We start from the raw sequence: 116,325 nt of genomic DNA, 5'->3' as shown, positions 1-116,325 counted from the left end.
TCGCCACACGGCCACGTGGTAGGTGCAGACAAGACGGCCGTACCTTACCTGAACTCGGCCGCACTGGAGGCTTATGCTAGCGCTGGCAGCTGTTAGCGCAGCTCAGAGGCTAGGACTAGCCTATCAACCTCCGGGACGGTGGGCTCCAAGATGCTGTCTCCCGAGGCAAGGCTGTCACGGAAAACACAAGGCTCGTAAGAGCGCGTGTCCAGCGCCTCGCAAGAGGCGATGTAGTAGGGCTAATAGTAGGGCTCAAAAATAGTCCTGCAAGCTAAACTAACGTTCTCCTGTTTGATACACACAGCACAACATTTATTTTAATATGTACAGTCTAATAATTCAGTGGAACTCAGAGGTCTACATCGTAACGCTGATGATATTCGAGAACATCTCCGTGAATTTAATCCAGAGGTGCTGCATGTACAAGAAACACACTTGAATTCTAGGCATAGAAAATTTCCACGACTATATAATTTTCCGTAAAGATCGCGAAGATGCCATTGTGTCGTCTGGTGGCGCAGCGATTGTGTTATATAAACATACTGCCTTCCAGTACATAGAACTCCAAATGGCACTCGAAGCCGTTGCAGCTCGAGCTGTACTGTCAAATAAACTTGTCACTGCATGCTCTCTTTATACACCGCCTAATTATCAACTCCACAGACAAGAATTCCAAGCTTTAGTACATCCAATACCTGAACCTCACATGGTCCTTGGAGATTTAAACGCACACAACACCCCGTGTGGGGACTGTCCCTGCGATGCGAGAGGACAAGTTAATTGAAAATTTTGTTTTTCTCCAATCGGGCCAGTTTACTAAAAAAAAGAACCGTCTTTACCAATTGTGCTGAGAACACATATTCCTCCATAGACTTCACTATAACATCTCCGACAATCTTGCTGTACATCCAGTGGAGTTTTATTAGATATGCCTACTGTAGCCACCACTTTTCTATACTGCTGAAAACAACAAAACAGGAAAAATGGCTTTGTTGGCTTTTTCCGACGAAAGGCAGTTGCCTCAGTAACTTTTCTTTAGTTAACGATGCTGCGCCTTTTTAAGGGCTTCGTATTAGGGAACAGTGCAATACTCTGGAGCGCTTCGACAACGGATTCTTTCCATCCTGTGATATGCACTGTTGACCGTTGTAATGCACCCGTTGCGACACCAATCCCTGTTACATCAGCACTTTGACGAAGGTGACAGTTCAAGCAGGCACGTTGCTGCCCAAGTAAAGGAGCTAACTAACCAGCTGGCTGCCTTACGCTTTAGGGCGAATAACCATCAGCAGCGGCATCGCTCGTATAACCGAAACGTGTCACAACCTCCATCTCCATTTATTTGTTGGTATCACGCCAGATATGGCACTCGCGCACGGTAGTGCCGTCCGCCTTGCAACTTTCCGGGAAACGGTCGGGCCACTTACTGATGACGGCTAGGGCTACAGGCCCTATATCAAGCCGCCTCTTCTACGTCACCGCTCGTGTCACGAAATTTCGGTATCTTGTAGACACTGGTGCGGAAATTTGTGTCATTCCCCCTACTCTACAAGACCGCAGAAGACATCGCCATGGCACGTCTTTTCTCACTGCCGTCAACGGTTGCAGCACTAAAACGTACGGCCAGAAATCTGTCACTCTTGACCTTGCTCTGCGACGCCCTTTTCTACGGCTATTCACCGCCACTGACGTCGGCGCTATTTTTCTGTGGAAGTTTAACCTTCTCGTCGACCTTCGCAACTTCCGCCTTCTTGACTTCTCAACAAATCTGCCCGTACAAGGTATCGCCACGTTCGCACCACTTTTATGTCTCGTATAGGCACACACCCAGGTATAGAAACCGTGGTCCACCATCCTGCTGGAATTTACAGAGCTATTCGAACCACCCTCGCCAGATTGTCCAATAGTGCACAATGTCACGCACCACATTTTGACTAAAGGACCACGTATACGCCCGTCCTCGCCGCCTAGCAACAGACCGTCTGAATATTGCAAAGCAAGAATTCGAACACATGCTCGAGTTGGGCATCGTTCGTCCTTCCGCTAGCCCTTGGTCATCTGCTTTACACACGGTGCTCAAGGAGACGGGTGAATGGCGACCATGTGGCCATTACCGCGCCTTGCACAAAGTGACGATTCCCGATAGGTACCCTATACCTCACATCCACAATTTCACAGCATCGCTTCATACGTGCCGTGCTGCATATTTAGCAAGGTGGATCTAGTAAAAGCCTACCATCAGATTCCTGTACAGCTTTACGACATTCCTAAAACCGCAATAATTACTCGTTTTGGCATGTTTGAATACATGGGCATGTCATTTGGCCTCCGTAATGCCGCTCAACCATTTCAGTGGTTCGTCGATCAAGTACTCCGTTGTATAGACGACATTGTTGCATTCAGTCGCTCTGCTGTGGAACACGAAACTGACCTACGTAAGGTGTTTGAACACCTCCGTCAATATGGCCTGGTTGTAGAAATTTCGAAGATTGAGTTTGGCGGTGCTTCTCTCAATTTCTTGGGCCATCGCGTAGACGAGCATGGAATCCAACCCGTCCAATCCCGTGTCCAAGCCATCAAAGATTTGCGACGTCCGTCTTCCACCAAGGAATTACGGGCATTTCTGGGCTTTATTAATTACTATCGCCATTTCATTCCTCGTTGTGTTTCAATTTTGCAGCATCTGCACATTATACTCTCTGACACATCACAAGCTAGCACGACTATATCGTGGACTAATGCTGCTGAGCCTGCCTTTATCTCTGCCAAGAACGCCCTTGCTGCCACAACTCTACTGGCACAGCCGCAACCAGACGCTCCAATGTCTGTTATGATAGACACCTCTGACATAGCTGTTTGCGCCGTGTTTCAACAACTGGTTGGCAAGACATGGCAGCCTATATCTTTCTTTTGAAGGAAGCTGACACCGCAAGAAACCCGCTACAACACTTTCGGTCGCCAATTGCTAGGATTCTACCTCGCAGACCGCCACTTCGATCACAATCTCGAAGGGCGTCAGTTCTTTATTCTCACCGGCCACAAACCGCTAATTTATGCTATTACTTCCAAAAGTTCCTCGCACACTCCCCGCGAAATTTGCCAGCTTGCATTATCTCCAAATTCAGTACTGATATTCGGCATATCAGTGGTGCTGATAATCCCGTCGCTGAAGCTCTGTCAGGGATGTTTATATATGTAAGCCAAGTAACTCGTTACGGCATTGACTTCGTCCGCCTCGCTACCGCTCAACGCACAGATCGTGAACTTCAAACACTCCGGACTACCAACGATTCTCTGCGCTTAGAAGATATCTGACTGCCTGGCTGCAACGTCACAGTGATATGCGACATGTCTACTGGTCATCCTCAACCGTACGTTCCACAACAATTTCGGCAGCAAGCTTTTGACGCACTACACTCCTTATCGCACCCTGGAGTATGTGCCACACAACGTCTGGTAACTTCCCGCTATTGGTGGCCGCGTATGAACGCTCACGTCCGTTGCTGGGCTCGGGCATGCATACCGTGCCAACGCGCCCAGGTCAGTCTATGAGCGCGCCTGGTCATTTTCCACCACCAGGCGTTCGTTTCGGCCACGTTGACATCGATATCATTCGTCCGCTACAACCGTCCTCGAACCAACGATACATACTCACATGCATCGACCGCTCCACACGCTGGTCTGACTAATGCCACTCTCTCACATAACTGCAGAGCTCGTAGCACATCATCATCATCATCATCATCATCATCATCATCCTGGTTGCGCCCGCTGCAGGGCAAAGGCCTCTCCCATGCTTCTCCAACAACCCCGGTCATCTACTAATTGTGGCCATGTCGTCCCTGCAAACTTCTTAACCTCATCCGCCCACCTAACTTTCTGTCACCCCCTGCTACGCTTCCCTTCACTTGGAATCCAATTCGTAACCCTGAATGACCATCGGTTATCTTCCCTCCTCATTACATGTCCTGCCCATGCCCCCACCCCATTTCTTGTTATTGATTTGAACTAAAATGTCATTAACTCGCGTTTGCTCCCTCACCCAATCTGCTCTTTTCTTGTCCCTTAACGTTACACCCATCATTCTTCTTTCCATAGATCGTTGCGTCGTCCTCAATTTAAGTAGAACCCTTTTGGTAAGCCACCAGGTTTCTGCCCCGTAGGTGAGTACTGTTAAGACACAGCTATTATACACTTTTCTCTTGAGGGATAATGGCAACCTGCTGTTCATGATCTGAGAATGCCTGCCAAACGCACCCCAGCCCACCCTTATTATTCTGATTATTTCCGTCTCATGATCCGGATCCGCCGTCACTACCTGCCCTAAGTAGATGTATTCCCTTACCACTTCCAGTGCCTCGCTACCTATTGTAAATTGCTGTTCTCTTCCGAGACTGTTAAACATTACTTTAGTTTTCTGGAGATTAATTTTTAGACCCACTCTTCTGCTTTGACTCTCCAGGTCAGTGAGCATGCATTGCACTTGGTCCCCTGAGTTACTAAGCAAGGCAATATCATCAGCGAATCGCAAGTTACTAACGTATTCTCCATTAACTTTTATCCCCAATTCTTCCCAATCCAGGTCTCTGACTACCTCCTGTAAACACGCTGTGAATAGCATTGGAGAGATCGTATTTCCTTGCCTGACGCCTTTCTTTATTGGGATTTTGTTGCTTTCTTTATGGAGGACTACGGTGGCTGTAGAGCCGCTATAGATATCTTCCAATATTTTTACATATGGCTCATCTACACCCTGATTCCTAATACCTCCATGACTGCTGAGGTTTCGACTGAATCAGACGCTTTCTCGTAATGAATGAAAGCTATGTATAATGGTTGGTTATATTCCGCACATTTCTCTATCACCTGATTGATAGTGTGAATATGGCCTATTGTTGAGTAGCCTTTACGGAATCCTGCCTGGTCCTTTGCTTGACAGAAGTTTAAGGTGTTCCTGATTCTATTTGCGATTACCTTAGTAAATAGTTTGTAGGGAACTGACAGTAAGGTGATTGGTCTATAATTTTTCAAGTCTTTGGCGTCCCCTTTCTTATGGATTAGGATTATGTTAGCGTTCTTCCAAGATTCCGGTACGCTCGAGGTCATGAGGCATTGCGTATGCAGGGTGGCCAGTTTCTCTAGAACAATCTGCCCAACATCCTTCAACAACAATCTGCTGTTACCCGTAGTTCGTAGCACAGGCCATCTTAAATACCTAGATTTCTCGTTACGGCATGCCACACACCATAACGACAGACAGAGGACGACAATTTGGCTCGTCCCTCTTTCAGTGTCTCTCCCGTCTTCTGGGTGTAACGCACCATACGAACGACAGCTTATCACTCAAGTTCCAATGGCATGGTAGAACGCTTCCACCGTCAACTGAAAGCAGCACTTCATGCCCATGACTCCAAGATTCCATGGACAGAGCGCCTGCCTTTTGTTCCACTAGGCCTTCGCACAGCTCTGAAAGCAGATGCACAGTGTTCCTCAGCAGAACTCGTTTTCGGCGCGACACTTCGCATACCCGGTGACTTCTTCGCCTCGGAACCGTCATCTGCCGACCTGCAATCCTACGCCGACCGCCTTCGCATTACAATGGACACTGTTATACCACCGCCGCTTCGAAACGATCGCAGAAATGTTTACATGAGCCCATCTTTACTTCATAGCAGTCACATATTTATTCGTCACGACACGACTCGCGTTCCTTTGAATGCTCCTTACGACAAGTCCTCAAGGGTGATATCAAGTTTTTCACACTTCTTGTCAACGGGCGCGAAGAGACAATTTCCATCGACCGCTTGAAGCCAGCTCATCTAGACTCTGGCAGTGCCATCTACACAACTTAAAGCGTTTAACGGCAGTGCCTTCATCCCTGGAGACGTAGCCTTATAGTGGACTCATAGAGCCGAGCGGTAGAAGAGGAGACTGGACTAGCGCCATCAGGCATACAAGCTCAACGATGGTAGTTGCGTTATCAACGCAGTCATGTCATCGTTATCAGCGCAGAATTGCCAAGAATTGGCAATCCTTTGTGTGCTTTCTGTTCCTACAACATCACTTCTGTTTTTAATGGAAATGAGTCACATTATTGTTCAGTCGGAAGTGTTTCCTGTTCACACAGATGGCGCTCACGCTCATGTAACCACTATGAGCCACCGTGTTTTCAACTTAAGGGCTTCTGTCGAAACTTCGCTACCAGATGCATTTACCTTGCTATGTGCCAGGCCACAATGGCGGGGTTCTGACGGAGCTCTTTTTTGGCAGAAGGCTGAACGACAGCTTTACACATCCGGAACTAAGCTGTCTTCACCTCCTCGGACTCGCGTTGAAGAAAGAGCTATGTTGATTGGCATTTTTTAAGTGAAAATATAACAATTCATACAAAATCAAAAACGAAATGAAGAAAATCCTAATATACATAGCAAAGCAGCATTACTACAGCATCCATATAGTAGAAGTTCCATTTTGTTTGCGGAAATACAAACGAAAATGCTTTAGAACAGTTTCTTTGTTGTATAGATTTAGGGAACTGCGGCTCAAAAACACGGTTGCATAGGAGAGGAAGGTGCCCAATGCGGGGAATTGTTCTGATTAGCTACACAGCTGGTCGGGTCGTAAGCTCACACATTGTCGCCAGCCTGATTAACCAGAAGTGAAATGTGGGCTACGAGAACGCCTGCTTATTACTATTTGGACATTGAGATAAAGTCGGCCATTATTGAGCGTTGTTTTCCCTATATTATGTGGATTGTTTTTATTGAACAAACGTGCATGCCATGCGCCTGAATATTTGCAACTGTGGCCCTTTAGCCATATCTTGCATGGTTGTGCCAAAAGAGGAATTTATTCACTCGGAGCTTTCCGCTGACGGCAGAACTTCAATCCATGACTTAAGCCAGTTCACGGCAGCTGTCAAAATGGCCACGAATGATCTTCTTCACCTCGTCCTGGAAAAGGAAATGCAGAAACGCGAAATGATGTTGTTTTTTCTTCAGATGTACTTGTTGAACCGGTATTGTTCCTTCATTGTTTATAAATGTACTTCAGATAATGTGTTCCTCGTGACATTATTAGGCCGGTTTTACCTACGAATTTTGAGTGAGCACGCGCGCTGGCGCGAGCGAGCGCTTGCTGCATAATGCGGAGGTAAAGCGGCCCCAGCTGATAGCCACTGTGTGATCATGGCCGCTGGATCTAAAAGTCAGTTTCGCTCGACAGGCGAAGCATTGGTGGCGATAGCAAATTATTAGACAACCATACTAAGTTTAGTTTATTGCTGTTAGTGTTCGCTTACTAGCTAGATTAGCAAGCACGTTGTCTTGCGCGCTTAGGTATGCACGAACACATCTCACTCGATCCCCGCGGACACTCGCTGACAGGACGCTGGCGTGATGAAGAGCGGTGGCAGCGGCGACTGAACTTCCCCTCGCGCTGCCGCTGGCTTCAACGCGGACTGCACTGTTAAAATGTTTGCACTATTTCGGGCTAATCTTGTCGAACAACGATTGTCGTCTGTCTTGCCGGCATCTCCTTTCTTTAACGCTGCGTGCGCGATACTGCCAGGTCACGGACGGCATGCGTGTTATTATGGTAACACAGCATTCTGGACAGAGAAGTAGCGAGCGCAGAGCTTTCAAGAAAGAAAATGCAAGGAAAGCAGATGACGAATATTGTTGTGGAATAAGATTACTGCCAAAGAGTGTGAACTCTTTCACAGACAGGCAAGCGACATCACAGCGCACGCTAAGCCATCAGCTGCCTCCGGTCGGCTAGCCTTGAAACTCAGCGCAGACAACCTGCAACATAGGACGAATGCCCTCGCTGATCTGCCACAGCCCGTGTAGAAATGAAATGCGCACTTAGCGCGCTTAGGGGTGTGAAAATATTCAAAACTTTCAAATAAATAATCGAAACGGGTCATATCCGATTCTGTTTTAGAATCGAATTGTCAATATTTCTAAATGCAAATATATTTTGACTGCTTTCGAATAATTCAAAATGTGAACTGCGCCCAGAAAAACATATGGTTGTAGCAAAAAGACGGCAAATTTTCAACCCAGGGTCCATTGTACAGCCATTAAAATATCAGAACGCGCGTAGCGGAACAGGCTACGTCAATTACGTAGCCATACTTTTCAGGCTGTACAGCGATCGTTCGGACTCCTTTAAGAGCCCTTTGCATGCGAAGAAACTACGTGTTTGCTCCTGATTCTCCATTTTTGCTTTTAAGAAACGGCACTTCATAACATACTACGTGATGACCGAAACTTCGTAACTTCAAACATTGTGTTATATTAACTGTGATAACGATTATTCATTATTCGAAGACTATTCGAAAAGTATTGAATATTGTATTCCATTCGCTTCAGGCGATATTAGATTCGTATTCTATTCGGTCTCAAAATAACTATTCGCACACCCCTAGCGCTCCTTGATAGCAGGTCTGTGCACTATGCTTGACAACGTCAGGCTGCTTGCACCGGAATTTCCATCACCAGGTCCTATGTGACGTGGGCGGTGACGTGAAAAATACCGCAACTTGCTCGGGAGCATCAACACCACCTAGATAGCACAACGCCTGTTCACTGCATCATGCTACTGGCCCAGAATTTTCATTGGCAAAGCTGACGTGACGAAAGCGGTGACGTCAAAATCACTGTTGCCCACTCGGGAACAGCCCCATTGGATTCTATGACAGTCGGGCCACTAGCATGACGTCAAGGATCGGAGTGAAAAGGCCCTTTGCTATATAGGGGGCGTTGGAGCATCCTAATTAGATTCTATGGCAGTCGCGCAAGGTAGCATGACGTCATGGACCGAAGTGCGCAGTTCTTGTGCTGTCTAGGAGGCCTTTTTTCGCATCTCTCCTCTCCCCCCTTCTGCGAGTGAGATGGCCTGCACCCTCACCGTCTTCCTCTTATGTGAGCGCAAGAAGACACCGCTGCATCAAGCCGCTATTGTTGTCGGCTCAACGTGGCAAGCTTTCGCTCGCGGTTGAAATTCGCCTGAAGTGGTCCGTATACTTGATAAGAAAGCGTACACTTTTATCCATCGCCCGTAGTGGACCACAAAGGGACACGTTTAAATGAGTACTGAGATGACGTTTAGTACTTCTAATTTACCTGTTTGGGAAATACAGAGATGGTCCAAGAGAACTAGACTCTAGACCGAATGTCGGCAAGCCCCAGAGCTTCCTAGCTAACTTACGAGGATCGCTTTTCAACTTATACCTTTGGGTTTTGATGTGTTTGTGACATGGCTTTACTAATACAAGGTTGTCAGGATGGAGTAGGAAATCGTCACACTAACTATACTGATACCGTTGACAATGGTTACTGCAAGCTACTCAGCAGACGCATCCGTGCTTAGCCGCCTGACTACGGTTATCAGAAACCGAGTTTTGCATCCTCAGTCGCCTCTCGAAAACTGAGAAACAGGCAAAATAGCACTTGCCATACCAGTTGTGAGCATAGCAGCGTCGTCTGAACTCTCGAGCGAAAAGTGCTTTGACTGACCAGTCTTGGGTCTACGCGGGCATTAATACGCATTTCGAAAAAATCACCTCTGCTCACTGCGCTGGGGCCCGCAGAATGCATGCATATATGATGTGAGTGGGAAGACGTTTACTCTGGAGTAGATAACATAGGATTACAAAGAGCGCGACATAGCAACACACACATCGGGATATGGCATGGCACGTACACAGCGTCTGTCCCTCCTAGGTCCCCAGTTGCCGGACCACTGGCCACTTATAGCTATAAGTGGCGGAGCAGCACAGGGGCTGAGGCGCAACAATAGGAAGCGGTTCGGCAGGGAGGAGACCTCACATCCCATCCCTCTCAAAAGCACTTCCCCCCCTCTCTGATGTCAGTTTTCGTAGTCCTCACGCCACCTCGGCTGATGAATATGACGACCCGGTGGATTGATAGCATAAGGGTTCCCTGCTATGGCGGTGTTCGCTACATAGTCCGCGATTACCGCAGTTGCTTCGGGACAGGGTGCTCTGTTGCATCTATCTTGCACAGACTCCGTGTGTGGCGTAGCGGACAGTTTGCGTCCCTATTCTCAGATTCTGTATGTTCAAGTGGCACGGTAGGAAGCGCTCCTTGTAGGTTCAGCAGGGCTTGGTCGACGTACGGTGGACGAAATGGCTTCATTTGGCTAGAGTGAGCAGTTCTTTCATCCCTTCCGCTGGCAGGGTGGGCAGTGATATGACGAGCCACAAAGTTGACGGGTGTCTTTCGGTCCACAATCCTATACAGGTTCTTGAACGTGGGGCGAGCTTGGATGTGCCATCTCTGATAGGCTCTTGACGTTGAAGCGAGACGTACTGATCAATTTTGAACTTGGCATGACGATGTTACTCACCGTAGCGACGGTTTCGTTGCTGCTGATCTTGCACCAAGTTGTCTTGGGCTTCTGCACGACTTTCTGTACGACTCAATAGCCTTGCCTCAAACCTACTTGTCACTGAATGGGGGAATTTCTTTGTGGATAATTTTCAACAAACCCACTCAGTAGTTCAAAGGACGAAAATCCTAAGCTCGTTTTCATCATGGTGTTCATGGAAAAGACGGCGGCGACGAGTTTTCATTTCCAAAGTGAAGGTTCAGCGCCACACGTTTTCTTCAGCACCGACACAAGATTTGCGCTGCTTTGCTTCACGAGACCATTGCTCGACGCATGGTATGGAATGGAGAAGGGCTGCTGAATTCCATGAAAACTCAGGAAGCACTTAAATTCATGGTAATTGAAAGCATGGTCATGATCTGACCAAACATTTATGAGGGACACGATAGCGATAGAACACTGAATGCAAGTGCTTAGTTGCGTCCTTTGTACTTGTTGGAGACCCAAAATCAGGTACTACGAAGTGCGTAGCAAAGTAGATTACATTCAATATAAAGTTATTGCTGTTGCCAAGATGCTTTGTAATGTGGTCCATTGGAATATGAGTAAGTGGTACATCTGTCTTTGGCCTAAAGCACACCTTTCCCACGTCTCTCATTGTAGGGCGGTTGTAAGCCTTGCATATCAGACAGCCCTGCATATATAGAGTCACAGTAGTGTTCATCTGTGGCCAGCAATAGCGGTCTTGTAGCTGTGAATTGTGCACACTTTGCATCCATATGTCCGCTGTTGTCGTGAGATATTTGAAGAGCTGGCTGGTATAGCTTGAGTGTGCCAAAATTGTGTTTAGGCTGGAAGGCATACAATGATACAGTATGTCACCCACAAAGAAGTCAGTACTTCCTTCACTGTAAGTTAAGAGCTTTTGGAGTATGGATAAATACTCCTAGTCTTCCTGTTGAAATGGACACCGTGTTGCCATGGGATCGAATGTGGCACACGAAAGAAGGGAAAGCATGTAAGCGACATTCCCTTTGCCTGGCTTGCGTTGAACCGTAAAGTTCTACCAGGTCCATCGGCATGCTAGTAAACTGGTGTGAGGGATTAATGTTGGTGGTGAAACAGGCCACAGTCCAGTTATCCGCCAGAGGGGAGAACGCTCGGTAAAAGGGGTGCTAGCGGAACTTCAAACAGATGGCCCAATGGCATCCAAGGTAATCACAAACATTACTGTGTGACTTCTTTTCGGGAGCTGCGAGCGCTTTGCATGAGTATTCGATGACAACGTTGTTAGCACCTTGTCGTTGAGACAGCACAGCACCGAGTGCCACCACAGAGGCATCCGTTGGGGAGGTAGGGTCTAAATCATGAATTACGGGGGCTTAATTTAATGCTTTTCGAAGAGCCTCGAATGCAGAATCACAAGCTGTAGCTAATCTGAAAGTTCCGGTACTGACAATTGCCTGAAGAGGTGCTGATATCTTGGCAAAGTCGGGTAGGATTCGTATGTAAAAATATCAGCGCCAATGCATTCTGTACAGATGGTTAACAAGCGAAGCTGACACATGCGATCCCGATGTTATCACTAGGTTAATCCCGACGGCTCATTAAACGACGGTTTAGTAGGCTGCCGGATCCTCGGTACACAGTTACTGCTTGCGATCGGCTGCACGAGCCTGTTCTGTTGCCCGGGCTGCAGCATCGGCACAGCGTAGAACTCGCTCCCGGTTCTGCTCGCGGCATTGCTGATCGAAAGCTACCTGCTCCTCAGGATTACGCATGACGCGTGTCCTACCCATTTCGGAGCCGGAGGGAAACTGCTGCGCGCGCGCTCAGCTGCGATGGAGGGCAACTACGTCACTACTGATGCATCTAATGCATCACCACCTAGACAGGAAAAGGCCTTTTCACTGCGATTTATGACATCATATTACCTGGCCCGACTACCATAGAATGCAATGGGGATGCTCCCGAGTAGGCAAGAGGGATTTTAACGCCACCGCTTTCATCCTGCCGGCATTGTCAATGGAAATTTTGGGCCAGGTAGCGTGATGTCATTGGTCGGAGTAAACAGGCCTTGTGCTGTCTAGGCGGTGTTGACTAATCACCCGCCTCTATTTCGTTCTCTTTTTTTCGCACATGCGCATGGCATTGCGCCGGAGGAGTTTTCGGCGTACAGGCGACCCAGAGACGGACGGGAGGTCGGACGAATCGGCCAGCCATATATAGCTTCGCTGTAATTGCTCTCTGTAGCCAGCGTAGTACAGACTTAGTATTCTTTGGCGCAGGGATCTTCAAGACCACTTCCATTTTTGCCGGATTTGGTTGTTTGCCTTCTTGGGAGAGAACGTATCCCAGGAATGTCAACGATGGCAGTGCAAACTGGCATCTGGCAAGTGTGACTTTGAAGCCGCTTTTCAGAAGTAGTCTGAGGACTTCCTGTAGCAAGTCTACGAAGTCGAAGTTGGTGCCAATGAACAGGACATCACCGAGATATACACAGACACCACACATTGCATGTCGCCGCTTGTTGTCGAAATATCTTTTGCATAACTTTATGAAAAGTTGCACAGGCGCTGTGAGGACCAAACGCCATTCTTGTTCAATGAAAGGTTTCATGGTGGGTCATGAATGACGCTTTAGGCTGATCTTCCTCTCGTGCCCCAATTTGCCAGTAGGCAAATTTCAGGTCTAGGCATCCGAACAGGGAGTTGCCAGCGATGTCGTCGGTAGTGTCCTCGGCACGGGGCAGCGGTCGCGCAATGTGACAGTCGGTTTACTGAGAGGGAGATAATTCAAACAGAGCCGCTTTTTGGTGCCTCTTGAAACAACTACTGCAGGAAGGGCCCATGGGCTTTAGGATGGCAAGATGACACCGGTTTGCTGCTCAATGAATGTTCCACCACCAGCAGCATAACGATACCGTTGTCGGTTATACCGCACGCCTGTAGGGGCAAGATTGAGGGCGTGTTCAGCTCCCTCGTGGAGGCACAGATCATTCTCGTCGGTGGCCAAGAGCTTTATATGTTGCTGAAGGAGATCTCGGACGATGGCTGTTTGTCCTTGGTGTCACTGAGGATGGAACTTGTTTCTTCCATTGTTGAGTTGCTTGAATAGCTGGGTGGCTCGGCTGTCTTTTCATTGATCCTGCTTTCAGCAACGGCTTTATCATGGCACGCCAGTGCAAGCTACGATGACTGGTTGACATCTGGAAGTGGTTCGAGCTGTAGGCCTCCAGTGGCAAAGTAAGTGAAGGTAAATGGGGACTGGGTTAGCGTGTAAACAGCGCGGCGTTCGACATCCTCGAAAGCACTTTTATTGCGATAGCAATTATATGGAATTTGCCGTCACTGTCGGCGTCGCCGTGATGTTCCATATAAATTACAAGGGCAACAACAATGTCCCCACGCGTCGTATGCTCTATGCACGAATGAAAGCATGCGAGAGAAGCCAACGATCGCGGCTCAATCTGGCGCGCGCGAGCGAAGAAAGCTGAGAGTAAACGCGCTGTGTTCTGTCGCGCGAAAGGCTGTGGGGGGATGCGAGGAAGGCAAGGGGTGAGGGTGGCGTTGTGCTCCCGCAGAAACAGAGCGTTTCGCGACCGGGCGCAAAGGGAACTGTCGATTGCGGCTCAATCTCGCGCTCCATATATGGAGGAAACCGGGGAGGCAGCGTGAGAGGTAAGGGGGGAGGGTGACTGCGACTCCGCCACCAAATGTGTACTTTGGACGGCCGCGCGCGGTCACACGCCCCGTATTTCAAAGGGATTTCCTGGCGGCTCATACCTCTGTGCGCGCTGTCTTCTCGCTACCCTTGAGTTGATGCTGTCGCGCTTGGTCACACCAGTGTTTTGACAGCGAGTGCCCGTGCTTATCGTGTGTTATGTGTTCATGTTTGCTTTCGCGCGCTGACACCATGCTTGTTATTTCAGTTAGCAAGTGAATGCTTCCAAGTTTATACGGCCGATAAAACTTCTATCCTTCGTAGAGCTGTCCACTAATTTGCTATCGCAATCGATGTTTCCCTTTGGGGGCAAAACTGGGCGAAGCCAACCGTCTGCAACGACGGAGATTGTTGACTTTGTCCAAGGCGACAAGGCAGAGGATATAACGAAGTTTTCAGCCAATATTGCGATCTTAGAGCCACTGTATGGGAGGGCACCGACTTCTCCGACACCTGCGACGTGAGCTTAGCGCATTGCACAAATGATCCTTCGAGGCAAGAAAGGGCAGTGGTATGCGGTTTCGTGTTGCCTGGAGGTTGCTGACGCGGAGATCTGGGCTCAGTGCACTTGGCAGCCAAGTCACCTAACTGTCGGCAATTAATGCACGTTGGTCTATTTAGGTCCTGGCCTGCGCGGTATCCAGGGGCACGGTGTTCGGAAGAAATTGCCTCATATCTAGCCTCTTGTTCACTGGGCGGTAAGCTAACAACCCGGGTGAGCTGCGGCGGTGGCGCGGGTTGTCGAACAGCGGTTGGCTGGGATAAGTGTGGGATGTGCACAGGATCACAGGAGCTCTTCAGTGTCTTGGAAACTGTCCTGGCGCCCTATAACTTAAAGCTATTCCAATATGTTTTTATTCCAATTGACTGACGTCAAATTTACGTAACCGCCATCGCAAGCATCGGGCGGTGACCGGCAGAATCGCTTCGGTAGCCCAATCAAATGCTCTCCTCGTTTATAGGAGGTCACTTTTGTTTGCTTTCAAAAGAAATAACATTGCCTATATTGAGCGGTTTTTCTTATCTAATTGGCTGACAATTAAGAGGTGGAGAGCACGCTCAAGTGGAGACGGTTTCCATGGTGCCGAGCCAGCGCACTGAAAATAGATAACTGGATGAAGAGGGAGGAGCCGGCGTCTGCGATTAGTCCGCTTTCCCTCACTTAAGTTGCGGTGGCTTGTCTAAAATCGCAGCGGCATGCAACGGAAGGTTAAAAGTGCCGCTAAAACGGATCCTCAACAAAGAACAGCTAGCAGAATGGTGTCGTATACGTGCTGAAAGGGCTCGATAACGTTATACGGCCAAGCAAAAAGTTTAGTTATACGCAAATAAACCCATGCTCTCCAGCAGGTGCGAGTAGCCAGTGCCTGAGCCATTGGCGGCAGCCATGTTCCATTCCTTTCAGAAATGAACAGCCTCCAGCTATTCCGAAAAAATCAAGTTTTATTCGGCATAGTAATGCATCTCTAACGCGTACACCTCACTTTAATGCAAGGAGTTTTCGCGGTTTTGTGACGTCGAGTGACATACAGGTGAAGTGGGTGCAGCCTGAAACCTTTTTGACCAATAGCAGAAGATTAATGACGAAAAGGCATCGAATCAGAAATAATTACTTTTTGTTTGTTCAGTCGAACCATGCATAATCAGTGTGTACATGTCATGTTACATTGGGAGCTTTGGCAGTTTTGGTGACGTCACAGAACAAACAGGCGAAATTCGTGTTGCCCAAAAAAGTTTTGACCAATCGCACACCACTGACTGCAGAATTGGATTAGAAAAGTTTTGAATCACATTACGTTATAGCGCCCTTGCACATCGCGAGAAGCGGGCGAGGCGGTCATGGTCACAAGTACAATTAACCTCGGTCACAATGCTTAGAAAATCAGCAACAGTTTTCGGTCGCTGCACTGAACTTACGCCAGAGCCACCTGGTCGTCGTGTGTCCCTTTCATGAGATACTGGATGCGTTCTTTCTCAGGGGTAGTCACCGGAAAGCAGGTAATTGTCCTGTGTTTGGCAAGGGCGTAGCTTAACAAGGTTTCGCCTATGTTTTGTGCTCGCTCGGCTACTCTTTCTTGCCGCTGTATAAGCGAAAGTTTCTCACATAACTGGGTCAGGAGCCCGCACTTCTATTCAAGCTATCTTGTGAACTGGCTGCCTGATGTCACTTCCCAATCCGCTGCAGCACCCCGTAGTTTAGAAGCAGCGATTGTTAAAAGTGTTGATGGTGCGCAAAACGCGAGCTGTTGTGTGCGTCCGAGATCCTCTATTTGGTGAGCGGGGAAGCCAGTGCCAACGCTGAATGTGGGGACGGTAGCGGATAAGTCAGACAGCGTGGTGACGTTGATGGGTCGGATGGGGGCAAGATATGCGGTGAACGCAAAGTGTTGTTGTAGAAACGCTGTGAGTAGTTGTGTGTTTTGCACTGAGCCCGTTGTAAAGCGTGGCATGGCTGGCATCGTCGGTTGGACTGTAGCGGAACCATGTGCACGCTTGAAACTAGCAGAAGTTGCGTCAGTTGACCCACGTGCTCTTTTCTCGGCAATGTCAGCTAGTAGACGCTGAATGAGGTCGTCTTTTGAACTCCAGGTGTCGAGCTCGCGCTGTGCCAATCATTCTCTGATGACGTCGGCTGCGAATTCGATGAGATCGGTGGCAGTAGCCTCTTCGCAGTTGATAAGCGGCATGGCGACAGCGAGGCCATGGACCGGTTGCTTTGCCTAGGTGAGGTGCATGAAGGCGTAAATACTGGGCTGGGTTGAAGAGTCGTGGCGAGAAGGCTATCGTACAATTCGTAGAGTCGACTGCGCCATATGCGAGTGGGAAGAGGTTTAATGTGCCCCAGATAACATCGATTTACAAGGAGCAGGACAAAACAACACACATGCGCCAGGCTTTGGCGTCGCACACACACAGCGTCTGCTCCTCATAGACCCCAGTTGCCCTACTACTGGCCACTCCCAGTGGACCGTCTCTTCTTCTAATCTTTCCGTCCCCCTTTCCCTTTCCCCAGTGTAGGGTAGCCAACCGGCTCAGTCCTGGTTAACCTCCCTACCTTTCATTTATCATTTTCTCTCTCTCTCTACTGGCCACTCTATAGCTATATGCGGCGGAGCAGCACAGTCGATGAGGCGCAGGAGTAGGAAAGGGTTCAGTGGGTAGCAAACTTCACAATGTAAAAAAAAAGAAGTTATCACAGAAGTGAACGCTAGGCTGCCGCATGGTTGTGCACCATTGAACAAGAAGCATCTAATTTCTGTTGACACCACGCGCCACGAAACTTTGAACTAACCAGACGCATACGAAACATTCGAATCAGTCGCGATACAGGGTCAGAACTGCCAATCGACGCCATACCAATCAGATTAACATAACTATATATACAATACAATAGATTGGCTTGCTTGTGCTGCTGTCTTGACCATACAAGGGTTTAAATACTAATTTCAAATTCGAATTAGCGGCAAAAAAGACACGCCTCCTAAATACAATATCACTGTATTATTCGTTGAAGGAATTGTTGAAAAAAGTTACCAAATCAAATATTATTTTAATAAACGCAGCTAAATTGTACAAAAACTGGCTCATACTATTACAACGTAACCGCATTTCTTTCCTAAACTGAGCCCACGTACGGCAGCAAAGCAACTTTGATAAAACCGCGCTTAGCAACTCTAGCGTAACTCTAGTTAAAGCTGCCCGTGTGAGGGAGGTATTGCGCGACTAAATCACGCCGCAGCATGAGTATCAGCAAACCGAGAAAGGGGGAGCGAGTGCCAAAGCGTCGTTAATGCCCCTCAATAAAAATAAAAAGTAGCGCCATCCTTTGAATCTTTCCTGGTCAAAACATACTGACACTGTAATGGCTAATTGTCTTCGCAAATTGTTCACCCTCAGACGGTCGCCAAAATTCTCCACACCAGCTGTCCACCTCCTGGCATATAATACAATAGTTCCTCCTATTTTAGAATATGCAGTAAATAATTGAGGCTCTTACACAGAACAAATATTGAAAAATTAGAAAGAATTCAAAAGAAAGCTGTCCGATTTATCTACAATTTCTACGTTCGAACTTCTATAACAGGTCTCCTTAAACGTAGTGGCTTCCCTCGAATACAGAACAATATCGTGTTTCCCGATTAAAATTCTTTTTTTTCAGCTAATGAATGGCCACTACCATATTGATACCTCGCACATCTTAACACCTTTAACTCGTTATGCTACTCGTCACAAACACTCCCTAGCAGTAACCCCGTTAACACCGCACAACAACGGCTTCAAATGCTCTTATTTTACAAGAACAATAGTTGATTCAAATAAACTTCCTGATGAAGTCGTTACCCAGAATTCTTTATTGCGTCTTCAGGTGCACCTGCATTCATGACGCAACCGCACATGGTTTACATGCTCCTTTTTTCATGCATTCTGTCCTTTTGCCATGTTGAATACAAGTGTCGGCATGATTGGTTGAACTGTATGTTTGTATGAATGTACTTATATGTTTCCCACCCTGCTAAGATATTGTAAAAGATCGCCGCATCTACATATAAATAAATAAATAAATAAATAAATAAATAAATAAATAAATGAAATATTGCCGCCGTCCTCCTCTCCTGCACTTTCCCTCGATGCTCGGCCCACCCATTGGCCGAATGCCATCGCGTGCTCTGCAGCGCTGTTTTCTTGCTTGTTTTTTGTTTCCACCGACATCGTGGTGCCAAACATTGCGAGCGTCATACGCAGGCACCACCTTTCGCGATTCCTTTGTGCTTTTTCTGCCTAGTTTCGTGTTTGCGATGACGTGTTGCTGTGCCTTCGGGTGCAGCACACGTGAAAGCGACAGCAAGCGGCTTTCCGTATTCCATCTGGCAAGCGAGACGCGGAACGGAGCAAGGTCTGGTTTCAAAGAATCAGCCGGACTGATTTCAACCCAACGCAATGATCTCGGCTATGTGAGGTAAGTGAGCTATCCTTCGCCCATCACTCATCTCATATGCTGTCACTCGTATACGGCTTCGTTAGTTTTTCGTTCTCCTAAGTGCCGCATGTTCACGCTGCGTTTATTTGCAGCTTTCGTGTCCGGCTTCAATCATGTCGTCTTCAAACGCACGTGCTTTTTATCCACTCAGTCATACATTCCATGGCGTTGTCTTTGTTTAGCCTGAATGTATGCGAAATGCACATATTGCGTATAACGCCGCACGTTGGGAAGCGGTGAAGGTACAGAGGCAAACAGGTGCGCTGATGAAGTTCTGATCATTACAAGCCGTTATCGCTCTTTAGCGCCTTTGGCATTCGCGACGAACCGTTATGAACCGTCACCAAACGTACTCGGGCGGCGGCACCGCCGTGCGGACCTTGACAGCGATGTGCGATGCCGACGAAGGATGCCAACTGCCGATGTAGCATCGCGCTTTGTGTTCCCACCGCTTACTTAGCGTTGAAGAGATACGGGCGGCGAACGCGGAGAGCGTCTTCGGGGAGCGTCTGCTAGTTGAGCACCGCGTAGGGGTGGCCACGGTCGGCAGAAGAAGGAGTGAATGCCGGCGCAGGAGGAGGAGAGAGGAGATGGCGCCACTTTTATTTCGTTTACGGGGTTTTAAACGTCGTGACTTCCTGCTCCCACGTGATCACCTTCTGTGTCACGACGCCGCAACACATGCGCCTTCTAGTAAAGGAAACCGAAACAGATTAGAAAAAAAGATACGGTCCTCATTTAGGGCGCTCTGAGGCTTGTAATTATCTCACTGTGGCGTGCCGCTCACTGAGAAGGTGAAGACATTCATTAGCTACCGCAGTGCTGTGGCTCAAGCAGCTGTACTCGTCGACATCCCTCCTCGAAGACATCGTCTTTCCCGCTCTCCGTGTTTGCCTTGTTTATCTGGCTTGAGATACAGTTGACCCAATGGCCGAATTGCGAGCCTCACCAGAACTATTGGTTCAGCGGAGCACATGAAACAACTTTTCTTGCCGTGGAACAGAACAGGCACGGCCGATTGCAGAAGTGCAAGCATCTCTTCCGATCATTGGCCGTAGTTTCCTGCGCATGCCCATCGAACGCGTGTTTCCAGATTCCCGCACACAGTGCAACTTGTGAGTCGTAACAATCTGCTAGTAGCGTTCGCCGGCTGAAGAAGTAGTAGCTTGAACAATCGTGCAAACTTTGAACACGCGCTGTCACCTTATATGCTAGAGTCATTTCGTCCAAACCAGTGACCGTTATTTCTTTCGGTTCGGGTTCAGTTCCGCCCAAGATTGTGGTTTGGGTTTGGTTCGAGCCCATGGATCCAACCGACATGCAAGAATCTTTTGTCAAGAAGCTTTTGTGAAGCAGGTACGTAAATGTCATGCAGCTGATTATATTCTGAACAGCGTTTTGCACTATGACCGTTACCTACCTGCCAGTGAAGACGACAAGACACAGAGACCCCCACCATGTGACCCACGTCACCGCACATTATATTGGATCTACGACTGGCCTGGGCTTCTATGACACTGTATCAAATGTAGGCCCTCTGACTAGAATGGGCTGACTTTGAAGATAATGCAACAGTAATCGGCATTTTGCTTGGTGAAAGGCACGCAAGGAGATGCGCCCAACCCCAAACCCTAAGAAAGTCGTGATAGAGAGGCTTAGGTTAAAGAAATATTAAAAGAATTGCGAAATTGAAGACCTGTGCTCGTTGCAATCAGGATATTTAGGTAACATTTCTTTTTATCACTGAGTAAATTTGTAAAGAACAAGTCCAGCAGCTGGGACACCTAGTGAATTGAACATGGTAGTGATGTGCGGCGTCTGACCTATTCTGCAAGACAGTAGCACGCAGCCACAGTCAAAAAAGTGCATGGAGTGTTTGCAAAAAACAATGAAAAATTTCACTGAATATATTGTTACGTGTGGAAAGACACAGACGAAAGATGCTATTTACACGCTATTTACACTGGAGCCAGGCAGCCAGGCTGACACTCGCTCGCGCCAAGGGCGCCGACCAACTTCGTCGTTCTCGCGGCGGCTCGTCTCTTGAGCATCGCTCGATGATATCGTAATAATATGTATAACAAAGCCGATTTTCCAACTGCTTTCAACGTGGTTTGTAGCATTCACTAGAATAGGAAGTGCATAACTTACGGAGTAGAACGGCCTGGTTACTTGTGCCGTCTGCAATGAAAAAAGAAAGGAACAAGTAGGCAGGCGATCTTTTGATGACTGCAATATCGTATGATTATATTAGAGTGCTTTAGAACAGTGTTCGTATGTGCGTTATATACAAACTCTGACAAACGCTACTGTTGAACGCAAACACAAAGCGTTCAAAACAAAATGGAAAAGACAAAGCGCCTCTTGGCGCCTTGTGCTAAGACCTACAAGCCAAGACAATCCATTAAAAACCATCTCGCTGTAGTTATGCCGATGAGTCTCATCATGCCTACGGACGCCAGAACGATCGAACGTTTTCAGAAATAGAACGTGCTAAACGCTCACAACTCTTACTTGAGGTAAGTTTAGTGGAAAAGAAAACTCATTTCAGAAGGTACTGGTGGTCAGCGGTCGAGAGCGCTAGCGATCATGACAACTGAAGCGGGAACTAGGGCGGTGGCCATGCTTGCGAATACTATTTTTTAGCGTGGGCTAACATTAGATCCGCCCAATCCACCTGTTCGCGTCATGGCCCATCACAACCGAGTCTCAGGTGGGACCCGACGAGATACGAAATTGTGCTCCTATGCTTCAGCGGTGGAAGCACAATACTACACTCGAAGCGAATGTCGAAGTGTACGGGCGCTTGAGAAAGTGAATATATCTGAGCCGTATGAATGTGTTGTACTGGTGGTACCAAAACAAAACGTGGAAGGAGAACATTTTCCATGAAGGCTTTCTTGAAAGAATTACTGATGGTGGAATAAAAGCCACCTTCAGGACCACGCGTAGACGCGACTTAATGTGAAACACGCCACATTCCTGACACGTTTCGTTGGTCGCGGGATGAGCCTTCTGTTGCGACGCTCCTTCAGCGACCGAAAATCCACAAATCTCTGATCGCTCATGCGCATCATGTGTCAAAACACAAAGAGATGAGCAGTAAATCAGTTGATTAGGACCCTGCGCAGACAAATCGAACAAAAAATGTTAAGCGTAACCTTAAGAGACGGGAGAGAGCGGTGTGGATCGGAGAACAAACGGGAATAGCCGATATTCTAGTTGACATTAAAAGAGAGAAAAAAAAAAATAGGAGCCGGGCTGGCCATGTAAGGCGTAAGGTAGATAACCGGTGGGCCATTAAATGTATAAAAATGATGCCGAGGAAACGGAAGCGCAGTCGAGGACGACAGAAAATTACGTGGGGCGATCAAATTAGTAAATTTGCAGGGGCAAACTGGAATGAGCTAGCGCAAGACAGGCGTAATTGGAGATCGCTGGGAGATACCTTTGTACTCCAGTGGACGTCAAAAGATAAGCTGATGATGATGAGTTGATAAGGAGTTATGAAGGGTACGTTATATGGGTCTTATCGCAGTTGATAATGGTTGATGTGGATGGATAAGGTCCTCAGAGCGATAAGGGCTTATAATGGATCAATTCTGATAACGTTGTTACGGGCCCAATAATGTTGGATAAGGGTTGATATGAACCAATAAAAGTTTATATGGGTCAGGTCAGGTCCGATAACATTGATACAGGCAGATAAGAGTTAATAAGGAACACATCGATTGCGATAGCCTTGACAACGACCGATAAACGTTGATAAGGGTCGGACTGAGTCCGATGAAGCTTCTAACAACTGATCAGGGTTTCCAGCGGTTAGATCTAGTCCCATAATGTTAGCAACCGATAAGTGCCGATATGATTTATACTGGTCGGATTAAGTTTGGTAACATTGATAATGACACCGGGCAGCATTGAGATGAGCAAGTGGCACAGTGCTTACGCATACTTAGACCACTTCAGGAAAGTTTCTACCGTAATTTCTTTATTAAGAACAGCAGCAAACAGTAAGCGCACGCATACTAAGTGCTTCGTTAATCTATAATCGTTCTTACGCTGCAGAACATCAGACAACGAGCGCCGTGGAATATAACTAAACTTGTGGCATCGCCGACGAATATGCGGACGACATTATTTTCTCCTCTTTCCTCGGCTTTATATGATAATAAAACACAAGAAAATAACGAGCACTCACAATCATCAAAATCATATGTTGCTTAATTCTAAATAGCATTGGTTTAATCATCACGAAGGCTACGGCAAATACTAAGCTTGCTGATGTACATGTGCTGTCCAAACAAGGCGCGCCGCCATGCTAGACGCAGCAGAAGCTTATAAATGGTAGCAGTAAGATCTTGATGAGGGCTACGTGGTTCGTATTTAGAACTAAGGTTGAAAAGCGCGAATAAAACAAAGAAACGAAGAAACAAATACCACGGACAAGCGCTGACTGCCAACTGGAAGTTTATTTGAAATTATCCAGCCATTTTATACCTTTTAACAAATATGGAAAAAACTTCAAATAAACTTCCAGTTGGCAGTCAGCACTTGTCTGTGGTATTTGTTTCTTCGTGTCCTTATTTTATTCTCGTTGTTCAATCTCAGTTCTCACAACGGGATTTTAACGCGATAGCGTTAAAAGCCCTTTGGGACAATTCGGTGCCGCCATCGGCGTCCGGCGTCCCGGTGAGTGAAAATTGCCGTGTACATATAGGTGTAGGTATATGCGATTGCTTGCTATATGACATGCAGTATATGTGGGCTATATTGCCACACCATCCTATCAGTAAAGTTGCCCACACCTTGTCGTATTCTACAAAATGCTATTCCTCGGAAGTTTGAGAATGACAACGCACAAACAAATCTCATGGAACAGAACACAGACAGCCAATGCCTTTTATGGTAAATCTTCTCAGACTGAAATATTAAAAGTGCGAAACAATAACAGAAACCTGAAAATGATGTTTTTGCCGCGGCTGTACACCATCTCCAGCATCGGCCGACGCAAGAGGCCGCCTTTCTACCAGAAATCTCCCCTTCGTGCATAGCGTTCGCCGCCAGCGTTTCCCGCTAAACATTAAAGTTGTTTAAGCTGGATTTGGTGGGAAGCGTGGGAAGCAGTCAAGGATCTTTGGATGCTATCGCATTACTCTTAACGTCGAAGCTTAAGTGTGCTCCAACTTTTCAACTGCGCTTACACTCAGGTGCTGCTGCTTCGCAGGAAGTTGAAACTGTTATTAGGGAGGGTTAGAAAAAAACGCGAATCAGCCCTACACCTTCACTAAACCTTTTGAAATGAACGGCATGGGTAAGGGGCGCCACTGGTACACCGCTGAAATGAATGTCAGAGTTGCAGCAGCCCTTGAAATAGTCCAGATGATGAAAGTGTATCGAACAGGCCTATAGAGGCTTGCGTTACACTGTTAACATAGCGTACGTAAATCGAAGTTAATCAACAAGCGTAATACAGCTCACATAAGGAACTGTAATATGAATAGAATTGAACATGCTCTCAGGAACGGAGGAAGCATAAAAGCAGTGAAGAAGAAACTAGGAATAGGCAAGAATTAGAGGTATGCGCTAAGAGACAAAGCCGGCAATATCATTACTAATATGGATGAGATCGTTCAAGTGGCTGAGGAGTTCTATAGAGATTTATACAGTACCAGTGGCACCCACGACGATAACGGAAGAGAGAATAGTCCAGAGGGATTTGAAATGCCACAAGTAACGCCGGAAGAAGTAAAGAAAGCCTTGGGAGCTATGCAAAGGGGGAAGGCAGCCGGGGCGGATCAGGTGACAGCAGATTTTTTGAAGGATTGTTGTTGTGGGCAGATTGTTCTAGAAAAACTGGGCAGCCTGTATACGCAATGCCTCATGACTTTGAGCGTACTGAAATCTTGGAAAAATGCTAACATAATTATAATCCATACAAAAGGGGATGCCAAAGACTTGAAAAATTATAGACCGATCAGCTTACTGTCCGTTGCCTACAAAGCATTTACTAAGGTCATTGGAAATAGAATCAGGAACACCTTAGACTTCCGTCAACCAAAGGACTAGGCAGGATTCCGTAAAGGCTACTCAACAATAGACCATATTCACACTATCACTCAGGTCATAGAGAAATAGGCGGAATATAACCAACGCTTATATATAGCTTGCATTGATTACGAGAAAGCGTTTCATTCAGTCGAAACCTCAGCAGTCATGGAGGCATTACGGAATCAGGGTGTAGACGAGCCGTATGTAAAAATACTGAAAGACATCTACAGTGGCTCCACAGCCACGGGAGTCCTCGATAAGGAAAGCAACAAAATTCCAATAAAGAAAGGCGTCACACAGGGAGATACGATCTCACCAATGCTATTCACAGCGTGTTTACAGGAGGTATTCCGATACCTGGATTGGGAAGAATTGGGGATAAGAGTTAATGGAGAATACCTTAGTAACTTGCGATTCGCTGATGATATTGCCTTGCTTAGTAACTCAGGGGACCAACTGCAATACCTGCTCAATGACCTGGAGAGGCAAAGCAGAAGGGTAGGTCTAAAAATTAATCTGCAGGAAACTAATGCTTAACAGTCTCGGAAGAGAACAGAAGATTACGATAGGTAGCCAGGCACTGGAAGGGGTAAAGGAATATATCTACTTAGGGCAGGTAGTGACCACGGATCCGGATCATGAGACTGAAATAATCAGAAGAATAAGAATGGGCTGGGGTGCGTTTGGCAGGCATTCTCAGATCATGAACAGCAGGTTGCCATTATCCCTCAAGATAAAAGTTTATAACACCTGTGTCTTACCACTACTCACGTACGGGGCAGAAACCTGGAGGCTTACGAAAAGGGTTCTACTTAAATTGAGGACGACGCAACGAGCTATAGAAAGAAGAACGATGGGTGTAACGTTAAGGGATAAGAAGAGAGCAGATTGGGTAAGGGAGCAAACGCGAGTTAATGACATCTTAGTTGAAATAAAAAAAAGAAATGAGCTTGGGCAGGACATCTAATGAGGAGGGAAGATAACCGATGGACATTAAGGGTTACGGACTGGATTTCAAGGGAAGAGAAGCGTAGCAGGGGGCGGCAGGAAGTTAGGTGGGCGGATGAGACTAAGAAGTTTGCGGGAACGACATGGCCACAATTATTACATGACCGGGGTAGTTGGACAAGTATGGGAGAGGCCTTTGCCCTGCACTGGGCGTAAGCAGGCTGATGATGATGATGACGACGTAAATCACAGAAACCCCATAACGTATGCACCACGCACAATCACGACAAAGCTATTTCTTTAGGTTGGTAATGAGCTCGCGCGTACTTGGAAACGCTATACAAAAACGGTTTATTTTACATACTGTGGACACAGCGAGCCTGCTTTCTCGCGTTATCGAAAGAAAAACTAAAACTGCAGTGACTACGCACTTATGAAATCTATCGCGTATAATATAGTTCTTGTGAGGAAGACGCACGCACACACGCACACACGCACACACGCACACACGCACACACACACACACACACACACACACACACACACACACACACACACACACACACACACACACACACACACACACACACACACACACACACACACACACAACATTTCGATTGATCTGGATAAGAGTAAGTAGGATTACTTTACCGGTGTGGGCTCGAGGGTGCAATATATTTGTCATCAATAATCGTGAGCCTATTTTATGTCCACCGTAGGACGAAGGCTTCTCCCTGGAATCTACAATTACCGTTATTACCCTTGTCCTCCGCCAACGGATTCCAACTTGCGCCTGCAAATTTCTTAATTTCATCACCCCACGTCGTCTAATGCCGTCTTCGACTACGCTTCCGTTCTGTTGGTACCCATTCTGTAACCCTACGCATTACACGACCTGCCCAGCTCCATTGCTTTCTATTAATGTCAATTAGAATATGGGCTATCCCTGTTTGCTCTCTAATCCACACCGCTCTCTTCCTGTCTCTTAATTCGTACCGTCGCTCTTTGTGCGGTCCTTTACTTGTTTTCGAGCTTTTTTGTCAGTCTCCAAGTTTCTGCCCCATATGTTAGCACTGGCAGAATGCACTGAGTGTACATCTTTCTTTTCAATGACAGTGGTAAGCTTCCAGTCACGATCTGACAATGTCTGCCGTATGCACTCCAAACCGAAACGTTAACAGAGAGAGTGTGTAGCAGTAGGATTGATGATTATTATGCAGAAGACAATGATAATGATCAATAGACTGGCAAGGGGAACAAGAGTTCAGGATCGCCAGTCAACGTCTAGAATCTCTGAAGGAGTACGTTTACCTAGGTCGATTACTCACAGGGGACCATTATCATGGCAAGGAAATTTACAGAAGAATAAGTGCAAAATAATATTTCTTCTCAAAATCGGGTAGTCTGTGCAAATAATACCAGAGTGGATTCCAGGAGGCCTATAACGTAAAAATATTCCCATCTGTTTCTATTCCAATCCCCTGACGTCAAATTTACGTAACCGCCGAAGCAAGCATCGGGTGGTGACCCGCGGCCTTGTGTGAGAAGCCCAATCAAACACTCTCCTCGTTTATAGGAGGTCAGTTTTGTTTGTTTCCAAATGAATAGTATTGCCTACAGTGAGTGTTTTTTTTTATTCGATTGGCTTACAAGAGGCGAGGAGCACGCTTAAGCGGAGATGGTTTCGGTAGGGCCAAAGACAGCGTAGCGAATATAAATTACCGGATGACGAGGGTGGTGCCGCCATCTGCGATTGGTCCACTTTCACGTTCATAGCTTGTGGTGGCTGGCCGAAAATTGCGGCACCGTGCAACGAAAGGTTAAGAATGCCGCTAAAATGGATCCTCATCAATGAAGTGTTGGCAGAGCGAGGTCACAAACGTGCCGAAAAGGCTTGATAACGTTAGACGGCCATGCAAGAAGTTAATTATACGCAAATAAATCCATGCTCTCTCGCAGGTGCGAGTAGTCAGTGCCTGAGCGATCGGCGGGAAGCCATTTTCTATTTCTTTCGGAAGGGGGTGCTCTCCGGCTATTCAGAAAAAAAAATTCAGTTTTGTTCGGTGTATAAATGCATCTTTAATGCATGCATGTCACTTTGACGCGGTGAGATTACGCGGTTTTGTGACGTCGCTTGACAGACAGGCGATGTGGGCGCAGCCTGAAACCTTTTAACCAATAGCAGAGGGCTAAGGGCGAGAACGCGCCTGATCAGAAATAATTTTTTTGTTCGATGTATTTATGCATAAGCAGCGTGTACACGTCATGTCAGATGGGCAGCTATCGCGGTTTTCATGACGTCGCGTGACAGACAGGCGAAGTGGGGGCGGCCCGAACATTTTTTGACCAATCGTGGATGGCTGATTGCAGAATTAGAACAGAAAAGGTTTGAATAGCTTTACGTTATAGTGCTCCAAGACTAATAAATGTTCTTCAATAGTTCAAAGCATACTAAGCTCCTCGCATTCTATTCCCGAACATCTGACCCGAGTTCAACGAAGTCCCTATGAACTGCTGCAAAACTTACTTTGTTGTAGCGGAAACTGAAGGAAAAGGACAACAAAAAGGCACATACGACACACACAGTGTTCATCTGTCCTTGTCATTCAGCTTGCGCTACAACAAAATTAGATATACCGTACTAAGAAGCCCCTATAGCTATGTTCATTGTGCTGCAGAACGTTTTTCTTATGTTTGCTTTGCCCCCTCCTGATGCTGGATTGTGGATCGTTGCTTCTAAAACGAAATTGAGGACGATCAAGAATAAAATGCCGCTGACGAGATAAATGGGGAATAAAACATAAATCCATTAACGGAAATACTCGCAAATCATTTGATATATACTTGGAATGACGGATTACCGCCATTTGTATTGTGTATAACGCCGAAGAAGTGAAATCTACATAAAGGATACAGCACTGGCTAGCAACATGTATTTACTATTAGACTTGAAATTATGCTTATTCAAGAACAAAAAAACATTGGGCACAGTAATAGAGAGCACAAAAATAAGAAATGTAACAAAAGAGAGTGAGTCGTTGAATGAAATTATTTACAGAGCAGTAAGTGTGGCGAGAAACCATTTTCGAAGAATCTCCTCGCGCTATGTAGCATTATATGACGCAACATTTCCTACCGAGTTAGTGTTGTATCGCGTTGTTGCCGCGACATGTTTCACTCCATCCGTCGTCGTAACCTTGTTCAGAATCTTATTACGCGGCCAAAATTTCCACTTTTCTTGATGCTGTGTCATTGTACTACGCTCATCTTCGCAACCCATGCGGCGCTCGGCAAGACCATTGATCTTAGTTGTTATGAGCTACTTACGACTGCACCGTGGTGCTTGTGGCAGAGCTTCCGAATGACACATTCGATGTCGGGGCACTGGAGTGACTTACGTGTCGCGTCCATTATCTTGACGATCTATGGAAAGAAACGTAGTTCAATTTATGCACAGAGTCCACAAACACGATATAACTATGGTAGTCTGGTCATGCATGCTACGGTTAGTCGGCCCATTGAGAAGAAAATTATTTTGTTGACAAAATATTGGCTAATGGATGACTGAAGTAGGAGGACAATGAAACAGCAGGATGACTGACCGTCATCCTCCTGTTTTGCCAACTGTAACGGGGTCGGGACCTCGTCAAGCTGCTCAAGCTTTCAGTCCCGTACTCCTCCTATCCAAAGGAAATGAAGTTGATTGATTGATTGATTGATTGATTGATTGATTGATTGATTGATTGATTGATTGATTGATTGATTGATTGATTAATAATCCATTGAGCGGAAATAAAGTTTAGTGGCTTATTCTTTCTACCAATGAAGCTTATTTGGAGCTCTTCTGTTATTGCACTGTGACATTCTTGTACATAAAAAGAAAAAAATGCCGCAAGCATTTTGGTAGTAAGGTAGTACTTGTGGTAGTAAGGTAGTTAGTAAGCATGAAAAATATCTCTTTGAATTGTTTGCCTACCACACACAGTAAAAATAAATCATATCAATCCTGATGTCCGCGAGTTAGCGTTGTTGCTTATTCTAAAGATCGTTTTCAAGATGCTATTCAGCTCGTGACCTCTGTTTTGTTTCCGGCTCATTTATTAGTAGGTTTTTGCTGGCCATAGAGTGACCACGTAGGAACGGTAGCAAGGTGCTCCAGGACCGTTCTTTAGAGCCTTTGTTAACGAGAAAAAAAAATTAAATTATGGGGTTTTACGTGCCAAAACCACTTTCTGATTATGAGGCACGCCGTAGTGGGGGACTCCGGAAATTTCGACCACCTGGGGTTGTTTAACGTACACCTAAATCTAAGTACACGGGTGTTTTCGCATTTCGCCCCCATCGAAATGCGGCCGCCGTGGCCGGAATTCGATCCCGCGACCTCGTGCTCAGCAGCCTAACACCATAGCCACTGAGGAACCACGGCGGGTTTTGTTAACGAGAGCCTAAGCACACCGTATCAAACCAATTGATTGTCATAAACTTTCCACAGTAACCGCCTCACAGTACATGTGTATACGATAGGCATCACTGGTCTATAGGAGATGCACGTTGATACAGGAAGTGACAAACTCATCACTATTTGTTGTCGTATTTGTTAACGCTGTGTTCGTGAAATTTTCGAATACAGCGTTTCCATTTTCTAACATTAACGAGCCATGCACCCCACCGGCCCTTATTGGCATTGTAGTTATCACTGACATTTCTATGTGAACAACATGACATTTTGGCATAAAATCAAGACGCGATGCGTGCTCTTAGGTAGTAGAATCAGTATGGCAATGCAACCAACTTTCAAACATATGCAGCGGCGTCTACATTATTGCTCCACCAGCACGTGGTACCACGATTGACAACTTCTGCTATGGTAACACCAATAGTTTTCAATAAAATTTTGCCGTTTTTGTGGAAACCTGCGACCGTGCCATCTTTGTTCAGATATATATGACGAACGCTAACACTTCTGCTAACGCTGCAGCTATTTGAATACATTATCTTTAGCCGAAAAGAAATAGCTTACAGTGACTGATGCTCGTAGTTGTTGAACTAGGGCAACAACAGTTTAACATTATATATGTGAAGGATAACAAAAAGGATAATGCTATCACGCATTACGAGCACTCCAATTACTACGCTTTGGTTACCAGAGACGGCAATCTGAAAGCCTGTTAAGATACTCTGTCATGATGAGATGTTTGAGAACACGAACCTCTTCACTTGCTTTTTGCTTTACGCAGGCAACTACTTCCTTGAGTTTCTGGTCGTCGAGGTCTGCAAGAGAAGAACGAAGCGCTAAGCGGGCATATTATTTTACCATTAATATTGTGGCGAGCAGGGGGGTTAAGACTGTTTACAGCTGAGCTCACACAGCAGCGCTTGCCAAACGTCGCATAACTCTGGTGCCTACTAACTCACTGCTATAATCACCTGTATGCTATTGCCAAGCACTGCCACATCTACCTGACACGTCAGAATCATCCTTACTGTTGAAATTATATTCGGAAAGGTATAAACTGAGAAAATGGGACGGCTAAATTAACTAAGTGAAACCGTACTGCAGAGTGCTCATAGAAAATGAGCGTTAGGTCACAAACCGGATAGAAAAGAGCAAACAGACTCTGCATTGTGGGTTATGTGGGACGCCGTAGAGGGCTTGCAAAGAAAACCATTTTATTTTTACTTGCCGGCTTTTTAAAGAAGCAACTGCGCTCCCTGACTACCTCGGAGTGGCCAAGAAGGCGTAGATTATAGGGTTCTTGTTTGGGATTGGGTGCGGGGTCGTACAGTAATGTAATAATTTAAAGCAGAAATTGCAAAAACATATATATATATATATATATATATATATATATATATATATATATATATATATATATAAGAATTAGTATGTGAATGATAATTATACACATATGGTTTTTGGGGGAGAGTACGGATCCTGAAGCAAGTGTACAGGAAATACACAGATGGCGGTTCTCTGTGTCTTTCATGTTCCCTTGCTTCATGATGCGTTCCTTGCGCCAATCAAATGTCCAGTAACCTTAAACGGCATATTGCCTAAGGAGCTGGTTTGAATAATTATGAAGTATGAGTTATTCAAAAATGTGAAGTGAAGCTTAAAAAATTGGAGGGCACCTAAGCACTTCCCTATGAGTTGTAAATGAGGCGTTATTGCCCAAATGGAACGCCGCTGAGCGGTTCTTCGAGTTTTTCACTGCGAGTGATGTACCATAGCAGTGCGTGCTGCCCCCCCCCCCCCCCAAAAAAAAATAAATATGAACAAGCCGCAGCCGCCTGCGCTGCCAACGCCGCATGCCACCGACGTCCTGCGCGACGAGACCGAGGGAGCAGCAACGGCCTCCAAGGCCGGCAGGCGTGCGAAGCACCTGGGCTTGAGAGAGAGAGAGAGAGATAGAGAGAGAGAGAGTTAAGCACCGCAGGACGGCTTCCGAGAGCGAGACGGCGGCCCCCGCACGCGCACATCTGTGGTGGCTAGCTGGTAACGTGGTGTCGTGTAGATGCCTTCTCCCCTCACGCAAGACCGTTTCGCCCGCTCTGCTCCGATGAGGCACGCCCGTGATGTGGCATCGCAGCCAATGGGAATTTGGGTGCCATTTCGATGCTACAGACACCGACTTCTTCGCTCGATGGACCGTTGCATGCTTCCGCATCAAAAAGTGAAATAATTGTGATTCTATATTTTGTGATGTAAGCAAGTTCCTTTCTGTATGTCATTGTAATGTATCTGTATGCCATTGTAGAAATTTCACACTCCGCCTGTCGACGCAGGGTAGATTTATTTAGAGCAAATCTATATATGGCTTTATATAACCTGGTGTTCATAGCTCTTTTCCCTCAGGCCTGTGCTTTTATTTGTATGTGCGAAATTGTCCAACGTGTTACTAAGAAAAACTATTTCATTTACAGGGATTTGTTCATCGTATTCATTTTCGTTAAATTTGTGTGCTATCGTTGGGGTTACCTTGTAGTTAGTGTAATAAGTTTCGACGAGTTGTGTAAAGCTGTCATAATGTTTTCTATCATTCAGTTGTGCAACGTGAAAGCAGCTACTGGGCGGAAGCATCAGCATCGTGGCTTGAGATCGCTTTTATGAAGTGTAAAGGCTTTTATAGGATATTTCAAATTAAGGGCTTGCGCAAATATGTGTTTCTGCCGCCGGTAATACTTGCTATGTTCTTGCGTTTTGTTTTTCTGACTCGATGAGTCGCTTTAAGGTCCTGGCTGGATATTATTCAACTTTGAGACCAAAATGCCTTCTAAAAGTATTCTCACGAGTGAAATGACTTAGTGCCCCCTGCTAGGTTTGAGTGAAAGTCCTTTTTTGTACATTCACTAATACATGGGACCGTCGGTCGGCAGGGGTAAATCATGTGAGCTATCTGGTAAGAAGCTATGTGACGTTATTGCGACAACGTCGTTTTTGGCAGCGAGGTTGTCGATTACTTATGTGTAGTTTTCAGCAAGCCAAGTGAGTATTGGTAAATCTATTATGAGTACATGACATGTTTACGCATTGTTTGTATGCCATTTACGTAGTTCTTCCCGAGCATGACAACAAAGAATGGCAGGCAGCACACTGATAGCTCGTAAAAAGGTATTGACTCGTGGACTTGTTTACCTTTTACGGGTGAGCGCTTTTCACCGTCTAACAAACGTTTTCGCTTAGTGCGGGACGCGCGTGCATATATCGGAAGTTTCTGGAATGTTATCAAAAGTTGTATTCGCTGTCTGTTATCACCGAGCCTTGTGTAATTTGATTGCATGTATTGCATGTGATTGAAGAACATCCTACTGCGACGTGGCGCCCTAGAAATCATCATCACCAATAGAGGAATGGCCTTTGCAGCGGAGCTCACCCAAGCCATTCTGCAGTACAGTCAGACAAGCCACAGGAGGGCAACGGCTTACACCCGCAGACGAATAGTCTCACGAAGCGCCTGAACAAAACCCTCGCCGACATGCTAGCAATGTACATACGTTGACGCCGAGCACAAGACCTGTGATGCCGTCCTGCAGTACGCAGCGTTCGCTTACAACACGGCGGTGCAAGAAACAACACAGATTACGCCATTTAAGCTGGTTTACGGCAGGAACCCGGCAACGACTTTCGACGCCTTGCTGCCACACATCTCCGACGAAGAGAATCTTGACGTCGCCACCTATCTCCAGCACGCCGAACAAACCCGACAGCTCGCCCGCCTGCGGATAACGAACCAGCAGAGGACCGACAGCCGATACTACAACCTTTGACGGCGCTACGTCGAGTACCAGCCCGGCGACCGTGTTTGGTTTTGGACCCCAATGCGTTGACAAGGACTTAGCGAGAAGCTTTTACGCCGCTATTTCGGACCCTACGAGATCATCCGACGCATTGGCGCACTCGACTTTGAGGTCGTACCAGACGGCATTTCGCTATCACAGCGGGGCCGCTCACGAGCTGAAATAGTTCACGTTGTGCGACTCAAGCCGCACTACCAGCGCTAATGAACTTTGGGACTTTGCGTAGCTGACCTTCGGATTTGCTTTTTTGGAGTGTGTCGCTTTGGACTTTGTTTTCTTGTTGTGTGTTGTTATGTTTCCCTTTCCTGTTATGCTTGTAGCATCGTGACGATGCTTCTTGAGAGGGGGAGCGCGGGGGGGGGGGGTCGCATTGAGACGTGGACTTGTTTATCTTTTACGGGTGAGCGCTTTTCACCGTCAAAGAAATCTTATCGCTCAGCGCGGGATGCGCCTGCATCTATCGGAAGTTTCTGTAATGTTATCGATAGTTCTATTCGCTGTCTGTTGTCACCGAACCTTGTGTAATCTGATTGCATGTATTAAGGACCGGAATGGTTTAGAACTTTCTGGAAGACACGGGGGCACCAGCGATTACTCTGGAACGTTCGATGGCTCGTGTATAAAATCCGACGCGCATGATCGGCAGATAAGATTTTCGACTATCGCTGACTGCGTTCGTCGCTGTCGCCGTTCTTTGAGTGTAGCCTGTTTTTGAGGCCACAAGTTCGCCCAATAAAACGCTAGTTTCATCATTCTCAGTTTTGCTGCTTTCTTCACCGTCACTACTACATGACAATATTACAATGCAATTCACGCACTATCATATTCCACCTGCTGCAGTATTGCTTGTGTCAGCCTCCGAAATGAATCAAACACGCCACCGCTCTCAGAGTTTGTAGCCAGCGTGAAACCCGGCAGCAGTCGCCTTTAACTGTTGCTCTGAAATAGCGTGATGGGGGGAGCGTTAGACTGTGAAATGCGCGTGGCTCTAGTGACAAAGGTTCTATTTCCCGTGCTTGCGGCTGTGAACAAAAACAATCGACACCACTATAGTATCGAACCCGTTTTATGCCACAAATTTCATTTGGTAGTATGGTTTGACGAGACAGCCTGACGACGACAACAATGACAAAACAAAGAAAGACGCAGGTCGATGAGGACGACGGTGAGCGTAACGGAGCGTACGGACGGCCTGCTGCACGAGGTATACCCAGCTTCAAGCGCACACCACTGCTGTCACAGCTTTTGTTCCATCAACGATTTAATTTTCCCCCTGACAAGCGATGGTGTCAACTGTTCTTGCTACAAACTAGCAACCGTAAGGTTGCAAACATTTTTACTGTTTGTGAGCAGCTACAGTCCCGACGTTGCAATATATTTGAACCGTGATAATTAATAAGTGCAGGAGAAAGCCGTTTCGCACCACGTGACACGACCACACTACAGCACGCGAGCGCGCACATCAACGCATTGCTGCCTTTCATGAACCTTAGTCGTCGACATTTCACCCCGAACTACTATTATCAAGACAATAAGAAACTACAAGAAAGGGGATTATGCAGCAATAAATAAGGAACTGGAACAGTTCATCGATAATTATATGCCTGAATTTTGTCACAGCGCAATCGAGCAGAATACGAGCAGAGGCTAACTCGCTTCATTGATCGACAGGCAGGTACCACTACATGTTATACCCAAAAAGCAGCGAGCGCCATGGTTTACAATAAACCTGAGAAGGCTTCTGAAGAAAAAGCGCCTCTTCCGTTCTGCAAAGCTCGACAGCAGTGTTTTTCGTGGGCACGCTTATCGCGAAGCTCCTTCCGTATATCGCCCTTCTATCAAAAACGCTAGGAGTGACTATCTCCACATTATGCTTGCCTCGCTATTGCCTACTGACCCATCCAGGTTTAGGAAAAGCGTTAAACCAATGGAAGACACTTTAATAACACTGACTGATTCTGAAGGGCGTGCACTGCAAAATGAAGAATGCTGTTCCATTCTTAACGACGTCTTTTAGCAATGTTTTTCCCATTCACGAGCCATTTCGGTGCCGCACCTATGCGACAGCAGGTTTTTTTCCAATGGATTTTCTCGTGATTGAATATGAAGGAGTCGTTAACTTAATCCGGAAACTTAGGCTGTCGTCTGCCTGCGGCACTGATGAGATAAACGCGAAATTTCTGAAAAACACTGAACTGTACTCTTTCGTAATTTTGTCACACATTTTCATGCAGTCTCTCCAAAGCTCTACTTTACCACCTGATTGGAAGGTGGGGAAGGTGATTCCTGTCTTTAAATCCGGTAACCAGCATTATGCCTTAAACTACGGACCAATTTATTTAACAAGTATCCCCGGTAAGATACTTGAGCATGTAATCTATTCTAACCGTATAACATTTCTTGAAACCAACTCATTCTTCAAGAGGTTCCAACACGGCTTTCGTAAGCACCACTCGTGTGAAAGTCAGCTTCTGTCTTTTACGCATGATTTCATCTTAGCGCTAGATAATAGAATTCCGGTTGATTGTATGTTTCTAGACTTCGCGAAAGCCTTTGATAAAATGTCGCACCAGCTATTACTACTGAAGCTGAGCACACTAAACGTCGACCCCAATATTCTCAAATGAATAGAATGCTTTCTGACTAACCGCACTCAGTACGTAATAGCTACTGATTGTTCCTCACATCCCTGTGCAGCTAAATCTGGCGTTGCGCAAGACTCAGTTCTAGATCCTTTGCTCTTTTAAAAATATATCAATGAACTTCCGCGTAACATCAAGTCATCCATAAAAGTGTTTGCAGACGACTGTGTCATATACCGCGTAATCATCTACGAAAACGACAACTATCTTCTTCAAGCCTACCTTGATCGCGTCTCTGACTTGAGTAATACTTGGCTAATGACCCTTAACGTAAATAAATGTAAAAGTATGGCGATCTCGCGGTTTTATAACACTTCTGAACCTTTTACCTACACCTTGAACGGAACTAAATTAGAGCAGGTTAGCACTTAAGATATCTTTGTGTTTGCATATCGAATGATTATCATGGCACTATCACATTAACTACATTACTAACAATGCTTGTCATACTCTTGGTTACGTTCGCCAAAACTTTCGCCAAGCGCCAGCACACCTTAAACTACAGCTATGTCAAACAATAATCCATCCAAAGCTGGAGTACGCTTCAGCTGTATGGAATCCAGATCAATCAACGCCGATTGACACCTTAGAATCGGTCCAGAATCGTTCAGCTCGATTTATACTCAATAACTTTGCTCGTACTGCCAGTGTCACCTTGATCAAATCCACTCTTTACCTTCCCGACCTGGTAATGAGACGAACGATTTCCCGCCTCTTGCTTTTTCGTAAAATTTTCTTTCATAATCGAGTACTTCGACAGGTATTCATCTCAGAACCTATTTACTTTTGATCACATGTTGACCACCCAAATAAAGTAGCCGTCCCTTGGTGCCACAGTAATCACTTTTTCCATTCTTTTCTTCCGAAGACAAGTAGAGAGTGGAATCACCTTTCCCCCTCCATCGCTGCCACTGAGGACCAAGCGTTGTTTTTTTCCTGTATATTTCTTTTATTGTTTTATTTTGTATTTGCATTGTACCCACCCCCTCTGTAACGCTCTCTGGGTCTTGAGGCTATACTAACTAACTAACTAACTAACTAACTAACTAACTAACTAACTAACTAACTAACTAACTAACTAACTAACTAACTAACTAACTAACTAACTAACTAACTAACTAACTAACTAACTAAATAAACCCTGATGTGCACATGCAGTCACGTGTATTTGCGTCTGCTGCGCAGCGTAAGTACTATGACCACCGCGAGGTGCCACGACTAGCCCGCCTGCCACTCAGTCTTACTTTATCGCCACCGGCGATCGGTACGGAGGCCACGGAGGGCGAACGCGAAAGGTAAGTATCGCGCTCGAAGTATTTACGCTCGTACTAGGTCTCTTTGAAAAAAAAAAAAAAAAGATACCTCTGCGATATATTCCTTGGAGTTACTGCACTCCTTCAAAGGCGTTTTTGAGGCTTCACAGAAATGTGGTGCAGGGCCCATTTAAGTTTTTGTCACATAAGCGAATCAATCAACATGCAAACCTTGTGCAAGGAAGAGAAACGGCTAAACCATGACCTTCAATGAAACAGTAAATACTTAAGCGTGAACAGACATACCACAGTGTGGATTATGGGACTCGTCCATGACCATGCCTGTAATAGTCGCCAAGAGAACGCACAAGGCGAGATGCCTCATGATGCAGGGGAACCGACCACTGTGAGAATCGAAGGCGAATAAATGCTTTCCAGGACGACATTCACGTTATATATGTGTGGGTCAACGACGTGATATCGCTCATTTGGAAGCCGTTGCTGCAGGACGCGTCACTAAACGCATTAGGTATAGGCGAAAAAAAAAAAAAGAAAACAAGAGAGAATGAGGAAAATCAGGTAAAATATACGCACTGGAGAGCTAGCATGACCTCGAACTGCGGTCTAACACAAAAAACACTGCAGCCCGTTTACGAGACATGCATAAGAACGCGTCATTCGAAGAGGGCTTTCAATTGGAGAGTAAGTGTCTCGCGTCGTCTCAGTAGGCGTCATATCGAGAAGGCTTGCTTGTTTATTTTGTATTTGCCTGCTCGCTCAACAGCGTATGAGAAAGCGTCGCTGATATGGAAAAATAAAGAACCAAGTGGACAAGGTTTCAGAAGTATGCTTAAAGTGAAAAAAAAAATTGGCAGACTGGAATCTTTCCTCTACCGCAGTACGCTTGTGAGGAAAAATATTTCAGCGCTACGGAGTAGGAATACAATGTTTGATTATTAATATAGTCGTAGACTGGGCTGATTTATCATTACCGATTTATTTTGTTGCTTCTTTACTTATTTGTTTATTATGGATTAAGAATATTGCCGAGAAGCACAAGTCAACACCCGCTTTTATAAAACTTGATAGGGCGCTGATTGCAGTGCTAGGGTCCTCCGTCGTGCTGTCCTCCACCCTTCCCGCCTGGACCCGGCCGTCCACACACTCCCCAACAATCAACATGGCTGTAACAACCAATAACACCTATCACGTTTGGCAGTGGAACGGCCGCGGATTCAAAGAGAAGAAGGCCAACCTTCACCAGCATGTTATTAACACGGCACAGCAAGAATTATACAAACCTGATACCATAGCGCGACAAGTCAACATGGAAGACAGCCTCCCCTTTTACCGGGCTTTCCACTGCCGTAACAACTCCAAGAAAGTCACTACGCTCCTTCACCGAGAACAGGTGGCGGCGATCCACGACATCGAAACTTCTTCCGTCGGGCATCCCCCACGTTTTCGTGGAGATCATCCCGACGCGCACGTCAGATCCCAGCTTATTTGTCCTCAACGTATACGTCACTCGGCATGAAGACCCGAAGCTCGATGCGCTTTTTTACTCGGGCCTCAAAGTCAGCCCCGACTGCCCCCTGCTCACCGTTGGGGACTTTAACGCCAGTCATACTCTGTGGGGATACCTGGGCGACACCCGCAAGGGTAGAAATATAGCAGAAGCCGCGCAAGAGTTTGGCCTCACGCTAATCAACGATACCACCGGCCACACCAGAATCGGCAGCCAAGGTCAGGTAGACACCAAATCGGACCTGACGTTCGTCGTCCACTCGCAAGACGACGCCTGAACGAACAGCGGCGAAACTCTGGGAAGCGACCACTGCAGGATTCCGTAAAGGCTACTCAACAATAGATCATATTCACACTATCAATCAGGTGATAGAGAAATGTGCGGAATATAACCAACCATTATATATAGCTTTCATTGATTACGAGAAAGCGTTTGATTCAGTCGAAACCTCAGCAGTCATGGAGGCATTGCGGAATCAGGGTGTAGACGAGCCGTATGTAAAAATACTGAAAGATATCTATAGCGGCTCCACAGCCACTGTACTCCTCCATAAAGAAAGCAACAAAATCCCAATAAAGAAAGGCGTCAGGCAGGGAGATACGATCTCTCCAATGCTATTCACAGCGTGTTTACAGGAGGTATTCAGAGACCTGGATTGGGAAGAATTGGGGATAAGAGTAAATGGAGAATACCTTAGTAACTTGCGCTTCGCTGATGATATTGCCTTGCTTAGTAACTCAGGGGACCAACTGCAATGCATGCTCACTGATCTGGAGAGGCAGAGCAGAAGGGTGGGACTAAAAATGAATCTGCAGAAAACTAAAGTAATGTTTAACAGTCTCGGAAGGGAACAGCAGTTTACGATAGGTAACGAGACACTGGAACTGGTAACGGAATACATCTACTTAGGACAGGTAGTGACTGCTGATCCAGATCATGAGAGTGAAATAATCAGAAGAATAAGAATGGGCTGGGGTGCGTTTGGCAGGCATTCGCAGATCATGAACAGCAGGTTGCCATTATCCCTCAAGAGAAAAGTGTATAACAGCTGTGTCTTACCAGTACTCACGTACGGGGCAGAAACCTGGAGGCTTACGAAAAGGGTTCTACTTAAATTGAGGACGACGCAACGAGCTATGGAAAGAAAAATGATAGGTGTAACGTTAAGGGATAAGAAAAGAGCAGATTGGGTGAGGGAACAAACGCGCGTTAATGACATCTTAGTTGAAATCAAGAAAAAGAAATGGGCATGGGCAGGACATGTAATGAGGAGGGAAGATAACCGATGGTCATTAAGGGTTACGGACTGGATTCCGAGGGAAGGGAAGCGTAGCAGGGGGCGACAGAAAGTTAGGTGGGCAGATGAGATTAGGAAGTTTGGAGGGTCAACATGGCCACAATTAGTACATGACCGGGGTAGTTGGAGAAGTATGGGAGAGGCCTTTGCCCTACAGTGGGCGTAATCAGGCTGATGATGATGATGATGATGATGATGACCACTGCATCCTCCACACGGAAATCTGTGCACGCGGCAAGTGTCGTCGAAAGCATCGCTTCTCGGTTACAAACTGGGACAAATTCCGCGAGTCCAGAAGAACGCGAGCCAGTGAGGAATCCATCGCCAATATCTCATCCTGGAAGAGCCAACTCTTGGGTGATGTGGAAGAGCATACGGAACATCTTCGCCCGGAGGACGCCCCAGAAACCTCGAACGTCGTCAGTAAGCTGCTCCACATGTGGCAGGCAAGATCGAGCATGCTCCAGCGTTGGCAACGGCAGGGGAAAGATAACCAAGCCCTCAAAGAAAGACTCACTCGACTTGACGCAGCGATCTCCGATCACGCGATCACCGAGGTCACCCGGCAGAAATGGTACCAAATATGTGATCGCATGAGGGGACGCCTCGGTGCAGCCCGGACGTGGCACCTCCTGCGCCACCTCCTGGAACCGGACACCACCAGGGCCGAAGGTAGAAGAAACATGGCCAAGTTAATCTACAGGCATGCTCGGCACCCAGGGGCGTTCCTGACCGAGAGGCGAGCCAAGTAGGTCTTCCCGCAACTCAAGACTCCGTTACCGACGGCCTACCGCGGCCGGCCAAACGCGCATATAGACGCAGACTTTACGTTCGCCGAGGTGTCGGCCGCCGCCTTCAAGCTGCAGACGAACTCGGCGCCGGGTCCGGACCGCGTGACCAGGAAGATCCTGCGCAGCCGAGCTCATGAACGAGTGCTGGAAAACGGCCGCCATCCTGGAAGAGTGTAAGACGTCCACGATCGTCTTTATACCAAAACCAGGCAAACTACTCAATGCGGACAACCTCAGGCCGATTTCACTCACATCATGCGTCGGCAAACTGATGGAGCACGTGGTCCTGGACCGTCTCAATGAACACGTAGAGGACGGGGACGAGTTCCCCAACTCCATGTTCGGTTTCAGGCCGCACCTGTTCACCCCAGATGTACTCCTTCAGTTAAAAATGCAAGTGATGCAACCCGAAAGTCCGACGGACGCTCGCCGATTCCGGTGCCTCCTGGGCCTCGACCTGAAGAAGGCCTTCGACAATGTGGCCCATGCAGCGGTGCTCGAGGGCCTGACCCAATGGGGAGTCGGAATCCGAGCATACCAATACGTCCGAAACTTTCTCACTGTCCGGAAGTGCCGGATCAAAGTCCGCGAACATGAAACTGACATTATAGAGCTGGGGAGCCGAGGCACGTCGCAGGGATCAGTCATCGCCCCTTTCCTCTTTAACGCGACGATGCGCGGGCTCCCGGACCGGCTGTGCTCTATCCCTCGGCTTCACCACAGCCTCTACGCTAACGACGTGACGCTGTTGGCGGCGGCGGGTGTTCGACAAACTCTTCAAAAGATCATGAAACGCGGCATCGACGTCGTACAAGCTTATGCGGAGTCAAGGGGCCTGACGTGCTCACTGGCTGGAAAAATCCGAATACCTCCTGATAAAATCTGGCAGAATAGTTGTCCCGGGGGAATACCACGGGGGAGGCGCTTCCTTGAACTTAAGGTAGGATGACTTACCATCTCGAAGCGCCCCAGTATCAAGATATTGGGGCTAGACTTTCAGAACATGCTGCGCTCTGGGCTTATGTTAAAGAAACTCCAGAGGGCGACCAACTACACACTACAGCTCATTCATCGGGTGGCTAATCAGCACCACGGAATGGCCGAGGGCGAGCTGCTTCGACTTGTGCAGGCATACATAACCAGCAGAACCATTTACTCAACACCATATGTCAAACTCGCAACCACAGAATTAGCTAAATTAAACACAATGATCAGAATTACCACAAAGGCAGCCCTGGCCTTCCAGACCACGCGGCCACCGCAAGGCTAGAGGCCTTAGGCATGCACAACACGATCGAGGAGCTCTTGGACGGTCATCGCACAGCCCAAGTCTGTCGTCTCTCGCTAACCCCGGCTGGCGGCACAGTCCTCCGGAAGCTCAGTCTCGAGGCCACCCCGAGGTTACAGAGTACATGACGATTCCGCGAAAGGTCAGGGGACATATTTATGCCCCGCCTCTACCCCGCAACATGGACCCCGAGTTCCATCAGGGCCGCCGGCAGGCCCGTAGTGAAGACATTTGGCGACGCTACGGCTCGCAAGATGGAGTGGTTTACACAAACGCAGCGAGACACCCTCGCGGCGACCTCACGACCGCGGTGGTAGCGGATCACCATGGACGATTGATAGGACACACAACAATCACGGCTGGCCGAGTGGTGGAAGCGGAGGAAACCGCGATTGCCATGGCCATGCATGCGGAAGCGAAATACCGTCATCAGCGATAGCAAGCAGGCCATCGGCAATTTCGTCCACGGTAGAATTTCCAAGCAGGCGTACCGTGTCCTCACGCGACGCCCCCTAAGCGGCTGGAAAACCCTCGTGTGGACCTCTGCTCACGCGGCTGTGCCCGGCAACGCGTCGGCTCACAGTCTGGCTCGAGATCTTGCGCGCCGAGCCTCGTCCGTGGATGCGGGTGGCGTGAACGAGGAGGAGAGACACGAGGAACCCTGCGAGACTTATCACGAAACAGCCCATAGGCATCGCTTGAGGCGTAGCGCACATACCCACACCCAAAGTACATTAACAAAATTACAGTGGGCAAGGAAAGCGACCTATGCAGGCTCTGTTCAAAAACACGAACACTCACACGCATAATGTGGGAATGCACCTCGCTCCCGTTTTCTCATGCCTCCGTCAGCAGCGAGACTGACTGGAATGCCTGGCTCAGGTCCGGGGACGTCGACCGACAGCTTGAACTGGTGGACTGGGCGGAGAAGGCCAAGCAGGCCCAGGACCTTACTTCAGCTCGATCCCTCAGCCACCTCCCCATTTCCCCTTCCCCCTTTCAATAAAGTTTACCACCACCACCGTACACCTTGATTCTAATAGATTAAGATATATTTTAATACGAAACTTAGCGGGAAGCGGTATTGCATCGACAGCGGTAAAAGTTTTCATCGGGATAAAAATTGAAATATATTGCATAAAGTGGCTGTAATCGAATTACGTAGCTCCTTTGAATACTCGGTGTATATTCGGGAAGTGCCGTAGCCTTCAAAGACAAGGCTAGACGCATAATTCGTTTCGAAAACCTGCAGCGTTAGCTTTTATTTCTAGGAACGTACACACTAATATGCAGCAGATGGTGCGGGCATAGCAACAAAACCTGACGTCGATTACAAAAAGTGGGGGACGCATGAAAAAGAAAAAAAAAGGAGATGCGGCAGTTTTATCGTACTCGTTGGAATCAACAAGCATATTGAGGTGATGCTTGACGCTTTATAACCTAACTTTACAAAGAACAGAGCCACATATCGGGATATATTTAGGGGTTGTAAAGATGATTATAAAAGCATGTTCCTTAAGTGCGTGCGGTACTGTGTGCGAACTGTGAGATTTAGAAAAAGCGCCCGTTTTCTTTAAATCGAAGCTGTATGGAATACCGGGAAAAAAAGTACACGGTCTACGTCTGGAGTACGCAAGTAAACGGTAGCACCATGGCTTTGTCAGCTGGTATACAGCCAAGGTAAACGGGAATTGCTTCGCGAGCGCCAGTTTATCCCCTGGCGCCCGGTATATGTCATACTTTTGAGAGAAGAAATAAAAAAATAAATGAAGCCTGCTGTCATGGCAACGGTTTTGTTTATGCACGACAGGAAGACACCTTCCCTCTTGTCTGCTATGCACTCAACCAGCGCGCGATTTGCTCGGCAGACGCAGAAGGAAACGAGCACGAGCTGTGCTTGTTGTTGCATTCGGTTTTGCCCTGACAGCTGTCATTTTCGGCCTCTTTCTTTTTGTAAAAGCAATTTCTATTTGTTGTGTCTGGTTTCGCGTATTAAATGTCACCAAACTTAAGGTAGCAAACTTATAGCTAGGCTAGAATTAAACCTAGACAAGCTGAGGTAGGCAGTAAAGGAATGTAATGGAGAGAAATTTCAAGTTTTTTTTTTCTGGAAAGACACACAAAGCGAACGATAGTCAGTGAAAAGGGGATGTGGTAAAAAAACTGCATCGAAGATACCTGCAATTCAAAGTGAACACTCTTGTTCCAGATGACCCTTTCCCACAATTCCGTCACCCTGGTAGACGAACTACGACAAGGATTGTGAAAAGTCGCAAGAGCCTTCTTCGTTGACATAGAGGCCTTGTTCTACTGTGTTCTCCAAAATGAACTTGTTGTTGCAGCTGTCACAGACCATATTGAGTGATCCGGTGAAATGTCCACCCAGACGGCATGTGGTGTAAGTGCAGGAGTCTTTAAAAGAGTTGATAAGCAAGTATTTGTCTTAGCGCCCATGGAATTTAATGATGAGTTGACGTACAGAAAAAAGAAGTTTGCCTCGGGTCATGTTTAGAACCAGTGCATTGTAGTATCTTTTTAGCAAACTTTGACAACAACCTTAAAGAAAAAATGGACCACGAGCATGGGTTTATATTGTTTAGGTACAATGACGATTTCCTGATTAGGCCCATCATCTTAACCTGCGAGCCTCTCTTAAAGATATTGAAAAAAACTCTTCAAAACTTTACAGCATACTCCGCTGACCTCCGACTGACCTCCGCACGCAAAATCATACCGTGTGTTTCGCGCTTAGAGTGGTCATTCGTTACCATTTGGGACCGGTCGCTCGTTGGCCAACTTGGTCGGCCTGGGACCTTCGAGTCTGTGCGAGCGCGCCGACGATGGGGTGATCTGGGAGACTGAGCCTTGAAATTGCCCTCGATACTAACACACTGCGCGAAAACAGCCAAAAGTCATTTGCGGAACAAATAATTTTAGCTTATTTGACGTTTTGTGTAGCTGACAGCTTCGCAAAAACTTACTGAGGTATATTTTAGAGGAAATGTTTTTAGATGTATGACCCGAAACCTAGAGAAATCTAAAAAAAAAAGGTAACGAGGCAGCACTGGAAATTTTTTTTTTCTGGGCGCTTGTAATTGTTGCCATTTTGCATGCGTTTTCTTCTCTCTGTGTGCGCGTTGTGTGTGCCGTCATCTGTAAGTACTCGTGTGTGCATTGTCATCTGCTGCTGCACGATAGTAGAAAGATCTAGCCTGTCGGGCATTCCGCACCGTAAGTGTTTTACCCGAACACCGGGTGTGAACTGCGTATGCCTTTTTACCTTTCTGCGAGTTTGTGGCCCAAACTCCCTGGATCCGCCCTCCGTTTCACACTCCTCCGTTGTACCCCGCTTCACATTGCGAATGGATGCACAGTCGTCTTGGCAAACTCTCTTGACTCTTTGATCCGGATGCCTTGCTCGTCTTTCATTGGCTTGTCCGAAGCGGATGGGGTGTGAAGTCGTAACATGCAAACATGGCGCTTGCGTGAAGTGAAGCGAAGCGGCAACGCAAGGCCTTAGCTACAGCCGCGTGAGAAACAGTTTATTGTTGTCGTACTTGTGATCTTTACTGGAGTTATAAAGCACCCATGGAGATAGTCATAGAAGACAGCAAGTCGCTGTACCCTTCAAGACATGAGTGCGTGCGGCTGCCGATAGAAACAGATGGAGCCCAAGTGTGTTGTGTTGATGCGAGCGTCGGAACAAATACTGGGAGCCGTCGACTTCGTGTTCTTTGCGCCGTGCTTCGCGCGTGCTTTTCAAACGAGAAGTGCATCGCATACACGTGCACTCTAAGCGCGACGTATGTTCTGGGTTTGGCAAAATGAACTGTCTGATCGGCGCACCCAGCGTGCGCGATACTGTATGTGTTTTGTGTATGCGGTTCGTGGTAGCAAAATGGAGACGCCAGTCCATTACAACTTTCCAAATGGGGACGTGATTAGATTTATTGCCTCGCTATCGCTGTAATTCCTAATGTGCTATGCTGAGTGTGAGCCATTTTGCCGGCTGCTATGCGCCGTGATGGGCTTTGCGTGTGTTGAGTAGTGAACTGTGCATAAGCGGGTGATCACGTTTTCTTATGTCCCCCGACAGAGACGCTCTTTCCTACCGGCCTTTTCTGCTTCGTAGACGTATCGGTGTTTCAATAGTGGTTCCGCACCTTGATGAAGCGAACGTCATAGGTGCTCGGGAAGGGCGAAAATATAGATAACAGCGTTGTGCTCCATGTGGAACATGTAGAATAGCTGCGCCCTTCGAGTTCATTCCACGCTTTAGCTGCTTTTATGAGGCGCTCTGACGCGAGAAATACCTTGTCATTTTCTGACCAAGAGCGGTTGATGCAAAATGAGACCACAGTGTGAACACAGGTGCTAGGGTTCTCCTTCGAACCAGGGAACTCCAGAAGCTCTGGATCGGCTGTAGTTGAAATTGCGGCGCAACCGATCTCTGAAGCGAGGCAACTTGTCACATATTGCAGTTGTGACAGAGCTCAAAAGGCCTGAGTCATATCTCTGGCATTGCCTCGACTAGTAGCCGCTGTGGAGACACGGACTACATCCCCGGATGGTGCGTCAAGTACTTGCGGTAGTGTCTGAGAGTCAGAAACGAGATGACCACTTCGGAAGATCCTGGTAGTGATGAACAGGTCCTTTGAAGTCCCGCTTTTGTCAGACTGTGCCAGCGTAAGGGAGAGACAAGACCTGATAATCCTCGCAGAAATGCACAATTTATTTTTTACGTAATAATTTTTGATATGACCAGATCTCTCGCGGGCAGAGACACAATCTGGTGACTCAGACTTAAAGCATTGCGCTGACTTAGTAAATGAGAGTCTACGCAACTTTTGAAATGAAGCACGATAGCGGGGCTCATTCACAAATTTTCGGTTTGTTTCAGCGGCTTTGTAGTTGACTGAGAATTTCACAGCCCGCTCATAATGCCTCTCGCCTCGTGTTGCATGTATAAGTTTTTTTTTTCTGAATCGAGGCGTCTCGTTATTTTACTGAAAAGTGATTTATCTTGAACATTAGGGGTGCACCACGCCCTATTATTCCCAATCGTCAAGCAGGTTTTGCACTATCCTCTGCAAATAAAGCTCATTACCACTTTCTAACGCAGAAAAAAATTGTGTTGTTAGGTTAGCATAATACTATTTATGTTCAACGGACTTTCCGACTAGCGGCTGCCACTCGGCAGATTGCTTTAACAGCGTAATAATAAAAATATGATGTGAAAAGAAACTCAGAATAGCCTGTGAACATTTTGCTTTTGTACGTCTGCCTAACCCCCCCCCCCTTTTTTTGCGTGTGGACTTACTGCTCCATCCACTTATTCGGTCAAGTACAAGCAAAACTAAAATTATCAATTTTGTTGTTTTAGTTTTAAGTTACTATTACCCGCTTACAGAACAAACTGTATTGGAAACGGTGATGTAAGAAGCGGTCGCCTGTTTTTATTACGCGACAGCACGAAATCTCATCGCTGGACGAATCTAGTCTAAGGAATGGGCACGCTACCCACGGTAGGAGCAAAGAAAGAAAGTGTGATCCTGAGCCGACTAACATGCAGGGGCAAGCTGTGTCACGGTGGAAGTAATCCATTTTAATTAAAACTTATGCGAAGGTCAGTGCTGCAGCAATTGCTACGTAATTTATTTTTGCACAATAATTTTGTCCGCCCTTCTATTAGGCGTTACCGACCACATTTTGATGTAACGCCGCTAAAGCAGTGCATGCATCAACGCAGCCCAGTAACTACCTAGCTTCCTGAGAATGGCGTCAAACTTTATTCGTGATATTGATCAAAAGTGAAAAATGGGCGAGTTTTGTCCTTTTTAGCCGTGCTTCCATGATATGCTTAACGCGCTGTGCGGCAACGAAATCGTAATGTCTGTGGCAAACGCAGAGGGCGGCCGAACACGCCGCACGCGCTGAACTAACGCAATATTGCAGCGCACACACTGTAGCTCAAGGCCAAATGTCCCAGTTCATTGACATAAGAGAGCCGCAAATATTTAGCAGTGTTGCCGTGGAAACGGAACGGCAATGTCGAGAAGCCAATGCCGTACGCGCACATATAGACACTGATGGCTGGCAGACGACGCCAAGATCAATCCAGACTCAGCGTGCTGACGACGGCGACTCCGCTCGGTTTCGCAGGAGTTAGTGTCCTGGAACATTGCCTACGTACTGGCCGAAAAACCTGCAGACTCGCATTTCAAAAACTCGAGCAGGACCGGCTCGGCCGACAGCTTCAAGTTGCATTCACGTAGAGAGCACGCGCTCGGCTCGGCTGCGCATTCCCCCCACTGACGTTACACGTGAGAGGGCGCCACTCGGGGGCTTCTGGGCTAACCCTATAGGCATTTTCTATAGACACCTATTCTAGGTTGTTTGCTGTTCAGGTGGAGTTTAAGACAAATGACAATGATGTTACAATCACTGGAGATATCGCGTTACGGGTTGGGAATTTAGGGTTATCGACGTTCGATTCGCGAGATACTGCAGGTATACATCAGGGCGCACACAAATGTACATACATACGTGAACATACATACTCAGGTACACAAAAACGCAAGCCTAGTCAAGTGATGTAACTGCAGCGAAGCTGTGTTCTCCCTGTGAATGAGCGCCGTTGCATATACGTGTACACAGACAAAACACATGTATTTGAAAATGATCACCATTTATTGTTAGTTCATGGCACGATAGAACGTTGAGCTCAAATCGATGCTTCAGGACTGTTCACGGCAGGTGTCAAAAAGTCCTCGGATGATTGCCTTGTCCTCGTTCTAAAGAAATAGAAATTAAACAAGGCTAATCAACTACGTCTTTATTGGGAGGCAACTGCAAACAGACATAACTACTGAATCACTCGGGAATGTTAGGTTGCTCTCCGAAAACACCTTCATAGCGTTTCCTCAACTGAAGAGTTTGATAGCTGCAGGAAAAAAAAAGAAAACTGAAACCACAATCCAATTTCGCGTCCAAATAATGGCGACTGTTCTTTTTTGTGGCAGATGTGACAGACAAGAGACCTGGGCAGCTTTCAACATTTAGACATTCCTTGAAAGTAGCGTGTAACGTTTTCAACCTGCTTGCTCGTGTGCAAGTGCGTGACGCACAGCGCCGTGGTGAGGGCGCCAACTCTTTACTACTGTCTGTCACCTTCAGTAAATAAAGCTGAGGGGTCGCAGAACAAGGCACAACTGTGGTTTTACTGCTTCCGCGAATGTAGATTATGCATGGATCACTCAGTTGCATATTTCCTTGCTTGCAGTCAATAAGAAAAGAATAATTTTTAGAAGTATATCAGTAACAGTGAAAGGCAATAGTAAATGACTGAGTAAATTATTCCTAAGTTTCCAAAATTTTATGCGGAATTAACTGCACTTTTCTCAGCTGCAGGTACACATCTCAAAAGCCAGAGAGAGAGATAAGAATACAGGAAGGCAGGGATGTTAACCAGTCAATAGTCTGGTTGGCTACCCTACACTGGGGGAAGGGAGAAGGGGAAGAGAAAGAAGGGAGAGAGAAGGTGTAGGTACGTGTACGGATAGCACTTCAGTTAAAGTCGCTCGAGCAAACCAGAAGTTCTGAGAAAACACAAAAGTGCCTTCACTGCCTTCTGAGCCGATGATCGGTCGGGACGGTGCTCTAATATTGTCTGTTCACTCAGAGGACGATCGTCTAGTTTCCTCAATGTGTCGGACAAATACTGTCTTTGTGCTTGAAATTGAGGACAATGGCACAATATGTGGTCAATGTTCTCCTCGCATGCGCAAACATCACATGCAGGACTATCAGCCATTCCAATTAGTGCTGAGTAGGCATTTGTGAAGGCCACTCCAAGCCATAACCGACACAGAAGAGACGCTTCACGCCGGTGCACACCGGCAGGAGGTCTGAGTTGAAGTGACGGGTTTAGTCGGTGCAGTCTTGTGCGCCTTGTATGTACGGTATTCCACTCTGCTAAGGAGATAGTGCTTGCCAGAATGCCAAGTTGTCTCGCGGCGTCGGTCCTTGAGAGCGGAATGGGGACGCAGCGGTCTTCTTGGTTTGACGTCCGAGCTGCCTTATCGGCGTCATCATTACCAATGATACCGCAATGACCTGGTATCCACTGAAAAGAGATATCATGGCCTTTTTCTCTTAAGTGATGGACAAGTTCCGCAATTTCGCACGTGAGCTGATCGTGAGTTCCATGTCGGAGAAATGAATGCACACATTGCAAGGCCGGCCTTGAATCGCAGAAGACTGCCCATTTTCTAGGACTTTCAGTATTTATCACTTGAAGCGCGTCGCGGAGAGCCGCGAGCTCTGCAGCTGTAGACGTAGTGACATGGGAAGTCCTGAACCGCTTGGTTATTCCCATTGCTGGTATAACTACAGCGCTGCCGGAACTGGTTGATGTAGTTGATCCATCAGTGTAGACGTGTGTGCAGTCGCTGTATTTCTCGTACAAGAGAAGTAAAGTTAGTTGCTTGAGCGCTGATGATGGCAAGTCCGACTTTTTCTGAAGTCCTGGGACTGTAAGGTTCACTTGAGTACGGCGCATGCACCATGGAGGAATAGAAGGCCTTGCCGCACGTGTGTAACCTGACCTGAAAGAGGCACGGTGCGCGAAGACAGTCGCACTGAATGTCGTGTGGGGCCTATCTACTGGGAGACTTGCTAGGTGGTGGGTAGGGGTCCGGGCGAAGTGTCTTATGTGCACACGAATTGTTTCAATGCTAATGTGCGTTCTAATAGTGAAATCTTGAGCGACTGCAATAACTTCAGTCGTTGACGCACTCCGCGGTAGACCGAGACATATCTTGAGTGCTTGGGCTTGGATGCTTTGGATTGTGTTCAGGTTAGTTCTGCAGGTGTATGACATGACCGGTAGGCTGTACCGCAGGAATCCAATAAAGAGGACCCTGTACAGTTGCAGCATAGAGTGTATTGGCACTCCCCAGGTCTTTCCTGCAAGGAACTTAAACATATGGCAAATTCCTGTCAGGCGTTTTTTCACATAATTCACATGAGGGGTCCAGGAGAGATTTTTGTCAAGGACCACCCCCAAAAATCTGTGACTCGTGCTGTACGAGATCATGTGTCTGTCGACGGATATCACGTATGGTGACATTGATTTCCTGGTAAATGCCACCGCTGCGCACTTCTCGTATGATATACGAAGTCCTTGTTCTCTAAGGTCGGATGATGTTAAAGTAGCTGACTTTTGAAGCCGCGCGCGAAGCTGCAGTCGCGTCACAGCCGACGTCCAAATGCAAATGTCGTCGGCATAGATGGAGAGCCTAACGGTGCCTGGCAGGATGTCGGTGAGTCCAATGAGTGTTAGACTGAAGAGCGTTGGGCTGAGTACTCCGCCCTGAGGCACCCCACGGTTACTGTAATGCTGGGAGGTCGGGCCATCCTCGGTAAGTACGAAAAAGGATCTCTTAAGTAGATAGCTACTTATCCAAAAAGTATACTTTGCCGCCAAGTCCTACTGCCTCTAACGCGTTGAAAATCGCTTCGTGCGTTACGTTATCGTACGCTCCTTTAACATCCAGAAACAGAGCAGCAGATAATCTTTTGCAGGACTTCTGGTGCTCGACGTACGTCACCAAGTCGATAACGTTGTCTATGGAAGAACGGCCACGCCTGAAACCGGCCACTGCATCTGGATATACCTGGTAATGTTCGAGGTACCATTCTAGCCGTGCTAGAACCATCCTCTCCATTAGTTTTCCGATGTAACTGGCAAGCGCAATTGGTCGGTATGATGCAATGTCTACAGGCGACTTGCCAGGCTTGAGCAGTGGAATTAGGCGACTGGTCTTCCATTCTTGGGGAACCGTACCTGTCTGCCAGGAGCTGTTGAACAGGAGCAGGAGCACTTTTCGAGCCTCATCGCCAAGATTACACAGGGCACGGTAGGTTATACCGTCGGGTCCTGGTGAAGATGAACGCTTGCACAAGGCCAGTGCAGCTTCGAGCTCGTCCATGGAGAAAGGACTATCCATGCGGGAGTCGCGTGAAATTGGTGAGTGGCGGAGCGTCGATGTTCCCGCGCAACTACTTTCGCCAGCAATGCTCCTGCAGAAAGCTTCCGCTACGTCAATCTCACTGCATTGTTGGTGAAGGGCCAAAGACTTAAAAGGGTGGCGCTGCTGAGGGGTTCCACGGAGACCACGAACAGTTCTCCATATGTGAGACAATGGTTTTCGTGGATCCAAAGATTCGCAGAATGATTTCCATCTTTGTGATGCAAGTTTGTCCATGCGACGCTGAATTTTCTTTTGAGTTCTTCTGGCCAACCTCAAGTCATGTACAGACTTCGTGCGCCTGTATCTTCGCTCTGCCCGACGACGAATTGCACGAAGCTTCTCTAGCTCAATGTCGTATTCGGTGCGTGTAGACGTTCTCAGAAGCGAATGTTTCGCAGCCTCTAGGGCACCTTTTATGATGTCCTCTAGGCTAGTGGACAAGTCATCACGACAGCCGTCTTCGACAATTGACTTGAACATTGGCCAGTCGATACATTGTGTGACGGCGGCTAACCTGGAGTCCGTCAACCCTTCAACCCTAAGATAAGTGGGTAGGTGGTCACTTCCCCGCGTTTCAATATCCGGAAACCACCTGACCTTTCTAGTGAAGGAGCGTGAAACAAAGGTCAGGTCCAGGCAGCTACAGTAGGCAGTTCCACGTAGAAAGGTGGGGCTTCCATCATTTAACAAGCACAGTTCTTGTTTGGAGGCAAATGACACTAATCTTCTGCCTCTCGAGTTTATCTTAGAACTTCCCCAGAGATGGTGGTGGGCATTAAAATCTCCAGTAATCACCAAAGGCTGCGGAGTCGCTGTGGTGATTTGCCGTAATCTCTCGCAGTCCAACCGACTTGAGGGCGATATGTAGGCTCCAATTAATGTGAAAGTGAGCTTGCCTTTCTTCACTGTCAGACAGACGTATTGGTTTTCTTGGTCTGGCGACACTGGGTGATGGACATACGTAAGATCACGTCGCATGAATACGATGATCTTGCTGCATTCTCCGTGGGTGGCGGACATGAAACACTCATACCCGGACAGTCTGATGTTATCTGATAGGGGCTCGCAGATGACGATGACCGGGAACTTATTTGTGAACACAAACTGTCGAAAGTCAGACATGCCTGACTTCAGTCCTCTGGCGTTCCACTGAAATATCGACGCGTTTCGGACTTCGTCACGAAACGACGGCTTCTGGAGAACCATGATTTTAACCAAGAGCTGCAAGTACTGGACTCAAAGTGTCCAACACCTGTAGTGCGCTTTGCGCAGACGAAGACTTCATGTTGGTAAGTATAACGCGAATGGCACTCATGAGCGACCGCAGAATGTTGATGACCTGGAGATCATCAGCCAGCGTCGCTTCAACAGTCGCAGAAGGCGTTGCAGTCGGTGCGTTTTGAGGTAACTTAGCAGGGAGTCGTGCCCTCGGTAGCTCAGGTCATTCTTCAGGGCGGGCGAGCCTCTCCTCTTTGTTCGCTTTCCTTGTATCTGTCTTGGTGGCGCAGTGTGCAGATGCGGCAGCCCTTCTGACTGTAGCTGGCGTGTACCTATCTGCAGTTGCGGAATTTCTTGAACGTTTTCGGTGTCGATGCCGACGTCGCCGAACAGCGGTAGCAGCCTCTCGATGCGTTGAATTGTCCCGCACCATGCGTTTTAGAATCGTGAATTCCTTCCGCATCCGCGGGCAATCCTTTGATGAGGCCTTGTGAGGACCACTGCAGTTAGGGCACTTTAGAACATGTGCGCTGCAGGCGTCTTCTGAATGGGACTCGGAGCACCGCGGGCACACTACGCTGTTCACGCAGACACCCTTCACGTGGCCAATCTTGCAACACTTGAAACACTGGAGGGGCTTCGGTACGAATGGTCGTACTGGATGGCGGACATGTCCTACTTTGACGTGGGAAGGAAGGCTGTCTCCTTCAAACAAAATCTTCACACAGCGTGTGTTTCCCAATCTGGAAATCCTTGTAATGAAATTGCCTTCTGTCGTTGGCTTTATCAGCGTTGGCAAGTCGTCATTAGGAATGGCAACGTCGACGTCATAAATGACGCCCGCAGTACCATCGCCGCCTGTAGGGATCATTGATCGCACCTTTACCTTGTCGATATCAGTTATATTGCGTAGGTGTTGTAGGGCACTGCGATGTAGCACATCAACTGCCAGGACATTTTTCCGCGAGTTTATTCGCACGTCTTTAATCTCATTTGGTGCGATTCTCTCGAGTAAGGAAGAGAGGACCTGCCTGTTGAGGAGCCGCAAATTGGTCGTTGGGTCCACGGGCATAAAGAGCACAGTGTGCGGCCAGCGCAGCGGTGCACTGTTCACGGTAGAAGCACTTGGCGACGAAGATGCCTGCAGTAGTCTTCTTTTCGCTGATCTACTCATCACGACCTGGAAGTCATCGTCCGATGAGTCGTAGCTGTCCGAGCATATCTCAGTGGCCTCGCTGTCTGTATCGCTCGACGCACTTCCACGTTTCCTGGACGCTAGCCGACCTGACGGCTGCACATCAGGAAAGTCCTCGGAGATTTCTTCATCCATTGCCGCAAGGAGGGAGCGGCAGCTCCCAGAAATGCAGGGAAACAAAGCGAAAAAGCGGAGACAAAAGCACAAGCGTTCTATCAAAGAATCACTTCGTCTTCCTTCCTCAAAAGCCAGGAACGTCCCCCGAAGAGGGAGCTGCATCAAAGTGCACAGATAGACCCGTTGTTTAGAGGACAAGACAATACATTTTGTGAAAGGCAGTCATGGTTAAGAAACGTCTGTTGCTGGCTGTACGCGGGTATAGATATAGCATAATTGCATGTTTGCTGCATATTCTGAAATGTATGCAGAATGTTCAAAGCGAGGGAAAAGAAATCAAGTCAGGATGTTTACCCAGAAAAAAGTAAGGGTTGCAACCCTGCACGGACGAAAAAAAATTTACTTATTTAAGGCAACACCTTCAAGGTCCATTGGGCATACCAGAAGGAAGTGGAGAGAACATTCGCAAAACATAACAATAATCATGCAACGCATACCCCTTGCAAGAATTAAAGAAAAAACACACACAGTACAAGACATATTCATGTAAAGTTCTCTATATATAAAGCAAGATCTAAACACATATTAGAGCATATATTCTTGAAATGCAAGCTTAACTACACCAATTCGGTTTACTTAGGCTTGAGAGAGCGGCCAAAATGAGCCAGACAACTTCTCCAGCTGACAAATGATAAAAATACTCATTTAAGGAGGCGATCTTCTGCGTAAGCAAGACGTTGTCGCTGCTCTTCTTCCCTCGATATAAAAAAGCCTGAAGCATTGTCAAACTTATTTCATTGTGGAAGCACTCGTACGTCATTTGAGAGAAAACTGTGAGTTCTATTAATATTTTTGCACTTCTAATAATTTAAGAAAGAGCTTGAAATTATTTAAAATGGCAAATAAGACGTAAAATTAGCATAAACCGGTGCTTGTTAGAGTTAATTGTTCATGCCGAGAGTTGATATAGAGAAAGTGGAGCTTACCGAATAAAAAGCTTTGGTGGAGTGGGCCGGCTGCGAGGAAGAACAAAAGCTGTATTACGCAATGTGCTGTGGGGTACGTATAACAGCTGCGCATATAATGTGTTTCAGGACAAGGACAATGAAGATGATGAGAACAAAATAATGCAGATAGAGGTAGATAAAAAGATCCGTGATGAAATAAGGACGGAGAGTTCTTTCCGGCGAGCTTCAGCTAGCCGCTTGTCGTATAAGCAGGAAAACAGATGAGCCAATAGCGTGAAATCGGGAGTGGCAGAAATAACGACAACCACAGAGGCTGAGTACACCGTGGCTCATGTCAGGCACCGTCAACAGGAGCCTAGTAACCACTATTGTAGCCTGCAACAGAGGTTGTCCTCCAGCAAGAACGTATCATAGGGAATGTCAATTCCTCATTTCCTCTCCAGCGCTCACCACCAAAACTAGGCAGCAACGCTCTGGTCCAACGCCGCCTACTGACACCTTTTATCGTCCTGGTTCTGGAATGTTCTGCTCTGTAAGCAAGTGGTCGTCTACGCGTGCAAATTCTTTGTCAGGCATCCGGCGATTTCAATTAGTTCAGCATAGTCCCAGCGAACATGCTAAAATTTTACGGATTGTTGCATGCACCAGGAGCATGTCGTTTGCTGTAGCATCCGGATGCATGCTGTAGACCCTTTTCGTGACAATGTCGTGGGTGCGGCCGTGTTTGATCACCTAGTGAGGCGTCCATTGCTTGCCTCAGCTGCCTCCGCCACCTCCGTGTTTGCAATGGACGTCCATGGCGCCCGGTGCGGCTAAGCGAACCTCTATTTCGGCGCATATTGTGGACGGTGGTCGAGTGAAGGGGACGCAGCTTTGACCCTGGCTTCAGAGGACATGTAAGAGCTTTCTGAGCTCATTATATTTCGTCTAAACGGCGCGAGAAACGTCTACGGTGCTCGTACTGAAAGTAGCGCTAAAAATATATGCCACCATGCCAAAACATTCCGCTTATGAAATAAATCAAGATTAGGGTGCTTGCTTTTCCTTGTTCATTTGGCAATCACTTTGAAGCAGTGCCTCATGTTTCTAACTCCATAAAATTCATCGGTGCGGTCACTATCTGATTGTTTATTTTCTGCCTAATCGCTTGTGGGTGTGCTCAGTTGCGGCAGATTTGCTCTTGCAGCGCACGTGACTTGCAACGTAGATGATGTGTACTTCCTGACAGCTTGTAGCAAATACGTATTATCGTTAGTCGCTCGCCTTCACTGTAAACTGTCATGGAAAGTTCAGCTTCGAACATTGGTGTGGCATCGGCATAGTCGCCGTCAGTCATGCTTTAGCGCATTGGTGCGCCCATTCACTTATTTAGGATATGTCGGGGACAGAGTTGCCGTAAATTTGCGCGTGAGTGGAGATGTATGTGTGTAGATAACGTGCGGGAAACCTACTATGCCAGGAAGCGGTGCTACTCCTTTTGCCGCTGTGTAATAAGCGGAACTCACCCTGCCGACGTTCCGGGGTTGAAGTCATTTCTTTGAATGTTAGCGATACGCCGCCGTTCATCGCGAAGGGCCGCCAACACAGGCAGCCTTTTTGCAGCAGTGGTCGGTGAACTTGGTGACACAGTTTGTTTCTATTTCTTTATGTAACAGTTACTATTTTGGCAGCTAACTACAGCCCACGTCTTTCCTCTACTGATCCACATTTTGTAGCATGAATGGAGCGCAGCGCGTTAGGGAACATCCAGTTGCATTTCCGACAGCTCATCGCACAGATGCAGGGCAGAAGTTGTAGTTTCCTCCGGAGGAAACTGCTCCGCGAAAAGGGTCCACAGAAGTTTGAATGCATAACGTAATATAAGCGCTTAAATTTTAAGGCAGGTACACGTGACTTTAATATAGGCGCTTTCATCATCATCATCATCAGCAGCAGCCTGGTTACACCCATTGCAGGGCAAAGGCCTCTCCCATACTTCTCCAACTACCCCGGTCATGTACTAATTGTGGTCATGTTCTCCCTGCAAACTTCTTTATCTCATCCGCCCACCTAACTTTCTTCCGCCCCCTGCTGCGCTTCCTTCCCTTGGAATCCAGTCCGTAAACCTTAATGACCATCGGTTATCTTTCCTCCTCATTACATGTTCTGCCCATGCCCATTTCTTTTTTTTTCATTTCAACTAAGATGTCATTAACTCGCGTTTGTTCCCTCACCCAATCTGCTCTTTTCTTATCCCTTAACGTTACACCCATCGTTCTTCTTTCCATAGCTCGTTGTGTCGTCCTCAATTTAAGTAGAACCCTTTTCGTAAGTCTCCAGGTTTCTGCCCCGTACGTGAGTACTGGTAAAACATAGCTGTTATACACTTTTCTCTTGAGGGTTAATGGCAACCTGATGTTCATGATCTGAGAATGCCTGCAAAACGCACCCCATCCCATTCTTATTCTTCTGATTATTTCAGTCTCATGATCCGGATCCGCGGTCACTACCTGTCCTAAGTAGATGTATTCCCTTACCACTTCCACTGCGTCGCTACCTATCGTAAACTGCTGTTTTTTCCGAGACTGCTAAACATTACTTTAGTTTTCTGCAGAATAAGACCAGTGAGCATACAAATTGCAGTTGGTCCCCTGAGTTACTAAGGAAGGCAATATCATCAGAGAATCGCAAGTTACTAAGGTATTCTCCATTAACTTTTATCCCTAATTCTTCCCAATCCAGGTCTCTGAATACCTCCTGTAAACAAGCTGTGAATAGCATTGGAGAGATCGTATCTCCCTGCCTGAGGCCTTTCCTTATTGGGATTTTGTTGCTTTCTTTATGGAGGACTACGGTGGCTGTGGAGCTTCACAAAGTTTGTTCTAAATGGTTTGAATATATCGAAAATGCAATAAGCAGGTCATTTTTTTGGAATTGTATTTCTTACAGAGCGACATACACTCTGACGTATTTCGAGGTGGTATTTAAACAAGTATTTATGTATACTAGATTACTAACATTCATAATCGAGAGTAATCGCGGCTCGATAAAGAGACTCGATTCAAGCTCGCTCCACAGCGAGGAGACTGATTCTTTGTCGAGTTGGTGATTCATGCTGTGTTGGGGTGCGCGCGGGAGGCAAGGATAGACTGCGGCGGACGTAGACACATCCAGGATGACTTTGTGTTTGTATGCCTCACTCTGACCTTGAAAAGTGTAGTACGGTAGCTATCTGGTCGAGTCGGTACGTCGGCATTGTTATTACTTACAGCGCTCACTCAAAACACGGACAAAGAAGCGCTCGTATTTAATCTCTCTTCTGTGTCCTCGAAAAGTCTCTTTGAAAAAGACAACCCAACTTGCCGAAACGCTGGATCCGGCTTTCACTCGTTTGTTCTCGTTTTTCTCACCACTCTGTCCTGGTCTCCCAACTGCAGCGCGGCGCTGCCGGGGAGGCCTAGTGACGTCACCCACGGCTGTCTACTGAAGCCATTGTGCCGTTTTGAAGTTGAGTTTCGATTTTCTTGACAATGCGGGGCGAAATTTATTATTTCCAGCAATTGAAGGCGTCAACTTTTGCATTTCCAAAAGTGTTTACGAGCTCCTCGGATGACGGGCTTCAACTCTTGCATTGAGATCAATCGCCTGGCCCTTTCAGTTATAAAGCAAATTTGTCTGATTCGCCTAATTACTTTTACAATTACTTGCTCAAGTCGTTTAAGAATGTACGTCCCTGTGATAAAAACGATGCCGAAAAACTCACCTACTTATGACATCTTCTATATCTATCAGGAATTTTGAGCGTATTTACTATGTCAGTCTGTACGTAACAATTTTTGCTGTTAATCAAGCCAAATTTTTGTGTTGTGCAACCGTATCTGTCCACTCTTAATTCGGACACACTCAATCCAGATCTGGTTTTTTCAGCACGACGTGCGCCTAACCGGTTTTTATTGCCGGATATAAAATTGTGTAATGAAATCCAACATACAACACTTTGCGATCTTGGGTGTAAAGTTTACATTTTTTCCCCTCCCTTCTAGCAAAAATCACCTTTTAACACTTTCTGTACAAAGCGTTTGTGTCTGTCTATATGATGATGGCTGTTTGTCACATTTTAAAAATCAGGCACTGTTATAATGACGCGTAAACAAAGGGTAAATACTTTATTGTCCATGTTCCGCGTATAGACAGTGCTATTGCATAATATTAAAGCACACATGATGTTTCGGCAGCTGGTATGCATCGTTGACATTTCTATGAAGTTGTTTTTTTGGCTTTCTTATCTGACCATATTTTGCAAGTAAGGTCGAGGATACGATACATTTGAGTTTTATTTAGGAGCTAACTACAAAATTCAATGTAACAAAGCAGTGCCTAATTTGCTATTTAATAAAAGGACATGTATACCCACTGAAACGATGCAATTCTGATTGCGCTGAAAAGTACTATATTTTTGGCAGAATTCTTCCCACCAGGTATGGTGGCGTTCGATGAAATTGAAATGATTGTAAAATGAAAATATCTTTTCATTAGAACAACTTGTGGAAAGGCTTTTCCTGTCATATTAATTGTCTTATATATTTTAATATAAAATCCTAGGTAATCCAGGGAAGACGACGAAGTGTCTTTTGATACAGCGCTGTTCTTTCTAGCTCCGCCTTATTTCTGTGAAAACCTAAGTTCATCCGCTGGTCTTCGCTCCCTGCTCGGTCGTAATGGAAGTGGACGACCCCGCACGTCTGCCGGCGATGGCGGCGTCAGCGGCGGCCGCCTCCAGGAAGCGGATCGGTCAGCAGAGCGACACCGACAGCGAGGACACCCATGTCTACTCTCTCAGCAGTGAGGACACTTCCGATGACGACTTCCAGCTTGTGCAGAGCCGCCGAGCGAAGAGAAGGAACACCAGGACGTCCTCATCGTCAAGCACGCAAACAGTGAGACAGCCGCAGAGGCCGGACGCCAATACCATCATATTTGTGCCCCTGCTTCCCAACGTCAACATGAGGCTACTTAACAGGCAATCTGTGTCGATGTCACTGGAAGCACTGGTGCCAAACGAAATATCGGACATTCGAATGAACACCCGAAAAAATCTTCTGGCGGTTGATGTCCAGCATGCGGCTGCTTTGACCACTCTACGCAGCGTAACGGACCTCGATGGCATTCAGGTGCGCTCTTACATCCCTCTGGGATCTGACGTAGTCACCGGTGTTATCTACGACGTAGACGTTGCTATCCTTAATAACGACTTGCCGATTCTTATCAAGCCAGCCAATGATGAGGTCATCGTTGATGTTAAGCGGCTAGGCAGTTCACGCTGCGTGAAAATAGCATTCAAGGGTAAATATATACCCTCGCATGTTAAGGTGGGACACTTCAGACATGCAGTGCGGCCTTTCATTGCGAAACCTCTTCAGTGCCGCAAATGCATGAAACTGGGACACGTGAGCAGCGTCTGCGAAAATCAGGCAGCATGCCCCCGCTGCGGAGAGCCCCACGCTGCAGATAAATGTGGCGCGACTGTAGTGAAGTGTTCCAACTGCGGAGGATCACATGAAGCTTCATCGAAGAAATGCCCACATATTAAGAAGGAAATGGCCATCTTGAAAGAGATGGCGAGAGATCATTCATCTCATCGCGAAGCCGCCGAAAAAATCAGGAAGCGACGTTCACGTCGCCGGCGCTCCTCAAGGAAGGCTCCTCAAGGAAGGCGCATGCCACTTCCTACAACACCACCTCCTCCTCCACCGCCCAGGCCAGACAATGTGGACAGGACCGCGAAGAGCAAGTCCACTGAGAAGACCACGTCTGCCGAATCTTGGCCGGCTCTACCGAAACGACAACATTCACCAACAGACACACAGCAAGCTTTCGCTGGACAACCCCCGACGTCTACTGTCGGCGATTTGTGCGACCACGACAGGCAGGTGGCTGATATGCTGCAATCGCTAATTAATACAATGCGCATTATACTGAACAAGCTGCAAACACCAGCAGCTCGAAGCGCTCTGCAAATACTGGATGCACTAAATCCAGTGCTTGCTAGCATCGTTTAAGCATCATGGCTCGATCAATAGTCCCCTTCCGCACTGAACTTAAAAGTGCGTCGATCTTTCAATGGAATGCCAGGGGTCTAAGGACCCGTATATCAGACTTTCGCCAATTCATTTTCACACATCGCTTCCCCATACTGGTCATTTGCGAACCAAATACATCAACTCCACTCAGACTGTCCGGTTATGAATCTTTCGTCTCGTCCACATGCGGTGCGAGCACGAAAGTGATAATCTACATCCGCACGGACTTAACATATGTCGCTAATGCGATAGAGCCTCATGACGACAACCAATATGTCTGCGTAAATGTCCAAAAGAAGAATGTGTCATTTACACTAATTGGAGCCTACATATCCCCAGCGGGTCACTTTGACGGTGAACGACTAAAGAAAATATTACAAATGAACAGTGGCCCCTGGGTTATCACAGGTGATTTCAACGCGCATCACCAGCTATGGGGAAGCACTAAAATTGACTCCAAAGGCAGGAGTCTTGCCTCCTTTGCTGCCGACCATGATTTGTGCTGCGTGAATGACGGCAGCCCTACATTTCTGCGAGGCACGACCTACAGTAGCTGCTTGGATTTAACTTTGGTGTCAAGGCGCTTTGCCTCGAGCGTCCAATGGTTTACAGACATAGAAACACATGGAAGCGACCATATTCCAACATACATAAAGATTAGAGGAGTTGAGCAACGCTCCTCTACTGCCTTGCGTACAGTTGATTGGTCAAAATTTCAGAAGGATATGGATGACACATGTCAGGAAGGCCTCTCACACACTATCGAAGAAGCAATCGCAGAAGCATTGAAAACATCCATCTGCTCGCTTCCAAGGTCAACAAGGCGAACAGACTTGGACATGGAACTGGAGAGGCTGCGTGCAGCACGCCGACAAGCGGAGAGGAGGTATCGGCGCACGAAGTCCGTCTTGGATCTGAGGGCTTCACGACGCATACAAAAGAAAGTCCAGCGTCGCATGGATAAATTGGAAGATAAGAGATGGAAAGCATTCTGTCAGTCGCTTGATCCCCGCAAGTCGCTCTCGCACATATGGAGAACGGTTAGGGGTCTTCGCTCATCTCCGCATCAAAGGAAGCCCTTCGCTGCTCTGGCCCTCTACCAACTCCGCTCGGAACTTCAAGTGGCTGAAGAGTTCTGTGCACGGGTTGCTGGGTCCGTGGCCATCATTACTGACGTAGCATTGAATGACATCCCTGAGGCACGTGTACCAGAAATGAACGTGCTATTTTCACTCGAAGAACTCGATGCTGCGTTGGCGACCTGCCGGCGTTCTTCGTCACCAGGACCTGATGGCATCACGTATGCTGCCCTATGCCACCTTGGACATGACGCACGTGATGAGCTGCTCAACTACTACAATGAATCTTGGCAGAACGGCGCCGTTCCTAAACAATGGAAATTGAGCCGCTTGATCCCCATTCTGAAACCTGGAAAGTCTCCGCTTGAGATCTCATCATATCGTCCGATTGCGCTTTCGAGCTGCGTCGGCAAAGTGATGGAAAGAATGATTCTTGCTCGATTGGAATGGTACCTAGAACGATTCAACATCTATCCGGACGCCATGACAGGTTTTCGTCGAGGTCGCACGTCCATCGACAACGTCATTGACATCGTAACATGGGTCCAAAATCAAAAAAGCCTCAAGCGCCTATCTGCGGCACTTTTTCTGGATATAAAAGGAGCATACGACAACGTCGCCCACGAGGCCATACTAAACTCACTTGAGGCTGTTGGAGTTGGTGGCCGGATGTATCAATGGATTCGGGACTATTTGACTGAGAGGCGTTTTTTCTTACAGACTGAAGACGGCCCAACTTCAGACCATTCCATCTGCCGTGGTGTGCCGCAGGGTGGAGTGTTGAGCCCTATTTTGTTCAACCTCGTCCTGGTAGGACTAGCGGATTACCTACCGCAGACAGTACATGTCTCAATATACGCCGACGACATTTGCATCTGGGCCTCTGCGGTGACTCGCCCTCAGCTAAGAGCCAGGCTTCAGCGGGCGGCAACCATGACGGCTTCTTATCTCCGAGAGCAAGGCCTCAGTGTGTCTACTGAAAAGTGCGCATTACTTGGTTTTACGCGGAAACAAATGTCATCGTATCCTGTTACGATCAATGGTCAAGCTGTACTCTATGTTAAGACGCATCGCTTTCTGGGCGTCATCATTGACCGCAACCTCTCATGGAGCCCTCACTGCGTCTATCTGAAGAAGAAGCTAGTCGCCATTGCTCAGGTCTTCCGATTTCTATGCGGGAAAAACTGGGGTACACCAGTCCATTCTATGTTGCAGCTGTACAGGGTTTTGTTTCTCGGACTCCTTCGTTACAGCCTACCAGTATTGTCAAATGCATGCAAGACGAACTTTCGCGCCTTGGAGAGCATACAAGGTCAAGCCCTACGCACGTGTTTAGGGCTGCCTAGGTGCACCTCAACAGCAGCGACAATCGCCATCGCAGGAGACCATACAATCCAGACACATGTAGCTGTCGACTCTCTCAGAGCGCACATTCGCCATCTGTCAAGGATCCCCGACCATCATTTGGCCTCCCTACCAGCCGAGAGACCTCAAGCGACCTTTTCACGAGTTATTAGCGCTCATCATGAGTACATACCGGCATCATTTACACCGGCGGCGAAGCCTTCCTCTCCCCTGTGGTGCCTGCGACAGCCTCAAGTGAATTTTGCTATTCCTGGAATTACAAAAAAGTCCAATCATCCATCGCCGGCTCTGAAGCAACTTACACTCATATTACTGCACCAGACGTATCATGACCGCATACATATATATACCGATGGTTCCACCTCACCTACCAGCTCAACTGCCGCATTCGTCGTTCCAGCCAAGAACGTTACAGTTAAATTCAAATTGTCGCACACGACTACATCTACATCGGCAGAACTTGCAGCTCTCCATGCCGCTATGATGTACATCACCGAAGAGCCTACAGAGAAATGGGTCGTATTTTGTGACTCAAAGGCAGCCCTTCACAGCATCAAGTCCGCATTACGTCCCAGAACTTACGAGCAAATGACATCTGAAATCAGGGAACTGCACCACCATGCTCTGGAAAGTGGACACCACATTATATTTCAGTGGATTCCTGCTCACTGTGGCATCGTCGGCAACAACCTAGCTGACAAGGCTGCCCGGTGTGCCCACGAAGATACCAAGACGCGTCCAACACCTTTGGCGAGGTCGGACGCTGCCAGAGAACTTCGCCAACTTGCGCGTAAGAAGTCCCAAGATCTCTGGATTTCAAGTGGCCTAAATTGCAGATTACGTAAACTGGACCCCACGCTACGGCTACAACTGCCATCTAGCCTTCCCCGCGGCGAAGCAACCTTGTTGTGTCGCTTGTGGCTGGGAGTGGCGTTCACGAACGCATACTCCTACCGTATGGGAATGGCCGAGAGCCCGATGTGCGACTCCTGTGGGTGCGAGGAGACCATCGAGCACCTATTGTGTACCTGCCCTCGCTACGATGTCCAACGCCTCTCTGCGGACAACTTTACGCAGACTGGACTCGAGATGTTTCACCGAGTCAAAGATACTCGGACCGTGGCCACACCCGTCACTAGCTCGAAAAGCGATTCGTGCACTAGTGCGGTACTTGAAGTGCACGGGCTTAACAGACCGTTTATAGTGTCCTTGTGTATGGTGTCGCTCCCACACGTACTCAGTGCTTCCTCTCTCCCTTTCTTCCTCTTTCTATTCCCCTTTCCCCCACCCCCAGTGTAGGGTAGCAAACCGGATGCTGTTCTGGTTGACCTCCCTGCCTTTCCTACCCTTGTTTTCTCTCTCTCTCTCTAGGTAATCCAGCATTGGAACATTTAGAACAAATGGAACGGTTGTAATGAGCCGGAAGCTATGCTTTATTTATGGCAAGTATTGAAAAACTGTAAAAGTGGGTATGCTTAGTAGAGTATTCCCCTTTCGACCAATTCTGGCAAGATACTGTATTTGCGGTGTCAGCAGCTACATATTAAAGCAAAATATTTGAGTAAAAAGTTTTGTGTTAGCATTCCACTAAACTTCACGCTCCTTGTCCACATTGTGCTATGTAAAATGAAGTAATATGTACACCCGCGAGGAAAAGTATGCCGACCACAAGGTCGCGGGAAAACAGAATTTCTTCGTAATTGACATGCAAAAATGGAAACTGATTAGTGCACGAGAGAATTCGTAATGCCGAGTTTTGTGTGCAGGCTTTAATATTAAGTTCCATTAACTTAAAGAGCAGAAAATGAGTTTTATCGCGCAATCCCTGGTCCATATACTTTTGCTTACGGGTGTACCTTATCTAACGCTTACCTGTGTATTCATGACATGTTCATTTATGTAAAATTGAATGAAAACGTCTGGTTCCATTAGAACACGCTATAGCTCTAGCGAAATGGAGCTGTCGAAGCCCACACAAATTTACAAGTACTTCCTGCATCACTTTTGTGAATCCATTGCTTCATATTTGAAATATTAGGAGAACCTAGTGAAAGCACTCAACAAATATAGCATTTTAAGTGCGCATAATTCCGCCGATATTGTTTGACATTTTTAGAGGGATGGGCGAAAATTTCGGTTGAATGCAAATTCTTTCTGGCATCTCGTAAAGATACATGTTTATTCCTTGCCTTCCCCAATGTTCCCGCGCAAAATGCGTCACAATAAAAAAGTAATGCCGTCTAAACGCTATCGAGAGAGCTTATATTTACACAAGTTCACGATGCTGCTTCTTATTAGCCAATCATCGCGAAACAAAGCCAACTGTCCTTCTCACTTTATTGCGTTGTGGCCATCAGCGCTTTGGCTCGCAAATTTCCCTGAAAGCAATCGTGCTGCAGAATCAGAAGTCGTCATTGAAGGTACAGTATACACTGCAGCACTTTTAGCGGACAGTGCAGACGGCGCGCTGCTGTTCCTCAATATTGCCGATGCCCTGAGCACAAACAGCAGCGTCTACGACGACGCGGCACCGGCGATGTTCTGTCTACAACACCACGCACCGACTCCGCACACATTTTGCAGTTGACCCACCCGTGCATAAAGCTAGATGAGCTGAGAGATGGGCTGCACCTTTCGTTAAACCGGCTAGGAACGGTCTGGCGAAAAGTTTTTGGTTCGGGTTCGGTTCCTAGATTGTGGAAAAATATATTTGTTTGGATAATACCAAGGGGAAAGTAAACAAGTCGCCACCACGATTCGTAAAAAGCGGTTCGAGGTTTGGTGGCGGAAAAGTAGGGAGGCCATAAACAACGGAGGCATACGAAAACAAATTTTCCGATAATGGCTCAGCAAGTTTGGTACTGGCAAGTGTTTTTCTGTAAAAAGGAGTAGAGGAGGTAACAATGTCGGCAAAGATGAAAAACGGATTTGTAGCACAACCCACCAGGTGTGATTCCAATTGGACACTCACAAGAACCATCCATCAATCCATGGTTCAGTTATGGTTCAGCTGAAAACAATGGTTCAGCTCCGATTTTGGTTCAGTTGTGGTTCAACTCCAGGCCCTGCTGCCTAGAATGACGTGAAACCCTCGTTTTTTAAGCGTTATCGCTCGCTGCGACGGCCGAGATGAATTGAAGAGACCGGAAGGAAAAAAAAAATCTTACAATTGCGGCCTCTGCAATTGTTCGGCAGCGTTGTTAGTAATTTGATTATCAGCACCAGTATCATGCACAGCGGAGTGTTTAGCCTCCGTGAGAAAAAACAAATCCAGGTCGCAGATTGGATGCGTAACTTACGATCCTCCCGTGGTGTTTGTTGCAGAGCTTTCGCAGAGCACACGGGATGTCTGGGCACTGAAGACCCACACGTGCTGCGTCAATTCTTTTGGCGATCTGCACACAGAAGTTTTGGTGAATTCCTCTGTGAAACCAGAAGTCTTTAAAATGTAACGACACAAATTAATGTATCGCCACAAGGACACCGAGAACGAGTCAAATGAGTGACGACTCAACTAAACAAATAGCTTATGTTCAATATCTTTAAAAGCTCGAAGAAGTTTCATAAAACTATGATAACATTCATTTGCGCAGCAAAATAAAGCGAAGCTACAATGTAAACCTACAGTGTTCCCCAAAAAGCAAGCTTCGCATTTGAAGAAGAACTTTTGGTCTTTTGTAGCTTCATACTGTCTTCGGGTGGATTAAAATATTGCCTAATTTTGAGACGCGCACATGCTTCATGTAATAGAGGAAGATGAAGGCAGGGGAGCGCGGAACACAAGAGATGATTCTGAACAAACTGCTCTAAATTAGGACCAAACTGTTGCTCAATTTCTTTCCTGCCGCCTTCTGTTGAAGTTGTTTTGACAATCGCACGAATTATTAAATCAAAACCAAAGTAGACATAGTATTGTCCTCGCAGATACACAAAATGAACATAAGGAGCGATTTATTTCTGTGTCCTACCCGCACATGGGTACATTCATATTAGATTTTGAGCAATCGTAGTTTAGCAAAAGAGTTAAGTTCAGTGACATAATCAACCTTGCATTCACTGAACGCAACAGCGTTATGACCTACGTGCCACTGACATAACGTGAAACTCGCGCAGGTTCTTTCTTCCTTGTTTTTTTTAGCCGCCGACATGTCATTGGTGTTCTCAGAGCTATTTTGCTTTCGAGACAAGGAAAACTGAAGGTGACGTACATCCGCTGCTGTGCCCAAAGTGAGATCATGATAATTGTAATCATCATCAACCCGTTTTTATGTCCACTGCAGGACGAAGACCTCTCCCGGCGATCTCAAATTACGCTTCTCATGCGCTAGCTGATTTCGCCTACCAAATTTCCTAATTTGATCACCCCAGCTAATTTTATGCCGTTCTCGTCAGCTCTTCCCTTCCCTTGGCACCTATTCTGTAGTTCCAATGGTCCACCGGTTAGCTGCCCTGTGCTATACAGGTACATGACCTGCCCAGCTCAATTTCTTTTTTGTTAATGTGAGCTAGAATATCGGCTATCCCTTTTCGCTCTCTCATCCACATCATTCGTTTCCTGTGTCTTAATGTTGGGCCTAACATTTATCGTTGCATTTCTCTTTGCATGGCTCTTAACCTGTTCTCGAGCCTCATTGTTAACCTCCAAGGTTCAGTCCCATATGTTATCACCGGTAGAATGCAACTGCAAGATGTGCGGACACTTTATGGACACGCGTATGTAACGGGAGACCAAGCAGCCGCTCAACCACACGCATGCCGCTTAGCGGGATGTAGGCAAGCTCTCGTAGGCTAACACAAACACAGGCACTGCCTACGGTAGGGGCATTCCCGTTGCGTTGTTGGAGACACATACACGGTTTATTCCGTCAAGCAAGAACAGGTAAGTAACGGGTGATCTGGCCGCTACGTCGCGCGTGAGTAAGATTCCGCGGTCTGTCCTGGGGTAGTGGCTTGCTGGGCGATTCGTGTGATCGCAGAGTATGATCGCAGAGTAAGGGCAGCTGCGCCAGATTTTGCAAACTTCAAGCAAGAAAGTCATCAGGCGCTTCTTGAAGTGTTTGGCTGCGTGTCACAAGAACCAGACGGGCAAAAGGGGGCGGTCACAGTGTGGATTTTTGATGTTCCCACCTCTTTAGGAAATACATGTCATGTGTGAGCACTGATTGGTGGAATTTTAGCGAGGAGAATTAAAATAAGGATACCGCCTATATTTGCAAAGATAATTGAACTAGTTTACAAAGATGAGGAACCAAGCGAGAGAGCCGATAATCGGCCATTGCTATAGACAATGTATCCCACTTTTTTTTAATGAACATATGTATCCTAAACTTGGCCTCCCTGAGTGCGAAGCGTAGCAGGATGGCGACGATGATGCCTTGAAGAATCGCTTGCCTGGAAATCTTTGGAAAACAAAAGTAATTAAAGAACAATTTTAGACTTACTAAACACAATTCTGCTGAACTCTATGAGAGATTGCACTACGATGGCTGTAACGTTGCACTTGCGGTTGACACTTTTTTGTGTTGTTGCTTTAAATACACATAGCGCACCAGCTTTCCGTTGAGTGCACAAGAAGCATCCTCGCGTCGGGCTCCTTTGACACTTGGAAAAGTGTTTTATGTAGCACGTATAGAGCTCACAGAAAGATGGATCGGGAATTCTTTTCGATGGCCTATGATTTCCTGATTGGAAAATTTCTCTCGGACTGAAATATTCGCGAAGGTAACTAAATTATTGTAACGAATTATGTAACAAGACGGCATACAAAATATAGCCTCACTTGCTCGAAGTGATGGCAAACAACATTACCTTGGCTCTGCAAAGAGCTACTTGGCACTCGCATATTCTTACATTTTGGCACAAGTTACGTGGGATACCGTGTATAACTGAAACATCAGTGCCAAATCGTTGAAGTAATAATGGTTTGAAATACTTTTTAAACGAACCGACTCTAGTTTTCTCTTAAACACCCGGTTTTAGAAATTTATCAGTTTGCTATGGTAACGCAACTCACGGGCAATGCGAGACGCGGTTTTGAAGAGCTTCAAGTTGACTACGACCACCTGGATTTTGTCAACATGCCGCAGAAGCCACGTAGGCGCACGCTCCTGCATTCCGCCACCAGGACTCGGTAACGGTATGCGGCCACGATTCGAACACGCGACCTCGTTATGCTTTCAAGTACCAGATAGCTATAGAGAGCCACTTACCCGTTGGGTGTGAACAAAATAATTCATAATGGCATCACCTTCACGCATATTTAGCAAGGAACAATTCGCGCCGGTGCTTGCACTGGGAAACCTGAAAGTCTTGAAGGGATTGTTTCGTACTTAGTGATGGAAGGAAACGAACCTCTTCGCTGGCATTCTCTTTGACGCAGTCTACGACCTTGCTGATTTTTGTGTCGTCGATAACTGTGAGTGGAAGAAAAGAAACAGGTTTTTTGTTATTTTTTGTTATTTTTTGCTGTATTAGGCGCAAACGGACAGGGACAAACGGTATATAAAAAACGACGTGGCACTGATTTTACATTCTCAACTAATCATATTAAGAAAGCATCACGCATATATGAAGTAATCAAACGTTCAAGAAAACAGCACAAAAAGGAACTGGACATGCCTAGGACATTAGCCAAACTGTACTGCTGTAGTGAAATGTAAAACTATCACGAATGTTGCAAGTACTTTATGTAAACACATTAATACAGTGAACCTTTCTTTCGTGAAAAAAATCACCAGCAGTTTACTGTTTCGTATGCTATTATAACTTCTGATGTTGTAGGTCTACAAGCATGCAACTGACTTACATGCGTGTAAATTATACCTGTTTATTTTTTTTTTTTAGAGAGGAGCGTAGTCACATGAGTTGCAATGCGCTGGAAGTTGAAATTCTGGAACTCCTTTCAGAGATAGTACATGCTCTCGAAGTTGAACATTCGTTGACCTATCATATTCATTACCACATAATAGAATGACGTCGCAGAACCTCTTGTACACATCAAATATACTTTTTGGCATGGTTGACGGTAGGTCTGCCTTTGTTTTTTGTCCCCTTATATGTAAGCACCTTTTCTATTGCGGAGCAGATGCGTCCTATCTTATATTTAGCTGATAAAAGTAGGTCAGTGCCATACCCAGAACCCACACTCCTTAATTCATTTGCAAGCCGTAGCTGTGCAAAACATGAAAAAGCGAAATTCTTGGCGTTAACTGATGTACGAAATTAAAACTGCACATTTAGCACATATTTCAGAGCTCGGTCGCGGGTGTACTTTTGTTCGCCGATAAAATATCGCTTCGATGCAATAGCAGCTCAACTATCATCATGGTGATTATCATTACGAGTGCCAATAAGTAAGTGATTTCACTTTCCCATAAACAACATACATTTGAACATAAACAGGTCTTGAGGAAAAAAGCTGCGTGAGCAGCTTGACTAAGTCCTAAAACGCATTTTATGGCAGTAGCAGGGGCAAAAACAGTGCATGAGAGAATGGTAACAATAAAGCAGTATAAGACGAATAAAATAACGCAAAAGAAACAAATACAAAAACAGATAAACCGAAAGTTACTTAGTTTACATAAACATAAGAAATCAGCATGAGTAAATTTGCCATAATAATTATTAGTATGATGATGACATAAAAACCCAGGTGGTGAGAACGCAGCAGACTGAGCAAAGAAATATACGACGCGACTTGAGAAGCCTGTTGTTCATATCAACATTACATCGCGAAAGAAGGCAGAAATGAGGGCGAAAATAGAAAGAAAAAGAAAAGAACTTCAGGTAAAAACTTGGCTGGTGGCTGCTTGGATGGTGCAGCTAGGTCGTTAGCTATGTTCTGTAGTCTGGTAAAATATGTTTAGCAAGTAATAAACGTATTTAAGGTGATTTATAGAAAGAAGTATATTTTTGTCTTAGAGACCAAACAGAATGATGGTATATCCTTATACATTTCCTGAATGAAAACGTATTTCTGAAACTGTTTCCAGTTTGTGCATCAATTGTGAGAACAATTTACCCTAAAAGTGAGCACCAGTTACGACGACTTAATTTTTCTCAGTAGGGAAGAAAAATTAAGGTATTCCTCTTGGTGAAGTCGTGGCTGCGAGTAATGTCCGAAGCACAGCCAAAACGTCGGCTTAGAGCTGGTAGAAGAGTGCTTAAGCACTTTCTGGTCAGATAATTAACCTTGATGAAAGGTTAATTATCTGACCTAATCTGAATTACAACTGTGTGCAGTTGTTTTAATGCTCCTAATTGGCGAAGCAATGCCGTGTTCCCCAGCCCTTCACTCGCGGCACTCGCTTCGTTCGGTCATCGTCATCAGCCAAGTTACGCGCATTGCTGGGCGAAACTCAAACCCGTCGATTGTAATACACTCATTCCCTGCGTCAGGCGAGTGTCTGCAGTATCTACATGTTGCAAAGAGAATGAGTGTAGCAAGCATAATTGAACATATGGGTTGTGAAACCACAACACAGCAAAAGTCAAGCTAGAAAAAGGATAGACATAAGAACACACGTACAGCAGTTTAGGTTCGCTGGTTCGGCGCAGATCATCACGACCGGCAGAGCTAGCAGGAAGCATAAAGTGGATGTATTCATCTTGGAGGTGGCCGTACCACTGAGAACCGAAGGCAAAGTAATGCGTAAAACGACCGTGATCGTTTTATGTACGTGCGCTTCAGCGACGGCTTACGGGGCCGCCACCACGTCACCGCCAACTACCGTCGTCAAGCAGAACAGGTGCCGAGGGAAAAAAAGAGAAACATAAAAACACAGGAAGAAAAGCACGTAAAGTCGAGATCGAGCGACACGTCGGGTAAGCTCAAAGAGCTCTCGCAGAATAAGACGCTGGTGTCATGCAGCACATTTCGCAACACATTTAAGTGATGTGCATGAGAATGTGGCTGTTTAACAGGTCGTGTGGGTCCAACAGTGGTACAGGGGCCTTGCGCAGTCTATGAATGCACAAAAACCAGAATGCTTCCACTGGGATGAAGGAAAAAAAGATGTGCTTTTTTGTTTTTGTAAAATAAGCCTGTGTGAGAACAGAGGCAGCGTGGCGCGTAGTATAGGGAGAGCAGGGACTCCGAGTGGAGAGATTACGAATTATTCAAATGCGTTGTTGGCGATCGGCGAGTTTTTGTCAAGTTCAAAATACTATTCGCTCTAATTTTGGGCATTCTTACTCGATATAATAGTGAAGGTGAGCTTTCAGCTGCCATTGCAATGCCATCTATCCGCACAAGGCACCAGGAAAGGACTCTTATTGAATGTACAGTGGTATCCATGTAGTCAGTCATTTCAAGGTCACCTTAACCGATGCAATGCTGTCTGGAGTGGGATGCGGGTAAGGGACTGGAGGTGTAGGCCGTCATCTGCTGCCTGTACACTCGAGTTTAAAGATTCTTGGGAATGGTTGGTGGGCGCACCATATGCACTCGGAAATTCAGTGCCTAAGATAATACATGCTTTTGAGATAAAACTACTGTGTCGAAAGAACTGGATGCAGTGCCTAATGACGCTAAAGGTCAAGAACAATTCTGTACCTTGTTGCTTTCTCCAAAGATAGAGTTTGTTGCTGTCATTTGGGCAAGGTATTTCGGCCTCTACAATTTTTCCTGTCCCGCTGGTAACCCTGAGTCGGCGAAATGTTGAACAATAATGATCGTAACAGCACCAAAAGTTCCTTCATAAGTGAAATATGCAGTGTACGCACATTGTCACCGCTTCTTACATGACGGGATCAACGTAGAAATCGACGGCCCGTTGTACGCATCATTGCCCCCTCCCCCCTAAATATTTTCCGCTTACGAAACCCTCCACAAAAGTGACTGGTTCCTCAGGTCGCAGCATGCAAAAAGCGGGCTCTGTTCCTACAAAGTACACAGGCATGTAAAACGCATGCCCAATGTTTTGGCAGTGTAATTAAAAACGCGCAAATGAAATGAAAACATTTCATAGCATCAATTGAAGTCATAGCGCTGGATTGACACGGACAAGAAAGACGACAGTGCGTGGCGCACGTCCTGTCGTCTTTCTTGTCCGTGTCAATCCAGCGCTATGACTTCAATTGATGCAACGAACCAACTAGCCCGCAAATCTGCACTCCTGCATTTCGTAGCGCCTGCAGTTAAAAAAAATATCTACATTCTGGTGACTCCGCCAACCCCGTTGGCACTTCTGCTCTTCTCGAGCACATCGGTTGGCGCTTGTTCAGCGGACCCGAAATGTCATATTTTATATTAGGCGTAACATGGGAGTATCAAGAACGTAGGACTCATTGTGTTTACTGCACTATCGTCGGGACTGGCCCACATTATAAAGTATGGTGACGTGTGCATTTAGTTCAAATAATTTCCTTGATTTAACAAGTCCACACTACGATACAATGATGAGGTCCGCCTGTATGGAGGGAAAGGGTCCTCGACGTAATGGTTACAGCATCGGGCTTATCAGCTAGATATCCTGTGGTCTAATCCGGCGTTCGACAATTATAGAATTATTTATCTGAAGATAACAATTACCCCATAACGGTGAAACAATGAATTTGATAGCAACGCGTTCGAATAGTACACGAAGCTCGTAACTTTAGTAGAGTATGAATTGCACTAAACATAAGCTGTCTAAGTAAACGCGCACGGCATGATGTGCGCAGGCACACGTGGACAGACACATGGGGACCAATAACGTAAAACTATTTTCACGTGTTTTTATTCCAGTCTCCTAACGTGAAATTTGCGTAACCGCCGACGCAAGAATCAGGCGGTGACCCGCAGCGTTGCGTCAACAACAGCCCAATCAAACGCTCTCCTAGTTTATAGGAGGTAACTTATATTTGTTTTCAAAATGAATAACATTGTCAACATAGAGCGGTTTCTTGCTTTGAATTGGCTACCAGGAGGGGAGGAGTAAACTCAAGTGGAGAGGGTTTAGAAACCTCCTGTTCCTTGTGTTTGCTAGCGCGCTGAAAATAGATTACCGGATGAAGGGGGTGGTGCGGCGTCTGCGATTGGTCCGCTTTCCCTTACTTAGCTTGCAGTGGCTGGCTGAAAATCGCGGCGGCGTGCAATGGAAGGCTAACAATTCCGTAAAACGAATCCTCAGCAAAGCAGAGTTGGCAGAGCGAGCTCGTAAGCGCGCCGAAATTGGTCGAAAATGTCACATGGCCACGCAACATGCTTTATTATACGCAAATAAACCCTTGCTCTCCGGCAGGTTCGAGTTGCCAGTGCTTGAACGATCGGCGGCAGCCATCTTTTATTCTTTTCGGAGCGAGAGAATCCGCGGCTATTCAGAAAAAAATTCAATTTGGTTCGGCATATTAATGCCTCTTAAACGCGTACACGTCACTTGGACGCGGTGAGTTTTCGCGGTTTTGTGACGTTGCGCGCCTACAGGCGAAGTGGGTGCAGCTCCAAAACTTTTGACTAATGGTAGAGGGCTAATAGGGAAAAGGCGTCGAATAAGAACCAACTATTTTCATTTTCTACGGTCAAATAATGCATAATTAGTGTATACACGTCGTATCAGATGGGGAGCTCTCGCGGTTTTCGTGAAAAAATGTTTTTAACCAATCGCAGAGGGCTGATTGCAGAATTGGAATAGAAAAGTTCGGAATAGCTTTACGTCATAGTGACCGTGGACCCGCTGCTCGATGCACCAAGCAGCATCGGTTAAAACTAAACTACAGGGTCTCGTTGGCGTAGTCGGCCTTGCGTCGCCCTTCCATTCCTGTACTGTGGCTTGCTTACGGACTTGCTTACGTGCGTCCATGCGTCCAACTCGCGCTTTTGAGCTACAGAGCGTTTCCGCTTAGCCTTGGCCTCCTGTTCACATGGGGCCGCGTTTGGCGCGTCCCTGGCGTTCAGGTGCACCGTGGGCCGCACATGCAGCAGTACGTTGTTCCTACCATCACGGAGTGGTCTTGGCGCGTATGCGCGCTCTCCTTGCTTCAGTGCGATCAGCGTTTCGCGGGAGATTCTCGGCTGAAGTTCTGATAATGAACGCTCGATGGCATGTTTGCACGATCTGATGGACGGCGCATGGTGCAATGGTGCAATGCGGCGCATAGCAACAAAAACTCCTCGCCGAAGGGTTCTAGCATGGCTACTACGTATGGAAAAAACAATAGCACCAGCTGGCAGGGTGTGCATAGCTGTGTTAGAATTCATTCCAGCAAAGGAAGCTGTATAACATGAGGTCATAGAATACAGCTGCTTCTGTGAACCACTTTGTGCGATTGAAACACGAACACACACAACAAATTTTCCAAGGGGCATTGAAATTCTGACGCAAAGAGAAAGCGTGCAGTTATCGCATTCTTCTCCAGGAAAGCTCATAAAACTCGAGAGATCAGTATTTTTATGTGCGATTATCGACGACAGCGAAATACGAGGTAGTTTGTTCCTCTTGTTTTGGTCGCCATCCCACTCTGCCTTTTGACACCTTGCTGCGTTCAGTGTCGCGGCATACACTCCTAAGCAAAATTACACCCTTTGGGTCGTATCCTGCCACACAACAATATTCGTCATCAGTCTAGTCCGCATTTATTTTCTTTAAGGCTGCGAGCCCGGTACTTCCAAGTCATGAACGGCACGTGCCTTATCAGCATGACAGAGCATTCTCGACAGGAAAGTAGCGGGCGCAGCGTTTTCAAGAAAGGAAACGCAAGCAAGGCAGATAACGATTATCTTTGTGTGGCGAGATACGACCCAAAGGTTGTACATTTGCGTAAGAGTGTACACAAAATACGCTCATGAAGTCGTTGGTCGGGCCCCTATGGCTCGCCAGGTTGCCTGTGATAGATTTACAGCTGCTCAGGCGTCACAAAAGACTTGCTACGACAGTCGCCACCGGACCCTTCAGTTCTCTCCCGGACATCTCATTCTTCTTTGGACTTCAAGTCACCACGTCGCCTTGTCTGAAAAACTGATGTCAAAAAACTGCAAACTATGCCGTTTGCAGCAGATACACGTCAACAAAATGGGAGGGTAGTTTTCAGCTGCCTGTCGACTTCCACTTTTAAGTATGGGAATACTCTTAGCAATTTTCCAGTCGGTTGGTAAATGCAGATATTAATAACTGCCTACGTAGGTGGAATAATGTTTGACCTGAAATGTAAGAGTTATTTTTCAGCATTTTAGAATTGATGTTATCAATGCCCCTAGATGTATATAGTCTCAGCTTGAAAGTCAGAGATATTACGCCTTCCAGCACGATTTCAATCGGCTCCGTAAAACGACAGTCCATTTCGGGAACAGATGACACACTGGAATGACCTTCTCGAGTGAAAACAGATGAAAAGAATCCATAGAGTTCTGATACATACTCTTGATCAGAAAGTCGTGTTAGGTCATCGCGTTGCAAAGATACATCACTGCCCACGCCATTGGCGGCGATCGTTCTCAGAACTTTTTAGGTTTAGACTTCAAGAGAGAAGGCAGGTCATGCCAGTAATATTTACTTTTAGCTATTTTTATGGCCTTGCAATATGATTTTACATATTCTTTGTATTTTGCCCAAGAGGAGAGAGCTTGGACGTGTTTTGCACACTAGTAAAGATGTTTTTTTAATTTCTTAGTTGTTTCAAATTTTGATTAAACGACGGGTTTGCTTTATCATTAGTCACTTTAATTAAAAAAACGTACTTGTCCGCCAGAACCGAGATTTTATCGTTCAAAAGTATCCAGTTGTCATTTACTGAGTGAGACGAAAACAGTACAGAAATGTGCAATTAAATACGCCTCTAACTCGTCGTTTATTTCATTAAAGTTGGCCTTGTTATAGTGATGAAGTTTTTTAACTAACTCCTGAAAAAGTAAGCGGGATGTTAAGTTGCACCTGTAACACCTTATGATCACTAAAGCGGTTGATACATGAAAACGGCCCTAAGGGATCAGGATCATTATTTAATAGGAGATCGAGGATTTTCGAACCACGAGTGGGTTGGTTAACGACTTGAAACAAATTGTAATCCAAAGCTAGCTGGAATAAATCTTTCGCAGCATGGCAAGAGGATGACAAGAGCTGCCAGTCAATATGCCCAAAGTTAAAATCACCGGAAAGATCAATATTATTGGCAGGACTGTTATTAGAAGCCAGATATAATCTTTCCCTGAGCTTACCTGCAAATGAGGGACCAGAATATGGCGGACGATAGCATGCCCCTAGTAATATTTGTGTGAAAGGGGATGAACATGCGACCCAAACAATTTCGAGTGCCGATTAACTGAAGATACAATCTTCTTGTTAACTGAATTGAAGACGCCGCCACCACATTTTTCCAATTCGATCGCACCGGTAGATGTTGCAAGGTCCATCTGAATAGGTCGCGAAACTACAGAAAAAGCGTGCCAAAACCTATCACCAGAGGTATCACTTAGCGGTGCACAATTAAGTGCGACTAGATGAGGGGGGTCAAACACTGAAACTAGAAAATCTATGTGGAAAAGAAATGCTCGAAATTTTTAATCAAAGTACTGTCATACGAATAAATATTCCCCTGCAAACAGTGTTGCTGTACTAAAACAAGAAATTTTATTCTTCTTATATTTCACAATTTATTAGTTCATTCTTGGTGACCCTATCAGCACGCGATTCTGGCGCAAGATTTGGCAAGACTGTCCAAGCCAGCTATTATGTCGTATTAGCTATTATCCGAGTATTTTCTGCGTGTTTGTTCAAAGCGTGGCAGGCCTTTCGCTTCAGTTTTGCATGACCTAGTGCACGGCATTCATTGGCGAAAGGTGTGAGTGGAGGCTTTTTGTTATTGTGCAAGTTCACGCTGCGGCATCCCACGCACTGTGTCTCGTCGTGACGATAAATGAGGAACGCTCCTCAAAGAAAGGTCGTGCTATCTTTGTTCGCTCTCCGTAACACAAGCTCTCAGTGTCCGAGGAGCAGGAAAATTAGTAAGGGGAATGTTCCCTAAACGATAATGCGGGACAATGCCGTCTTGCTTGGTAACTCTTGGAATGAATGCATTGTGTTGCGCGGAATTGCCAAAAAGTTTGATAATTCCGAATTGCTAATAATTAATCATATGTTGCTATACATTGCGACTGTGTGCTGGCCACAATACTTCTCATGCATTGAAACATGTTTTGTTTGATAAATTGGTTGCATTATTCTACACGAATGAAAGTGAGGTTGACGATGGGACCTATGTGGCACGGTCATTTATTTCCATCTTATTCGCGCACCTTCCCAAGGAACCTACTGGAGCAATTGCCGTCAATAGTAGCCTAGTTATGTTCACAGGAAGGCATACGCCTACCCTATAGTTTAATGACACACTGGCGCTTCAGCTGAGGTGTATCCCAAGCTCCCCCCCCCCCGCCTCAGCCTAAAAAAAACATAACTGCTGGCATAGCGGTCGAAATGCTGGAGGCTAAATAAATTCGAAATTCGCACCAAGCAGCATAAGATCTTGACGTCACTGCCATTTCCGATTGTGACGTCACTTTTCATTTCTTTATTTTTGGCTTGCTGTTAGTTGTCTCCACGATACGTAGATGGCGATGGTTCCAACGAGCCACAATTTTACTGACATGTAGGCTTCTATTGAAGTAAGACGGCAAGCTGGGCGAGTTGGTGATAGAACATGTTCCTATGGGTGGGCAGCGCGACCCGGACGAAGGACGAGATGAAGTACACAACACTAGTGCAGACTAACAACTGGTTTATTGTTTCAAGCAACGGACTATAATATACAGAAAATGTAAACACGTGTAAAGTGACGTTTATAAGGGTGTTAGCCTATCTTGCCATTCAAAAAATCAGCTTCTTTATCCTTCGTCCGGGTTGCGCTGCCCACCCATACGAACATCTTCTATGGAAGCTTCGCTACCAGATTACATATACCTTGTACGGTGCACTGTTTGCCGTCTTCGAAAACTTCTTTGTAATATAATTCGGGATTTCGCCATGTTCTGTTAGTACAAGAATGTCAGAACAACTGTCTTCCAGAAAAGAGCGCAGTAGATCGCGTTTAGGCAGAAGACTGTGTGTGTTAGTAGGCGATAACTGAAGCGAATATCATAACACAGAGGAATGAGGCTTGTTGTTTACACGTAAGAATTTTCTCTTCTGTAGCTATCTGGCGCATGTCACGTCTGTGTTAGATGCCTTGCAGTATGTATAAGTTTTATTGTCCATGCGTAGCTTATCGACATCTAACTTGAAGGGTTTTTCTGCGCCTTTGCGGACACTATCAAATTGTTCCTTTGAAAAGCGGGCGAGTTGGAACCTATCCATTCTTGGCCTGCGCACACACAAACGAAACACGAATCAGAAGCCAGGACAAGCAGGGGCCTAACAACTGTGTAACAACTTCCCAGCTTTATATGCATTGTTTCGTACTTTTGCCACTTAATTCAGCATTTTATGTCCATTGTTGATCTTCTTGGCCTGGAAGAATTATGGCTATACCGAAGTTATGACTTAGTACTCAGATGGACCAACTGCAATGCATGCTCACTGACGTGGAGAGGCAAAGCCGAAGGGTAGGTCTAAAAATTAATCTGCAGAAAACTAAAGTAATGTTTACGATAGGTAGCAGTTTACGATAGGCAGCGAGGCACCGGAAGTGGTAAGGGAATGCATCTACTTAGTACAGGTAGTGACTGCGGATCCGGATCATGAGAATGAAATAATCAGAAGAATAAGAATGGGCTGGGGTGTGTTTGGCAGGCATTCTCAGATCATGAACAGCAGGTTGCCATTATCCCTCAAGAGGAAAATATATAGCAGCTGTGTCTTACCAGTACTAACGTACGGGGCAGAAATGTGGATGCTTACGAAAAGGGTTCTACTTAAATTGAGGACGACGCAACGAGCTATGGAAAGAGGAATGATGGGTGTAACGTTAAGGGATAAGAAAAAAGCAGATTGGGTGAGGGAACAAACGCGAGTTAATGATATCTTAGTTGAAATCAAGAAAAAGAAATGGGCATAGGCAGGACATGTAATGAGGAGGGAAGATAACCGATGGTCATTAAGGGTTATGGACTGGATTCGAAGGGAAGGGAAGCGTAGCAGGGGGCGGCAGAAAGTTAGGTGGGTTGATGAGATGAAGAAGTTTGCAGGGACAACATAGCCACAATTAGTACGTGACCGGGGTAGTTGGAGAAGTATGGGAGAGGCCTTTGCCCTGCAGTGGGCGTAACCAGGCTTATGATGATGATGATGATGACTCAGATGAAACAATGCTTCAAAACTAATGTTCTATGCACTTGCCTCATCACATCACTGTGCCATTTAGATCTTACCTCTCTATCGGAAGTACAGTGTTCACTCAGTACAAACTTAGATATAACGAGAACATAACGGCAAACGCAAGCGATGGAAAGTTGAAAGCTCAGTCACTAGATAAAAAGAACCGATTCTGCCTCCACCTTTCTTCAACACTTCTTAGCCTGTTTAAAGGCCTCACCAAATACCGTAGTTGCTAACACGTCGGAAAATGGTCGCTGTCAGGCGACCTGAATTGTTGACGTCAGACAGCATAATTGAAAGATGGCGTACTAACTTGAAAGTGCTAAACTGGTGTGATCCCGACCTCTTAAATTGCCACGATGGCCAATTTTCCGGGAAACCATAGTAGTATTCAAAAGAATGGCAGAGCCAGAATGACATTTATGAAAGCTCCATACAAATGCTGCAAGACATTTTGCGGCAGGCAGGTCTGGCACTGTTGGTCAATTTTGGATGTTCTGAACTAGTTCGATGTATCTTTTTGTTGCATTGTTCTTCATTGCTCTTTCTTGATTAGTCAGATAGGGGCACGTACTTTCTTAGAAGTCATTCCTTAAATAGGTGTTTCCAAGGAACAGGAATGGTGGTTTTCTATCTCTGCTTCGCGCTCAGAAAAATCGTTATGTGATGTTTTGCCAGCTGGCCTACGTAAGACGTTGTGATTCAGACACTTATGATTGAAGGACAATGTTTTTGGTACTTAGTGCAGAAACTTCTAAATAAGTTTTTCTATTAAAATCCGATGAATATCACTGATCTTGGTGCCCTATCATTTGTGTGAACCTGAGACACTTGACAGGCACTTCTGTTGTGTACTTGTGCTTGTATCTGCTATGGAGTCAGACTAATTCATTTCATAGTTCATTTGCTATTCACAACACAACCAAACTTCATCAAACAAATCTTCACTTGGGTACTTAGCTCTCCCTGTGACTGCACTAGTGTAGAAGTATGTACCTATGACATAATGCTTGTTGATTGGGATGACAGTACAGTAAGCGGCACATCTGTGGCAAACAGGTTCGGCATACATATTAAGAATGTTAGCATTTATGCTGATGGGCACATCAAGAATCTCATAGGTATTGTAAGCTTTATGGATCTTCCTCTATTTTTAGCCTGATCATTTGGATGTCCTTAATTGCCCATATTTAAGGGGAGGAATGAGATGTCGAGTATTAGTCTAGCAGCATTTGTATGGGTATTTGCAGCTGCTGTCTCTTAGATGAGGTAATGAATGTAAGTAATATGTATAAAGTGGCACTGATTTCTTACATGTCATGCAAAGTAATACGATTTTGTCAATGTTAGGTGTCATTCCACACCACCATGCAACAATCTTATTCAAGCTACTACACACCTTAGTTTCAAACGTGTTGAATGTGCTTTGAATTTAATGTTACCCCTCCTTTTTTACTTCTTTCTTTCGAGAAAACTTTTAGAGACATAGGCTTTGTATTTATGTGTGCTACGTTGGGGCCATGACCGTAAAGCGACAAGTCTTTATTTTGTGCATGCTTTCTCGGGCAGATGGCACTAAGAAACTGTCTGCTGACATCATGTGCCTTCGTCATTTATACGTGGTTATGTACTTAAATAATCGAGCAACAAAGAAATATAGCTCTATTGCGCATGTCGCCCCTTGATCTTCTTTAACTCGTAGCCTCTCGGCAGCTACGCAGCGTAGCTCGGCTAGTCCAAGCATTTCATGTTGCCGGCATCGTCGCTTGCTCAGCAAAGCGCTGTCTGTGGTGAACGCATCGCCAGTGATGGGCGCTTTTGCACTGACAGCATATTTAAATACTTGCTGCAGACTATAGCGAACTAGATTATTCGAGTTAACTATACTGCTAACTGATGCAAAAGATAGTTTCTGTTTTCGTTTTCTGCTGCTCGAAGCGCTACCTGCTTTCAGTAAGAAAGGTGTCATCGCGGCTTCCTGTTTGACTTTCAGAGTTGAAGCAGCTGAAGCTCGAAGCTTTCTTGTGCTGTTATTCATAACGTAGTGCCATTGAACATATATGTGTCTGCGCTACAAGTATTTTGGGAACCTCTAGAAAATTTCGCATCAATACTTGTGCGAATCTTTGCTAACCGTCACAGACAGCGACGGTTAGCAAACCGTCACAGTCTCCATCGCCAACTTGCCGCGACTTTCGTGTGCAAAGCCAATACTTATTGTTAATCTTAAGTCACGACATGCTTTATCGGCATACGGCTGCATATGACCAACATTGTCCTACCTTCAGGGCATGCCGAAAAATGAAATTCAAACCAGAGTTATTACTTCAGTTCTCGTTTGAATTCGGTTCACATCATCCATTATTTACTAAGCATGCTGGCTTTGTTTAATTGTCTAAGAAAATTGTCGCCATCTAACACACACCTCGCCATCGGATAAGCTTCCAGGTGCGCGTGCTGTTTTCGCTGCATGTTGAAAGTCCGCATGAGGTAAGCACAAAGTATTCGTGCACATGTGCATGGACTTGGTAGCGTCGATGTAGTTTCTTGTAGCATACCACTATTCGCTGGACAGTACAAGCTTGATGCAAAAGCACAGTAAGGTGCCCAGTCATTGTATGGCACAGTCACGCAGCAGGTATGGTTGGACTTTCGGTCGCAGTCGGCAAAAGGTTGTGGTTATCAGACTGAAATAGTATTTGCTGATACTCACTTCTTGTAAAATCAGTGTTGACACAGCTACAGAAAGCTGGTGCTGACATATTAGATGACAGCAGGTTGGTGTAAGGTAAACTATGCCTGAAGTGCCAGAGTTGGTGCTAGAGGTTGTCTTTTTGTTGGTACGCTAGTGGCTAAAACAGCCTATGGGGTTCTTGATGGTGTTAATAAGATGTATGTGTAATGCCTCGACTAGTACCATGACCTCCTCTATAAACTTCCGACCTGCTCCTTGGCGCCAACCGTACTACGGCGTGTGGAACTAAAAACTGTTGTGTAACCACCAAAGGTGCCGCCAGGTGCCGCCTGAGGTTACCCCCTAGCAGACGATGCGATTTCGCGCACATTGATCACACGGTGGTCCTGGCACTGATGTGCGCGCTCTTCTGTTTATTTTTCGCGTTTCTAACGCGTAGATTGATTGATTCACGAGACTTAACGTCTCACAGCAACACTCTGGTCATGAGAAGCAGCGTAGTGGAGGGCTCCGAAATAATGTTGACTACCTGACCAGTTGCATGCCCGATATTGCAGCGGGAACGCGTAAGTATCAAAAACAAACAAAAATAATATACTGCGCATGGCTTGGAGAATGCAACCCTTATATTCCTTTCCTTGTTTCATTTTGTACAGCGGCGCCCTCGCTGTCGCAAAAATAATTTATCCATGGGCTAGTTGGTACATCGATCTTGATATCGTATTTCTTGCAGCGCGAATAAACAGAACATGTACAAACAACATACACGGTCGACTGTCTAAGTCGCTTACCTTTATGACCTGTTCAGTCCCTCTGCATAAACTCGAGTTGCAAGATGACCTTTACTATCCTGTCCACAAGAGAAGATAAAAGCAAGAGAACGCAACGGTCGTGTTTTACGCGTCGGGGTCTAGTAATAGAGACTTTCTAAGAACTAAAGTGTGCAACATAACCGTCGGCGTACCGCTACATGCTACAGCGACTATTCGCGCCTACAATGTTTTCACAATGATCCCTAACACCGTTACTTCTCGTGGTAGCGGCCACCGTTTGAGCGTCGATGGAGCTTCGCTGTCATGGCCGCGTATCTCGCATCGGCGATGCTACTGTGCTTTCATCAGTGCGGTTGCCCCGTGTTAGGAATTCTTCAGATAAAAGCGTTAGGAGACAAACTGAACTCAATTCAGCAACTCTTGTGAGCATTACGGATCCGTGGGAATGTCGTGTAGAAACATCCATGCTTCATTTTGGTACGACTAACTTTGATATTTCACATACGAAAATCTTGCACAGAGAAACTTTTTCTTTTCGTAGGATTTCCATGTTGAAAAGGACACGCATTCTGGTTGGTAATTTTTAGATGTTACAACCTGTTAATTGTAAAACAAGATTAACCTGCATATGATATAGTCCACTACTAATGCACTATATGTCTGATCAAAGGCTGTAATGCTAAATTCTTGGATGACATCGCGCGCGTGATGCAGGATGCAATGTACCGACACCTCCAAGGCCTCTGTAGCAAAAGAACGAACTTTTACTGCACTGCAGCCAATGCATTGCCCATCAAAGTGAAATGGTCAGTGGACACGTCCCCTTATGACGGCTACACATTTTCACGATATCCATGCTCATGCACTGCTGAAGACGCATGAGAATCTGAATTTCCTTGTAAGTTCCATGCTCGAAAGCTTTTGCAGCCAGCTGTATGTAACACTTTTGCACTGCAAGAAATTGATTTAAGAAGCAAGCTCACAGTTCGAAGTTTTATTCCCTGAAGATATGGTACATTGAAGCACCACTACTTATAGTGAATATTCCCGTTGACATTTGCAAACATTTCTTTTGAAGCTTGAGAGATGTAGGAAAACCAGTAATCTGCAACTGAAATGTTCAAACCATCAGAAGACATTTTAGTATTGTGCAACCCATGAATGCTAACACTGCATTCTACAGTGCTATCAGTTAAAGGGGGGCTGTACTACTAAGAACCTAATGGAATATATCCGAGCTCCAACTACCTGGCACCTATCAATTTACCGACAGCCCATTAACATGACATCTGAAGAACGTACACAGGCATCAATTCTCCACTTATTCTGGTAGAATTTTAATCAGCCCTGCTCCATCTTAAACAAAATACTGCCCCAGTAGCTGACAAATTCGCGCAAATGGGACCACACATAGTAATAATAAAGATAGTTCCTTTATTTTTCATCATGAAGATGGGCTGGGAGAAAAAGCTGACAACATACAATCGTGATCCTTGACCGCCGCCCGCTCGACTTGCAGAAAGGAATGCAACAGCACACCATTGCCGGAAGCTGTGTTACTGCTGCCGTACCCTAATGGCTGTTATTGACTGTGCAATCACTAACTGACACACGATCACCTCCGAGTGTCACAAAGGCAGGCGTCTACAGCACGCACCCAACAAGCAGACTAGGCAAAGACAGCGACTGAGAGCGAAGCAGTAAGGGTGAGTTGCGGCGCCACGGCATGTGGCCGGCAGCTTGGTGAACTAAAAGAAAACTAGAGAAGCAAGAGCAAATCTGGCGTCACAGGGAGCGCCGGCATTACCAGGTCGGAAATTTATAGAGAAGGTCGCGACCAGTACTTGTGCAATGACAATACATGTGTACAAAAGGTATGCATTTTGGTAGCAGTACTCAGATTTGATGTTTTAGCTTTAAGGCCAAGGACTGTTTAACAGCCACCACTTCCATATTTTCTAGAATTTATGGAAGGGTGCGCATGTGTGAGCACAAATTATGGTCACAAACGATCACTCAAGGGCTAGTGTCTATGGGCCGTCACGTCTGCTGTAGTAACATTGCGGACGTTGCATATGAAGAAAAAAAAAGGCGCAGGCCACCAAGCTACCTATTATGTGAGAGCCTTTATTTCTTCTCAGACATGAACCCCGAAAAGCTGAAGGAAACTGAACTGTTCGGTGCTAAAAAACTCAACTGCACATTTTTCTTTTCACATTTGCTTGCTGTATGAGCTATGAACGATTTTTACTGGTTTTCATTGGCCCAACCGGGAGCGTCTTCAAGACGTGCGCTTCACAGAGGACCCAGATACTGAGCAATGGCACTCTTGTGTGCTAGATGTCCGTATGTTACTACGCCGTGTTATTCCCCAGAGCACACATAGAGCAAGCTTTCAGCGTCACTGCTGATGTCTTAATACAAAAACTATAGAATATGACTGGTGAAAATTAGAAAAAATGATTTTAGTAAATATTTGTTTATTACTTAATTACATATACTGCAGCGCAGTATAGGGCTATAGCATGAGCGGGAGCTATATACATTACTATACATTACACATTAAAAACGCATGTACACAAACACATGAATGAAGTGCTTACCAGTGGTAGCATTAAAATGTTTTAAGGGTATTGAACGAATTTTACTGGGTGGAGAATTTCAAAGCTCTATTGTACGTGAAAAAAAAATGTACTTGAATGTGTTAGTACAGGCGTAAAGAAGTGTTGTGTTCAAGGCGTGAGAGCTACGGGTAGAACAGGAGTTAGTAAATGGGATATGATTACAATATTAAAGACCAGAGGTGGTTATTAATTGCATATAAATGTTTTAAGACTTCAATGTGATAACGTGAATGTACTATGAGGAATGTATGAAGGGCTGCAGATGGCACAATAAATCTGCCAGGCCAACTTGTTTTGAAAACAGTATCTGTGCAATGTTATCGAGGTTCAGAGGATAGTAGCCTCCAAATAATTGCTTACGTTTCAGTAATTCCTCAATTACTTTCATATGGCAGTAATTGGTAACTGTTGTCAATTACATTGTAGTGTGAAATAATTGTAATTGGTACCCGCCGTGGTGGCTTAGCGGCTATGGTGCGGCGCTTCTAAACACAAGGTCACGGGATGAATCCCGGCCGCGGCGGCCGCATTTTTGTTGGGGCGAAATGCAAACATGCCCATGTCCCCTACATGGAGGCACATGAAAGATCCCCAGGAGGTCAAAATTAATCCACAGTCCCCCAACACGATATGCCTCATAATCAGATAATGGTTTTGGCACGTAAAATTCCAGAATTCAATTGTTTGCAAGTGGTTATGTTTTTTTCTTTAACATGTACAAGTCTGCATATGAGCCTATGACTTAAAGGGGTACTGAAATGGTTTTTGAAATTAAGAAAACATTGTCAATCTGGTAACGAGGCTCGGCAGAACACTGGAGCCAAATATCACTGCACTGCATGCAGAAGGGAAGTTACAATCTCATGTCAAAAATAGTAAAAAATTGCTTATCTCGCTTCCGCAATGTCGTCATGCATTGTCTTCGCAAGCAGCTGCCCCCACAACAGCTATTGGCTGATTTCGTAATAGTAAGAACATTCTCAGTAATACAATTGTTCCTCATTTAAGTTAAATAAATGAAAAATAAATATGTTGCAATTTCAAAAGGGTAGAAAAGCCAGCTAATATTTTGCACAGTCTATCTACACATGACAGTTGCATGTTTCTGTGCCTGTTGCATTCGAGATGAAAAGCGTAGCATACATATTGCAGCCACTATGAGCAGTCTCACCACCGCGACGTTTAACCTCTTGGCGCGGCCTTACGCTCTTACACCACCTTGCTGTCTCCCCCGCGTAGCTTCCAGCATGTCAGTGCAAATAAAATGATACCGCAAGCCGCTCATCGATCCGCTAACAGTGTCTAACTTCAGTTGTGCTTGAATGTTAGGAAAAGCTTTTACGGAAGGATATTCACGGCGTGACGTAATTTATTAATGCGGTCGTTCTAAGGTTTGTTAGAAAAGCGTTTAAGGGTCTATTTTAACACGGTAAGATACCTGGTCTGTGGACAATGCTGTCGTCAGGATACAAGCCAATTTTTATTATATGGCATGCAGCAGGAAACATGGAAACTCACGTAATCGCTTGCTCTGTCCTGCAGCTTTGGAATTCCCTGCTATGTTCCTATACCATTAAGGTGGCTAAGAATTTTCCCTTACATGACTCTTAGCTCGTCTTGCGATGTTCTGCACTAGAACTCAATTGGTTTGTCCCCATACACTAATCGTCATCAGTCTTGACCGCATTTCCTTTCTTTAATGCTGCGAGCCCGGTACTTCCTAGTCACGAACGGCTTGCGCGTTATCAGCACGACAGAGCATTCTCGACATGAAAGTAGCGAGCGCCGAGTTTTCGAGAGAGGAAGCGCAAGCAAGGCATATCATTATTGTTTGGGGTTCAAGATAAGCCCCAAATGGGGTAAGCTGTTATCTTTTAGAGACCGCAGGACTGATTTGCCATATTGGCACGTGCTGGTGAAGAAAGCAGCAAAATTGTAAATGGCGAAACTAGTATTTTATTGGGCGAACCTGTGCCCTTAAAACCAGGCTACACTCAAACCACAGCGATAGCGGCGAAGACAGCGGCGATCGTCGAAAATTTGATCAGCGAGTGAAGCGCGCGAGCCATTATGCATAAACCATCTAATGTTCCAGAATTATCGCTGGTGCCCGCGTGTCTTCAAGTTCTACGCCATTCGAGTCGCGCATACCTGCAATCAGATTACACAAGGTTCGGCGACAACAGACAGCGGATAGAACCCTCGATAACATACTAGAAACTTCCAATGCATACAGTATGTCCCGAGCTGAGCGGTAGTACCTGTTAGACAATGAAACGCGGCAACTCGATAAAGTACGCGTGCCAATACCCCCCCCCCCCCCCTCTTAAAAAGCATTGCCCCGATGCTGCAAGCATAAGCTGAGAGCGAAAGGCAAAAGTACACTCAGAAAAAGTAACAAAACAGCAAAGAAATAAAGTCCTATGTAACAATAATGTTGTAGGGCCCGAAATAGGGGCGTAAAAGCTTCTCACTAAGTCTTCGTCGGCGTATCGGGGTCTAAACCCAAACACGGTGGCCGGGCTGGTATTCCACGTAGCGTCGTCGAAGGTTGTGGTGTTGCCTGTCGGTCTTCTGCTGGTTTTTGATGCGCTGGCGGGCGAGCAGTCGGACTTCTTTGACGAACTGGAGATAGAGGGCGACCTCGTCATTTTCTTCATCGGTGACGTGCTGGAACATCGCGTCGAGAGTCGTCGTAGGGCTCCCACCCTGTTGTAGTTCCGTGCAGAGCAAGAACCGTTCCTTCGGTCACCACCACCGACGAGACACGAGGGAACGCATCGGCCTCCACATTGGCCAGGCGGGCGTGCAGATCGGTAACGCCTGCTGGGAGCTCTACTGCCTCGAACACGGCATCCAGCAGGATGGCCAAATTCCCAGTGATATGCTGTCGGGCGGTATTCACGATTCCTTCGGCACTCTTTTTTCTCCGAAACCAGCGCCGGCCGTTATGTTCCGCGCACCGTGGTCGACGAGGTGCGCTCAGGCGCCTACTAATGGCACTTAAGGGTAGCGACATGCTTTTATCTTGCCACCGCCGCTGCTGCGAAGAGGATGCGAGGAGGCAGGAGAGAAGGTCTGCGTCTCCCGACTCGTTGAGCGCCATCACGGGGCCTTATTTCGCGCTCTTTTTTCTATTTTCTTTTTTCTGCGTATCGGAGCAGTCATCGCCATGACAATTGGCCGTCTAGTTGTAGCGCAGTGGCATTTGCAAGAGGTTTGATGTCTTTTGGGTAAGTTTGCTGGCTACCCTCGTCATTGAAGAACTCAGTTATTGTTTTGGTTTAATTTACCGATTGCTTTTAAGAGTACTGGAGGTGAAAACGTGTAACAGCGGAGTTTTTTCTTTGTTGACGGGTGACGGAGCCCAGTCATGGTTATGCTTATTAAGCATGAGTAAATTGGCGCGAGGGTTGCTTTCGCGGCTATTGCATAGTGAAAGAAATCCAACAAGAGGGGACACTCGGCTAAAACTGGCAACAGGAAACATGTCACGGCTACTGTTAATCTCACCTGTTGACGCGAGCATCGAAGAAAAAAATTGCGAAATGAACTTACAGACGTTTTATTTATTTTTATTTTTTCCTGATAAAACTAAAAAGTTTTGTGTATTAATGAACATATACTTTGCCACTTATGTTTCTTGCGTTACCTAGCAACAAGCTAGGCGCGACAGATGCATGCGACATGCGCCAGACAGGCCACCGAAGCCAGCGAGGCCGGTTGCGCATGTAAAGTTTGCCTGTTCGCCGTCCCGCCTCATTTGGATGTAGCGAGTTTGTTGGGCTGCCGGCGTACGCTTGTGTTCCTTCTGCACTTCGACACGGCACCACTGCACTATTGAACTACGTAACGGTGAGAAATTTCGTCTGACAGTCGGCGACGCATTTTAAGCAATTTTTGTTTTTATGGCACGGAACCGAGACTTGTGACGCAGTTAGCGAAAAACAGCTCGGCTGTTTCGGCGTTATTCTTTTGAGTTAACGACTCGTTCTGGGAGATGCTTGCGACGCTTTATATGAGACCCAACATTATTTCGGTAGTTTTTGGGCACGCTCGCTGCACCCGACTTTGTGACGCAGTTTCGCGTGTACTGAATGTTACTGCGACAAGTTTTGGCGCTTTTTCTGACCGCGAACATTACTAATTTGGCTACTTTCTGGGGTACATTTCATGCACAGCGGCCGCGCCTGGCGCTGTGGCGCCGTTAGCGAAAAGCAGCTCGGCTGTGTGGCGCACTTAGTTGCGCGTGTACTGAATCGTACTGGGACAAGTTGTCACGCATTCTGTGACCCCAAACACTATTGTAATTATTTCGTAACTTTTCGAGATACTTTTGAGGCATGCTCACCGCGCCTCGGGTTGTGAAGCAGTTACAAAAAAAAAATAAAGCAAGCCGGCTGTGGTGACAGTTTGGCGTGTACTGAATCATAGTGAGACAAGTTTGTGACGCTTTCTACGGCCCGGCAACATATACCTTCGTTCGGTCCTCACGTTTGTCGAAGACCCAACGAGCGATTGCCAAGAGTGATAACACTGGAGTGCGTTGCTTGCGTCGGCAGAACGCGCAATAGATAACGCCGAGAAGCCGGAAAACGAAGTACTCGAGAATTCCGTCTTTTGAACGACTGAAAACAGGCTTTGCACCCACGCATTTTTATTGATTGTGAGTAGAAGGCACTCTGCGAGCATCTAGCATAGTCTGGCTGAGAGCCTATGTTGTGGCCACCTCTGTGTGTGTAGTGTACTAACGCGTCGGCTGGGGACAAGTTGTTTCGGAAACGCGCAGTCGCCCATGCATCTGTGCTCATAAAGTGCAGGAAGTAATGCCCGGGAATGGGGGAATGCTTGGAAATCAGATGTTTTCTTCATAATCTATAGTACGGCTTGGAATGAGTCGGGTATTTTCGACGCCATGTATGTAAAAGCGAATTGCTTTTCTTTGCAATGTCACCCATTCACCATTTTCGCACGTTTTCCCTCTACGCGCATGCAGTATTCCTACAAGGTGTAAACAGCAAAATGAAACATGCTTGTAATTAATTTTTCTTTCAGCTGATACCGTCCGTTGGAGCTTCGTACGGGAACTACCTGCTGACACAATGCTGGACGAATGCACAAAAAGCCGGGAACGAGCATTTGTAGGAAGCGAAATAAACATTTACTCATTCACAAGGCCTTTTGCGTCTACTTTATGAAATTGCATGTGACACCTATTCGATAGAGGCCTGTGAAAATCGTTCCCAGTCATTTTAATTAAATAAACGATTGCGCACTAGGACTACGTGTTATTGAACAGCAGCAGAAAAAAAAAAGTGCGGAGTAGCGCAGTCGGCGTAGCGTGTGCCATCTGTCGTTGAAATTGCGCGCGCTCAAAACCGGAAAGAGTTAATCCCATCCGGTTGGTGCGCTACAATCACGGAGGAAGGAAACTAAGGAGAGGCCCTGACGTCACTCTTTGTGAAGCAAAAGTGAAGCCGGAATTTGGCGTTGCTCATGGCGATGCTCCGCCTTTTGGGCCACCCTCCTCTCTTGTTTACATCTTTCGCGAAACCACGCTGCGCTGCGCGTGGTGTCGCGCGCGGAGTGCGCGCGCTCGCGCAACATCTGGCAGAGCACGGTGCAGGTAATACAGCGCAACAAGACACGGTGACTAACGCAAACCCGCCCACTCAGCGCCTTTGCCACGGCCCGAAACCTACCAGAGCAACACGTGTGAGCGCTCAAAACCATAACAACGCCGCCATTGTGGCCCAAAAGGCGTGGCCATAGAACAAAAAAAAATAAAAAATCAGCAAAAAAATGAGAACCTACTACGTCATTTCCGCCACACTTTTCTCCTAGCGCGCGGAGAGGGTAGGGCCTCTCCTTAGTTTCCTTCCTCCGTGGCTACAATCAATTCGCCCCCTGGGCTCTATGGGAGTGTCCGCTCTTGTTGGATGTCTTTCTCTATGGTTATTGTTCATATATTTTTCTACTGATTGCGTTACCGTCAACCAGCTTCTCTGCGTCAACGAATGTATGGAGTTTGTAGGCTGTGTGTTGTCATATAAAGTGCTAAAAACGTAGCGCACGTTATTGTTCTACTGAGAGTGGGTAAATTTGTTAATTCATTCCTTTTTATGCGCTGCAAAGAATATTTGCGAGGACAAGCTACTCTCGACAAGTGTAAATCATTTTTACTATTATGAGTAGTGTTTATAGCTGGAAAGGTAAATGGTGGGATTTTAAACGGGACATCGTGCACTGTCGTACACGCGTTGACGGAATGCGTAAGTTTGGGCACGTTGAAGCTACGTTGCACCAGTGAACAACATGCATGAATTGTTCCGTTCTGAGCACTGCTAAGCGTGATTACGACGTGGTGGCTGTGCATGCTATATATGTTGTGCATTTGCGCCTGTATACTATCCAGTACAAACTTCGTCCACGACAGGCCTTTTGTTTTCGTCCTCGCGATTGCCGCCGCCAATGGAAGGCAGTGTGCCTGAACACTTGGGTGCGCGGCTAAGGTTGCTTAAACTATGGACAAATAGTATCTTTTATGCACAACATTTTTCATTTCCAAACCACACTTGTAGGAAAGGCTGTCCAGTTAGCCATGCACTAATTATGCTCAGATTTCATTTACGTTTTCACTCAGGACGTGACTCTTTTGCATTGCACTATGAAAGCTTTGGGGAGAGAGATAAATACACGGGTGCCCCGTGAACGCGATATGTTTGTTCTATAACTAGTCATTCGTCATTAGATTGTTCCTCAAGAAATCACAAACGCTACTTACTGACCAATTCAAAAGCACCTTGTCGCAGCAGCTGGTTAGGGTGAGTGTTACCAGTGCGTTTGAAAACTGTTGCACATTTTCTCTCTTTATCTACGTACGTAATATATGTGGCCCCGATGGTAATCTGCTGTGCATATGGGTGTACCAACAGCACGGCTAAAGAGAAAGAGTTGTTTGTCCTGTCTAGCAAAAAAGAGGACAAGAGGGGCAGTGTTAACCCGCAGGATTGGCAGGGCGAAATTTGGGCCCACCTACTCAACAAGACTGTGTGAGGTAAGTGACTGTACCCACACGTTAATTACAACCTATGTAGAACTATTCAAAATTAACTTTTCACGTGAGGTGATGTAACTGTGCTGTATTATCGTAAATAAAGGTGCTGTAATGTAGCAGATTGCCATATGCAAGACCTCGTAGTGCCCGATGTATACAGCAACATGTCATGTATTGTAAGAAAGTCAGAAAATTTCTGCTGTTTATCAGGTTTCCATAATAAATTTCACACAAGTAGGCATGCTCACAAACTGATGCCATGCTTTGTACATGGGAAGTCTAACGTTTGATTAACCACTGCCCAGCATTTGCTAATGGTGGATGTTAGTGCGGTCCAGTGTAGTACTGCAGAATAGCATATAAGTTTAACAGATTGTCATACATTGCCTCTAACAGGAAATAAGACATGCATGCTTTATATCACGCAGGGTCCTATTTCTTGTCCATGAGAAGCACAAAGATACTCATGCACTACACGCGTGTCACTTGTTCGACAGTGACACAGTAATGTTAATTGCATCGTGTTTTTATTAAGGCAGAAACCTTTCTAGGTTCATGGTGAAGTTTGCGTCAGCAAACCTGCCGCCGGAATGTCCGCCGAAGCTTCATCACGCCATATGAAGACAGATTAAAGAATGAAAAATGATTGATAGTGAGAGTTAGTGAAGAATAACGGTATAATAGAGACTGGTAGAGGTTCATGACTAGTAATGACTACTAATGACTTGTAATGACTACGAAATGACGAATATGTCTAACGACGGCTTGTAATGACCACATTTGATTAAAAATGACTAAGAATGCTTACTAGTGAGCAGTAATGACTGAAATGACTACTAATAACCCAGTCAATGATGTGTCCGCTTAGTTCGTGATGTTCCACCAGGGCGTTCGCTGCTGTGAGGCCCTTGGCGACGTCATTCATGCGTTGTTTCAAACGCCGTTTAAAATTTTCGCTCTCGCCGATGTATGACACGTCCCACTCCTTGCAAGGTCGGCGAGAGCGGAAATTTTAAACGGCACTTGAAACAACGCATGAATGACGTCGCCAAGAGCCACACAGCAGCGAACGCCCTGGTGGAACATCACGAACTAAGCGGACACATCATTGACTGGGACTTGGCAGCCATCATCGCAAAAGAAAAATACTTATCTGCCCGTTTGCTTATAGAATCATTTTACATCCAATCAACTAGACACACTATAAAGAGGACGCGGGGTAATCTTCCCAAAATATACACCCGAACACTGCGCCACCTCACCCATAAATAGCCGTGCGCTCATGCTTACATCTTCATTGTGATCAAGGGACCCGTACGGGGCCCGAAACGTGGTTTCTTTATCTTTATTTTATTCTTGGCGAGTGCACGTTTTTGGCACCATTATGCTTCCTCGCCAGACGAGCTTTCGTCGAACACTTGACTATATGTCTAACAACGGCTTGCAATGACCACAATTGATTACAAATGATTAAGAATGCTTACTAGTGAGCAGTAATTACTAATAATGACTGAAATGACTTGTAATGCCTAGTAATGCCTATGAAAATACCAATATGTCTAACGACAACTTGTAACGACTAGTGATTAGAAATGGCTAAAATTGCTTAGTAATGACCAGTAATGACTAATAATGACTGAAATGACGACTAATGACTATGAAATGACCAATATGTCTAACGACGAATTGTAACGATTACAATTGATGAGAAATGACTACAAATGCGTAGTAATGACCAGTAATTACTAATAATAACCGAAATGACTGCAATGACCACTAATGACTATATGAACAACATGTCTAACGACGGCTTGTAATGACCACAATTGATTACAAATGACTAAATATGCTTAGTAGTGAACAGCAATGATTCATAATTACTGAAATGACTTGCAATAACTAGTAATGACTACGAAATGACCAGTGCGTCTAACGACAATTTGTAACGACTACAATTAATTAGAAATAACTAAAATGATTAGTAATGACCAGTAATGACTGATAATGACTTATAATGACTGCTAATGACTATGATATGACCAACATGTCTTATGGCGGCTTGTAATGACCACAATCGATTACAAATGACTAAAATTGCTTAGTGAGCTGTAATGACTGAAATAAACATGAGAAAAAGAAGAGGCAAATAAAAAGGTGAATGATAAGAGGAGGAAGTGTAGGCTTTCGCCATTCTCCTCTTAAGGAAGATCTTAAGAAACCCTGTAATTTTTTAAAGAATCATGTTGCACAAGAACAATTTGAGTGACCGGCACTGCAAAATTATGGCCTCAAAAGACTGAAACCCAATGCTGTTGGATAAAAATCTGAGCTGAAGTACTGCGGGAGAGGCTCGGACATGAAAGGACTGACATGTAATGGGCCATTGAGCCCTTTTTGTGATTCATGTAAATTTGTATATAAACCCCGTTTTTGTCATCTCTGGGGCGCCGCTCTGGACCTCAATTTCTCCTTGCATGTCGCATGGCACCAACCATGGCACCTTTGTGGCTACTCGGACTTGCCGACTTCACAACGGTGTACAACACTGACATCTTCCCGATGCTTCAAGATAGATTTACTACCACTTGACATCTACGCATTTTGCAGATTTTCTCTCTGCAATAAAAACTGCATTCTTCTTTCTTTAGACACTGTCGCATTGAAAGGCGAACTTACTATTTGGCCATGCTTGTAACAGTTTAGCAGTCCCTACATATCCCTATTCAAAGAGATAATGTTTGGAACCCCAAAGGGTACCCTGAAATTGTTTTTATTGTACGTAAATGTGTTGCCTATACACAGAGAATATATCGTACGGAGCGCTTTCTCACTAACATTTTCAAACATTTTGTGGCAGTGGATTATAATAAAACAGCTACAAAACATTTGCCCTACTCTCAATCCGTGTCATTCCCCTGCCAGTTGGACCTTGAGGCCATGGCCATGTCCTGTCTCCTTTGACAGATGTCATGCGGTTGACTTGAAGTTCGTGTCCCCGAATCTCTGTCTCACACATTTCATCTCGTTACTCTGGTGATGGCGACCTCAACAAGTTTACATGGATGCACTCACATTTCCCACAGCGTGCAGTCGCTGCAGCTTACTTCCTGCAGGCGTCTGTAACGCAAGAAGATGAGCTCAGTACAGTGCCGGTACCATTCATGCTTCTGCTACCAAAAAGATATTACTGCACCTGTTCATGTCAGAACCCCTCCAAATCCCATAAGCTTCATATGAAGGGCACGGCAGCTTTCCTAGCATTCCTGTTCTGTTTATTGTGTCAAAGTTAGCTTGCTGCCTTGCTTTAGATATTTCACTCCTGGCTAATATTCGACCTCACATTATGCGTTCTTCTTGGCCCTGCCTTGAACCTCATCGATTGCGTGAGTATACTTTGCCACACACAAAATAAATATTAAGTCACAAGCCGGTGCCGTGTCTGTCTCGTTTCCTCTTCCAATTAGTTTGCACTGTTTTCATTCTAGAATACCTTGTAGAAACTAGGCCAACAAGAAAGTAGTTTGCAAATACCCTGCATTATTTGTCTAGCACAGCGCAGTTTGTCAGTCTACCTAAAAATATAATTTTTTTGAAAATTCTGCTTAAATAATTTTGGTATTGTGTACTCTTCTGCAGGTTAACACCACTATATATTTCACACCTGCCGTGGTTACTCAGTGACTATGATGTTGGGCTACTGAGCACGAGGTCGCAGGATCGAATCCCGGTCACGGCGGCCGCATTTAGATGAGGGCGAAAACACCAGTGCACTTAGATTTAGGTGCAGGTTAAAGATCCCCAGGTGGTCACAATTTCCGCAGTCCTCCACTACGGCCTGTCTCATAATCAGAAAGTGGTTTTGGCACGTAAAACCCCATAATATAATTTGTTTCATGTGAATAAATATCACTATGCCGAAAGCGTTCACTTCTTTTGTTTAAAGATCAAGCAATTCAAGTGACTGTGCATGTCCTGACAAATTAAAGTTAATAAAAAGTGATCAAACATATTTTTCAAAGACACGTTATATATACACACACAATATACTACAGGTAATAACTACATCAATATGCATACCAATGCTATAGGTCCCACGACCAATGTCACCTGCCCGTTCTAAGCAGTACAGGCTATGTAGAGCTGTAAAATCAGCCAGCCTTTAGACTGTCCAACTTGCGTTCCTGTTAATTTCATGTACTCAAACCAGGAAGGATTCTACAGTTTTACGCGGAAGATTATGAAACGTTACCCAACACTGTCTTGCAATGTTCACAGGCGTCTGGCTTACCAGATCACACGATTTCATTTAGAAACAGTAGGTAAAAGGTCAATAAAGACCCAAGTACAGACATTACTTTAAAGGGCCCCTCACCAGGCCGCATAGCAAATTTTGGGTATACGCTGGAAGTTGTTACGTGTCCGCTAGGGAGCGTTCTTCCGCAAAAAAATTCAGATCGGCTAGATAGAAACATTTCAGTGCCACGAACCCATGATTTCAGCAGGCGGGCTCCACTGCCAAGCAAGACACTCTCTCCACTCGCCCCGTCTAGCCTACTTAAGCGAAATTCCTTCCCCGCGTTCTCCCACACCGGACCTCGAGGATCGCGTTACGCATACGTTACAGCTTATTTCCTAGACGACAATATATTTCTTGAACGCAACTCTATAGTGCCACCCGAGGGAGCTAAGACCGGCCCATTACGGGTTTTTCGTGCGCGGATCTACACTTTCCAGTGGTAGCTCACGCGAATAATAAAAGCATAGACGCAAAAGCACAGCACATAAGAATCTAGTTAAGATTCCATACCCACCATGGTGCAATATGCGTGTCACAAACGTTGAGTATCTATGGCGTCTACAACATTTATCTTGAGTTTAACCCGCTCAAGCATGTTTGCTCACGACGAATGGTTCACGGTATAATATCGAATTTTTCTATTTCTTCACAGAAACCCTCGGCAGTAACACGAGGACTTAACTACCACTGCAGTTTAGATTCGGCCAGCACACTTTCGTTCTAAACTGGTTATCAAAATTACGCCGCTCTTCACCGGCTAAATTTAAGTGGCAGTGGCAAAGCTGATTGAGGTTTACAGCGGTTTGCAGCACACAGAAAGGAATGTACCAACATTTATTCCCTTTCCATGCTAGACGTTCAACTGACTTGAGCAATTTACTGGTGCTTCTAGCTTGAGAAACAGACATGATGAATCTGTTTGCAGAAGTGACAAAGGCTGCGCCGGTCAAATATTTGAGTGAAATATGCCTTTTGGACCGGTTCGCTACAGTCAGCAAGAAGCAGAATGCCCATTCATTAGTAGCGTTGCACATATTGAAGATATCATTGTTCCCCAGTGGAGGCCAAGTCTTCGTGTGAGACGTGGTGTCTTCTTTAAGAGGCGGGTACGCGAGTTTTTCTTTTATGGACTAACGAAGAAAATAGTTTTCAGTCTGTGTAATTAAACAACGCAGGATCGAGACATCTTGAGGCAGAATGTGTTTGCATTTTCCATTTAAACGCAGCCTAAGCTGCGCTGTAACGCCCCGAGTATGCTATATGCATTGTAATTGGAGCTGTAAAGAGCTACTTCATGGTTTCAATTCGAAGTTGTTGTGAACTTGTGGGTTTCGCGAAGAATGCGTGATTCGCCATAACGACACTCGGTTGCTTCCGTGACAGCTAGGAGCTAGGGGTGTGCCATATCGTCGATATAAGCTACTGAGGGTCACTATGACACATTTCATTGATTGCATTTGATTGCTTCTAGAAACTTAAACACGATATATTATTTCATGTGATTGCTGTTATGGTATTCGTTAAGTATATATATACTATACACGATGGGCCGTCGTGTCAACAGCCAATGCGTTTCTGGGTTCCTATTTCAGAGAACGGTGAAAGTAGTACCAAACCTTTTCACACAAAATGCGCGCCTATATCTTCCATTTAGGCCTTAATGCAGTTGCCACATTTCACTAAAACAACTCACCAGAGTGATAAGAATTATGATGAAAGCTTCGCTGGGCAGTGTCCTTCTAACACGGATTTATAATGTTGACACCAAATATCAAGGTATATTTCTTCCATGTAAAATGCTATGTCTCTCATACTTAAGTAATAAGGTAATGTTAAGTGTTTTGAGGAGCATCCTAAATAACTTCGCGTGTTGAACTTGCAGACGTTCTTTTTAAGCAAAATTTATGAGCAGACAGGGTGCACATATGCATTGCAAGACCAGTAGACCCCTTCAGCGCTACATAACTTGCGATATCCAAGACGCAAATTTTCAAGACTCACGCGGTCTTGAAGAAGAAAGTGCGGTCCACGCATGGCAACAGAAATAATTCGAAATAACCTTCTGTAAGTAGGGCTGAAGCCGCCAATACCCCCAGCACGCACCAAGAAAACGAGCGCGCGTGGCAGCCGAGTGAGCCGGAGCGAGTGGCGTCCTGGCCGTGACGTTACTCGCGAGAGGGTGCCACTCCGAATTCTCGCCGCTAATACAGTGACCTACAGTGTCAACGCAAAGGTATAGGATAATTCTAGGACGTGAAAAAGTTCACCTTTCTACCGTAATGAAGATTAGTAAAAATGTTACGTCATCTAGAAGGTTACACTAAGCATAACAGGCAGAGAGACTGTGCTCGCACATTTATTGGCGCGCACGGGGACGCCTGATTTTAATGCCAGGAGGAACTAGAACTAGGAACTCGCATGCCAACTTCACTGCTTTGGCTAGTGCATCTATACAGTGAAAATGTTTCATACCTGTCAGGCACAGTACTATATGACATAAAAGGAAGCAGTTGCCATCATGTCCGTCTTTTTCTCACACTAGTGTGTAATGCACCAAGTGTTTGTGGCAACTTTTAGCCTTAAATGGATTGTTTTGGCACATGCCAGTGCACCGGAATACACATGCTCAGAAACAAGTGCAGAAGCTGCGAATGCACTAGTAGCAATAGTGAGCAGAAGGAGGACGTAAGTGTCTCATAAAAATAGTTGAATTCGCAGTGCTCACCTGCACTGAACCCCGTGTATTATCCTGTAGTTCTGGAAGTGTGTGGGCTACTTCGAGGTGAAATGTACCATTAAATCTGATAGAGGACAAACTCCGACACACATGCATTGTGCCAGATATTCCAGATTAAAAGAAGACTACAAGATCCGAGGAAAGCTAGCAAAACTGCACAATGGCCACTATATTTGATAAATCAAAGGTTCTTTCCACTAAAGAAGCAGCTGCGCTGACAAAAGCTGTAAGCTGCGGTAAACGTTAAACTTAAGGAAGTGAGTGCACTCATGTTACACACATAATAAACAGGATTTCATTACACAGGTGAAGGCAGTCCTGCCTCATCTCAAAACATCGTTCGGACCTTTCGCTCTCCTATTCGCCCCATAAGCGCTGCGTATTAAGACATCACCTTGATGTTTAATGCAATGCCTTTGTCACTGGCTAACCAATAAAGGTGTATATATCAGCATTACTGTGTTCTCTTCAGGTCTTACTTTGTGACTCATGAGCCGGCCCTGTTTCCATAAGGCCGGATCTAGCTCCCCAGGGTCACCACTCAACTGCAGTGTATTACAGGAGCTCGGACATCTGCATAACTAATGTTTTCTGTATTTTATGCACTGCAAGTGCCCAGATTTTTTATCAATAGTTTAACTCACGGACACAGGCGTACGTTATCATTTTCTTTCAATAAAAAGGTGTAAAGATCGACGAAAAGCTATTGAACGTATTCGTGCTTCTACTGGCAGTAACTAAGAAGGCTTCAGCGCTGTATAATGCTGGTTCTCTACTGTTACCTTCGCAGCAATGGACTGGTCTTACGCACTCAAGCATGAGCAACGTATTGCGGCGAAGCATACCAAGAATGTAAAGGGGCCACTGTCACTGTATATAGTGCGATGATCGCGGCGCTCACCGTCACGTCCTCTGTCACAGTAAAAATACACAGACGCCTAATAAATGCACTGGCAGGCTTTGAGAAATGTTTCGGACCTAGCTGGGGTGATTTGAGCGTCTATTTCGCCAACGTAGCAAGCTCTGTATACAAGATTGTAATTGGAATTTGGTACGCGCTCCTTAATTATATACAAGCACGCACGCGCCTGAGAGTAACTACGAATCTGTACCACGTAGCCGATCAGTGTTGCTGTACAGGTTTGACAAGGGACTATATACGGCTCTGAAACATTACATGGCGCCGTCCACTTTTCGCACTTTAACATACAAGATAGGAAATTTGTTCCAATTCAGCGAAGCGTCGGCGTGGCTTAATGCTTTGCAAGTGTTGCTGTACAGCTGTCACAATTATCTACGGCTATTAAAGTGCTTAGCGATGTTCAGTTTTCTTACTTACATATTCAAACATTTCAACTCATAAACTGTTTCCGTTCTCGCGCGAATCTCCTGAAGTGTGTGGCACCCTCAACGACACAATGAACAATGCATGGGCACGATGTAATGCTTTGCCATTAAAGTCATCCTAAAAGCCACCTAACTTCCAAACGTATCCCCCTGTGACCAGCAGAATTTATTATGCTACCGTCGCAACAAAACGCAACAAACTCACCTCGTACACGGCTTCCTCGCCACGCCAGCCATGCATTCTGTCGATACTGTGATGCCAGTTCGGCTAGAGACAAACGGAGCAAACAATGTTCTTTTTCGTAGTACCTAGGCGAAGACAAATATCAAGGACCAAAAGTCCCCACATTTGCTTTTCGCAACCGCTGCTCCTCAGGCGCGTGCAGAAAAAGCGCTTCAATCCAATTTTGACGTGCTCGAGTATAGAGCGCTAGGGTTACTATATATGCTCCCCTTGGGGAGCAGAGTTGCATGTCTGATTGAACGCGCCGCTCGCGCCCCTATTCGCCAAATCTGGTCACATGTGCGGTGAGTGAGTGAGTGAGTGAAGAAAATTTATTGCAGGTTCAGCGAGGACGCGAACTCGTCGCGCACCCGGCTAGTCCCACATTGGGACCGGCAGGTCTAGCCCACCGGCCCGGTCGCGGGCACGCCGGACGGCCAGAATTTGCTTTTCAAGAGCAGGACTACGCAGAAGCGAGTCTCACTCCTTGATGAACTTGGGGTATGTCGACCGCACTCGCAGAGCATGTGCGCTAGAGTGGAGGTCTGCCCGCAGGATGGGCAGGCGTCGTCGCGATATATGTCGGGGTAAGCCTCGTGAAGAGCAGACAGACACGGATATGTGCTGGTCTTTAGAAGCCTAAGCGAAACGGCTTGCGCCCTATTCAACTTGGGGTGAGGGGGTGGACAGACCCTTCTGGACATGTAGAAATATTTAATAATCTCGTTGTGAGTAGCGGGAGCGTCCCTGTGACCGTAGAGAGGAGGGGAGTCAGTGCTCCTTATAGAAGAAGCGCGGTCGCTGAGGTCACGCGCCGCCTCGTGAGCAGACTCATTGAGGTTCGGGGGAGCACCCTTGACCGACCCTACGTGGCCGGGAAACCAGTGAATTGAATGATTTGTGGGAGCATATGGACTCGAGCCGCTAAGAAGACGAACAGCTTACTTAGCGATGCAACCCTTCTGAAAAGCCCTAACTGCCGTTTTGGAATCCGTATAGATTTCGGAGCCATGACCGTCTAGCAGAACGAGGGCGAAGCGACTTGCTCTGCGACTCCGGGGTCTGAAGTGCGACTCGAGGCTCTATTGGAAATCTTGCCGCTCGAGTCGACCACAACGACGGCAAAGGTCTTCCCGTCACTGTACGGTGTCGACGAAGCTTGCTCTACTGTCGAGTTGCTTGATCTGTTTGAGGATGGCTGCTGCTCTGCCCATGCGTCTGCCATCGTTGTGGATGGGATGGACGTTTCGGGGCAGAGGGGCCACTACGAACTTGTCTCGAATGCACCTAGGGATCGGGGTACTGACCATCGGGAATGCCGCAGGGTGGTAACCCAGCTCTTCGAGGATGCGTTTACCTGCCGCTGTGGTGGTCAGGCGAGTGAGTTGCGCGCGTTCTTGCGCTTCGGCTATCTCCTCAGCGGTGTTATGTACGCCCAGCTTCAAGAGATCCTCGGTATGGGTCCTGATGGGTAGCCCAAGAGCCCTCTTGACTACTTTGCGGATGAGAACGTTGAGCTTGTCTCTCTCCGCTCTGAGCCAGCTGTGCATACAAATCGTGTACGTGAGGTGGCAGAGTTCGAAGGCATTGATCAGCCTGAGATGATTGTTTTCCTTCATGCCTCGATGCCGGTTTGCGATTCTACGAACGAGGAGGAAAGTGTTGTTCGTCTTTGCGATGATCTTGCGGAGAGCAGTTTCGTTCCCGCTGTTGAATTTGAGAAACATGCCCAGGACCCGAATAACGTCGACCCGGGGTATCACCCCCCCCGTCACAAGTGCGAAGTCTGATGCTGCTTTCGGAGACTGGCCTCCAATCTTTAAGTCTGCCTCCCGTCTCTTTTCTGTAAAGCAGGAGCTCCGACTTGGCGGGGGAGCATCGAAGTCCGGTGGGGCGGAGATACTCCTCGATCACGTCTATCGCCTCCTGCATGGCTTCTTCGAGTCTGCCTTCGCAGCACCATATGGTGATGTCGTCGGCGTAAATGGTGTGCTTGACGTCCTCGACGCGCGCCAACCTCTCGCAAAGACCAATCATAGAAATGTTAAACGGAGGGCGAGGAGTGCCTCGCCCTCCGAGGGCACATCTTCGGAGCGGAAGTCTCCAATGCGTAATTTGGCCTTCCTGTCAGTTACAAAAGAGCTGACGTAGCTGTGGAATCTGGAACCGAGACCCAGGTCGGAAAGAATCTTGACGATGAAGGTGTGGAGCACGTTGTCGAAAGCCTTCTCGAGGTCTAGACCGAGCAGAGCCTTGACGTCTCTGGAACGGCCACCCACAAGCTGATGCTTGGTTAGTTTCACGGCATCCTGCGTCGAGAGTCCGGTGCAGAAGCCGATCAGGTTGTACGTGTAAAGCTCGTTGTCTTCGAGGTACCCGTTAAGCCTGTTCAGGACGACGCTCTCCATGACCTTGCCGACGTAGGAGGTTAGAGAAATCGGCCTCAAGTTCTCGATGATTGGGGCCTTGCCGGGCTTAGGAACGAGCACCGTGCAGGCCGTCTTCAATTCTGCAGGTACAATGCCGCTCTTCCAGGACTCGTTTATCCTGTCGGTCAGAAAGACAATCGACGTGTTGTCGAGGTTTCTCAACATTCTGTTGGTGACTCCGTCCGCACCCGGCGCAGACTTGCGGTTGAGCGCGAAGGTGGCCTGTCTGACCTCGGCAATGAAGAAGTCTTCGTCCAGCTCGGGGCGTGGATGGCCTCGGTAGTCCGGGAGTTGGGTCGACGGATCCACGTCGCGACGGACAGGCAGGTACTTCTGTATGAGTTTTGCGACGAGTTCATTGACCGTGTGAGGCCTGGTGGCTTCGTGAAGAGCCCGGGCCAATGTATGCCTTTGATTTGACTTCGAGCCGCTTTCGTCGAGAAGGTGCTTCAACATACCCCAGGATTTGCCGTTGCGCATCTGTCCGTCGATGGGTTCGCAGAGCTCGTCCCACTGCTGCTGGCATAGTGCCTTGCAGTGGTCATCGATGACCTTGTTGAGCTCCGAAACCTTCTTTCGGAGTCCGCAATTGAGCCTTTGACCCTTCCATCGGCGGAGCAGGGCGTTTTTGGCCTCGATCAGGTTGGCGAGTCTGCTGTCCATCCACTCAACGTCGAGATCGGTTTCCACTTTCTTGGTGGACGCGGAAGCGTCGTTCCGGATGCCTTCACACCATTCTTCGAGAGTGGCGGGTTTCTGGCTCTCCCGGGTTCTTCCCGAGTCTTGCGAAAATGGTACCAATCGATGAACGTGAATTCCCTGACCCTACTCCGAGACACATTGAAGTTGGTCTCGAGAATGTAGTGGTCGCTGCCGAACTCCATGGCGGCGTTCTCCCAACCCACGTCCTCGACGTTCCTCACGAAGGCGAGGTCGGGTGTCGCGTCCCGGGTGACTGAGTTGATGCGCGTAGAAAATCCTTGTCTGTGACCATAGTGAGGTCCATCTCGTTGGCATCTTGCCACAAGTTGCGTCCCTTAGTAGACTCGTAGGCGTAGCCCCAGATGCCGTACGGTGCGTTGAAGTCGCCGACGATGGCCAAGGGTTGAGGGCTGGCCAATTGAGAATACTTGAGAATGGTCTTGAACTGCTGGCGCGAGGCTCTGGGGTTGCTAGATTCATTGAGGACGAACACGCTGTTTCTGCGCTGATTCCGCTGCGATACGTCGAGCAGGATCTCAACCATGATATATTCGATTCTACCACTCGCCAGCTTGACGTCATGGGTGATATGACTTAGCCGTTTATCGACTAAGGTGCAAATCCCTCGCCCCCCGGGCCGGCCCGACACGGCCCTGTAGCCCTGGAGCGAGGCGGCGGAGATTAATGTTTCCTGGAGAGCAATGACCTGAGGTTTGGCAGCGAAAGACCTGAAAAACTGCTGCAGAGGGGCTTTTTTGTTAGTATACCCTCTGCATTTCCATTGCCAAATGCGAAAACGCTCTTTGGACCTATCCATTATGGCTGACCTGACGGACTACCACCTAACGGGGCAGTTAGGGCTGCGCAAGGACTGTGACCTCCTGTCGCCGCACTGCTGGGATAATGAAGCCTAGCTTCCTTTAGTATGGCGGGAACAGTTTGCGGTTGTACGACGGAGGCGAATGAAACCATTCGCGCCTTAATGGCGTCGATGCGATCTGCGAGGGTTCCGAGGCCCCTGTTGGGGTCCCCGAGCGCAACCGGAATTTGGCGAACGTTATCACTGAGGCAAGCTATATAAAGTACAAATCTCGCTTGTAATATTTTTTCGATGTGAATAGGCGATAATATTCTAGACGTGCACGGCTTCTCTCGCGCTAGGTAACAGGTGGTTAGACGGGGAAAATATTGTATCGGAAAAAGGTACAAATGTGTGCATGTGAATATAAAGATTCACCTTATAGATGTGGCAGGGCAGCATAATACAATCTACGCAGTCGGTCGTAGTCTATCGAACCGCGAAGCACAAATGTTTGAAGCCATATCCAGCGTCTAATGCGCCAGACCTACCTCGGTCTGCGCAAACGTCTGCTTAGACAGACAGACAGACAGACAGACAGACAGACAGACAGACAGACAGACAGACAGACAGACAGACAGACAGACAGACAGACAGACACAGACAGACAGACAGACAGACAGACAGACAGACAGACAGACAGACAGACAGACAGACAGACAGACAGACAGACAGACGGACGGACGGACGGACGGACGGACAAAAAACATTAATTGGTCCTAAGGGACTACGTTGTCGTAGTCGCGGGCCGCACCCGCGCCGGAAGACCGTGATCTTCAGCCCTGTCGCAGGCCCTTTGGACAGCCGGAAGCTGGACTTGAAGGCCGTCGCTCTTGACCGCTTCATCCCAGTCTTCTTGCCTGTTGAAAGGCGAGTGGCGCAACGCAGAACATTGTCACAGCATGTGGTTCAAAGTGGACCGTTCCTCGCCGCAGACTGGGCAGCGGGGTTCCACACCCGGAGTGTAGTGGCTCAGCCTTGAGCAAGATGGAAAGAAGCCCGTCTGCAGCATTCTCAGCACCGAGGCCTGGGGTCTGCCTAGCTTCGGGTGAGGAGCCGGATACTGCCTGCGTCCCAGCGGGTCCGTGGTTCGGTCGATCCCCTGCGAAGCCGGGCCCCTGGGACTGGCGCGGTTGATGAGACCTCGCGCCTGGTCATGGGCCAGCTCATTAGGGTTGATCGAGCCGGGGGAGATGTTCCAGCCCATGTGAGCCGGGAACCAAGGGATGACATGACGGGTCGTGCCTGTCTTGCGGGTCCTCAGCACCACCGCAGCCTCGGCCGAGACCGAGCCGGCGAGAAAGGCCATCGCCGCCGACCTGGAGTCCATGAAGATCTGCGTGCGCCCAGGTTCGCACAGAGCCAGCGCCACTGCGACTCGCTCTGGGACGGACGCCGTCGAGCGTTGGATAGAAGCCGCATTCAGGATCTTGCCCTGGGGGTCAACTACCGTGGCCACGTACGAGTTTGATCCGGGATACCGCACCGCGTCGACAAAGGACGCGAGCTCTGGGTTCTGCAGCGCAGTCTTGGTGAGTGCTCGGGCTCTGGCTGCGCGCCGGGCCTCGTTGTGTTGTGGATGAACATTCCTCGGGAAGGGGGAGACTCGAAAGGCTTCTCTTTCACCCTGGCATAGCGGGACGGCGCACGACTCCTCGGCCATGGCTGCCAGACCCGCTATCTCGAGTATTCGGCGTCCGGCCTTGGTGGTAGAGAGGCGAACGATCTGTGCCGTTTTCTGCGCTTCGACGACTTCGCTCAGAGTGTTGTGGACCCCGAGTTGCATCAACTTCTCCGTGCTGTTCGTCATGGGGATGCCGAGGACTCGTTTAATACTCTTCCTCATGAGTGCGTCGATCTTGTTCTCCTCCGACAGTGACCAGTTTAGCGCAGAAGCCATGTAGGTGATATGGCTCACGAGGAAGGCGTGGTAGATCCTTATGAGGTTGGCTTCGCTGATGCCCCCCTTCCTGCTAGTCACTCGCGAAACGAGTCTGAGCATGTTCTCCGTCTTCGCACTCAGGCGCGCGATCGTTTGCGCGTTGCTGCCTTTGCATTGAGGACCAGTCCGAGTACCCTGAGAGAATCCACCCTCTGAAAGCGCTGACCCATCTTCGTTCTGAGTTCGATCGGTACTTGGTCCAGCGTCGTGTCGAACTTGAGGCCTTTTCTGTCGGGCCGTTACAGCAAGAGTTCCGACTTAGTCGGAACGTCTACTTAGCTTGCGTTATTTATAAAATACAAAGCATAGACCACTTATAGCACTTGTTTTATCCGCAGTCATTGTTTGCTAGAGTTATGTATTTCACCTTTCGAAGCACTGTGTCAAAAACGACGTGGAACAAGCGATTTGTAGAATTGACTTTATCTTGAATAGCGTCTGTTCGAGTTTTCTGACACTTCAAACAAAAACAAAAATGTTTCTGCCAATAGTAACTCGCAGTGAAATACTTATAGAATAAAATTTAACTAAATTCGTTCTTTCTTTGAGTTTTCCTTTCTTCTTTGATATGAAAGTCTTGCCGCCAACGAGACGGAATGAACCTGTAAGCACACTCGGTCGCCGAGCCTCGCCATCACCTGCATTTCAGAGGATAGGCTTTCCTGCTAAACTTGGATGCGTAAGCGGGCAAAATGGCGGACCGGCGCGCCACCAAGTAGGTTAAATTATAAAACTTCTACAGCGGAGGTGGCTCACCAAAAGTGAAGCTGGTCGCCGCCATCTTGCTTGGGGCAAACAGTCCGCCCGGCCTTGCTTAGCAGTCGTAGCAGAGCACACAGTGTGCAGTCGCGCTACTGTTGTAATGGCATTTAATGATTGTAGTATGCTTTTCTAGAGCATTGCAGCAGCTCAGTATATGCCATGGTGAAATCGTGCGTTGCTTTCTGCTGTAGACATCGGCTTAAGAAGACGCCGGGAATAATATTTCACCTGTAAGCACACCTCTGTCCTTATTTGATTACGGCCGCCTAAATGGTGCGCGTTTTCTTCAATTGGGAACCATATTTGGGAAGGGGCAAGTACATGATGTACTCAATTACACATGTCTCGATGTTAAATTTATGCCTTAAATACTCATTGGCGCGTCACTGCGCTTGGTTGGACGGGGATTTCACCGCTAGCTCGCAGTGCACTCGAGTTGTGTTGAAATACGCGTGCGGTGTGATGGTAGGTGCCGCAGTGTGTCTGCTTGTAATAGTACTCAAGAGGAAGCTTTAGCTCGGGCCCAAGTCCGATGCCGGCTATTCAAATATAACGGAGAAACGCTTTTCTGAGATCGCCACTGGGCCTAATTTAGTTAAATTTGCTGCATTTGAGAGAGAGAGTGTGAAATTCTAGTGGCTGTTGAAGCGAAATATTCATTTAGCGCCAACATGTTTTGAAAAAGCTTTCAAAAATTGGTTGGTTTGAGAAAAATAATTGAAGCACGAGCCTCACCAATTCGTAGCTCTGCACTAATAACACATATTTGCAGTTCTGTAAACTGCACCCGTTTGAGCATCGAAAACGGACAAATTTGATTACTCAATTTATATCTTACTTGAATTTGTTACACTGTTTAAAAGGGTTTAGCAAAAGTCCTACTCACATATTAGTGGTATATTTGAAAGCCATATACAGTGCATGAATTTTGTTTACTTTAGCTGTATCATTAGACACAATTTACAGAATTATGATATCATTTTTCATTGCCGAGTTAGAGTAGTAAACCTCAGTGTTTCTTTTACGGAAAATTTGCGTTTTTCCACAATTTTTATAAAAATATGGACGCCCTAAATAAAAATTCGCTACCGAATGTCACTAGAATTTCACTTTTTCTTTCATATGAAACAAATCTAATCAAATTTGGTGCAGTGGTTGCCAGCAAAATCGATTTCTTCTTTCCCTGTATTTAGGTAGGAGCGCCCGAGCTCAAGCTTCCTCGGACGAAGGCGCTTATGCATCGAGAATTTGGTACGTAAACAGGCGTGGATGCGCTTTAAATTTCGAGTTTATTCAGGCTAGTCCTGAGACAACAATGACGACACAACAGTGAAAAAGGCTTCCGAATACTGCGGGCTCAACGCCTTCACGTCAGAACAGTGCATGCCGATAATTTGCGCATAATTGGGGATGGAAGTCTTAACTCTTGTTCTTGAGAGAGCGTGGTTTGCAGAGCTTGAACCTCACCTACTCGAGCGTGGTCCTTTAGACGATCATATATACAAGCTCTCAAAGAAGGTCGCAGCAGAGTACTACCTCAGGATTCGGGTACACCACATGACCAAGAAAACCAATCACGTGAATTGTAAAGAAAGTGCGCGAGAACTACGTTCCCGGCTTATAATATCAAAGAATGAATGAGCAAGACGGACCAAGAGTGGGAAGTGTGGTTTAGAAAAGCTGTGCACTTATGTAACTTCAAGTGGCCTTTACAACACTTTTCAGCTATAGTCATATGTGTCTTGTGTAGCATTTCTCTTTTATATATTTCAGCTGCCAGAGAATAAAGAGCTGGGCTTACGCAATGTCTGTTAAAGAAACAATAAATGTTCTCAACGAGACGAACGAGTGGCATGAATTTCTTTCAGTGCATATAAAATTCGAAGGCGCTAGTTGGGATCGGTTGATGCAGGTCAGGGGTAATTGGAGATCGCAGGGAGAGGTCTTCGTCCTGCAGTAGACATAAAATAAGCTGATTATGATTATGATGATGGTGATGATGATGTACAATAATGGTACCTGGGCATTTTCCAGTGAGGATCGAGGGAGCAACCCCTGGCTTCTGCATATGACTATCGAACGGTTCAGAATGTGAAATGTGTGATATTCAGATCCCTTCCCGTGTGAACAACCTTGACAATGTTATGCAGCAAAAATAATTAGCACTAGATGTGGTACTATTGTTAAGTCTTTTTTTTGTTTCGTGGAAAAGAAGGAACCATGACAAAAGATCTTTCGCCTGATTATGCCTCGGGGCCATGCATAGTTGGCACGGTACACAAACTTCAACATGATACACAGAAAATACATAAAATATAAGAATACAGCAAAAGCACAAATGAAGTGGTATGATAATGATACGTGAAAAAAAAGTATTTATTGAAAACGTTAGCAAATTAACGTGGTACATAGTTGTTTTTTAATACCGCAAACAAAAAAATTGGAGGACGCTTAAGCTTCGCCTTCAAGAGTGGAACGCGATAGTGTTATCGCACAAGGTTCGCACCACCCACTTATTCGCTCGGCATGGTCTTGACGAGGCGAAGGGGAGAAGCGGGCGAGTGGCTCGCCACTTGTCGGGGCAGCGCCGTACATTGCGAAGAGGGAGTCTTCTGTGTTTGCCGCAAGATAGCTCTGCGTGTGCGCCAAGCGCAGAAGAAATGTAGCGCAAACGTACTTCGCTACTTGTTTAATTCCGACTTCTGTAATTAACATTTCTAAGGCAACAGCGCATTCACTAGAGGCGCTTTTATCCAGATTTGAGCCATTGAACACATGGCTCAAGAAGAAGAAGAAGCGGTGTGGAACGGCTGTGCTCGAAAATGCTCTCTGCTGGAAACAGCGTATCGGCCCCAGGCCGAGGATCGTCGAACCCGTTTTTGAACGAAAATGCAAGTTACAAAGTTGTCCTCCCGCGTCTACCAACCGGTAACGACGTTTTGAATTCTATTTTCCTTCATGCGGACTTGAGTGGCAGACCATACCGTGCTCCTGACTTCCGAGACGCTCTGCTTGAGGTAGTGAATACTTCAGACATTGTAGGTGTCGGACAGTACCAAATGAACCATGTATGGATGGTTCCTTGCGCTAGTAGTGCGGCAAAACAGACTCTCGTCGCCTGTGGTGAGCTCCGTGTCAAAGGGCTGAAGTACATGGTGATAGATCCGGAGGCTAAAAACATCAAGCTTAATTTACTATGGCTTCCAGCTCACCTTGAACCTCGACGCGTTGAAGAGGTGTTCCATACCTATGGTCAGGTGAAGTCGGTGGAGAGAGAAGTATGGAGATGGACTGGTATGGAACAGTGGGTGACAACAAACTGGGAGGTTTCTTTGGTGCTCAAGGACACTATCACCGTAAGCTCAATACCGCACATTATGTCCATTTATGGACACCAGTGACTCGCACTTAACCCCGGTACGCCTCCGCTGTGCCTTCGTTGCAAGCGTGTGGGACACGTTTGTCGACAATGCAGAACAGCGAGATGCTTACAGTGCCACCGATTTGGTCATTCAGCGGACGTCTGCGTGTCCACATACGCCAATAAGCTTCGTTCTGGGCAATATAGCGCAGAAAAGCCGCAACTGGACCATCTCATGGATTCTACAGAGGTAGTAGATGCCACCGGAGAGACTACAGGTGGCATTGGGGACGAAGACCAGGAATCCTTGAAGCCAATGCCAAGCAGTCACAACAGCTCAAGTAATACTTGCGAAGCTACAGGCGAGGATGACTCAGTTTGCCCACCTGGCCTAGCAAGCCTTAAAGGGACACTAAAGGTTACCAGAAACTCAAGTTAAAGTGGTAGAGCAATGTTCTAGAACGTCTAAGGCGTCAATATAATCGCGAACAGAGCTTTAGTAACCGAGAAATTGAGGTAAATGCATGACACGATTTGAGACCCCCCAGCGACATTCCGGTACTAGCCCGATGACGAAAGCACTCCTCATAATTTGTGTTACTAATACTCAACTACTCGTATTAAAAATATCATTTCATTTGATTATAAGACGGAAAAAAATGCTACTTGTCTACGTCTATTCGATTCTAAGAAAAAATAACATTTTGAGATTACCCTTCAGTAATATGGGTGTTCGAAAGGTTTCGTTTTCGCTCGACTGTGCGCGCTCGACTCTGCGCCGCGCACGCTTTGGAGTTTCAGTAGTTTCGTTATCGCGTCGTGCTGTGAGGGTTCTGCTGGCTCGCGAAAGTTTCATTTGGAACAAGCAGCGAGAATGCCACGTCCCTGTGATGTCGTGGGAAGCCCTCGTTGCTTTCCCGCTCCGGAGAGCCGGTGTCGAGGCCGCCGTCGTAGTAAGCTAAGACGCCGGCAGTGCGAGCCGTCAGCAGCAGGTCGCGCTCGTCGGTGTTCAAATCGCTGAAGTTGAGCCCACCATCGCGAGCCAATCTGTCGGTGTCAGGGTTCATTGCGACGAGCGTCGAAGTTTGCGTCATAGAATGAAGTACCAGCTTATGGGCGTCTTGCGCTGGAGTTTGAGGTATAGTAGCGGCGCCTGGTGGCGGTGCGGGAAACGACATCTGGGTCGTGCCAGCTTGGGTCGTATTGAGCCCTGGCTTTGGCGAAGCACGTTTCTAGGCCGAGTTTTGCGTCGATTCGCACTTTTTTATGCCCTGTTGCAAGTGCGAAAAGGCTCGTCACTTCTCACAGACCACGCCGACCACGCTGCGAGCTCGCCGCAGCCTATAGTTTAACGAAAACGGACTCTCCGTGTGCCGTGGGACGTAATGTGGGACGTAATTCGTTTCTCCTTCCGCTAGCCACCATACTCCCGCTTTCGCTCTGCTGTCGGCTCTGTCTTGGCTCTGTTTCTGGCCGCGCGTTTGCGTTTTGCGCAGAAAAGCCGTAGCGCCGTCTGCGGACGCCGTTCTACTCACCGATGGCGCAACGTCACTATGAGACCGTGATGTCAGTACTCCTCGATCGGAGGGCGGGCGATTTGAACTGCGCTAGAGGTACGCGGACGCTTCAGAGCGCATTTTCTCTTAAAATAAGTCTCTCCTTGGCACGAAACAAGCGTTTCGAGGTTTCTGTGATGGTATTTCAACAGTCCACGTTGACTTAATAGTAACCTTTAGTGTCCCTTTAAAGAAAAGCCCCCTGATGACAAGGAAGAAGAGGAATAGGCGATGGACATAAGTTAGGCAAGGAAACGTCCGGCACCATGCAACGACGAAGCAACAGAAAGTGCACTACAGGCGCCCGAGAAAGTGTCTCCTAGTGCTCAGCGAACTGCCTCTCCTGGTGATAATGTACCGCGCCGGCTTTATCAGCGTAGTCAGGAGAGTGCCACAAAGAAGTCCAAAGGGAGCAAGACCACAGATTTCCCTGTGGCCAAGGGCGAAGAAACACAAAAGCTTTAGGTGAGCAAAATGGCTACCGCCTTCACCCTGCCCTTATGTGTAGCGACACTCAACGTACGTGGGCTGAGGAACATAAGGCGCCA

The 116,325-nt window shown here is 46.6% G+C and overlaps 1 protein-coding gene and 2 long non-coding RNA genes across 3 annotated transcripts; 1 reads left to right on the top strand and 2 right to left on the bottom strand.

Annotated features, from left to right (window-relative positions):
• Positions 1-6,721: 6,721 nt before the first annotated feature.
• Positions 6,722-39,681, bottom strand: LOC126526251 (uncharacterized). Its single transcript, XM_072284006.1, has 5 exons — positions 38,559-39,681; positions 31,269-31,330; positions 29,387-29,482; positions 21,209-21,238; positions 6,722-6,953 (listed from the first exon to the last, which is right to left on the bottom strand). Exons 1-5 carry the CDS (start codon positions 38,635-38,637, stop codon positions 6,897-6,899), a joined length of 324 nt encoding a protein of 107 aa, XP_072140107.1. The 5' UTR covers positions 38,638-39,681; the 3' UTR covers positions 6,722-6,896.
• A 10,146-nt stretch (positions 39,682-49,827) lies between these two features.
• LOC129383484 (uncharacterized) lies at positions 49,828-90,826 on the bottom strand. The gene is made up of 5 exons (XR_011895994.1): positions 90,024-90,826; positions 71,543-71,604; positions 68,491-68,586; positions 56,707-56,736; positions 49,828-49,950 (listed from the first exon to the last, which is right to left on the bottom strand). It is a non-coding gene; the product is annotated as an uncharacterized lncRNA (long non-coding RNA).
• A 923-nt stretch (positions 90,827-91,749) lies between these two features.
• Positions 91,750-93,680, top strand: LOC140219801 (uncharacterized). The gene is made up of 2 exons (XR_011895993.1): positions 91,750-92,360; positions 93,561-93,680. It is a non-coding gene; the product is annotated as an uncharacterized lncRNA (long non-coding RNA).
• The last annotated feature ends 22,645 nt before the right edge of the window (positions 93,681-116,325 follow it).

Source organism: Dermacentor andersoni, chromosome 8 (genome assembly GCF_023375885.2).
Source record: "Dermacentor andersoni chromosome 8, qqDerAnde1_hic_scaffold, whole genome shotgun sequence".
NCBI classification, from domain to species: domain Eukaryota; kingdom Metazoa; phylum Arthropoda; class Arachnida; order Ixodida; family Ixodidae; genus Dermacentor; species Dermacentor andersoni.
The sequence above is the reverse complement of the archived record's forward strand: the minus strand, read 5'-3'. Positions and strand labels throughout refer to the sequence as shown.

What these genes read in the sequence shown, in the direction of transcription:
- LOC126526251 (XM_072284006.1), bottom strand. Translation starts at nt 38,637, where the DNA reads ATGAGGCATCTCGCCTTGTGCGTTCTCTTGGCGACTATTACAGGCATG. An exon ending in ACAAGCACCACGGTGCAGTC is followed by an intron (nt 21,239 to 29,386) that starts GTAAGTAGCTCA and finishes TTTTCATTGCAG; the next exon opens with ACGGCACAAGTAACCAGGCC. An exon ending in TAACCAGGCCGTTCTACTCC is followed by an intron (nt 6,954 to 21,208) that starts GTAAGTTATGCA and finishes TTCCTTTTCCAG; the next exon opens with GACGAGGTGAAGAAGATCAT.